This window comes from Eptesicus fuscus, chromosome 4, assembly GCF_027574615.1.
Source record: "Eptesicus fuscus isolate TK198812 chromosome 4, DD_ASM_mEF_20220401, whole genome shotgun sequence".
Lineage (NCBI taxonomy): Eukaryota > Metazoa > Chordata > Mammalia > Chiroptera > Vespertilionidae > Eptesicus > Eptesicus fuscus.
In genome coordinates, this window is record NC_072476.1 from 38,012,176 (window position 1) to 38,156,354 (window position 144,179).

At 42.7% G+C, this 144,179-nt stretch overlaps 1 protein-coding gene and 1 long non-coding RNA gene across 2 annotated transcripts; both read left to right on the forward strand.

The window, feature by feature from the left end:
- Positions 1-3,845: 3,845 nt before the first annotated feature.
- Positions 3,846-107,324, forward strand: ZNF608 (zinc finger protein 608). The gene is made up of 8 exons (XM_054714953.1): positions 3,846-4,925; positions 49,400-49,655; positions 97,634-97,721; positions 98,224-100,675; positions 102,288-102,705; positions 103,270-103,442; positions 105,005-105,158; positions 107,239-107,324. Exons 1-8 carry the CDS (start codon positions 4,017-4,019, stop codon positions 107,322-107,324), a joined length of 4,536 nt encoding a protein of 1,511 aa, XP_054570928.1. The 5' UTR covers positions 3,846-4,016.
- A 13,635-nt stretch (positions 107,325-120,959) lies between these two features.
- LOC129148704 (uncharacterized) lies at positions 120,960-139,274 on the forward strand. Its single transcript, XR_008555666.1, has 3 exons — positions 120,960-121,092; positions 133,397-133,447; positions 139,157-139,274. It is a non-coding gene; the product is annotated as an uncharacterized LOC129148704 (long non-coding RNA).
- Positions 139,275-144,179: the final 4,905 nt, after the last annotated feature.

Consider the following 144,179-nt stretch of genomic DNA (forward strand, 5'->3'; position numbering starts at 1 on the left):
CTCAGTGTGTGTTTTATACGTGTGTATTTCTCAACCCCCTACAGTAGCCAAGAGAAAGCAGCTAGCCAATGAGAGAGCCCAGTTTCATAAAAGCTGCTCTCTGATTGGTCCGTTGCGAAAGGGCAATGGGAACAAAGAAAAGTCCCTTTCAGGTATAGAGGCTGAGAGCTCCTTTTGCTCCACTCCCCCTGTGTGTGTTGTGTTTCAGTCCTGATTTCAGTGTTGCAGAACAAGCTTGTGCGTGTGCACCAGGGGGATTTTTGTTTTCTTTTCTTTTTCTTTTAATTTTTGCTTTTATAAAAAATACACAGGACAGTCTGTGACATTTGATGGTCCATCTTCTTTAATAATAAATTTGTTGAAGAGATTATAATTTCCAAAATAAAGCGGCTGCAACCAAACACATTCAATGCAGTTAGAAGGAAAAGGTCAACTCGATCCAATACAGACCGTAAGTACGGTTGCGTGGTGTGTCTCTATATAGCACTTAGCGGGGACTTCATGCAGGGGAATGTTCGAGTTTTATGCATTGAAATGAGGAACTAGTTACAGGGTTTGGTTTTTGCATTGAGAACAACAACCCAAGAAGGGTGAATTTTAGCCAGTGGAGGGTGAAGCATTTGTAACTTCTTCACACAAATTAAGCTTGACTGGGCACTCGGGGTAACTTAGAGTAAATTGCCTTTTGGGCTCTAACCCAAGGAGAATAAAAGTGACACAGTTACATATCCTGATCTGCAATGTTCATTCTGGGGCTCACCTCAACCCCTCCCGCTGGTAGCCTAGCTGGGCAAGACCTTCCAAACCGAGCCAGGAAAATGGGGGCAAGGACAAAACAAGGCTATTTCAGTCTCCTGTCACATCCTAGTGCCCAATAATTTAATATTAAACAAGGGCATAGTCACCCATTACATGTAATGGTTATAATGACCATTTTCCACCTCCTTAAAAAAAGCAAGCAGCAAAACACCATTAAGGGGGGAAAAAAAAGCCCCACCCAACCCAAACAAACCCACAAATAGTAACAATGGTGTGTTTATTACAGGACCTGGCTTGGAGCTAGCAAAATATTTTTCTTTGTTTAAGACAGGAGGGGGTTCCCTAAAACCAAAGTGGCTTAGAGGTGCCTCCCTCCCTCGCCCAGGCGTCCCTATCCCTGGCCCCTTGGGAAAGCCTACAAATTGCAGATAAGTTGAGGAAAGGTTTATAAGGTGTTTCTTTAAAACATCTGCTTTGCTCTCGTGCTCATTACATTTCACTCCTTCCGAACTTCCGAGAGCCTAGATCTGCGAGAAATGTTTCACATTCATAACTTGTAGCTGCGCCCACTGCAGGGGGTGGGCGGGTAGGCGGCGGTGGGGAGAGTGTGTGCAGGGGGAGGGAGGGGAGAGACCTTCAGCTTTTTTTTTAAAGACCAGATCAGTATTTTCTTGATACGCTTGTCACCATTTTTGTTCTCACGACAACCAATTGAGCCCTTGATCCTCACGTGATGTGAAAGGCTTGCACTGTAACAAAATCGCTCCTTTTAGATGGTTGGTTGTTGCTAACTCGCCCATCCCCCTCTCCCAGCCCCGACATTTCCAGCAAAGCGACTCTCCACTTCCAATCCATCAACAATTCATTACTGCTTTTAGCTTCCAAACGCCAGCTAATTAAAAATACTAAGCCAAGCTCCCGGGCCATCTGACTAAACACAGGAGGGGGTGAGCGAGAGAGGAGGAGAAGAGAAAAATAAATAAAAGGGAGACGCACCGTTTGCTGTGACTATAAATGGGGAACACTGTCCTGGAGAAGGTCGCTTTAAAAAAAAAAAATCTTTTTTTTTTTTTTTTACTCTAATTATCGAATTACCGCCTGACTGATTGGCTTGAGCGACAGCGGATTTTTCCCCCGCGGGGACTGTACTAGGAACTCGGTTCCTTTTTCTTAAAACAACATAAAACAGGAAAACATCACATCCTTTAGGTTTCGAAGGCTGAACCAATTTTAAACGCCGTTATTTTCCCTTCCCCACCCCGACGCCCCCCGCCCGGAGCGAGAGCTGTTATAACTGGTTCATCAGCTCCCTGAACCCTCTGCTCCCCTCCCCCTCCACACCTTTCCTTTTCTCCTCTGGCTCCGCTTCTCATCCCATCCTTTCTTCCTCCTCCTCCTGCTCCCCCTCTTCTTCCCCCTCCTTTCCTCTTAAGTTAGTTCAAGAAATCAAATCTGTCAGGACGGGCGGAAAAATGCCACTTCCCGACTAACAGGCTGAATCCAGCCCAGATTTTCAGTCCTTTCTTCTTCTTCTTTCTTCCCTTTCACTAATTTATCCCGATGTTAGCACATTCTGTCTTGTTACTAGCGGACGCCTGTAGGTTTGCTACATCGGATCATTACTTACTGATCACGGTGACTCTGAAGTCTGGAACTGAAGGCGGAATGAGAAGTTGGGAAAACTTTTTTCTCTAAACTTTCTCTTTTTTAAAAAAAATAACCAATTATTCTCGATGCTTGTTAAGAGGAAAAAAAAACCTTTGGTGCTTCTGTTATGAATGTGAAACATTATCTTCCAGCTGTACAGTGACACTTTTTTTTTTTTAAGGAGAAAAGGACTCCTGATCCGTTTGCCAAAAGGGGGGTGGGGAGGTGGAATAATGTTATCGAGTGATTATTCTGGCTGAGATGTGTTGTTTGGTTTCTTCCTTCTTGATCATTTGGTGTTTAAGTAAAATGAGGCACAAGCTTGTTTGCCGAGTGGAGTGGGAAAGGCATTTTGATTTGCTGGCCTAATTAAAAAATGATAAAGGATTAAAGGTAAGCAATGTCTGTGTGTGTATGTATATTTATTTATTTTTCTTGACAATCAACTGTTAAAAAGGGGCTGATCCCTTTAAAAACCGTTTTAACTGATCTTTGTCAAACACACACTCATTTGCGGTCATTGAGGCCACCTTGGCGCAGATCACTTAAAGTGTATGTCTTAATCAGTTTCCCTGTACAGTCAGTGGCACCATATTTAACAGATTGAGCAAGTCTGTGACTTGGGACTATGGTAGAATTGTTTAGATGCATTTTTTTAATTGAAAGGCAGATACTTCACTTTTTATTTAACACTGTCTTTTCTATAGAGAAATGCTCTTAAAGACATGTTGTGTGTATTTTAAAAAGAAAATTGTATAAACTGTTGGGGAAGAAAGGATAGGAGGGGAGGGGCTGTGTATGAGGGTAAGGGGGGTTATTGGTTGTTGTTGTTGTTTTTTTCTGTTCCTTACTGGGAACAAAAACCAGAATGCCCAGACAGTTTGTAAAAAGAAGCAATAAAATTAGAAATAAGGAAAATATAGCAACATCATTCTGAAACTAACCTCAGAGAACTTCCAGGGTCTGGTCTTTTAAATTGCAAGATCTAGGACATGTTTAGGGATGTTTAAAACCGTGTTCCTCCCTCTTGTCTGAGTGTTTAAGCTGTGTGTCTGGGGTTGAGATCACTTGTATGTGCTAGAAAAAAATCTTAAGCTCTTTTCTTTCCTTTTTTTTTTTTTTTTAAACCTGGAATTGACTCAGATTCTTAAGATATTTTAATGCCTTTAAAAAAGTGATTATGTTTGTGTTGTTGCTAAAGGGACTTTCTTTTTTAGCTACTGTGAGATGCTTACTGTCGTGGGTATGTTTTTGGGGTTTGGTTATTTGCCTTTATACCTGATATTGGACTGTGGAGACAATACATGAGCCACTTTACTCTCTGTCCTTCCCTGTACCCCTTACCGACTCCCCCAGTATTAATCCTTTTTTATTCTGGTAACACCCAGACAAGAAATATTCGACTTTTCCCCCCTTCACAGGAAAAGGTGGACCTGGACTGAAGGGTGTAAAATCCCTGGACACATTCCTGGGGCAGGAAAAAGAAGAGGAAGATTAGAAGATTTTTTTTTTTTTTCCCCTAAGAGAAAGCCCAGCGGAGCTAAACGAATGTCCCCTCATCTCCAAAGGAAAGTTCATCGGATTTTTATTCTAGAGAGCTCATCTTCAGGATGTCAGTGAACATTTCTACTGCAGGAAAAGGTGTGGATCCAAATACAGTTGATACTTATGACAGTGGTGATGATTGGGAAATCGGGGTTGGAAATTTAATAATTGATTTGGACGCTGATTTGGAGAAGGACAGACAGAAATTTGAGATGAATAATTCCACCAATACCACCAGCAGTAGCAACTCGAAGGATTGTGGAGGTCTGGCCTCCGGTGGGGCCGGTGCTACTGCAGCCTTAGCTGATGGCCTAAAATTTGCTTCTGTTCAGCCCTCTGCTCCCCAGGGGAATTCACACAAAGAGACCAGCAAATCAAAAGTGAAAAGGAGTAAAACTTCTAAGGATGCTAATAAATCTCTGCCTTCTGCTGCCTTGTATGGGATTCCCGAGATCAGCAGCACTGGCAAGAGGCAGGAAGTCCAAGGGCGCCCTGGAGAGGCAACTGGCATGAATTCAGCGCTGGGTCAAAGTGTGAGCGGCGGCGGCGGCGGCGGCAACCCAAACAGCAACAGTACCGGCACCGGCACCTCCGCTGTCACCGCGGGGGCGGCCTCCTGCGGGAAAAGCAAAGAGGAGAAACCAGGTAAAAGCCAGAGCAGCCGAGGCGCCAAGCGGGATAAGGATGCGGGGAAATCCAGGAAGGACAAGCACGACCTGCTTCAGGGCCACCAGAATGGCAGTGGCGGCCAGGCCCCTTCTGGGGGGCACCTCTATGGCTTTGGGGCCAAGAGCAATGGAGGTGGCGCGAGCCCCTTCCACTGCGGGGGCGCTGGGAGTGGCAGCGGCGTGGCTGCAGGGGAAGTTAGCAAAAGTGCCCCGGATTCAGGGCTCATGGGAAACTGTATGTTGGTAAAGAAGGAAGAGGAGGAGGAGGAGAACCACAGGCGAATCAAGAAACTGAAAACGGAGAAGGTAGGATAAAGTCGCCTTCCTAGATCCACTGTCCTCTCTGTGTGCCTCTGTGTGGGTGTGTGTGAGGGCTGTGCCTCTGTGTGCCTTGCACTTCTTATTTGTGCTTTTGGTTCCCTGTGAGATTCCTATTACGTGCATCCTCTCCCTTACAGTTTGGTATGGGGGAGCTTACTGGGGTGCAGTGTTTAGCTCTTGCTTCTATTGCTGCTGCTGCTTGTGGTGCTAGTGTTTGGGTCCCCAGGTGGGAGGGCTGGGTGTGCTAAGTACCTTTTGCCCCGCAGACGCCTCCTGGCCAGTCAGCCGGTCGTGGTGTGCTTTTAATAGAAAACCTGTGCATGTACCCACTTGACTCTTGTCCTGGTTTCTCCCCTAAGGAGAACTGTGTTCTGTTTTAATTTACATGTCCTGGTATTTCTGGTAACGTGTCCTTAGGTGCAGGGTTCATGGTCCCTCCCTGGAGAGGTATGTCCAGGATGCTAATTTACACTCCACCCACAATCCATTTATTTATTTATTTATTTATTTATTTATTTATTTATTTATTTATTTTCGTTCGTTACTTTCACCAGAAAGTCAAAGGATCTCATCCTTGGATGGGTTGCTTTTATTGGTCCTGAATTAAACCCCAACCTTGATGTCCTTGGGTCATTGGTTTCATAAGACTGGGATGGTTTTGGTTGCCGCTAGGTAGAACTCTACCCTTCTCTCGCCCAGTTTTTAGCTGGAGATTTAAGATTTGTAGTTTGACTAGGGAGCTGACAGGTTGGTTAAAAGAAAAGTGAAATAGATTTGGTAAGATTGGTGTTCCTGAGATGTGCTAACATAGCCAAAAGGGTACCAGAATTATGTGTTGCATTTGAGCAGTCGGGATCGTGGACTTAGGCAGTATGGACCCTTCCGCCCCTCTTTGTCATTGTCTTTAAGTCTGGTTAGACACCGCCTTTGAGAAACTGCCCCGTGTTCTGCTGCTTGGCGCTGGAGGCCTGTGACTTACTGGTCTGGTGATGGTTGTGCATTGAGTAACGTCTCAGGACTGAGGTGCTCTGTCCACTGGGCAGGTTGGGAGTGAGCTGGGGGTGTGAGTGATGTTTCTATGCAACTAATCTTGAGATTAATTCTACAGGTTGTGCCTTGCAGAAGCAAAATTCTTATCATGTGGTTTGTGGCCTGGTTGTTTGGAAATATGCTTATTAAATAATTTGATTTTTGCTATTTCTAATTTGCTCAGAATTATAAGATGTCTTTGGATAATTATTTTTGTGTACAGTTATCCGCTGCTCTCTACTTAAACCTTTATACGTCTGTGTTCGTGTGTTCAAGATTTAAGTTGGAGTACAGGAATAAAGTTTTGATTTGATGATTTTAGAAGTTGATGAAGGTGTAGATAATGCCAAAATCACAAAAAATCCTCTGAACACTTTTTTTTAATTCATGTCCCCTTGGTCAGACAGCATTTTATGTTGATGAATTTCAATGGGATTTTTTTAAAAACTCAGGTTTTAATTCTTATGTTTAAATGTGTAGTTTTGCATAATTTCTGCTAAAAGGCGTTCTGAAATCTTCTTATTACTTCATACAGTAGGGCATTTACTTTTGTTGCCAATAGTCTTCAAATTGCAGTTCTAATCTGCTCTAACTATCTAGATGAATTGCCCTAATCCAGTGCTCACAATGGCTGTGGTTAAGGAGTCAGAGCCATTTGATTGGATTCACTGCTGCGTGGAATGTGGGAGGTACTGCCCTTTTGCATTCCCCTTAGCCTTTTAATCTTCCAGCCAAATGTTCACATTCAACAATTTTGTTTAGCTGGCAATCGGAACATTTCAGTATCTCAAAGGCTGCTGTCATGGCAACTGAGATTAGAGCGTGGGGTCGCTTCTCCAGTTTTTGTGTTCTTTTCACTTTCCAGTCACACAGGAAACTGGACGAAGAATGGGAGAATTAAATTATTCATATCCATGTAACTCATCTTCAGTCAGAATAGTGTAAATGTGATCATGTGAATTACATAAATGAAGAGCAAACAAGTCATGATGGGCCTGGGGTGGAGGAGGGGAGAGGGCTCAGTGCATTTAGATTCACTCCGCTGCCAACTAAGTCACTGGTGTTGGCGCACAGGGCCACTTCAGGGATGGCTCGGAGGGGCAAGAATCCCGAAGTGTTGGCCACTCTCTGTCAAGCTGGGGTGTTGGCTCAGGGACACTGTTCCATCAGGCTTCCCTCCCCACCCCGACCCCACCCCACCCTAGAAAGGCTTCTCCGAAGCATGCTCTCATCCTTGGCACACAGATGTGTCACTCCCTTGCACAGATGCCACCCAGGGAACTAACTGCTAATTCCACTGACTTGTGGTTGTGTAAATTAGACTTCAATTTAGAAAATACTTTCTAATGTTAGGAGGATACCTATTTAGGAAGTAAAGATTTAGTAGGACAAGTGTCACCTGACAAAAATATTTCAATACTGAGGCATCTTTGAGGGTTTGGTACATTTTAATTTCAATCTTGCTTGATTATCTGGGTTTGTGAAGAGTAAGTGCCTCAAAAGTGGAGATGGTTAATTTTCAGCAATCAGATATGGCTCAGGATGGGCCAAATGTGAAAACCAAAGGGGTGTAGGATGTGTGTGTGTGTGTGTGTGTGTGTGTGTGTGTGTGTGTGTTTTCCTGGTTCACAGGAGATTCATAAGACTGGCTGTCACCGGTTAATTTCACAGCATGCTTAAATGTCTATTTTTGGTGTGTTTATTCTGTTTCTTCACTACACAAAGTCATGTAAAACATGATAAATTGGACTTTATGAAATCTAATTAAATCAATGAGTGTTCTACTCCTTTATGTGGAAACCACAAGTATGTTGTAAAAGTTGCCACTCCCTTAATACGTGAACAAAATCAAAACATGCCATAATTCTAAGATGTTTGAGCTCTATTTCTATAGCCCATTTTGTGGTTAAGCCACCAGTGACATGTCTGAATAAGTAGATTTGACGTGTTGGCTTTTGGTTGTTAAAACCTGCTTCTCCACCTTCCCCCGCCTTTCTTTTGAAGCATAATAGCCTGTGTTGAGACTCTTCTGCATATATCCTCCTTAGCTGTCTTAGCAGTTTTGACTTATCAGACACAGGCCTTCAGCTGGGCTAAATGGTTAGTGTTACATGGTTTTATTTCATCGCTGGGAAATTCAAAAATACATAGCCGATTTCTTAAAAACAACTGATAACTTACATAGACATGAAATGCAAAGGAGATCTTATGGTTGTGCCTGAGGGTTCTGACTACTCAGTATATATTCAGAAAGGAGATTCATTCTCCAATATCATACTGCTTTCACTAAGCTGGTCCTTAACAGCCTGAAGGTGGTGTCTACAAATGGCCCTGTCTATAAAGGATATCATTCATTGTATTTTATTCTCTTGCAGAGGCCTTTTAACACTTCACTGGGGATTTCTGGCACATTTTCTAAGTGAGTGTGAGCAGTTTAAGAACATGTTTTGATTAATGAGTTTTGTGGATGATATGTTTCTTCCCCCATATATAGTGCCCTCTACAAATTCTGCTTAGAGAGTGCAGTTTATCTACTGTGAAATAAAAGGGCAGAAAGGTCACTTGCTATAATTAAAGAACAAAGTCCATTGTTGTAAGACAGCAAACTGTTTTGAAAGCTACACAAGGGAGTTAGCTGTTAAAAACGTTGGTAACTAAGGATGGCTCCCAATCAGCATTGATCCAGCTCCTTACTTTTCTATGGGCTTCCCCGGAGGGTGACAGGGCTTTGGAGGTGGGTGCAGAGAAGCTGCCCTTTCCCCAAGGAAGTGTTCTGTGAGAACCATGCAGCTGGGAGAATTTGTATGATGTGGGCACATCGCTGAGTTCTGAGCATAGTATTTGAAATCTGCTGGGTTTGCTGGAGAGATTTAAAAAAATCCTCCAACTGATCAAGTTTGTGCCAAAAGGAGATAAATAATGCTTAGCAACTTTTAATAACTTTGCAAATAGTCTGTAAAAAAGGTGTGTGTTTGGGGCGGGGGGTGGGGTAGGGAGGGGGGAGGGAAAGGAATTGATTGTCCAGATGTCACAAGGTTAAGAATGCTCTTCAAGTGAAATTGCTTGGCTGCAAGATGGTTTTAATTAGAGTGTTATAAAGACTTATTTTTCCTAAGCAGCATTTTATAGTTAGTAAATGAAATGTATGCCGAAAGTGCTAAGCAGAAATCTCCCTAACCACAGAGGTGTTCAATAACCAGATTCAAACAACATGGAAAGTACCATCTGTTCTTCGTTTTCAGCATGAAAAACAAGGAATGAATGGTTGAGATTTGCTCCAATTTTGACTGTGTCTGTTTTTTTTTTAATTTAAAAAAGTTCACCTGGTACTTCATAGAAACTTGAAATTGCAGTAATATGAGCAACACTGTGAAAACACATGTTTCTACATTTATTCTAACCAGTTCCACTTTTATTTAAAAGATTTCCAGAAGCCCAGCCATTGAATGAACACTTTCTAATGGTTATTCAGTTCCTGCAGGCAATCACAAGGAGAGGTCAGTTCTTCAAAGATCTGACTGTTTAGTCAGTACCTGCATTATTCTGTCAATTTGCTCCCTGGAGGCCAGGGGAGCAAAGGCTCTCACAGGCCAACTCTGGTTGGCATTTATCGGTTAATCTAATTGTAGGTGATAGGGCAGGGGACTGGCGTTTACTATATGGAGACCTTACGCTCCTTAAGAGCTGTAGTCTAGGATTGCTGGTAACGAGGGATCTATTCTTTTAAGGATGCTAACTTCTGAGTCCTTGATTTTTAGACGGGAGTCTTTTTGGTTCTGGATTTTAGTAAGAGCCCTGGGTAAAACATTATCCGGCCTTTGTTTGAGGTCTTTTATAGAAGCTAATAACTGGGCTTGTGCCTCCCTGAGATAAATGACATTATCTCTGAGTGGGCTGACAGGAAACAGACATGTTAATGGTGAAGCTGCGGGGAGGATCTGCTCCAGTTCTGACAAAAGAGTGGAGAAGGGACCCCTGGTTGTGGTCATTAACACATAATGCATTCTTGCTCTTCCTAAGAGGCCCTTGATAATTGGAAAGCTATTTTAGCCACAAGCACTTAAATCATAAATCTACTACTCCTAGTCCCCCTGCATTCTTAAAAGTAGCAAAGTAATGTGTTTTTTGTTAACAAGCGTGCGATCTGGTTTTTTAAATGGTGGCACCTCTAGGCTGGGCGATAGTGACATTTGGGAGAGCTGTGCTTCTGTCTTTATCAGATGGGATCTGTCTTTGTCTTACATCATTCACAGTCATCCCTCTACTTTAATAAAGCAGAAAAGTGGGCCCAAAAGCTAAAAAGAAATAATTTTTAAACTTCAAGATGTCTCATGGGAGAGAGATGAAATCCATTTTTTATAAGTGGGGGAAAAGATTTTGCTCAGTGATGTGAATGTGATGAAACCTGCCTTTTGAAGTGTATGCTTAAAAAGTCATGGGTATAATTGAGTTTCAGTGCAGTTTAAACTCTGCTTCTTGAACGGAGATAATTGCCGTGTTGAACACACTCTAGAGGTGTAGAAGAGGTGGAAGGATCACGCTATTCTGTTCTTTAATATTGAGCACTGGAAGTTTTTCATAGTAATTACTGTAGCACAACATAGTTTTGATTGCGGCACTCTGAACTTGTCAGGGAACATCAAGGGTTTTGCTTGAATACTAAACAGTTTATTCCTAAATTAGTTATTCTTTGTCTAACATTCTTGTAGAACATGGAAGCCAGAACTAAGGAATGCTGGGCTATCCTTCTTAGCAACATCATAGTGGAAATAACCTTTCTTCACTAGGATTGTTGTCAATAAATAATTCCCTCTTAATATGTACATTTAAGGTTATAGATAGGGAAAGAGAACAAGAATGACTTAAGTCATCATTATAGACTAACATAGGGATCACACTGGTGCCCTGTAACCCTGCTATTGCATAGGTGTGTGTGTATAAATGTTGTAGAATTGCATGTATAGATGTGGGATTGGGAGTGGATTGAGAGTATTGAGCTAGTATGGGATTTATTCTTTTTTTTTTTTTAACAAGTGTCCCCGTTGATTTTACTCTGCTGTAGGGTAAGTGGGTCCACTGGTGTCCAGGTCTCTCTCCCAGCTGAAGTTTCACTAGCGACTGCTTGCTCTCTCTTGCAAGATCTTTTTAATTTAAGATAAAGGTTTTGGCAACTGGAATAGTTTTTGCAACTGAATGAAATGTTTGTTAAGCTATTCAATTGGCCAGCAGTTGGGTGGTTTGCAATGTTATTTTGAGAGGTCTAAAGAAATTCCAGAGGGTAAGATGGGCATATCGCTCCTAAAGCTGAGATGTGTATTATCTTCTAAATCTTGGTTCGAACTACCTTTCAGTTTTGCTGGAAGAACTGAAGTGATTATAAAGCAAATACTTCTTATATTTTGATAGGTCAGTAGGCCTTGAACTACATAATACTCATCTGGTATTCAGAAGGCTTCCTTCCCCATTCCCCCTTTCTCCCCAGTGAAGCTAAAAGAGAACTCAAAGGGAAGGGTGTTTCAGTTAGAACAAATGGGTTTGGAGGGATGAATAAATACTATTGCTGATTTTTCAAAGCTACTCTCTTCTTTCTCATCCCCACCCCCTCCCTAGTTTGATTATTATTCACTGTGACATTCTAGCTCAACCACTGAGCTTTGTTGCCTCCTGGGAATCCTCATTGTCAGCTAGCACCTTAAGAAAAATGTGCCTACAGGGACATTTAGGCATATTCCAATAATGCCTGATGAATGTAGCTTTTACAGTTTAAAAATATATTGATTATATTTTGTGTTGTACATAATGATTTTAGAAAGCAGATATTTAGGTTGTGGAATTGGCTTATTATGTTAACCGGAGAGCAGATGGCATGGTGCCACAGACGTATAATTTTACTTAAAGGGACTTTTAAGGTTTTGATGTGTTTTCTTTTCCTCTTATTTCCCTGATGGCTTCTTTTTATTGAAGGGTAACTTAAGGAGACCTGGTAGCAATTTTACTGCCTTCCCCTGACAGTTTGAAATAATAGCTTGGTCTTTGGTTGCACTGATCTTCTACCAGTCAACTTGATTCTGGATTTTGTCATGTGGCAGTGAATTAAAAAAAAAGTGTTTGTAGTCCGTTTTAAGAAATGGACTCTTTTATATGCTTCAATTAGCAACAGACGACAAAGTTCCTATTGGTCACACTTTCATAAACTCCTAGAAGTCACTGTTCGTCCTTTTGATTAAAGAAAAATCCTGGTTGGTTTCTTGGGAAAGCACATCTGGCCCTTGGGCTGCCTTAGGTACACTTTTTTGTCTTTCACATTAGTCACCGAAGGTGCAAAGGTCACATCTAAGTTGTTGGTAGTTAGTTTAGCAAGCCTTCCCCATTCTGAAGGGCTGTAGTCTTTCTGGTTGCTACATCCGCCATGTGTTTGAATTCACTTGGTGTAAAAGTGTCATTTGTTTCTATGCCTAGATTTTACAGTGTTACCCATTCTTCCCTGAGAACATCATTGGGATGAGTTGGAAAGCATCTCCTAACTTTTTTTTTTTTTTTTTTTGGCAAAGTGTGCATAAGCCAGACCAGCTTGCTTTTGGATTTCCTGTCACCTCCTTGGCTGATTTTTATGGATGGCTCATGTTAAAAGCAACAATAATGTTTGAATTGGAAGAGTTGAAGCCTCGGGTTTTCATTCTTCATGGAGAACTGTTTATTTGTGTGTGGTTCACCACAGTACATGGATAATGCTATCAAATCTGTGCTTTATTATAGGCTTATGCCTAGCACAGCAGCACTTCAGTTATGTGTTTCTGCGTTTTAGTTCTTTGCCAATTCTTTTGTGATGGAAATGAAATTAGAAATGAATCTTTGCAGCCAAGGGGAAAATAAGCACAACAAATAGAAATTGTCCCTTGAGCCAGTTCAGAAGTAAGCGGTGGTGATTTAAAGAAACATTTTTTTTTTCAAAGTAAGTGAAACGTACAGAAAAGTACTTCATGTGACTTTTCCATGGAGATCGCTGGAAGATGAGCTGATCGCTTTGACAAATGGAGGCCGCTCCAACCACAAGGCTTTATCCCTTTATATTGTTTCACATCTTAAGTAACTGATTGAAAAGCGATTCACAGCCCCAAACCCTGCAACTGCTTTGAAGGTGGAATCTGAGTCAGTGATATTGTTCGCTTCTGCTCCCCAAAGGGAGCAACATGATTTGAAAGCAGAGCAATGGAGCTTTTCCGCATCAAACTCCATTTGGCCAATTGTCTGCATTTACATTCCTTGCCCAAATCCTTCACCAGCCTTTCCCGTGATGCCGCAGCAGATGCCAGACACTGAAGTAGAAAGCGAGCAGCTGTTTCCATTACTCCATTGCTGTATTATCCTCCACAATCTGCTTTCTTTGCTCTCCCCTCCCCCACTGCGAAAATAAAGAAACCTCTCCCTCTGACTCTTCCGTGCTCCAGTTTATCAGTCCGCAGGTTTATCTTATCAGGACCTCTGGTCCCTTCGGAAGGCCCAGTTTATTGTTTCCGGCTGGAGCAGATGGGACCCCGGGCCCCGGGGGCGTGGTCCGCTCGTGCCCGCCCCCGGCTGCGCGCTCCCTGTGGGGGCCGCGGGTGCGCGCAGCGCAGCCGGGGACGCGCCCCCTTCCCTCCCCGGACCCGTTAATAGCCCCAAGCGCTGTAAATCTGTCAGCTCCTCGCGACGCCCTTACCTCTTTCTTCATTTGCTCCAGCTTCTAGTTTGACAACGTTCCCTTGAGGCGGAATTCTAATCTGCTTCCAATTAGTTGCAAAATGTGACTGAAATTTCCACATTATGACTGCTGTTTTACTTGCACGCACACATCTAGAAACAAATTAATGCTCTTGAATATTTATTTTTTGAGCCGTTGGATTTACTTTAAGAGGAAGAGTTTCCAATTGTGTGGTATGACTTTCAGGGCTTGTATTTTATATTCCTCAAAGCCCTGAAAACTGGGAATATATGTACACACACACACACACACACAGCAACTAGGGTGAGGTCCCTCCCCAACTCTTAATAAGCCTTTTCCATCTTTTCAAGATTTGTCAAAATGTATTACATATGTTTAAGTTAAACATAAATTTTGTAGTATTTCTAAAATAAACAAAACAGGGATGTTTGCCCAGGTTGAATGGAAGGGTCCTAGTGCAGTGTTTTAATGGAACACAAATACACACAATTTACTTCTAAATATAGCATAAGTATTTTTGGCCAAAGCATAAAAGACTTGTTACACACTTTTAAATTCTTTCATTGGATATTCAAAAGCTATAAAGCCAAATAAACAAATCGGTGTTTAAAATTGGCTTAACAAATAAAGGGCAGCACCATATTAAAGATATCACAATGGCCCTAACCAGTTTAGCTCAGTGGATAGAGCGTTGGCCTTCGAACCGAAAGGTCCCAGGTTCGATTCTGGTCAAGGGCATGTACCTTGGTTGTGGGCACATCCCCAGTAGGAGGTGTGCAGGAGGCTGCTGATCGATGTTTCTCTCTCATTGATGTTTCTAACTCTCTATCCTTCTCCCTTCCTCTCTGTAAAAAATCAATAAAACATATTTAAAAAAAAATAAAGATATCACAATGGGCTTTAAATGTACCTAGCCCTAGCTGGTTTGCTCAGTGGATAGAGCGTTGGTCCTCGGAGTGAAGGGTCCTGGGTTTGATTCCATTCAAGGGCACATGCCTGGGTTATGGGCTTGATCCCCAGTAGGGGGTGTGCAGGAGGCAGCCGATCAATGATTCACTCTCATCATTGATGTTTCTCTCTCTTCCTCTCCCTTTCTCTCTGAAATCAATCAATCAATATATATATATGTATACACACACACACACACACACACACACACACATATATATATATTAAAAATAATAGTAAATGTGCCTAGATCTGCCCACACCCAGTAGAGGAAGCCCTCTGGAAGCTGTTGGAATGTTAGGGCTGCAGTAGGCATAGTCCATGGCTTCCCGTGACTTTACATAATCCACTATGAGGAGAATGCGCAGGGCCTATGGGTGTTAGAAGTCATTACCCCAATTCTGTTTCCTCCTTTACAATATTTTTTTTTAAACAAAGATATTGATTATATGTAAATATTAGAGTTCTTTAAATCTTGATTGCTAAGGTTAAGTTTAACTTAATTTTATTACTTGCTTTAAAAACTACTTTCTCATGTACTGGTGAATTTTAGTACCAAGGCGTGGTCTGTGGTGCAGTATTTGCAGAAAGGTGGTACTTTTAAGGTAAAGAATGTAAACAGCCAAATTTACTGGTGCATTTTATAGTAACATTCATTCCTCAGCATCTTGGCAGATTGATATCAACAGTAAGAATGGGCTTTAAAGAGGTGTGAAGGTAAAGTGGTAAAGTGGTTATGTTGATCACATTACTTTGTATTAGTTTCTAAATAACACCTTCACATGTAAACAGATCAGTTGGTGTGGTTTTTTTTTTTTTTTCAACATCATTGTCATATATAATCATAAAAGCTCTATGGTTGATTTATTGTCTTTTTTTAATGTGTTGTTTTCAATCTCTTTAACCCAGAGGTGGAGCATTTACCATATTTTCCAGCGTATAAGACGACTTTTTAACCCAGGAAAATCTTCTATACGCCCAGTCGTCTTATACGCCGGAAAATACGGTATTTCACTTTATTTAAAACAAATTTACTTTAAATTATTTATTATATATAGGGTATAAAATTGAAATTATTTTATTTGAGGACTTTTAGCTATTGTTTCACAAAAGATGTAGGAGTGCTGTTTGTACTGCTTCCTTTCTTCTTACTCTGTGACTGGTAGAAAAAATAGCCAGATTGAAATCCTTAAAAATTTTAAGTGTGGGCCTTTAAGATTGTAGAGACCTCCTAGGTTAAAAAAAGAAAAAAGAAAGGAAAAGGAAATAGTTGCCCCATAGTGAAATGCTCACAATAGGCACAATTGTGAGCCCCTCAAGTCCCGGGTTCACTAATTACCCTTTAATGAGGTCAGTCTGCCCAGGCTTTTTTCCTACCTTGCGAGGAAAATCACACAAGACAGTTGGAGTTCAAGTGGATCTTGCTGTATTTGCAACTTAGCATAACTGCTTTGAAGGCCCCCAGGGCGCTTAATTGGGGCTGGGCATTTTTGTTTTGGGGGAGACTACACACAGCTCCCCATTGTGTGAGTAGAGGCCACTGTGCATCTTGGAAGCATTACATGCTTTTGTTGATGGTGCATAGTTTTATAAACTCCAAATGAGCTGATTGCCTTTTAACCATTGGGAGCACTAAATAATGGAAGAACCTAGAAGTCTTTGGGTTGGGTAGCTGCCAAGCAGTTTAAAAAAAAAAAAAAAGAATGAATAGTTTAATTGTAAAGCAAACCATTTGTTTATAGATTAAGATTTATTCGGTCACCAAATCCTATGGACCAGGAGATGAAAGAATGAGGTCGTAGGTATAGGAATTGAATGCCCAGTGTTATGTTTTGTGATCATGCTCAGCTGTTTTACCCATTTTCTTCACAAAAGGAGAAGGAATGAATGGTTTAATGGTGAGAACTGCCAGGCCAAGTGTACTTCTTAAGCTATAAAGAGAGAAGGGAGGAAGGCGGAGGCAAGTTGTCATTTCTTTGCTGCTTGGTCAGGAGGCTAAAATTCAAGGTTCTTCCAACTGAGAGAAGGACAATGGCTACTGTTGAATTTTCCTGTTTGTTCAAATGACTGGGAATGGTGGTGGTGGAGGTGGTGGTGATGGTGGTGGAGGTAGGGAGTAAAAAGTAGAAAGAAGGTATGTGGGAAAGGGGGTAGACAATGCACTTCTCTTGAATAATTGGGGCCCTTTATGGAAATTCCCCACTATTTCATTAGTTAGGGGCCATGGTACTGAATAGAGAGGAACTCTCTAGCAACAGCAGTGAAGTGGTATGGCAATGGGGGGGGGGGGGGGGGGGGGTGGGAGAAGGGAGAGGGCAGGGGAGCACAGTTGCCTGGCAGCCAGAATTTCAGGACGCCCTTTTTTTTAAGGACTGCATTGTATCTAATAGTAGAAGACCAGAGTCATGGCATTTGTTCCCATTGTAGCTGTAGCCTGTCCTTCTAATCCTTTTGTGAATAATAGGTTTAAGGAAATCACTAGTAAAGTGTTGTTTTCCAGAAGTATCATTTTGAACACTCCCCAATTTAGTTTTTATTTTTCATTAATCTTGGGAGTGAAACCCTTTATCTCAAAGTGCTCTTTTGTGTATAAACTGTCACTCTAATGATGACTCAGGATACTTAAAACTATTGTTTCTCCAAGATGCCTTTGTATTCTGTTTGGCCATGAAAAAGCAAAGCCCTTTCCTTAAAATTACTTGTTTGTTGCTTGATACTTATTAGATAAATAAAATATGTTAAATTGTCTTAACATGATCTCATTTGTTTTTCTCCTTACTAAATTCTGGTACTGCTACTTTGGTATGGTCCGTTCCAAATGGCTTGATTTTTGAGACCAAATTATGGCTGATAGTTTCATTTTCATTTTACTGATCTGTCTCTTTTTTTTGGGGGGGTGGGAGTGGTGATGATGAGGAACAGGAGGGTAAAAAGAATGGGGAAGCAAAAAGGGTGTAAAGATTTAGGCCTAAATGGATTCAGCATTGTCAAATTAGCGACTTTTTAATGTGCTATTGTTCATTCCAAATGCTTTTTAATTAATATTTTATATATTAGTGAAGAGACTGGATTTTACTTCTGTGAGCATCCAACATAATTTTTAAAATGTCAAACTTTAAAATCTCATAAAATTTATGACTTTCATAGCCATTAAGTAGGCTAAATTTGTGTAAATACATTTTTAAAAGATCATGCAAAAGAAAAAAAAAATCGTGTTTTACCAAAGATGTAAATCCCTGCCACTGCTGACCTAAATTTGATTTATTTGGGTGTTTGCCTGTTAATATGTGCTCAACCTAGGTTTACTTAGCAAACTGAAACAGAAGTGCCAAGATAAAAAACATAGCTCATGTTAATATTCGTGACAGCAAATCTCTTTACAGTTTTAATCCCCCTGGGAAGGAAAGTTTTTTTTTTTTAATCAAATTGTGTTTCCACAATGTGAATGCTTCCGAGGGTTTAAAACACCTTTTAAACATACCATTTTTATTTCAGTGAGGTTAGTCCTGTTCACATGTATATAAAGCATGGGGGAATTGGGGTGAGCTTCCTGCTTATTAACAAGGGTTCCCCTTGTGTCTGGTTCTTCCCCTCTAACCTCTCTACCGGTACCATTTAAGTAGATGCTTTCTGTTGCCCACATAAAGTGTGAAAGGAAAAATGTCAACCTTTTTAAGATGCTTTGAAAATGATTTTTGGGAACCTGCTTACACCCAAGTCTAGTACTTCCTATCTTACCTCATCTTAAAGGCTTAGTTCAAGACTCCCTTGGAAGACTAGCATATGAATCCATACGCCTGCTATACATTCATGTGCATTATTACCTTGTAAGAACTATTGTTTTCCACTTACCTGAGTTGGTACAGCTGCGGGATTAACTTCCAGCAGATAATCCCGTCCAGTTTTAGACAGATGGCTGTTCTGTAATATCTACTGCTATTTATTGGTGATTAGATGACAACACAAAATCACTGTCCATGTAGGATTGCAGCTCTCTAAGCATATTGAATCTTAAACATGTTGAATTTTCCTTTTCTGACACTTATGGTGAAATGTGAAGAGGTTCGAAGACTTTTGTACTTAAAAAAATCTAGAAAATGCCCAGTGTATTCAAATGACATTTTTACTGGTGCTCAATACATAGATAGAGATATCTTCAAATGGCCTCTGGATTTGGTGAGCACACATTGGAAGTTAAATGTGGTGGGAAAATAGAAACTGTTTTCTCTTTTGTCTGTAAAATAAATTCTGAAAGGTTTTTGAAGAATTTCATTTTGGATCTGTTACAACTCACTTCGGGATCTAAAGAGTGACACTAACTGTACAAATGCTCTGTGCAATGAGGTGTACTTGCCTCCATGTTATTTGAGCTGAATGTGCGTGCATAATTGGAGAGATTATTGGAGAGAGAGTGTTTTGCTGTGGTAGATGTGGTTTAAATCCTAGCACTGAGCATAGCATTTACTTTCTCAGCTTACCCACAAAATCTGTGACTAATTTGGTGAATGTGAAGATTTCAGTCCAGATGGTTAGGTTTAATTGTAAAAACTGGAAAGATTTCAAAGTACCCTTTGAGGGAGTGCAGGAAACAACAACTAAACAAAAAAGAATGAAAAGTAACTACAAGTCACTAAATATAGAATATTTGTATGTTATATATTTATATAGACATATATACTTAAATATATGTGTGTGTGTGTGTGTGTCAGCAATTTTCAACCTTTTTTATCTCGTGGCACACATAAACTAATTACTAAAATTCTGTGGCACACCAAAAAAAAAAAATGTTTTGCCAATCTGACAAAAATAAAAATACAACTTTGATTCATTCACACCGGATGGTTATTGTCGTTTTGGCTGTTGTCACTTCTTTTATTTGACAATCTAAGGGAAAAGAGGTCAGTGCCCTGACTAAATAGTTAGGTATTGTGCGTTTTAAAAATTCTTGTGGCACATGGGTTGAACGTCACTGATAATATATAGCAGTCAAGGACAAGCTTGCAGAATCTATTCCACCGGTCCACATGAACAGATAGGATTAAGAAGAGAAGTGATGTTTACTGTTTAATGATTTAGTATGTCTGTTTAAAGTGACTTGGCCTTTTCTGGGCTCAAAATAGGTTTCCTCTCCAACGTGTTAAGAAGTTGCCACTTCCCTGTCAGCCGCTATTGTTGGTTAGAGCGTTGGCAGTTACCTCATCAGACCCTGGGGAATACCACTCTGCCCAGGCCTTGGCTCCCATCCCCTAGCTGTGGTCCTCTCTGAGGCCTGCTGTTTTGAAGCTGCAGCTGTGAAGCTCAAAGAGGGAGTCAGCTTGCAGAAAGGGGAGGTTAGATGGCGATTAGTGCTGTCGAAGGACCAGCCTACTTTTCAGCATCAATCTATTCTTCACAGTCCTTTCATTTGATGGCCACGCTGGAATGAATACAGTGATCTGAGCTGATGCTTTTAAAGCTACCCAGACCTTCTGCTGGTTGCCTCCTGTGCAAATCAGAGCTTAACAGGATAGAAATGGACCCCTCTTCTGTTTTATTTTATTTTATTTATTTATTTATTTATTTATTTATTTACCCCTCTTCTGTTTTATTTTTATTTTATTTTTTTATATTTTATTGATTTTTTACAGGAGGAAGGGAGAGGGATAGAGAGTTAGAAACACGATGAGAGAGAAACATCGACCAGCCGCCTCCTGCACACTCCCCACTGGGTATGTGCCCGCAACCAAGGCACATGCCCCTGACCGGAATCGAACCCGGGACCCTTGAGTCCGCAGGCAATGCTCTATCCACTGAGCTTTACCCCTCTTCTGTTTTAGATGGGGACACCACTGCCCTAGATCTTGGGCCAATAAATTAGCTTTGCAGTTGGTAGGCTAAGAGGGCTTTATGGTGAAATTTATTTGTATTACCTAGACTAGTGGTCGGCAAACCGCGGCTCACGAGCCACATGCAGCTCTTTGACCCCTTGAGTGTGGCTCTTCCACAAAATACCACATGCAGGCGCGCACGTACAGTGCGATTGAAACTTCGTGGCCCATGCGCAGAAGTTGGTTTTCGGCTCTCAAAAGAAATTTCAATCGTTGTACTGTTGATATTTGGCTCTGTTGACTAATGAGTTTGCCGACCACTGACCTAGACTTATAAGGAGAGAATGAGGGAAGAAGAGTAAGGCATCCTGGACAGGAGAAGGCAAGACCATGGGGCTGTTGATAAGATCTGCTTTAGTCTAGTAGAATGCTAGGGGTTTATGGCATCATGATTTACAAGGCAAGCAAATGGCCACATTTCTTTCACAGGAATGAGAAATGCCTAATATATGTAAATACATTTCATAATACGTATTCAGACAATGTAGAGAAATGGGTTCAACTTATCATACCCAATAAAAGAGTAATATGCAAATTGACCCTAACGCCGATACACCCACAAGCCATGCCCACCAGCCATGCCCACCAGCCAATCAGAGTGAGTATGCAAATTAACTCAACCAAGATGGCTACAGCCACGGAGAAAGTAGGAGGGAGGCTTGGGTTTCCAAGGTGATAGAAGAAGCCAAGCTTTCCCCTGCCCTGGCTGGCCTAAGCCTCCACTCAAGGCTACAAAGTTTCAATTATAGAAGGTAAACAAATCCAAAGAGAAATGGCTGCCGGCCACGGAGGGAGCAGGAGGCTTGGCTCCACTCCAGGATACAAAGTTTTAATTGTAGAAGGTAAATATATCCCAGATACCAGGGCCTCCGCTTGGGTCGCCAGAGGGCGTGGCCGGCCTGCAAACCACCACAGGCCCCTCACTCAGGCCGCCCCACGCCCTAAGGGAACCCCCACACTGATCCGGGACACCCTGCAGGGCAAACCAGCTGGCCCCCACCCATGCACCAGGCCTCTATCCTATCTAATAAAAGAGTAATAGCAGATTGACCATCACTCCAACACACAATATAGCTGCCCCCATGTGGTCAAAGATCCTGCCACCATGTGGGCACAAGATGGCCACCACAAGATGGCCAGCAGGGGTGGGCAATTGAGAGGCACCAGGCCTGCAAGGGAGGGCAGTTGAGAGGCGATCAACCCTGCAGGGGAGGGCAGTTAGGGGTGACCAGGCCGGCAGAGGAGGGAAGTTGGGGGCAAACAGGCTGGCAGGGGAGCAGTTAGACATCAATCAGGCTGGCATGGGAGTGGTTAGGGGGTGATCAGGCTGGCAGGCAGAAGCAGTTAGGGGCAATCAGGAAGGCAGGCAGGCGAGCAGTTGGGAGCCAGCAGTCCTGGATTGTGAGGGGGAGGTCCGACTGCCCGTTTAGGCGCCTAAACGGGCAGTCGGACATCCCTTGAGGGGTCCCAGATTGGAGAGGGTGCAGGCTGGGCTGAGGGACACCCCTCCACCCCCGTGCACGAATTTGTGTTATATTTGCCATATATGTGTTATATTTGCCATATATCCATTGCTTTAATATTTGATTCTTGAGTCCTCAGAATTTTAAAATGGCACAAGGAATGAGCTTAAAGCAGCAGGTCAGCTGTACCGGGCTAATGATTTTCAGATTGTGGAAAACCTGTGAAATATAGGCCAAGAGAAGGTGCTCCCTGAGGAGGAGTAAGTGTAGATCTTCGAGATGATCAAGGTGAGCAGAGGTGATCTTTGCTCTGATCCCCTTGGGTGAGTTCCTTTTTAAAAATATTTTTCTTTTACCTTCTGATATGTCCCTATCTGCTTAGAGCCTAATTTTTCTCCATTTATCAAGATCTTTGCCCTCCATTAGCAATCCTTTGAATGATCCTCATGGTGACTTGAAGAAAGACTTTTAAAGGCCTAAGAATGGAGCTCAAATGTGGGGACAATCTGGTGGGGGAGAGGCAAGAGAGCTTTTATGGTGTCTTAAATCACACCTTTTCTACCCCAAAAGCTGGTTCTTTGTAAAGCTGGTTTTGGAGAGAATCTTTTCTGTAGATGTTTCTTAAGGTATTTGAAGCTGGCAACAAGGTGTAAGTGATGAGGTTGAAACAGGGTCTGACGTGGCTTTTTTTTTCTTTCTTTCTTCTGATTTTACAGTGGATATTTTAAGGTACTTTTATAACTAATGCAAGGAGTGAGGTTCAATAGGCAAATGAGACCTTGAGGATTGACACTGCCATTAAGTTATGGGTGAGTTAGACTTGAGAGTAGTATTATTGTCGTACATTTCTATTTTTATTATTTGTTAATACGTATATGTTATATAATATATAGTATATACATGCACATTTATATACGTGGTCTTGTCTTCCACTGCACATTTCTAATATACCTGAGTAATTAGATTTGAGGAATAGAAATAATAGCAACGTGTAACTGCCAAAAAAAATTCTGTGAGTGCACATGTACAAGGTCAAGGTGGAATTTCAAGGACACAGGTCAGAAAGATAATGGGTGTGATACACTTACAGTGTACCTCTCACCTCCTCTCAGTTCACAGCAGGCCAGAATTCCCCACAGTTTATTCGAGCATCACTGAGTGCACTTGGACAAACCTAGACGCTATTCCTCACTACTGTAATCGCACATGCTGTACTTTTATACGCCAGTGCTAATTATTTTTTATTTCCTCCGATACCTTGATTTGAGCAAAGGAGAGGGCTGACAGAGCACTCGGTTGTGTATTCTTTCTGTTGAAAATCTTGGCACATCTTAGGGCATAGTGGAGAAGAGGTTCACTGGAAAACAGTAGAAGATTTGCCTACTTGTTGAGAACTTCTGTTGACTTTTCTTTAAGACCTTTTGCATGAGGGACTGGGTGTAAGAGATAGGGTTGAGGCAGGTCTGATGTAGTTATGGTTTTGAGGCCCAATTAAAGAGTAGAGAGCTGTGTCAAGTATAAACTTGAGATGGGAGAGAAAAACAACAACAACACAAAACAGATTGAGCAACTGACTTGAGGGGAACCAAAGCCTGGATTCTCGATTGATTAGATGTTTGCACTTTTTTCTGGACATGCTCCTTAGTCTTCCTCTCGGCTGACTGCACATGCTGTTAAATCCATCCAGATAACACACATGGAATGTGTTCTGGACAAACCATGTGCAGATTGGATTGGGAGTTGGGTGCAGGCCAGATCATGCAGGGCCTTGTAGGCTGTGGTAAAGATTTTAGTTTGAGTATGATGAAAAACCTTTACAGAATTTTGAGCAAGGGAGTGACATGATTTGATTTGTTTCTGAAAACTTTCTCTTGACTGCTGTGTGGAGAATTGATTATAGAGAGGCAAGAAGAGAAACAGGGAAATCAGTTAGTTACAAGACCTTTTTCAGTAGTCACAGTGAGAGGACGAATTTTTGTTGTCGTCATGAAATTGGTGAGAAGTGCTTAGATTGTCTAAGGTAATGAGGACAGGACTTGGATATGGAGTTGTGAGAGAATGAGAATTAAGGATCAAATCTAGAAATTTGGAGGTGGGTGGAATCAAGAGTTGGAAAACATTTTTAATGTACCCCAGGGCTGCCAGGTGATGATGCCCAATGGGATGGCCAGTGCTGGAAGCATAGACTGAGGAAAGTGGGCTTCAGAGTTTTGGGGCTGGAGAGTATTCTTAGAACAGAAGGGGAGCCTTGATGGGAGCCAGCATCGAGTCTACAGTGGAGGAAATAACCCCAGCCAGTCTGGTGTTTCTGGAAAGCAAGTGAAGAAATTTTAGCAAGGAGGGTGTGATCAGATGTGTCAAATGCCTCCAAAAGTCAGGTTTAGATGAGACTCAGAAGACTTTACTTTGGGAGGATGACTATTGTTGTTGATCTTAACACAAGTGGTCCTGGGGTGAGAGGTGGGGATGGGGGCAATCAAAGTCTGATGGGAGTGCTTGGATTTTACTGGGAGGTGAGGAAAGTGGAAAATGATGGATAACACACTTTTTCTATAAGGGACAACATGAGGTCAAGGGAGTATCTATATCATTTTTAAAAGTAGGATCCTCTAATAATAGCCTGTTTTTTTTATTTTATTATTATTTTTTTAAATATTTTTTTATTGAGGTATTATATGTGTACATATCTTACCATACCCCCCCACACACACCCAATAATAGCCTGTTTATATGCTGATGGGAATGATACAGGAAAGGGAAAAAAGTTGCACATACCAGAGAGAGAGGGGCTAGGGTGGGGGAAGCTCCGTGGGCCTCTGGAGCTGGGGCAGGCTCTCCATTGGAAAGTCAGAAAATAATGTACAGATGCAGGTTAGTAGGCTTTGTGGTGGAAAAATTAAGAAGTCTTCATTTTTATCATTTATGTTTAGGATATTGTTGCTATGTTAAGGGATTCTTTGTAATACAGATAATTGTGGACAACCATTAAGTATCCATTTCTTCATTTATTCCCTGCCTCCTCCTAGAGTGTAGAGAGCTTTGACTATTTTGTGTTCTCACAATAGACATATTAGAAAGGGGGGGGGGGTTGTTAGTGCAGGTCTCAGTTTATCCTTTCATTCATCCCTTTATTCATTTGTTCACTCAACATATTTTTGGAATGCTGATTATATGCCAGGAGTCTGGGTCCTGGAAATACAATAGTAAGCAGAATTTCTGCTCTCATGACTCTTATATTCTAGTTTATTCTGGACAAATAAATACGTTTTGGTTGCTGTTAAATCCTGTAAGGGAGAATCAAGCAGGAGGAGGAGGTAGAAGGGGATGGCGGGAAAGGAGAGTTTATCTTTGTTTATGTTTGAGTAGGGACCTGATCATCAGTCATGTGCTGCTTAACAGCAGGGATATGTTCTGAGAAATGCCTCATCAGGCAATTTGATTGTTGTGCGAGCATCACTGAGTGCACTTGGACAAACCTAGATGCTATCCCTCACTACTGTAATCACACGTGCTGTACTTTCATTCGCCTGGCAGGGCAGTAGGTTTGTTTACACCCGGATCATCACAAACACGTAACTAACGCATTGTGCTATGATGTTAGGATGGCTACAGTGATGTCACTAGGCGACAGGAGGTTTTCAGCTTCATTATAATCTATGGGTCCACTGTTGTATATGCGGTTTGCTGTTGACTGAAATGCCATCATGCGTGCATGACTGTGCAGTGAGGAGGAGCCAGTTCTGTGTCCAAGCCTGGAGGAGGGAATGTGTTTGGTGTGTTTGAGAAGACATCAGGGTGGTCAAAACTGAACGAGGGTGAGAGGAGAGGTCTAGGAGATGAAGTCCAAGAAGGAGCATGAGGCCTGAAGAAACAAGTAAGACTCAGAGATGGGAGGGTTGGGGAGTTTTGAGCCGCACATCGCCAGGCTGTGACTGTGTCCCAGCGGGATCTCAGTGTGTGGGACCTACCCTGAGCTTCACTTCTGGCTCTGTCTCTCAGGTCTTTTGATTATTCTGGTCTCTATAAGTGGGTAAGGGAGATGGAGGTGTTATCTTGTGTGAATTATATCAGCTGATTTCAGGTGCGAGATCATAAATACTAAGTTTTTTTCAAAGACAAAACAGTACCTTGCTTAGAAGACATAAAAAAGAGGCTATTACTTTCCTAGAATAAACGTTTTCCAGGGGTTACTAATTGTGTGTGCACACACCCTCAATTGTATTGATATAGTTGATTACTAAAAGTATGAACAACAGAAATTTAAAATGATGAGATAGTAGTATAAATAGAAACCCCCCCCTTCTAATGCCCCTCATTGGAGCTTTTGTATATCCCCTGGGAATTTAACATGCCTCCTACTTTGGAGACTGCTTTAGAGTCCTGAGAAACTAGTTGCATTGATTAGAATAGTTTTTATTTGACTTAAAAGAAAATTTAAAAGCAGTACATAAATCGATAAAAGTTTAAATTATACTACAATATTATATAATGGAAAGTAGATTTTACTTCCCTCTTAGATCTGCTCCCCAGAGCCTACTACTTTTAACAGTTTGTATGTATTTCTTGAAATAGTCTCCATATGTTCAAGCATATATACTTATATTTCTTGTATTGCTACACAGATCACAGCTTAGTAAAGAAACATCTGCACCTTGTTCTTTCTCCATAACTGTATGTTTTGGGTATCATATGTTACCTTTCTACCTTTGATTCCATAATTTATTTAACTGATCCTCTGCTAATAACATTTAGGTGTTTTCCAGTCTTTCTCAGCTACAAAATATTTTGGTGGGTTTCATTCTGAATGCATTTCAAAATTTAATTGTCCCCAACTTGATTTCATCAGTTGAGTTCTCACCAGACAATGGAACATGAATTGCCTATATGCCTATAATCTAATACTGTGAATTATAAATTTTTGACTTTAATCTGTGATAATCTGATAGTTGTCCATCATTTTAACTTGCCCATTTCATGTTAACAAGCCACTGTATTTTCCTACATACTGACAGTTTCTAACCTCTAATTTTCTAGTGAGTTGTTGGCCATTTCTTACTGATTTTAAAATACTTTAGTGTATATAATTAAATACACTTCTTTCATGTTTTGCAAATATTTTTCATGTGCTCACAGATATGTTCCTCTCTTTATTTTTGATTCTGTTTATACTAGTTTCTCCCTTCCTCCCCTGGGCAGGTATCTTAAATTGTGTAGTTAGGTTTATAATTCATTTATTTTTCTGGCTCCTACATTTTGTATTAGTGTAGAAAGACTCTTCTCCAAGATTATTTAATTTTTTTTCTTGTATGACATTTATGGTAGTTGACTGTATAGTTTTCCAACTTGAAGGTGAGTATAATTTTCATCTTACTGCAGGGGTGGGGAAGCTTTTTGTAAGGGCCATTTTGGAGATTTATAACATCATTTGAGGGCCATACATTATCAGCTTAAAAATTAGCCTGCTGTATTTGGTCAAACATTTAATTAACTCACCCCTAATGCCTTGGCAGGGCCAGACCAAATGATTTTGCAGACCTTATAGGGCCCATGGGCCGGATGTTCCCCACCCCTGTCTTATTGGTTTTTGGGGTTATATTTCAGTATAAATAATTTTTGACCTAATATCCCAAATCCTTGAACTCTTAATCTAAAGCATTACCTCTCTTTTTTAAAAATATGTTTTTATTGATTTTTAGACAGAGAGGAAGGAAGAGAGAGAGAGAAACATTGATGAAAGAGAAATATCAACATCGATCCTCTGCCTCCTGCACACCCCCTACTGTGGATCCAGTCCACAACCTGGGCATGTGACCTGACTGGGAATAGAGCCATGACCTCCTGGTTCATAGGCCATTGCTCAGCCACTGAGCACACTGGCCAGACTAATGCATTGTTTCTTTTTTAATATATTTTATTGATTTTTTACAGAGAGGAAGAGAGAGGGATAGCGAGTTAGAAACATCGATGAGAGAGAAACATGGATCAGCTGCCTCTTGCACACCCCCTACTGGGGATGTGCCCGCAACCAAGGTACATGCCCTTGACCAGAATCGAACCCGGGACCTTTGAGTCCGCAGGCCGACGCTCTATCCACTGAGCCAAACCGGTTTTGGCAGTGCATTGTTTCTTAATCAGAGCTGTGCATCCTGAATCACCTGAAGAGTTCTTAATTTTTCCTTTCCTCAAACACCCAGTCCCAGGTTCCCTACCATATTATAATTCTCTACTTCTCGGCTTCTTTGTGTGCATTTAGACAAAGCTTCCCATGGCTCATTTGAAGATGTCTATTTTTGCTTTCTCTCCCTCAAAGGCAGATGTTAGGAATGGTTATTAGAATTTCCTAGTGTGTGTTTTTTCTTAAAGTTCTTTATAGAAAAATCACCACAGTATTGCTTTAACCACAACTTCATTAAGTGTTTTGCAGGTGGTTAATTCGTGTACTTGGTCAAATGGGAGGTGGAGCAGGAAGGACTAATGATTTACAACTCCAGCCCTAGGAATATTCACAGCCAGGCAAATACCCATACTCGTGTTTCCTAGGCTCCTAGAGCACAGCCCTCCTGCACAGTGAACTGCATAAGTAGTAAAAATGAGCCATGACTTTGCTTCGTTAGCCCTCTGGTTTAGTAGCACGCAGATAATTGTCGTGGAGGCAGGAGGAAGTGTTTGGGAGTGCAGGAAGCATGCAGTTGTGAGTATTAGCGCTCTGGGGCTGGTCTGTGGAGGTCATCTCTCTGGTCAGCTGGGCTTCAGAAAGTCGCCAGCCTGCAATCACGCCCTCGCAGTCAGCAGAGCACAGCCAGCACGTCCTGCTGAGGTTGGTCGCAGGCGGCCTTCAGGTGGATGGTTCCTGTAGCAGAGTCTTGACTTGGACTCCTGCCTGGGTTGTGGGCCAGGGGAAGAAGCTCTGGGAATTGGGTGGATTTTTTTTTGGCTTTAACTTCTTTTATGACCCTGGGCAAAAGCCACTGTCTCTGGGCCTTTTCTTCTTGGACTACAATTTCTGAGTGCCCTTCCAGTTTCAAAAAGAGTTGGAATTTTCTCCACTCCTACTTATTGCACTGGAGACAAGTGTGTTGTGTCTACATCTCCCCTGTTTTGCTATTGTCTGTGAATGCACATTTCCCCTGCCAGCTTGAGACCTTTCAGGGCATGGAGGCTGTCTTACTTATTTAAAATATATATAATTGTTAATAGTATTTCAGATGTCTCCCATTTCTCCCTCCCCATTCCTTAGCACCACCCCCCCCAGGTCTTTACCACACTATTGCTTGTGCCCATGGGCTATGCATATCCTATCTAATAAAGAGGGAATATGCTAATTGACCGTCACACCCTCACAAAGATGGCTGTACCCACAGCCAATAAGGAGGGAATATGCTAATTGACTGCCATGCCCTCAAATATGGCGGCGCCCATAGCCACAAGATGGTGGTGCCCAGTCCCCTCAGCCCACTGGCCTTGGCCGGCGCCCAGTCCCCTCAGCCTCACTAACAGCATGGCTGGGCCCACCCCCAGGGAGGTCTGGCCACTCTGCATATCTGCCTCCAGAGTCCCCTCAGCCCCCCAGCCGTCCAGGGCCAGCCTGAGGCACAAACAAGCCTCAGATGTCAGCTGCCCAGCTGCCCAGGGCCAGCCCAAGGTGCAGGGCCACCCGAGGCTCAGGTAACCAGGGCCAGCCAAGGCTTGTGCTGCCGGCAGAAGTGTCGCCTTCTCCTGATCACCGGGTTGCCTCCCGCCCCTGAGGGCTCCCAGACTGAGAGGGTGCAGGCCGGGCTGAGGGACCCCCCCTCCAGTGCATGAATGTTCATGCACTGGGCCTCTAGTAAGTATATAAGTTCTTTGGTTTATCTCTTCTTGTCCTCCCTATCCCCATCGAGGTATGTCAGTCTGTCCCATGCCTCCCTGCTTCAGGTCTTACTTTGTTGGTCATGTGATACTTGTCTTTTTCAGATTGGCTTATTTCACTTAGCATAATATTCTCCAGGTCCACCCATGCTGTCCCAAAGGGTAAAAGATCCCTCTTTTTTTTTTTTTTTTTTTTAATAGCTGCATAGTATTTCATTGTGTAAATGTCCCACAGCATTTTTATCCACTCATCTACTGATGGGCATTTGGGCTGTTTCCAGATCTTAGCTATTGTAAATTGCGCTGCTATGAACACAGGGGTGCATACATTCTTTTTGATTGGTGTTTTGGGGTTTTTAGGGTATATTCGCAGAAGTGGGATCACTGGGTCAAACGGAAGTTTCATTTTTATATCTTACTAATTTTTATCTCCCTAGCACCCAGCACTGTGCCTGATTCCAGGAACTGCTCAGTAAACATGTGCTGTGTTGCAGAGAAAGGAGGGTCTCAAGGATGGCTGCTCGGGGTCCACACCTTTTTGTCTTTCTACCCCATCGAGATCAGAGGCAAAAACGTTGCTGGGAATTATCTGGTTTTTCACCTATCTTACCTTTATGTGGCATTTTAAAATTATTTAAAGTGTCTGTACAATCGGTTATACTGCACCTGCTTTCCTGGGTCTGGTAGAGCATGTCTGTTGAATTTTAACCAGTTAACTGCCACGATACTTTGAATTTAATTAAAAAAGGTCCACCGCTTGTGTCTCTAGATGCTTATGGTGTACATGGTTAAAGAATAAAGATGCTTTACCCAGAAGGGTTCTCCTGTGTCAGAATAACAGATGGCAATGGCATCCTGTTTGCTGGCCCATTTTTGTCTGATGATTTCTTTGTCACCCACAAAATCCTCCGGGCTATAAAGTGGAAGGCTACTCTTTAAAGAAGTCATTATCCAAGTAGGAGAGATATGCCTATTATAGCTTAGAGCTTAGGTGTGACCTTGGGAAAGTTGTTTAAACTGAGTTAACAATCTAATTTGTGTGTATATATATATATATAATAGCCAGCCCAGGCGTTCGGAGTGTAATAAGACCTTAGGAACTCAGGGATGGAATTTGGCCCCTTCATCTTTGGCGAAATTTGTGTAAGGATTTGAAGCACAGCCCATTCTGACAGCTTTGGTCTATAATCATTGATTACAATCATATGTCATTAATAGTCATAAACTGTTGTTAAATAGAACAGTGGTTTGATTTTTCTTTTTTACCTTGAAGTAGCTCATTAAACTCTACATGTTATTAAAACACATTTTTTTGCAAAAAAAAAAATACACTTACCAATCCAATATACATTGAATAGATTGAAATGTATGTGTTTATTGTGAAAGTCTTTTCACCTGAATGACTGGTTGCTGTGTTTGACAGCTGGGGCAAGGTTGTGGTTCTTCTAGAGTCTAGTAAGTTGTGTGCTTTTCTGACATTAGGGAGCTTTTGCTGGAAAAGTGGTGGGGAAAATCTAAAAATCAGATGTATTATAAAAGATGATGTTGATGGCGCCCATTAATGAGAACTCTAACATCTTTTGGAGGGGGCTGCTAGCATATCATCAACAGGGCCTGGGAATCATTTCCTTTTGAGGGTCCCTCCCACCCCCAAAGTAAGTTTCCCAAATTAGTTATTTACTCTGAAGGCTATTTCCTTTCTAGTATCAAAAATGTAATCAATAATAACGAATCTTTTTACAACATGTAGCATCTAGTTGCCCAAGGAGTGTTTGCTTAATTCAACAACACTGTAAATTATGTGTAAGTATTTCTAAAGCCATAACCTGTTGATTTTCACTTCGGCCTTTGGTCGGAGAACATGATATTGCTCTGTATTTACCTGTGAAGAAACTGAGGTGTAGAACTAATGCCTTTACTTAGCAAACGTGCACAGAGCATGCAGCACAATGAAAGAGAAGGACTGCTCTTGTCTTGACTTTACCACCAGGTCCATGCTTCCTAACTTTAGGTTAGGATTTTATTGAGCATCTATGCACTCTTTCTCTCAGGGGTGGGGGAGGGGAGGAAGGAAGTATATCTATTACAAACGCATAAACCTTTGCTTCTATAATTACACTAGAGGCCTGATGCATGAAATTCATGCAAGAGTAGGCCTTCCTTCCCCCGGCTGCCAGCACTGGCTTCCCTATGTCACCCATGACCCGGGCTTCCCTCGAAGCCCTGGCTTCATCCGGAAGGTCGTCCGGAAGGATGTCTGGTCTAATTAGCATATTATGCTTTTATTATTATAGATGATTTCTCAGACTCCACAGAGACTTTGAACTCCAGATAAAGAATCTTTGATTTAACAATTGCTTGTCAGCAAGCCCTTGAATTAAGTGACTTACTTAGGGGCCACACAGCTTGACCCCTGAGAAGCAACAGGAACCCCATGCTTCTTTTTCCTCCCCTAATGTTTTCCCACTACCCCATGCTGGGTTTGAAATGATGGACAACAAATGAAATATTAGGAAAACACTCTGTAAATATAATGTTGCTACAAATAAAAATTCAAAGAGATTTCTAAGTGTTAGCAGAGGAAACCCAGGCTATGCATTTTGTAGTATGACTTATGTTCATATATTAGGGAACGTGCTGGAACCCCACTAAACCATTAGTGCCAGCCTTTTGGTTTAATTTGATCATTTACAAAAATACAGCAGGTCCTCACTGGTATGTATTCTATACTGATATAGCTGAAGTAAATACTGAAGCCTGGGGCATCAATTTTTGCAGATGCTTTCTATATATGGGTTGTGAGAGCTGGTTTAATTCTAATTGCAGAAATATCAGTGGGATTTATATCTGTCTCCCTGAGATGGTTGGAAAGAGGGAATTTCAGTACTTAGAGTTAGCACACATTTTGATTTTTGTTCTACATTGGGAAGAGCCATGTTGATTTGAGGTAACTTATTAATGTGCAGATGAGTGCTTTTAGCTAATTAAATTTTCGTGGATGGTGGAAATATAAGAAATATGTGAGGTTTTACAAAATTTCTGATTTTCAGGGTAGAGAAAAAGCCAATGGATAGTAATTTAAAAGTATTTCAATCATGACTTCATTTGTTTCATTCTAGCATTAAAAAAGGGATATAAAGAAGGCTGGCCTGTCTTTCTTCACCAAATAGCAGTTTTGCAGACCTTTACAAGTTCCCATATGTTAGGGAAAAACATTTTCCAAGAAGTTGGCAGCATTGCACTTTGTAGCTGATGCCAGCTTCTTCCTTGGGCCAACTCAACAGAGAGGAGAGGGGGAAATGCCTTGTTTTAGTGGCTGAATTACTCTGACAAGCTTTCACATCGCCCCTCCTCTTATTAATATTCTTTTTGATGTGAGCTTGTAAAACAGAGGATTGGCTGTTAATCTCCATCATCTCAAGGGCTTTTGGCAGTGGCCCATAATTGATGTGTTCACATGGCTGTTGTCTGACTACTAATGATTAGACAGCAGTGTTATCTACCAGCTACATCAGTGTTGCTTATAAATCACACTTGATAAAGTGCAGTTTCATTTCTTCAAAGAGTCCGTACATGTCTACATACTTTGATAGAACTGCCAGAGGCATTTCATGATTCTATGACAGCTTAGATTAGGCTTATTTTTCATTTCTGTTTGACAAAATATTAGACTTTCTAACGCTTGTGGGAGAGAATGTTTTTGTTCCCCTAACAAGGCACTTGGAGCATGATAGGCAGAGAAAGATTGCCTGCTCTCCGTGGGCAGGTGTACAGGTTGGGGTGGCAGGTCGGAGTTTGGCCTTTGTTAATCAAATGCCGAGGCGAATGGAGTGGGGCCAGACCACTCTGAAAAAGCAGAGAGGAGGCCACCGGGAAGGCAGTTCTCAGAGAATGGGCCTGCACTCTGACTGTGACATGGCTGGGACCGGCCACCTGGAGCTGTGAAATTGCACTGCCAGTCACGGTGTGCAGAGCCTAAGCGTCAGGGTGTGACTCCACTCTGTGGAAGGGCAAGGAAAAGCAAGAAGGCTTTACAAGAGGAGGCAGTAATAGCCCCAGAAATCGTATTTGTTGTCCTCCTTCAGTGCCCATATGGGGACGCTTTGCTGGCTGCAGACACATCCACCTGCCCAGAGCTCCGGGCACTGCAGAGATGAAACCAGGTTGCACATTGCATATACATGGTGGGCTTTGATTGGCAACTGCTGAGTGTTGGGCCTTTATTCTACTCTAAACTCCTGTGTCCTTGAGCTAACTTTATTCATCTATAAAACAACACACACACACACACACACCCCAAAAAAAGAGAGAAAATAATTTCTAAAATCATTCCGCTACTCTCCTTGTATACCTTTGCGTATCCTCGGGCTGTATTATTCCAGAGTCACTCAATCCTCTTGCTAACATTTAGTTCATTAATCTTCACTTATTCTTTTCTAGGTCAAATATTAGATGTCAAAGAAGTGGTTATATCATATTATTTGACTTTAAGAAATATATTTTTTTCTTACTGGGTTTAAAAAATCACAGTGCTTTTAAGAGATGTTCATATCATTTTGAGGTGTTAGAGGTTAAATATTTTCTCAAAATATACAACTTTTATGTAGAATAAAATTATGTGGCAAAGATTGGGAGTCGGGGTTTTGTTAATAAATTGTTACAGTTATGAGTTACTAGATTTCTAGGATGTAAGAATGCAGGAGAATGCTCTTACCACCAAAGCTACCTGAAACAGATTTCCCCCACTCCACCACACCAAGCAAAACAGAAGTTACAGCACATCTCAGAGTGCTTCCCAGTTCTTTTGTTTTGCTTCCTTTTTTAATTAAAGACTTAAAATTGTTAGATAAAACAAATGCTAGATCGATGTGCCTTTTATATAACCTTTGGTATTTTACGTACATAGAGCCATTTTTTCCAGTTTAGCTTCTTACTTGTACCCTCACTTCTAGGTGCCAGGTTTATTGCTTCACTGCCTGATAGTGGCTTTGACATGAGCACCCTTTCCCCTCCAGTATATTTTAGGGCTATAATTGAAATAAGCACTATAATCAAGTAATAAATATTTATTGATACATATTAGCATTGAAAACCAAAGGTACTTAACTGAGCTGCTTATCTTAAAATGATTTGTGGTTGAAGGAAATACCTCCTCCCCTTTTTTATTAAACAAAACAATTTAATGTAAGTTAGTTTGGTTATGGTTATGAGATTTTAATGCACCATAGAAAAATATTCATGATTAACTTAGAGAAGATAGTCTTTCAGTGATGTAAATGGATTCTTCATTTAGTTTTGATACATAAAGCAACTAGAGTTCCTAATGTAGCTGAAAATAGGGGGGGAAAGCCTATTAAAAGATTGAGTATGATTTTGATTATATAAAATATATGCATATGTAAAGGCTGGATGGTACTATTAAAAATAAAAATTGGAATAGTTTTAAACATTTTTTTGCCATCTTTACATAATGTTTTCTTTAAAAAAGTAATATATGTATGTGAATTTTATGAAGTGCATTACCATCATGGCAAAAATAAGTATGCATTCTTCCATTTAAAAAATATAACAGTTCTACTTGACTGATGACTTAAATCATGATTCAAATGAACTTAATTTAAATTTAGCTTAGTCTAATGCTAACACTGTTTGCAGGTGTTTACCAAGTAACTGGAAATTACTGTAATATTAAGGGAGGCATAGTAGAAATACACATTTAATGTAACCATGGAAACTCTATCACCCACAGGGTGCTTTTAGTTTAATGTTGGTATATAGAATATGTCCTCCATCATTTTTTTTTTTTTTGCTACATCATATAAAATTTTTTATTTACTGTCTGAGAAACCTTGTCCACTTTAAAAGTTGCAGCCACCCATTTATTTTGGAACTGATCTCTTACCATTCTATGTGACCAAGATTTAGGCAAGTATTATTTGATAAGTGTGAGACTGGGTGAATTGGCCCTAGTATTAGTCTCAATAATTTGTGAGAGCCATCTAAAATCTATTCTGAAACACAAAATCACTGTCCCTTGTAGGACTGCAGCTCTCTAAGCATATTCTGAAACATGGCAGTAAAATGAAATTTTCTGGAAATAGGGATGCTAAGATAGTGCGGCCCTTCTCCCATCCCCCACTAAGCCCTCATCATATTCATTTTCCATGTACTTTTGTGCAATCTTTTGAGACCATTTTCATAGAATTTATTTTAATTCCTCAGGCTAGCATTCTTCATGCCATTTTACAGATGCTGACACTGGAAGCTCTTGATCTCATTCTTAGGCTAGGATTCCTCCCAGGACAACAGCTTCTAGACGAGGAAGAAATTATTGCATCTGTCAAATAAAACCTTGCTATATGCCTGATTCTAAATAACTAGAAATGTTCAATTATAGAACCAGATATCTTGAAGTCTTCCATTTTATTTGGTTTTCAGAGACCACAGTAGCATGTGTTGGTTTAGCCATGTGAGAAGTTCAACAAGGCCTGTAAGCATGTGCTGTTCAGGTTGGTGGGCACAGTGCATGCTAGAGATGACAGTGGAGGCTAACTTTTGTTGAGCACCTGTTATGTGGTTGGAATAATAAGGGCTTTATATGGATTCTCTTGTTTGATGTAGCTATTACATTAAATACAAATTGGTGACCCCACTTTAGGTAAGGAAACTGAGACTTAGAAAAGTAAAAATTTAAGATTATGTAGCTGGTAAGCTAATGGTCTGAGAGTCAAACACAGAAACTGCATTCTTATTTTTTACATTTTTTTATACTCTGTTACCCAGTTCAAAAGTATTGCTGGGACACTTGGCCTGAGACCCTGACCTGCCGTCATTATTCTCTGAGAAGGAGCTTCTGGGACTGATGATCTTAGCTGTCCCATTCATGACCTGACTTGTGGGTGAAAGAACTCCAGGTGTCTGGGATTGCTTGATTCATTTATAGTCTCCAACAAAATGTGTTTGAGAACATTAATTATTTCGTCCAGTGCACTCACTTATAAGGGAATGAAAGTATCCTGGTTTTCATAATTAAAACGTTATTAAAAAACCACCTTGCGACTATACAAGATGCTTAAGTTTTGTTTAGTCTTATAGGAGTAGAGAGGTCTAATTTGTTGAAAAGTTTTTGTGCTTGTTAATTAATTTATTTATTTAGTTAGTTTGCTTACATGTAGACAGGGATCTTGTGCAGACAGGGATCTTGTCTGTCTTGATTATCATTATATTAGTGCCGAGCAGCACAAAGGCTGACATTATAAAGAGATGCTCGATAAACATTTATTGAATGTTTTAAGTTAAAATTGAAATATACCTCCTTGGGTCTCTTTTCTGGGTTATCACTCCTGGGTTTTATTGGGAAAGCTGAAAAGTAGTGTGTACACTAATTCTTTTCTTTTTCCCTTATTCAGAAATAGATGTGTATGCTTACTTCTTCTCATTCCCCATTTCTTCCTGCTCTCTTCTGACACTCCTCCCCCATTCCTTCTCCCTTCTCCCCCCTCTCCACCAACCTATACTAGAGTCCAGGTGTAGAACTAAGTGAGCTATTGAAAGTAGAGTTGCGGGGGTGGTAGTGGTGGTAGGAGAGGGTAAATGGTGATGGAAGGAGACTTGGGGTGGTGAACACACAATGCAGTGTACAGATGCTGTGTTGTGGAGTTGTGTACCTGAAACCTGTATAATTTTGTTGACCAGTGTCACCCCAATAAATTCAATAAAAAGGGAATAAAAGAAAGTAGAGTTGACGCTTGACCAACATGGGGTTAAGAGAGAGAGAAACATTTATCAGCTGCCTCCTGAACACCCCCACTGGGGATGTGCCCGAAACCAAGGTACATGCCCCTGACCAGAATTGAACTGGGACCTTTCAGTCCGCAGGCTGATGCTCTATCCACTAGCCAAACCGGTTTTGGCCCAGATGCCTCTAACTTTTGACTGCCCTAAAACTTAACTACTAATAGGCTCCTGTTGACCGGAAGCCTTGCTGATAACATGAACAGTCAATTAAAACGCATTTTATATGTTATATGTATTATATTCCATATTCTTACAGAAGTAAGCTAGAGAAAAGAAAAAGTTGTTGAGTAAATCCTAAGAGAAAACTACATTTACAGCACTTATTGACAAAACCTAAAGTGAACCTGTGCAGTTCAAACCCACGTGGCTCAGAGGCCAACTGCCACTAATTAGACCAAAGGTCACCCAGCTCTTTCTGCAAAGAGCCCGTAGTAAATATTTTGAACTCTGGGGGGCCCAGATGCAACAGGATATTATGTAAGTACCTACATAATGAGGGAGAGAAAACAATTCCTACAGATTTTTTGGTTAAGTGGATGAAAATGCAAACCTAATGATAGTAATTGAGTCCAATTTGTTGGTAATACAGGTCTTCTATGAGAAGATTGGAATTCTCTGTATTGGGAGGGGGGGCGGTGGTAATACCATTTCGCGTAATATGGGTTCGTAGTTAGTGATCGCTATCATTAAACCGATTGTAAAAATTCATCTGGAAGCCAATTCTTAGCTTGTGGGCTGTACAAAAAGTTGGCGGTGGGCCGGCGCTGGCCTTGGTTGGCTGACCCGTGGACTGGACTGTGGGCTGGAAGACAGCCCCAAGCAGGGAAACCGGCCCTGGATGTTCCTCTGTAAAGGCTCCTTGCTCTGAGACTGGGAAGGGGAGGAGCTCACATTCGGAGGAAATGGGATCGGAGACTGGGAGCCGGGACACTGGGTGGAGAATAGGGAGAGAGAAGGGAGCAGAGGGGGTTTCTCTGTCCCAGGGCCGCAGTGCGTCCAGCCAGGCGCCGCGCGGCATCGCTCTGGGCAGAAGCACAGCCAGGATGCCCGGGGTTCTGTGACCTCGCCTCCTGAAGCCGAGGCCTCCTTTCCTTCTCGGTGGCCTGGGACAAGGAAAGGTGGAGGAGCTGGCATCTGGGGGAGGGTCTGGGCTCCCAGAGAGCAAGTCCGCTCGTGGGAAAGGGCGGCGGCAATGCTGCCGAACCAATGGAAACGGAAGATTCCCATTCCACACTGCGGGCCGCCAGCGGCTGTTAGGGCGAAGTAAGGGTTCCATGGGCAATCAGCCTGAAAAACCTTGCCCTTGAGGGGAGGGAGGGGTCCCTCGAGGGTGGAGCTCTTCCGGGCCCTGTGGTGCTGGCCCCCAGCCCCTGGCACCTGAGCCTCTGCCTGGGCTTCAGGAACTCCGCCCGCCCTGGTTTGCTGTGACCTCGACAGCCGCCCTCCTCTCCTCCTGCCCGGCAGTGTGGGGCGCAGTGTGGGGGCGCAGGGTTCTGCCCCTTCTCCTCACACCCTTGACAGGTCCCTGCGCCGGCTCACCCCCTCCGCTGGCCGCACCCCTTTCTCGCTGCCCGTGCCTCCTCGCTAGTAGCGCACCCTCTGGAGTTCCACACGGCCTCCCACCTGCCCGGCGCCTCCCCCCACGGGTGGGGGTGCGCCCTCACCAACGGAAACAGAACCTGGCCCCGTCTTTGGGTTTCCCAACCCCCCCTCCTGCTGAGAGTGCTCTGTCTCCAACCTCCCCCGCCCCCCATGCCCCTTCCCCGCTGCCATCTCTTCCCGGGACTGCGATGGCCTCCCAGCTGCCCTCCGTCCTTTCCCCACACGCAGCCCCTCTCCTCTCTCCTCCCCGCAGCCTCCTGTGCGCTTTCCACCGCAGGAGCCACCGCATCTCCCGTGCCCCTGCCTTCCCACCGCAGTGCTCGCTTCTAACTTCACAACGACACCCCCCCCCCCCCCCCCATTTTCTTAGCCTGGCCTGGGCTCATGAGAACTCAGACACCACCCCCAAATGCCTCCTTCTCCAGCCTCAGCTCCCCCTCTGGTCCCTCCCCCGCCCCCCCCCCCCCCCCCACATGTCCTGATGGCTCAGCTTTGCACCTCCCTCCCTCCCCGGGTTCCCTTCCTCCCCAGGTTACTCCCTCCCCGGGTTCCCTCCTGAACTTGCTGGGTACCCCCCCAACCCCCCCCCCCCCCGCTCCCACAATGCCCCGGGCCCAACTGCCAGCTCAGCCCTGACACACGCTGCTCCGTGGCCCCGCGGGTGCCTCTGCGCTTCGGCCCCTCCACAGCTCCCGGCGATGCTTGGCACCTCCTGGCACCTGGCAAAAATCTGTTGGATGATGAGACGACTGCCCATGGTGAGGCGGCTCTCGGCGGCCGTGGGACCCGTGCACTGTCCCCTGTCGCCCAGCGAGGTCCTTGTACCATGTTGGCTTGTTGGTTGCAGGGCCTCATCCACGGGCCTTCTCCTGTGTGCACTAGCGTCTGGTTACTTTTATTCTAGAGCGGAATGGCTTAGCATCTTTTAATTAAAAATTAGTTTAAAAAAAAACAGTATGAAAGGAATCCGTGTTTGTATCCAAACTCAAGCAGCACAGAAGGCTGTGAAATGGAAAGTGAACCCCCCCTCCCCTCACATGCTTTTATGGATAAAATGTCTGGAAGGATGAGTGAGACACAGAGGAGAGGCTCCCCCTGGAGAAGGACCTCCGCTGGCTGCCCAGTCCACTCTGCTCAGGGGGAGGCCTGCACTGGGGACTGGGAACAGCTATTTTGTGGGGGAGGGACAGTTCACGAGAAGAAGCTTTTAAAAGTTTGGGTTATGGTACAGAACTCCGTAGAGGTCATGACAGTCCCTCCTAGGATATCCTCCAAAGTCAGATGGGAACGCCACCCTTGCGCTCATGGAGCTGTAAGAACGAGACACTCCAGTGTCTCCAAGGTGCCCTTGGACGTGGGCATGCAGATGGCTGCGGGAGCAGGACTCTGTGATTCTATCTCCCTCTGTACCCTTTGATCTCTGTGATAAGCTATGGAGCTCTTCCCTGGGTTGTTTGATTTGCTATGAAATTAAAATTTCAAAGCTTTCTTTAATTTATTGAGATGGATCAGTATTTAGAATCTGCACTTAGGAGGCCTGGAGGGAAGAGAGACAAGGCATTCATGCTGTGACGCAGATATGCATTTATGTGGGCAGAGAGGAGAGTGAACGGTGGTACCAAGATCACGTGTGGGCAGGGGGTCAAAACTGCCCCCTCCGTGGCTGGCCTGCCTGAGTTCCCACACAGTGTGACGCGGGCACTTCCTTGTTATTTGTAGGGCCAGCATGCATTGTGTTGATCATTCAAATGTCTAAAATACTCCTTTTAGGTGGTTGCAAATGAGATTTCATGGTGTAAGGTAAAGAAGTGCTATGAATAGAAAGAATTAGGAATAAGGTGACTCCCCTCTCCCCCAAACAAAAAAACAAAACAAAACAAAACAGGCTTTTATTTCCTCCCCCAGCTCCAATCTCCCTTCTTATAATCATGTCTGTCCAGAAGAGTGAGGGTGAGAGGCCTGCAATCTTTCCCTAATTTCAGGAGAAATTTAGAGTCCTGCAAACACCGGCAGTGTATTGATGTTCAGGATCTACTATGATACTTAGTGTTCAGAGGTTTTGAAGTTGATTTGTTAGTATCAGTGCAAAATCCATAGTTAGAAATCCAGAGTAAAGTTTCACTCCTAAGGTTTGGGGACCAGATCTAAGGGATAAATACGGGATTTGTGTGAAACTTTCCAGGAATTCCCCCTTGTGCAAAAGTAAAGGGATGTGTGGAAAGGATAAATTCCAGGAGACAGATGTGTAGTACCTTTAGGACAGTCTTCATTTGTGGGTGATTTTTGTCTTTTAAGCGGCTTTGGAAGTAGGCAGAACGAGAGGAAATCAGGCAACCCTTAGGAACACGATATGAAAACACGGGTCATTTACTGCTACTATTTAAAGCACACCCAGCTCCCTGAGCCCTGGGAGATGTCAGTGGCACTTTTGAAACAGATGAAGAGTCTGTGGCTCAGCAACAGGACAGGATTTTTCAAAGCACACAAGTGAGGCTAAGCATGTGATAACTGATGTGGTCTGGTGGATATGTCCCTCCACCTCCATCGTGCCACGTTCCTGTGGAGCTCCTACACAGGGAGAGCCTCCTAGGCAGGAATCTGGTTTAGTTTCAAAACAACCAAATACATTTAAGACACTGAGTCGAGTAGTTTCATCAAACTCGGTCTTTATACGCAGTACCTTCTCTTTTGCTTTGCAAAACTGTCACTGTTAGAGGATGACGTTAAAAGCAGTCACTGCAGTTTAAGGTATATTTTACACAGGTGGCTGGCCCGCCTGTGCCTCTGCTTCGGGCCCTGTATGTAGGGCCACCTCTGGAGTGACACACTAGCGGTCTGTGACCTCCCTAGGCACCTCTCCTCCTGTGATTTTGGGGTGGCTGGAGTCCTGGCTGGAAATGGAAGCATTCGTCTTGGCCCCACTGGCCTTGGGGCCAGAGCCCTGGCCCATCCCCAGGCCGAGCTCGCCCAGATCAGAGGCTAAAGCCTTTAAAAGCACTTGAGCAGCTAAACGTGTGGCTTTTTATTTAGGGCAGGCTCAGGTCTTCACACCTGGGAATGAGAAAAGGAAAATAGTGGTATAATTCCCAGTCCGGTACATGGTTGTAGCTTTTGGAGTGGGGTGATTTAAAACGATGACAAGACAAAGCTGAGCTTCGGTTTCAGTGAGGTTTGTAAATGCGGCTTCTGAGGGGATTGCAGTATTTGAGCGGACGATTGAGGGTCACGGTTTTGAACTCCGTGCAATAAAAGGTGACACAGGTGCGTGTGGCTTCCAACATAGAGCAAAGGTCAAAAGATAGTAGGAAGGTTTCTTTCCAACGTGTGTTCTGTTTTACATTTCGGAGAGCTCGCTTTTGGTGTACATCAATGTGGGTTCAAAATCTGGCGCGGCCACTGACCCTAAATGACCTTTTAAAGTTACCTTTCCCATTTCTTATTTCTCATCTGTGTAGTACTTTCCTGACAATCTTGTGAAGATTGAATGAAAGAATGCACAGTAGAACCTAACCTCTCCTATAATACATGTGTTGCACAGTAGCTGCTGCTGATGTTACTATTTTTTATAAGAAAGCCCCATGCACTTTGAACTCGGCGGGGTTTGGCCTTGAATTTCAGCTCCTTAGATAACTTGCCCGTCCTCTGAGATCTTCAGTTTCTGCCTCTATAAAATGGGGATGTTAGGAGAGTTAAAGGATGTAGGAAATGTGTGGTGCCTGGTACACAGTGGGCCCTTAGTGAGGATTTGCCTGTATTGTTTTCAAAGCGAGCTGCAAAGCACACATTGCTTTGACGGTGGTTCTGAAGGGAGGTCTGCTCCATTTAGGAAAGACAGAATTAGGGACGACCGAATCTGGTTGTTCCAGGTTTGCCTTTCAGGGATGGAGAAAAGGTCAGTGCTTCAGGAAACAGTCTTTTCAGCTTCCCTTGCTTTGCTAATGAGGCGGTGACGTCAGACAGAAAGGGTGGTTAAAATGCAAAGTGCGAGACTTGCTGCAGTGGTCACCTTTAAAGAGCGGGGATTTCCCCTCACACGAGGTGCAGTCTCTGTCTAATGCTTTTTAAATTAAAGAGGAGACTGTGGGCAATCTCATAAAACAGCCAAACACCAGGGTATAGAGAAAACGTGAGCATTAAGTAATTGTGCCCCAGCACGCTCGTAGAATGTAAAAGTATTGACCGAGCAAAATAAAACGCCATTCTCACTCTGGTTGTTGGCGATCTCAGAACTCCAGGATGGAGGGCTTAATAGCAAGACGTGGAGCTTTGTGGTCACCGATGGAAGAAACCTGGGGCAAGGCCCGGTAGGGTTCAGATCTGCCCCAACATGCGGGTGTGAATTTCTCATTAAGGTTTCCCCTTCTCCCAGGCCTGGTGGCACTTGCTGTCCCCGAGCCACCTGACTGGCTCTTTGTTGGGTCTGAGCAGAGCAGGGAGTGCCCACTGGAGCGCCCCCAGCCTGGCCCTGGCGACTCTTCCTCCTTTGCTGTCAGTGTCTGGGTCCTGGAAACCATCACAGGCTTACCCAGTCGCTGCTCCAGGGATGCAAAGCTGCCGCCACCAGCTCCCCAGCTTGGGAGCCTCCCAGGCTCATCGGCACTCAGGGAGCCCTTGAAATAAGGTGAACAGAGAAAATATTGCCAGAATCTCGCTGCAGATTTCCCCCAGCCCTCTGATTACACACACTAAGTGCCGCTATCTGTGTAAATAACCTTTTCTTCCCCACCTCTCGCTCCCTCCCTGCTCCCCCACTCCCAGGCTCCGGGCTCTCTGGAGTGATAAATAGCCAGGCTACTGCTCAGCGTGCACCAACACCTGGGAATAATCATGCAAAAATAACAGTGAGAGACTGCCGCGCGTCTGTTCTTGACATTAACTTTCCTCAGTTTGACAGGCTGCCACCACCAGCTGTTAGACTTATGGGTCTTTTTTTTTTTTTTTTTCTTCCACTGGAGATAGCTGCTTTCCTGCTTCCCTCTTTTGGGCTGTAATAGGCTACATCAGTGTCCCATCAAGATGACAGAAAAGGGCTTTGACAAAGGAACCATTGCTAAAACCAGCCAGTGCTCTGTTCTCATCTTTTATTCCAGTTATTCGTGTTATTTGACTACTAATTCCCCACTGATTTCTTCATGGCATGTGATTATTGCTACTTTAGGGTACCCTCCCCAGAAAGGTGTCTAGAACGGCTTCTTTTGAATTGTCTTTGAATGTAGCAAAGCCTAGCATTTGGCCTTGTAGGAGCAAAACACCTATTGATTACCTTTTAGTTCAGGTCTCAAGTATGTTTGTAATAATAATAGTAACCCTGACAACGGCAGTCCCTTTTATTTTATTACAGCTGCTCTGTACTGGGCCCTGAGCTAATGTTGTCTGGGTGATCTCATGTGGTAGTCACGTTAGCCAGGGGTTATTTCCATTTTACAAATGAAGCCACTGAGTTCCACAGAGAAGAAGGGACTCGTCTGAGTTTATGTCACTAGAGGTGGAGCTAGGTTGCAGTTGAGAGACGGACCCTGCACCCCCTACATGTTGCTGTTTGCCCTCAGGCCACCTTGGACAGCCCCTGGGGTGCGTGTCTGCAGTTACAGCTGTGATTTTGCTGTGCTTGTATGATCTTATTTGATTAGTGCCACAGTTTTGCCCACTCTTGTTTTGTTAGCAGGCTGCACAGTGCCTGGCACACAGCAGGTGTGTGGAAGTTATTTATTGGGTGGATATGTGACTGAGTGTAGGTGAATAAAAGGAGACTTTGCGGGGAGCAGTGTATGATAAAGGGGTGCCATGGGAGATGAGTGGGCGGGGATTTTGTAGCAGTGTAGGGCTCACCTGACCAGATGCCAGTTTATGTAAGGAGTGTTTCCCCAGGCTGAGCTTTTCAGGGTTAAGCCCTTTTTCTTACACATTTCACATACTTTAATGGCACTTACTCATGCATTTGGAGGGGATTAGAGATTTATGTTAAACATAATAGGATATAAAAAGGAGCTTTGTGAGTTTGCATGAAGAGTTAGGGAACTGTACTATTAGACCAGGGACATTCTCTCCCCCACCCCTAAACCATTGTTTCTGAGCTGAGTGCTATACTGAGCCTTCATTTTACATGAATTATCTCATTGAGTCTTCACTCTGACCTTATGTGAGTAATGTTATTCTTACTCCCACTTCTTAGACCCAGAGTAGCCAGATAGCTTGCTCAGGGTCCCACACAGCAGGTAACGACAGGGTCAGGATTTGAACCCAGTACATCCCGAGGCCCACCACTACCAAGTCCAAGTGTAAGCTGCCTCTTCACTTGAGGGAGTCCTTGTGAGAACTGTTGCTACCCTCTGTCTTAACTTCGTTAGCTGAAGAAATTATGGTTCAGTGTAGGGGATCAGTGACCTGAGAAATCAGGGTGCAGTGGAGTTGATCTTCTGTGGAAGGCAAAAATAACCATTAAAAGCTCTCTAAAATCCTGCTTTACATATGGTGCATGTGGTTTTGTGTTAGCCACCGTGAGATACACAAGAGAACTGAAACCTTTTGGGGGGAACATCTCCCACTGGGGGCGTTCACAGGCAGAAAGAGTTGGCCACACTCTGCATTATTTCCCACCCACACCTGTGTTTTTTTGTGTGTGTGTGTGTCTTCTGAGTGCCTGCTGTTAAGTTTCTGCTTGTAGGAGGCTGCTCTTTCAAGCTCACCTGGGCTGCCTCTGGGGAGAACTTATCGCCCGGGCCAGATAGGGGCCACATTTTTCTCCAGAATCAGAAAGTTGGGCTACATGACCTTCTACCTAAAACATTCTGGGATTGTCACAGGGGGGAAATGGGGAGACAAACTCCGCGGCTGTGCCTGGCCGGGTCACGCAGGCTGAGGGAGGCTAGGCCCTGTCAGTTGATGTCACGAGGAACGTGGGCCCAGCATAGCACATTATTCAATGATGATGTTAGGACAGCGGCTCTTTGGCCCCTTGAGTTTTTAGCAAAGGCCAGCTTAGGAGTACCCTAATTAAGTTAATAACAATGTACCTACCTATATAGTTTAAGTGTAAAAAATTTGGCTCTCAATAGAAATTTCAATCGTTGTACTGTTGATACTTGGCTGTTGACTAATGAGTTTGCCGACCACTGTGTTAGGAGATAATGGAAATTCAGGTATTTTCCTAATTTTTTGTATTGGCAAAAATAAAAATAATTGGAAGGTTTCTAAAGTAGCAAACCTACCAAATAAAACATCTCCGGGATGGCTGTAATTCCCTACCCCCTCTCCCACGGTGACCTCTGGGGAAGCGGGACCCCCAGCAGACCTTGTGGGTGGTCTTTGTTCTTCACTCCAACTCCTGAAATCCCAATGGGGAAAAGTTCTCCTTTCCCCTCTCACTGGTCATGGTGATCCTGTGCCTATGAGAATGGCAATTTTGAGCTACTGTGAGGAAGCCAGTGCAGTGGGAAAACTAAGAGAGAAATTCACTTGTGTAACAAAGAGTCATCTTTAAAACTCTGTTACCTATTGCGTTTTCCTATCAAGTTTAAGGGTTTTAGGCTGTTAGCACATTGCGGGACTGTTTAGGGTTAGGTTAGCTTCAGATTTATAGTCAAACTCTCTGAACCTTAGCTTTCTCATTGTGAAACATGAGGGGACAGGGCTCCAATGTCCCTTCTGTGAACGTCATGAACTAAACCTTTTCATTGCTTTTGGATTGTGTTGATGGAAATAAACACAGTTAACTTGCTAGAAGGCCCAGGATACCTCAGTCTCTCCCCACGAACCGTCTAGATGCTTTAGAAATGTGCTCTTTGGAATTACATACATATCCCAAATAGTGATAGGTAATCACATGTGAGTGTCTGTATGCAAATGTAGTCAGAAGCTGAGTTATATGGATGTAAGGACTTATTCTAGAAATTGTTGTGATAGGATTTATCATCAATATTAGAAGGCCAAAGAACACATTTTCCAGTTGAGGAAAATGGACTTCATTGAGGTTAACTGATTCTCCAAAATCACAAGCTTAGTGAGTGTGTCAGAGTTGGGGCCCAAATCCTAGTGTTAACATGCCCTGTCTCTGTAGCCTCTCTTGTGCACATTGTCCCCTTGTGTCCTGATCAGAGACTTGATGCTCTCCAAGACTCCTCACCTCTTCTGTTTTATTTCATTTTCTTGTTTATCCAATTGAAGCTACATTTGTTTCTCTTGAAATTAATGAAGGCTGTCGATCAAGTGATACAAAGAATAGTTTGAGAATATTGTTCCACTTAGTCTTTTCAGTTTATATGTGTAGCATTAAATTACAGCCAGTTTACAACTAACTACAAATTTACATTTTGTTGGAAACACTGGACAAAAAAGTGCAGTAGCTGGTTTATAAGTTTCCTTGCTCTTTTTTTTTTTTTTTAAATTCTAGAAAGCTCTTCCAATCACACACAATCTTTTAGTCATAATAAAGACTACAAGGTAGCATTGATTCCCCTCATCCCTAAATTTCCTTTCTCAGAACATTTTTTCATTTGTCAGCTCGGTTTTAAAATAGGAACTATCAGTGTGAACTTTGATCCACATTAAGCTGCATTTACACGAAAGCATAAATCACCAGATCTGGGGCTTGGGGCTGTTAAATGCTTTTCTTTCTTGGGCTCTGTGATCAAGAATGAAGAACAATAAAAAGCATGGAGCAAAAGAAGTTTTATGGCAGCTTTGAGAGCAGGAAATTAAGTTTCTTTAACATGCAGTTGGATGAAGGGCTGTTCTATTGCATCTTGGATCACTCAGGCAAGTGAACGTCATTTTATCATTTTAGTGAAATGCAAACTGTAGAAATAGCTCACACAGTTATATGAACAAGGAGGCCACACAGATGACTGCTTCAGCTGTTGAACGGGGGAGCACACTTCCTCATGTGACTTATCTTGAAATGCACTCTTGCATTTTTTTTTTTAAAAAACAACAAAGACTATATATTATGTCTGTAGCCAAGTGTCGATTTCTTACAAAGGCTAACTTGGAATATATGTACAACAGACTAACCTGGCATTTTACCAGAACAACCATCTATGTGTCTTGTTATATATACAGCTTTCTAGACCAGCTGATAAAACATGCAAGGTGTTGTTTCGGATATGTAGAGGGTGTCTGTGTGCAACATGAGGACATAGGGGACCTGATGTCCTGGTGTAGACATGCTTTTTGCATGTGGCTCTTTCACATTTGATAACCTATCAGCAAGGCCAGAGCTATTGTGTAGCAGTCATAATAGTGGTTAAAATGTGTCCAATGAATGGATGAGTTGGTTGGTGACCTACCTATTTAATATGTGCATAGCCTTTGGTTTCATTTTGGCCAGATGCCTAAACTTTTTGAGGTGAAGAGCTCCTTTACTGTTCTCAGGATAGGGGTACGCAGGAGTCATGGTATCACAAGGTCTTGTGCTGGCTGTCAATTTCATTTTCTGGATTAAAGAGACAGGGCTGCAGAGTCTCCATTGAACTCATCAGGGATCTCTCTTTACAAGTTGAACCACTAAAGGACTTGTGCTTTGAAGAAACTGAAATTCTGTTGATGTTGGGCACATTCATTTATTTGTCCGTTTATGTGAATTCTCCTGAACTTTGCAGTAGAACACTTAATTAGGAGTTGATGCTTAATAAATACATGCTAATAATATCCAGTTTATGTGTTTCAGTGTGTATATAATCAAGTTTATGTATTTTATGGATTTGACAGAGTAAGTTAATGTGTTTTAGTAGTGACTTTAATTCATTATGATTTATAAAGTACTTTGAAAACAATTTTAGTCCATTTCCTCTGCTTAGATGTCCAATGAGGCATATATGGTGGTTATTGGAGTTTCTCCTTTGGAAAATACTGTCATTTTGAAAATAAGATTTTATTACAAGTGGTAAATAGCCCTAATTTTGCAAAGCATATTTTATTCACGTCTACTGAGGCTAAAGTTTGTCTGTTGGTGAATTTAGAAGGACATGAAAGCCTGGCTAATCTTCAGGAAACTAGAGCCCTGATAGTTGCTTTCTTTGACAGGAAAAAAGAAAATGCTCACTTTTATTCTGCTTTATGTTTTGGCACCATTAAAACGCTCAGAGCGTATTTCAATTGCAAATGGCATTTGGAAGGGTGATGTATTCTAGAAGGGATGTAAACAGATTGCATTGAAAAGAACTCACAGCAAGCAGCACCACTGCAGTAAGCCTGTCTGTCTTTCAGGTTGACCCCCTGTTTACAGTGCCAGCGCCTCCACCGCCGATTTCCAGCAGTCTCACGCCTCAGATTCTGCCCTCCTACTTTTCCCCGGCTGCATCCAACATTGCAGCCCCGGCCGAACAGCTTTTGGTGCGGACTCGTTCCGTGGGGGTCAATACCTGTGAAGTTGGAGTAGTGACGGAGCCCGAGTGTCTCGGGCCCTGTGAACCTGGGACCAGTGTGAATTTGGAAGGGATCGTGTGGCACGAAACAGAAGAAGGTAAATGCAATTATTTTTATATATTTCCTTGTGCCCGCTTCCCTGTGATGTGTTTTTGTCCACCTGTAAGGGGAATTTGCTTTGTGGTATTCAGAGAGGAAAGAAAAGTGGTTTTTATGCTCTTTGGATTTTTGTTGAAATAACTGTTTGTCTTTTTGTTCATGACTGCTTTTACTTTCAGAATGACTCAGGTGTCCCTGCAAGTGGTTTTTCACTGTAAGTGCTAACAGGAAGGCCTGTGAGAAGCAGGGCGAGGGTTACCCTTTCCCCTAAGAGGTATCATGGAAATTAGAAAGTGACGTAGATCTCAAGTTCCTTTTCTTCTTGGTGTGCCAACTGCTCTGTTTGTCTTGATGTGGTGTCTTTTGTGTTGTTGAGGCTTATGTTTACCTTCTGAATGGAGCCAGGGTTCTTGCATTTAGCGGAGGCCCTCACCGTGATGTGGCTCTGGCTGGTGGGTGCTCAGGGCTGGTGAAGCAAAGGTCACAGGCTTAAGCCCCAGGTGAGCTAGTCACTTCTCTTGTATGGCAAGGTGGAGACCATAGCACCTTCCCTGCCCCTTAAGTCAGCAGGCCATCTGGTAAATGCAGTCCATGAGTCACAGTGAGGTGCAAGAGAAATGGACCAAGATTAATCTATCACTGCTACTGGAAACACAGATCAGACTTATGCCATCCTGATAGTGGATCCAGACCCTGGTGACCACGTCTGCAGCACACAGGCATCCAGTACAGCGGGTTTCAGATGGCTTGTGTCATTAATAGAGGCCAACAGATCATTGAAAACTAGAGAGAGCTGTACTGCTCCTTGGGGCATGGCAGAATAGAAAAAAGATAAGGAAGAAGCTTGCCAGGCTGTACCAGGAACAGAGGAAAAGGAAGACACTGGGGAAACTTTTTCCCTCTAAGCTAGACTGGTCAATGATAAAGGACGTGCCTGTTGTCAATATCATGGTCTTTTGAGAGAAGGGAAAGGACAAGGGTGTGGGTAATAAGAAGGGTCTGAGACTCAAAATCATCATTTAGGTTCTTCTATAACAGGGTTAAAAATTGAGGGCTGAAACTTAAAGGGAAGAAAATAAAATATATGCAAAAAAGGCTGAGTGGATGGGAAAAGGGAATATTGGGAGTAATTGTGGGAAAGAAGTAGTTGAGAGAATAGTTAATAGCGACAAACTGGAGAATGAAAGGAGAGAATAAAAATAAAGAATGAAAATCAGGTGACAGGTGTAAACAATTATCTGAAGGCAGAAAATAGCTTAAGTTGTTTTAAGATAGAAAAACAAATTCTTAGAAAAATCTTTGAGTTCTACATATTACATTAAATATACTCTTATAACCCTAACCGGTTTGGCTCAGTGGATAAAGCGTTGGCCTGAGGACTGAAGGGTCCCAGGTTCGATTCCGGTCAAGGGCATGTACCTTGGTTGCGGGCACATCCCCAATAAGGGGTGTGCAGGAGGCAGCTGATTGATGTTTCTCTCTCATTGATGTTTCTAACTCTCTATCCCTCTCCCTTCCTCTCTGTAAAAAAAAATCAATAAAATATATTTAAAAAAAATAAAAAACATAAACATACTCTTATAGGATATATTTCATAATTAGATAAAACATTTGTAGATAGCGTCAGTAAGGAATAATAAAGATTTAATTATCTAAGAAGGAACCAGAGACGGGAATGAAAGCAGTAGATGTGAGGAGTTCTCTGGTTTGCTCAAATGGAAGTGATAGTTAAAATTTGCTTTTGGCTTTAAAAAAATTGGGGGTTTGGGGGACCCCTCCTCCTTTGTACTTTTAACTGGGAAGCCATTTAAAACAGCACTGTGCAACCACATTAGGAGGGATTGATATAAGAGGAGCGGGAATTAAAATTTCCCCAGCCCTCTTGCCTGTTCAGACCCCATCCAGCGTGAGGGTTTCCAGGTGAGGCGCAAGCTTCTCTCCTTGCCTCTCTTTAGGCTGTGTGAATAGTTCCCCCCACCCCCCCCCCTCAGATTTTCCCTAGAGCAGAAGTGACATCCAAGGGCTTCAAACTGGTATGCTGGTGTGAAATGTATAGAAGAGGACTCAAGACACAATAAGGTCACAGTTCATTAGTTTAGGCGCTGGTTTTTCAGGAACAGAAAAAAGATTTGGGAAGAGTAAGGGCTATACATTTCCATAAACTTGAAAGTAAGATTTTCTTGTACTTGGATAATTTACTCATTGGGGTGAAGCTTTGTCTTCCGCTTCTTAGCTGTGACTTAGCGCTTGTCGTTATTTTATTTATTCCAGTGTGAGCCGGGATTGAATTCCTGCAGTGTGACCTCCCTGGGTGGTAGATGTTGTAAAATTAGCCACAGACTTTCTGGAACAGCTGTAAGGCTTGGGTTATTTTCCACTTTGCTTAGAAGTCTGCTGGGTTTTGACTTTTAACCTTAGCCTCTAATAAAAGATGGGATTGTTTAGAAAAAAAATAGGCGTTTAAAAACTTGATAAAGTTGATATGGAATTCTGCTCCTCGGCGCATGAGCTTAAAGAGCTTTACAGTATTATTATCCAACATCATTATTATTGCTGTTATGTGGCCTCTCCATTTCATCCTCTTCTGAAAAATTCCATCTCCTGAGTCCGGTGGACCTGCTTTGTATGCCGTGATCCATCCCTCCCTTCGGATGTCTTTCCACTCACACGGCAGCCTGATGGCTGGGGAAGCTTTTCACACACAGTCATGGACCTGTGGGCCGCTCCAGCCTTATTTCCACCGCTTCACATTTTCCAGGATTTGGGATGTATGGATGTTCACTGTGGTGACAACAGGAGCTGGAGCTGTTAATAGAGTCATTCTTGCTGAACAAACTAAACTTCTGACCTCCATAGAAGTTAAGAACAAATCTCAATAAAGGCCTAGGTCCGAAGATGTGTGTTTAATGTGCAACCATTTCCAAGAGCATTCCATTTGCATTTTCCCCTCCGGACAGTGTGTTTAAGGCTCTTGTACCAATTTAAAAATTAAACCCACTTGACTGTTAATTTTTCCCTTTCGGGAAGGACAAAGAACAAAACAGAGCAAACACATTTGGAGAGCTGAAGGAGCTGGGTGTGGGGAGCAGGGGAGGAGGAAGTAAGCCACATAGTTTTCTCGCGTGAGCTTCATGAACAAAGAGCAAGTCGAGCAGTTATAAAACTGTCAGGAGCCTTTGACTAATGTCCTGTAGATTGAGTTGAATAAAATCTCTTTCCTGGTGTTTTCATTCGGAGGGTATTGTATAGCGTAGTGTTTTTCACAAACCTAATTTATGTGCATTCATGTGTGTGTGAAGGTTGTATATGTGTGTGTGTTTCAAGATCCGAGAAATTTGGAGAGCTCCTCTCTGCAGTCTTTGGGGGGATATTGAGTGTTCTTGTGATTTCTTTGGATAGTGCTGGGGAACTGCAAGCCTGGAATGTGAAATCCCCACTAAAGACCTAACCTTTTCTTGTGCTTGCAGTTCCTCGTTTGAGGGAGGATACTTTTAGTCACAGACTCTCCCCTTCGTGGTCCCGCCAATGCATGGAGTCTGGTTGCTGAGAACCAAACTGTGCTCAGGAATAAAGTGTTCCCGAGCAGCTTCCTCTGGAAATAATTAGTGGGTTTCAGATCATACTTAATAGGAGAGAAAAACTATTACTGCATTTGGATGTTTAGTTATTCTACTCTGATCTTTCTACTTTAAGGTGCATGCATAGGAGCAATGATGTATTGTACGAAATGACTCACAGATGTTGGAAAGAATTTCCTTAGCATTTCATTCCTGACATTTGGGACACACATGCCTATGTATAGTTATTTGTTTGAAAATTTGCTCTTTTTTGCTGGGGAGAGGGGTAAAACAAAACAGACAAAACATGGTGTATATAGCAATGTGTGTAAACACATATGTGTTGAACTTGGCTTTTAGCTCTTGTGAATGTATTTTCCTTTTGATTTTTATTGAATTACTTTTCTTATTGGGCTTATTTGTGGGTTGTTGTTTTTTTTTTTCTACCAAGAACATACTTGGTGTGGTAGTGTCCGTATTCTCTCTGTCATCCCCGTCCCCTCCACTCTCCTATTGATTAAGCAAAGCCACTGAAGAAAAGGAAGCAAGAGAAAGAAAACTGGCATTTGCCAATGACAACCTTTTAAACATCTATAAGTTACAGGATGGTGGTTCTCAGCTCTGGGCCTGTGAAGCACCTGGAGAGCTTTCATTTTTCATTTATTATTATTTTAAAAATATTTATTTTTGAAAGTATCACATATATCCCCCCTTTTCCCCTCCATTGACCTTTTCTAGCCCATCCCTGCCCCCTACCCTAGGCCTTCACCACCCCATTGTCTGTGTCCATGGGTTATGCATATATACATGCAAGTTCTTTAGTTGATGTCTTCCCACCCGCCCACCCTCCCCTGTTTCCCCTCTGAAGTTCGATAGTCTGTGTTCCATGCTTCCATGTCTCTGGGTTTTTGTTCATCAGTTTATTTTGTTCATTAGATTCCACATATGAGTGAGCTCATGTGATACTTATTTTTCTCTGACTGGCTTATTTTGCTTAGTCACCTGGAGAGCTTTTAGAACACGCTGGTGCCCAGGCACCACCTCCAGGCATTTCCTGGGCCTGGGTTGGCTGTGTGGTCTGGTGGGAGACCTGACATTGGTGTGTTGTTTCAAAGCTCCCCTGGGGATTCTAATGTGCAAACAAGGTTAAGAACCACTGTCTCCAGGGAGAGAAGGGATATCCTGGTCCTTTGCAAGCTATTTCACATTTTCCCTTTAAGGAATTACATGTGTTATTGCCTCATTTTCTTGGGTATGCAATGGAGAGAGACACCTTCCTACTTGACCTCACAGGTAGATACTGCCTGTCAGATGCTGTAGTGTGGCAGGTGAGCATAGTTCTTTAATCACAGTGCTGATGAGAAAGAGGGTCCAGCTTTGATCCTGAACGTGAACTGCACAGAGGTTTGGGGGCTTAATGAACAGCTAACTGGTACCCCGCTTCCGAATGAATCACTGTGGTCAGGTGGACCTCCCTGTTTGCTTCTGCAGTGAGCCAGTCCCAGTTTTTGTGTGGTTTCTGTCGAATTATTTTTTAAATAGTTCAGAAACCCAGAGTATTAAAGAAGTTAATGGGGTAGCAAATAAAGGATTGCATTTGGAGAATCACTGGGGGTTTTCAGAGGGGACAACTTGTGACAGTCTGTGGTTTTTTGAGAAGATGTAACACCTGGTGTGAGAGGAGGAATGCTTGTTTCTGTGAGGCTCTTCCCCTGATGTGCTGCGTGTTTTCCGAAAAGTGATCTTTGGGATTAATGTGTTAAAGGTAATTAACTGGAGAAGTACATGATGCTCTTTAAACCACCAGAGATGTTCTTAAATTCTTTTGCTTCTCCTGCATCTCAAAGTCATAAAGAGGATAAGTGTTTAAATGTGCAGTATAGGGGGTTTCAGGCTAATACATTAACTGGCAAATGATTCTATGTAATTAATAACAGATCTAACATATGGTATTGTTATTCCTATTCTGCAGTATTTACCCACCAACCTTATTACTGACAATAGAACATTCCTTTTCAAATTTTGATTTGAGGAGAGATGAAATATTAATCCAGGCTTACTTGGTATTTTTAGTAACTGAGCATAGAGTTGTTGCAAGACTCTACCAAGTGAAATATTACTACTTATTGAAGTGTTTCCCAGTGACGCACAAAAGGGGAGTAAGATGCCCACTTTTGCTTCTGCGTTTCATCCTACTGGGGATCAAGCCCACAACCCGGCCATGTGCCCTTGACCGGAATCGAACCCGGGACCCTTCAGTCTGCAGGCTGACACTCTATCCACTGAGCCAAACCTGCTAGGGCTTGTCCTGGATTTTGCTTGGCTCTCAGTCCTGCCTGTTTCATGTTTTCCTGATGAGGTCATGTGGCCAACATTTGGATATGACAAGCGATTGTGGGTTTTGCTGGAAAACAAAACCATGGACAGTCACTTCACCTCCTGTCAATTTGAAAAATAAGCTACTATTAGGTAGGATTCAGCTTAATGTTTTTAGACTAAACATTTGTTCTTTTGTGTCATTTGTGTGTATATTTTGGCAGTGACATTAGGTGTTAAGTAACGAAGCATTAAGTTTTAAACTCATGGTGTAAAGGCGTTTTGTTACCCCTTTTGTTGGTTGATATTATAGCTAAACTTATTCTTATATGTGAATACAGAATGTAAGACATTTGAAAACCAAACTTTTCTTCAGACTTAAGTATACGAAAAGATTTAAGAAGTTGTCGCATTAGATTTGTGTGTGTGGTATTGTCTTATTTCCTTTTTTTTGGTCTTTTCCCTGTAAAGGAGTTGATTAGAAAATCTTGAAAGAGTTGTAATATACTTTGACTTTGAACTGAAGATATATTTCCTAATTACAAAATACAGATGGTCCTATTTTTTGCAAAGAATAGCTGTTGGCTCACCTGGGAATACTGATTGAAGTATTTCATTGACTTTCTAAAAATACGATTTTTATAGCAGATTTATTGAGATATAGTTCACATAACATATAACCACCCATTTAAGGCCTACAATTCAGTAGTTTCTTAATGTATTCAGAGTTAGGCACCCATTACCATAATTAACTTTAGAACATTTTCATTAACCCAGAAAAAACCCTGTACCCATTAGCAGTCACTTCCACAAAGCCCCAACCCCCCTTTTATTGATTTTTACATATTTATCCTTACTTGATTCTTCACTGTTATTTGTGTAAACATGTATATTTCAAGAGAAATGATTGATTTGCTGAGCACTTACTATGTGCTGGGCATTGTGCTGGGCTTGCTTGCCAAGTACCGATTGCCCTACTCCCCAGAACAAAATCCAGCGTACCCTATTAACATCTGTATTTTACTAAGGAAGATACACCTGTGCAAGGCAGGCAGCACACCTGATGGGTGAATTTGAGTCAACATTCTGAATTTCTATCTACCACCACTCAAAAGTTCTTGTGTATATCACAAATGGAAAGTGTGAGTTTTTATTTTTAACACAGAATGATAGGAAATTCTTTACAGTTCTAGCATCTGATTTTGGCAGGAGTAATTGAGTCAGCCTCAGCTGGGTTGATGTATACACACCCTCCCTTTCAGCCCACTCTCCTGTCTGCTTCCCAAGTGCACAAATTCCATCTGTTTTGCTCGCTTTTGGATCCCCAGCACCTGGCACAGAGTTAAGGGTGCCATACATATTTGTTGAATGTTGAATAAATTCATGGAACAAAGTGATATAGTTTTATACCTGTTTAAGTTTGAGTAGCGTAGCTTTTCTAGTGAAGAATATGTTGTTTTAAAATTCAGTTTGGCCTAGACAATCTGGAAAATATAGTTCTAGAAATCTACTTTGTCATTGATTTTTTAAAAAAGCCATTATAAAATCTGATTTATTATATTTCAGCTCTCAACCTTGCTATTATTAGCTCAATTTCTACACAAAAGGAGAAATAAAATATTTGGTATGCTTTTTTTCTTCAGTCGTTTATATCTTCAATATGGTTTTTATTTGCTGATTAAAAAAAAAGAATATGTGGTCATTTTAGGACATTTTGGGGGTGAAAAAACCCAAGTAGAAGAAAAAAAAATCGATAGTCTCTCTGAATAGGCAACCACTTTAATTTGTAAGTTTACTTCTTTCTCTGCTTTTGCAATATGTTTGTTTGTTTTTTTAATGTACTTGAGGTCATTTTGTAGATTCACTTTTGAATGTTGCTTTCTCTTTTAATCTTAACATTAAAACATAAGCATTTTTGATGTTTAAAGCATGCTCTTTAAGATAAGACCATTGATAAATATTCTGTGGAATAGATACAAAATTTAATTTAAATTCCTCTAATGATGGATATTTACATTGCCTTCAACTTCTTAGATACATACAACCACTACATAGTATATCTTTGTGCATGAAGTTTGTGTGGTGCTTTGTGAATTTTTTATTATTATGATAAGATTAGTTTTCAAGGAACAGAATTGCTGAGTCAAAGGACACATTTTTTTAAAAATTTAAATTCTTTATTGTTTAAAGTGTTACATATGTCTCCTTTTTCCCCCATTGACCTCTCCCCGACCCCTCCCACTTCCCAGCACATGCCCTCATCTCCCTAGTGTCTGTGTCCATTGGTTATGCTCATATGCATGCATACAAGTCCTTTGGTTGATCTCTCACACCCCCCACCCCTCCCCCTGCCTTCCCTCTGAGGTTTGACGATCTGCTCCATGCGTCTCTGTTTCTGGATCTATATTTGTTCATCAATTTATACTGTCATTATATTCCACAAATGAGATCATGTGATATTTATCTTTCTCCAACTGGCTTATTTCGCTTAGCATAATGCTCTCCAGGTCCATCCATGCTGTTGCAAATGGTAAGAGTCCTTTATTTTTTACAGCAGCGTAGTATTCCATTGTGTAGATGTACCATGGTTTTTTTAGCCACTCATCTGCTGATGGGCATTTAGGCTGTTTCCAAATCTTAGCTATTGTAAATTGTGCTGCTATGAATATAGGGGTGCATATGTCCTTTCTGATTGGTGTTAACACACTGGAGTACATACCGCTTAACTGCTTTCCCAAAAGGTTGTGCCAGTTTCCGCTGTCCTGGGTGAGAAAGCACTTCTCACTTAGCCTTCCTGACTAGGGAGGTTGTAAGTCAGATGCAGAGCTTGCGATGCCCGGTGCCCGTAGCCAGGGTGCTATCCTAGATAGAGCGGGAATGAGACTTTCCCCTTGGAGCAGAAATCAGAACGGTTCAGCCAGAGAAATCAAGTGTGCAAGCGATGTTCTCGAGAGAGCATGTGGCTGGGCTCTGCCCTGGTGGCGGGCTTTGCTCTGGATCATAGAAAGGTTTAGATTCCACTTTTTGCTTGTGTCTAGAAGGACATTTTATAGCCACCCACCCCGAAGTGTAAGAAGTTCAAAGAAACTTTTCGATATGAGGAATTCAAACACCCAGCCGAGGACATTTGTAATAAGCATCCATTCTGAACTGAGAGGAGTCTCAGCCACTCGTGTTTCTCTCTGCAGCCATCTTTCTTTTGGGTTCTGCTCCTTCAAAATAAGGACAGACAAAGGCTAGGATCTTAATAGACAACCATTGCGCCTCATGACTTGTTGATATGTGTAATTTGTCACTTGATGTACTCAAGCAATTTGCAGCCTCTTCCCAGGCATACCCCAGCCCCACATTGACCCCCACCCCCATCGCCTCTTCCCAAGGCTTCTTCCATGTGTAGCTGCCGTAGGAGGAACTATCCATGTAGTTTTAAAAGGTAATATCTACCAAGCATTCCCATATGTACCCTTCCCAGCCCTTATGCTCTCAAATAAGATTGGCTATTATTTCCCTGCAAAAGGAAAATAAGCTATAAAGCGGGAGAAGGCATATCATAGGTTGCAAAAAGCCATTCTCAGCAAAGTAAGTTGGAGGAATTTGGCTCATGGGCACAATTGCAGGGTATCTAGCCACGTCTGATGTAACACCGTCAGGAGACCCAAGAGGGGTCGGATAAAGAGTGATGTGTGAGGTAGGCAAGACCCTTATTGCTCATTTGATCATTAATTGCTTATAGCTGAGTAGGAAATTGAGCAACTATATACACACCACACCCATATGTGTTTATTTCATCATTAAGCCTGTGGCTCATATATGTATTTGAGACACTTGCACAGTATTTCAGTCCGTGGGCGCTAGATATGTGGCTGTTTCCTTTACATGACGCAGTTGGTGTGTCTGAACATTTAGACACTTTGCCTGGGAAACTTTATGGTGCTCTGCCAACACCATCTAATTAGCATCGGCTCATTTAAGTGGTAGATTCCTGTAACTTGCCCCGGTACGCTGATGGAGAAACAGGTCCAGACAGTCTAAATAAAATGACTGTGTGTCCTTTCTGGACTTCTGGTTTCTGCCTAAAATGATCAGCTTTCCTATTTTTAAGTCTGTGCTTCTTTATGGATGTTGTGTGTGTATGAATATAACCAATTATTTTAAAAATATGCTAACAGGCAAATAAACATTGGCTTGTCAGTGTGAGGTTTTGGCTGAAATGTGGGAACCTAATTCGGCTTATAGAGTGAAATGTTTTTTAAATTTAATACTCACCAAATATTTTTACAAAAAATACCCCAAATGTCGTTCTCAAGTACGTATTTCATAAGAAGAAAAAATAGTGGCCCGTGCCTCTGAGGCGGTGCCCGGGTCCCTCTGGCTCCGTGGGCAGCTGGGTCCCGCCAGCTCTCCCGGGACCCCAGGTACATCTGCACAGTTTGCCTGTTGTCACGTAGGTGGCTCTTTGATACCCACGTTGACAGACAGCTTTGGAAGCCAGTCAGGTTGAAAGAGCTGGCTGAGAACATTTACTGTGTCTTATTTCGCTTGAGTAGCAGCACAGGCCAGCTTGTTTAAAGGGGACCAACAAAGACCTCTTTCCACCACCTCCCTCAGCTTGGTGAGAAGACCTAAAAGCCAGCCAGTTCCAGACAGTACCCACAGGGAGCCGCTTCTTTCCAGCACCTTGAGCGTACACACATAAAATTATTTCTTGTCCAAACAAACATGTAGGGGGGTGGATACTGGAAAAACAGAAAAACCGTAATTGGGATTGGGGGCATTGGCTTGGCACCCTCTGGACCTGGAACGGAGCTGGCTGTGGTAAGCAAGGGTGTGAGAGGCGCTTTGAGTTCAGTGCGCCTTTGAATACTCAAGGGCAGACAAATTAGGAGGCCGGAGACTGGAACTGTGACAGCCTCCTTTGCAAAGCTTTAGCACCATATTGAACTTGTCTCTTCCGCAACACCTCTGCCTGGTAGGGCGACTGACGGGCATTATCCTATTCACAGGGAGTTCTTTAAAAATGTGAAGTTCTAAGTTGACAGTGGGACAAATGACCTGGTGGGGTTAGGGAAACGGCGGGTCAGTTTTCAAAGGAGCAGAATGCAGTGAGCTACTTAAAGTCACATTGACTGCACATGAATCTTCGGTGATTCAGAACCACAAAATCCTCAGTCAGTTGCTAGAGAACCTCTGAAGTGTACATCCTCTAGAACATCGCACTTTAAAGCTGGCTTTTGAATTAAATAGCTTCTTAAAATAAACATCATCACTCATACCAGTCCTCCTGAGCTTGCACTTCCTTGCAGTAGCACATTTCCAAGTACGGAATTTCAACAAAGCATGACATATGTTGAGTGTGACTGTTAAGTATTTGAGACTGTGGTTGGCATCACCATCCTCATTTTCTCAAAGCAAGGAAAATGAAGTGAGGGGAATTTATGACCTGGGTGGAAATCAAGGCGGGGTCTAAAGAAGAATCAAATGCCATATAATTTTTTGTAGCTTCAGCGATGGCTTGGGAGGGATCTAGTTGTCTTGTCCACATTTGCTCACCTCGGGGTTTCTGAAGAGGGTGCTCTGGACCATACTGGGCTCCTCCCCCAAGGAGTCACTCAGGCCTGGCAGCTGATCCAACTCTCCTGGGGTCTGGGTGTGGGCTCTTTGATAAGTTCCCACCCCCGGGGTCCCCTATGACTCAGATTTGATTCCCATCCTGACACTGTGATGCACAGGGTCAGAGTTTACACTGCACTTTACCCAAGGGAGGTACAGATACTTAGTCAAGGGTATGTACCTTCAACAAGTGTGCATTTCCTCAGTGGAAACAGTTTGCATATTTGGGAAATTAGAAATAGTAGTCTGGTTTTTACAAAGGTCTGTTGGGGGACCGTTAAGGAGCCTACATTTGTGTTGTTGTTTTACCCCACAAATTCTGGCAGCTTCAACTTGTTGTGGTTCAGTGTTTGGTGTCATTGGCCCATTTATTTCACTCTGTTCATTAATGAAAAGTGAAAAGGGACAGAAAGAGGACCAGGCCAGTTGGTAAGCGTAATATGATTGATTAGAACCCAAATGAAAACATTAAAATTGCTTGAAGGCAGCCAGAGGCTCTCTCCTACGGCACATGAATATTTTGTTTTTTGGTTACTTGAATAGTAGAGAGTATCTGGAATGATAGTACCTGACTAAAAAAACGCATGAGAAGTTATGCACCTTTATAATCCCCCATGATAAGCAGAATGAGCATTTTATATTTCATACAAAATACTGTGATTATTAAGATATTCTCAAAGGGCCTGATTGCATACATCAAAAAGTGCCTGTAATATGTTTATTAAAAATTCTCCTTTATCCTTTTGGCTGCAAGGTTCTAATATCTATCCATCAAGCAGATTTTTAAAAATATATTGTTACAGAATCCTCAAGAGTCTTGGTATTCTAGTTATGACTGCTACTAGACAAACTTTTTGAGAAAAGATGTGTGGTCATGCCATGAGAAAAACCAATTAAAACAAAATTATGTGATTGCTATAACTTTGTGTTTACTTCTTGTATTGGTCTTAAGAGAAGAAAAAAGGGAGACGGGTTGAAAGAAACAGGTAAACTATGTGGCTATTTAACTTCTGTTGGGAACTCCCACTTCCCACCCTCCATCCCCATTTGTCCTAAAAAATCTATGTGTAATCTAATGACCTAATGAAGTTCTTTTAGTGTCTTCCGGTTGCTTCCTCTGCTTCCGCTGACATTCTCCCTTGTTTACTGTGAACGGTAGTGCATTTTATATAAGCTGAATAACATGTTGCAGTTCAGAAATGCCTTTGGATTGTGGGGAGGTTTGATAAAGTACAAGGGAAAGCAATAACCCCAGGAAAAACATTAGACTCCCTGTCAAGAGAACCAGGCAGTCATCTCACTGTTCTCACCATCAAGTTGTGTTTTCTTGGCTTTGGGCCTCATTTTCCTCCATGTGTAAAATGGAGGTATGAAGGTGGGGGCGGGGAATTTGGCATACATAATCTCTTGAAGGTACCTGCAGTTTGGGGGAGCATAGGCGTATGAAGATCATAGAGTGTTCTTGCCAGAATCATTTCAGACTTGAGGGTTTTTGAATAAAATTCTTAGCAAACAGCCTTGATGGCCATACCCTTTATATCACCATCTGGGTTAGTGCCAAGGTGCTGTTGAACAGCGGGTAGGCATGACTTGAGTCTCCAAAAATTTGGATCAATTTCTGGAACTCTTTGTTACTCAGACCCCTTATTGGCCTCGAAGCAGTTGTGCAGTGGAGTGGAGTCTGGTCGGAGCAGCTGACATTTACTTTATGCTCTGATCACTCCAAGGAGGAGGGAGCACCTTGGAGACATTATCTGTTAAGATTCCTAAAATGTAGAATCACAACAGTTTCATTAGCCGGTTTTCAAGTCCTTGGTCCAAAATGCCTGCACAAGCTCCATTGACTTCTAGTGCTACTGTCTCTACCTTGTATTAAGACTCATTATTCATATAATATTATTAACTAATGTCTCCCTTATAAATTTAATTTAAAAAGACTCATCAAGTTTCTTAAAATGCCCCAAAGATGACAGTGAAATGGAGAAATAACTGGATGCTCAAGAGTTAACATACAAGTGTAGTTTAATTTCCTTTTAACTCGATTCAAGTTACATGTGTGTATAGTTAAGGAAGCCACAGAGTTCTACAAGTTCTAACAAAAATCAGTAGTTTCTTAGTCCACCTTTCCCTTCTCCTAGTTTTTACTCCCCAGAAACAACTAACTTTAAACTTTTTTAGCTGTTTTTTTTCTCTATATTTTGAAAACACATCTTTATATGGCTATTTCTTGATGTATTTTTTCAGTTTTCACTATTTTATATTAACTTCGTATTATGGAAGATGATGAGTTAGTTCTCTTACTCCCCTTTCCAACACATATATTTTAATGCCTCTCATTCTCCCAGTGTAGTTAGGAGTTGTATGTTGCTGTGTAACAAATTACTCCAAAGTGTAGTTCCTTAAAACAACACACATTATCTCAGTGTTTCTCTGGGTCAAGGTTCTGAGAGCACCGTCACTGAGTGCTTCTGGCTCAACTTGTCCAATGAGGTTGCAGTCAGTCTGTGAGCCTGGTACCACAGTCAGCTGGGAACTTGACTGGAGCAGGATTCATGTTTAAGTTCACTTAACATGGTTGTTGTCAGGCTTTAATTCCTCATGGGCTGTTGGACTGAGGACCTTAATCCCTTGCTGTCCCACATGAGCCTGTCCCTAGGTTGCTCATGACCTGGCTGCTTGCTTCCCCAGCAAGATCCAGGAGAGAGCAAGCCCAGCGTACTCCAGAGTCGTGGTATAACTTAATATGAGAAACGACAATCCATTACTTCTGCCATTTATTCTATTCATTAGAAGTAAGTCTACCCAAACTCAAGGCGGGAGGGCATCACGCAAGTGTGAGAATACCAAGATACAGGGGTCATTATGGGCTAGCTTACAGGTTGTCTACCACAAGTAATTTTCAGTTAGATCAATATTCATTGTTTCTGTTATGACTATGTTGCTCATATGGAAAATAATATAATAATTAATAAGTGAGAATACAAGACTAAGCTCTTTCTCAGACTCACAGCTGTAAACCTGCCTTTGCCCCACCCTGTGTTATTCACGGCACAGCCATGTACCTTTCCTTTCTCGTTCAGCTTTCTTCCTTTGCCTAGTGTTCCATGTACCCATCACTAATTGAACATAAACTGTCAGGCCAGAAATACAAATCACTCTCAGTTTGTTGCAATGCATCAAGCAATTTATAGATTTTATCATTTGAAGTAGTCTCTGCAGGGTCTTCTGACAGGCTCCAATCGGGACTGATAGCTCGAGCCCTGTGCTGAGCTGTAAAATTCTGAGCTCTCTCATACGCCATCCTGAGGATTCCATTTGCCTCTTATATTAAATATAAATACCCCATTTCTTGGATCTGTGTACTCATCTCTTGTTCCTGTCCCTTCATTTTGGTGAATCGTGTCTTCCAATAGCTTCTATGAAAGGGTTTATGGGAAGTAAAATTTTTGAAATCTTGGATGTTTGAACATGTTTTTCTTCTATCCTCACACTTGACTGATAAAGTGGCTAGATGCAAGAATTGGTTAAAATCATTTTCTCTCAGATTTTTGAAGACGATGCTTCATTGCTTTGAGCTCCATTGCTTTGACAGTTCAATGCCATCCTGATTTGAGATCTGCTGTTGGATGCCTATTTGTTATCCCATCTCCCAAGCCTTCATCTTTTCTTTGTCCCCAGCATTCAGACATTTCTCAATGACATCTTTGTTGATCATTTGTGCTGAACTTAGTCCTCTCACTGGAAACTCAGGCCCTGTAATGCTAGAAATTTTGCAGATGTATTTCTTTGGAGAGGATATAATTTCTGTTCCCATGTTCTCTTTTTCTGGAGCTCCTTTTATTTCGAAGTTGAATCTCCTGTATCAATCTTCTACTTTTCTGACCTTTTTTTCTCCTTTTTCAAATCTCTGGCTTATAGGTTCTTATATACTTTCTGATTTGGAGAGAGTTTCTCAGCTTCCATCATTCTGTGTTTTTGTTTGGTTTGTTTTCCAGGGTCACCCTTTTTGTTGGTTTTTGTCACAGGTGGTCACGGGGAACAGGGGCAGGTATTTGTCTCAGTTCCCCATGTGTCTGAAACACTGAGTCAGCATTAGGCTTTGAAGAGTAACAATCAGCCTCATCCTCAGGCTAAAGGCCTGCAGGAGACCAGATAGGTTGTGTTGCTGGACTTGGAGCCAGAGAACCCACCTGAGATCCCTGAGCGCCGAGGACTTTCAATTATCACACTCTGTGGGGCACCAGGTGAGATCTGTGGATACCAGCCCAGTGTATGTTCCATCCTTGTTGCTGTTTTCAGTGCAGGAGAGGGTTTACCTTCTGGCACACAGACATTGGCACTGAGGCTTCTTGCTTCAGCTCAGACTAAGCCCAGGATGCTGAAATGGAGGAGTCTAGAAACAGAGAGTGAGACTCTGCTTACTGTCCACAGCCTGTTCTCAAAATGTAAGAAAAAAAATGTAGCCACAGGCTTCCCTCCCCTCCCCCATAGTCACTTCTCTTGTTTTCCATAGTCAGTCACCGACCTGGACAGCGAGTGTGGAGGGAGACAGGGAGAGGTTTCCAGGCCCTGGTGGAGACCTCCCAGGCTTTGCTTTGGAGACCAACAAGTGACAGAGCAGCACAAAATCTCTCTTATCTTCTTCCCTCCTGGGAAGCATTGAGGAAATCTTCATGCAGATCGCCCCCCAACCCTTCCTTGTCTGCCTGCTCCCCACAGTTGGGCACGGAGTCCCTGCTGCTGTCGTGGCTGCTCCTGCTCTCTCTGCAACCTGCTAGGATTTATGATGGCAGTTCCTGTGTGGTGAAGAGAGGGTAGGAAATGGAGGCAGGGATGATGGGCCGGAGCAGCAAGGCGAAGGGCCTGGCATTGGAGACAGCAGTGCATCCTCAAACAGCAGTTCCACACTTATGACTGCAGTGATGAGAGTTCATGGGGGTGAATCCTTCTGGTATTTGTTTATGGAAAAATGTCTGTGCTCATATAGTTTTTATTTCTGAAAGCTCTTTTTGTTATTGGGATTGTTTCCTTAAAATCCTATTCTAGTTTCATCTATACCGTGTCTCATTTCCCGAAGGGTATTAATTTCCTCCTTCCTTCTCCCTGCCTCCGTCTTGACCTCCCTTTCTTTTTCTCTCAGCATTGTTTCTAAGTCCTCTAAGTTACTTGGTTGGTGTGTTTGGCCTCTGTATTTGGTGTTGGAGACCATCCTCAAGTGCCTGGTGACGACCCTTAGCTGAGTGTGTCAGTGATATGCCAGTTTGAAGTGCCACGTGCTGAGACGGACCTTTTGATGGTACCAGGCATCTGGGTGGATTATTTCTTCCGGGAGTTCCCCAGCTGGGCATTTCCATGCGCCTTTTCTCTTGCTGTGATCAGTTTCCCCAGAAAAGAGTTCTCTAATTTCTGGGCCACCAACTTTTTTGGTGCCAATTTTCAAAAAATATGGGTAAAGGTTTCGCTTTCCATTGTATAAGAAAAGTAATCTTCTTGTTTTTTTTTAAAAAAAGTTAATCATAATATCCTTGATATGAGAAAACTCTTAAAGAGCCTAAGTGTCTTTGTTGAGTTTTCTTGGTAGCTACCATTTATTTTATGACCTGAATCTGAGATGATTTCAATTGATTTGGAATGTGCCATCATAATGATCACTTTACACTTACGGAGAGATCGAGTCATTCAGTTTACTATTGTCATAGCTTACTTGGCCTGTGTTTTTCCAAATGTGTCTTTAGTTATGCTTGCTTCTCAGGCAGACTGTAAGTTTAAAACAGCGGCACATAAATGAAACAACACTGCCTTTTTTTTGTTTGGCTGTTGGTTATATAAACAAAAGAAATTTAGTCGCTTTTGGGATGAGTTGTTCCACAAGCTGGTTTTTCACAAATTCCTTTCAATGTTTGTAGCAAAAGCCTCATCCGCTTGGTTGTTGCCCCACCTTTTAACACCTGCATCTCTAAGAGGGCAGTTGAGGCAGGTCTCTTAAGCGCTTCACTGAAGACACCTCGTTAAAGCCAAGGTTCCCTGGCCTTGTTCTGTGGTAGAATCAGGCCCCAGGGCAGGGCGTATGTGGAAGCACTCTGCTCACTTACCCAAAGCACAGGCAATTACAGCTGACCCTTGAACAAGGCCGGGGTTAGGGGCGGACCCCCAAGCATAATTTCTGTAGGCTAAGCACACTTGGATTAACAACTGTGGATCTAAAATTCAGTTGTTGATCTGCGGTTCATTGAATCCATGGATGCAAAGTCTGGAGATACACAGGGCTGACTGTATTTTTGCTGAAAAATCTGCAAGTGGACCTTCACAGTTCAAACCGGTGTTGTTCAAGGGTCAACTGTACTTGTATTTTCAAGTTTTTCTTCGCAGCCTAGGAAGGTGCTTTTCCCCTTTAGTCCATCTCCTTCAGTATAGTTAAGGGTGCTTACCGTCCTTGTTGAGTTTAAACACTGTAAAAGATGATTATAAATAATCACATTGATATCTTATTCTGAAGCATTCTTGTCTGAATGAATGAATGGTGAGGAGAAAGGAGTCAAGTGAGCTCATGACTTTAAAAGCCACTGTCCTTCCTCCTGTCTGTCTCCCCCCATGTTGTTCGAGCCCATGTTGGTGCCCAGGGGGAGCTCACTGGGTGGATTTCACGCAATTCTGTCAGTCGAGTCAATAACGTGACAGGCAATAAGCTGAAGGAAACGTTTTTATATCCTTACAAGTGTTATCTGCGAGGAGCACAGTTTGTAATGCTGGCGTGAAAAGAAGGCTCCTTTTAGATGGCCAGCTTGATGCAGGCAAAGCTGCTAATTTGTTTTCAGCTTCAAGGAGATTTAGAGCCTTGGCCTCCCTGGCCGTAGCTCACAGTGGAATTGTTTTCCGGCTCCTTCATCTAAGCCTCCTGCTCGTGGATAGCAAAGGCTGGATGTTGACAGAACTGGCAGCACCAGGCCCTTCTTTTGCAGACAGGCATGGAGATTTGTTGCCAGGGACTTTTTCTGACTTAATGGTGTGTTCTTGGGAAAACACACCGATTCTTTTTCATATTTGAGGGCAACCGCAGAACCTCCCTTGGGAAGGCAGACTAGAGTTCAGTCACTTACCTGCCGGGAAGGGAAGCGTCAGAGCGAAAGTTCTTGCCTTGCTCGCCCGGGCAGAGCTGTCAGCCCTGCCTGGAGTAGTCAGCATACAAAGGAAACACGCACGGCTGCTAACGTGCAACCTCAGAAAACGCCAGTCAGACCCAAACCTGTGGCGGGTCGTACCCTTGGCCTTCCTGCCAGTTCGAATACGGACATGAGAACTGACACGGCAGCCCAGCGTGGTGGGGGTGGCGGTTCCAAGATGTCCTTTCTGGCCTTCGGTGAAGCCCCCACCCAGCCTGTTTAGACTGCGTTTACAGGAACCTGCCAGTGGCACGTGTAAGGGGAACGCAGAGAAAGGAACGCCAGAAGGTGCACTCTTGGTTTGTGCACTCTTGGTCAGAACTTTCATTATTCTGTAGATTTCCATCCTTCATTAGATTCATTTCAGTCTTTCACAGTTCACTGAGATTGGTCCCAAAGTGGGGGCGTTTGGGTTCTGAGAGTTGAAGTTTTCAAATTTCCTGTAATGCCTGGATCTACATTCTAGGAATTGCTTCACTGCCAGCTCTCCTCTTTTTTGGCAATGGAAACTGCATGAATAATGCCTTCTTTGAAGCTCCAAGGCACACAATAAGCTAAAAACTCTAATTAAACTTTACAAGCTGAAGGGGCTGACTTATGGGGCAGCATTTGAACAAACTTCTAGCCACCATAATTTAGTAAGGGTTAGCTGCCAAAAGCCAGGGAAGGCTTTATTTGAGCCATTTATGAATTAAGAGCCTGCAGTAAATTAATTACCATGTATTGGGGCTAATAAAATCTAGCAGGATGACAAGGCCTGTGGGTCCCTCTGTAGAAGGGAATCAGGACAGAGCTGCTTCCTGGTGCCTGAGCGCTTCCTGGCCCCGGGCCCCCCTCAGCGCCAGAGAAGGCTGGTGTTCACGCTCCATGTCCATCGAAGAGGCATTTGAGCCAGCTTTTGGCTCAGTAACTACTGGAAGGCTTTGCTTTATTGATCATAATAAGCTGTTCGGTCTTATTAAAGTTGCATCATGGAGTCTGGTTTTTAGGAGCCCTATTGAGAATTAGTTGCAGAAGAAGTGATTTGCTTGTATTTTCCGGCAGTTAACAGGCCAAGCAGATGGGAGAGCAGGCCTGAAATAGTTCGGTTGGCTGCCTGCCACTGTTCTATGAATTTTGATTTGCACGGATATGCAATAGTTTTATTTTTCCCTGTTTGGGAAGTTCTTGCCTAGGAACCTGGGGAAAATGAATGCTTGGTTTTCTGTAAAATGCATCCTGGTAAGCGGCTGTCGCTGCAGTGAGCCTCTTAGGCCGGGTGGGTCAGTGGAGCAGGACCCTGCGGACTCCGGGTTCTGTCAGAGCAGGGGAGCCGGCTCCAGGCTCCCGGGCTCTTTCATTCACAATTTGCCCTGTGTTTCCAGGCCGCTTGCTTCCCCTTCAGGCTGTGTTCATATTGGATAAACGGAAGAAAGGGTGGGAAATGTAGGCTTTAAAAAAGCACTTTGATACCAATGTGAAGTCAGCCAGAGCAGCGTTTGGGTGAAGAAGGCCTGTGTTCTACCTAAGTCTGTTTTAAAGACTTGTCCCATTAAATATTAAGTACAGGCTATTTTAAACACATGTGTAAGGTACAAAGAACAACATGAGAGTAACACACATTTCCCACCACCCACATGAAGAAGTAGAAAGTCAGTGTCAGGCCCTTTGAACACCCCTGGTGACCCTTCCCTCATCCCACTCTGCTTCGCATTCTCCTCTACGAAGCAAGCCAGCATGCCCAATTTTGTGTTTTTCATTCCCGTGTTTTATTACATCTCTCTGAATTCCTAAACAACACATTGTTTGTTTTGTCTGTTTTTGAACTTCTTATAAATGGAATCATATGCAGTATGTTTTCTCAACTTGCTCTTTTCACTCAGCATTAAGCTCTTGTTCATTTTCACCGCTCTATCGGGTTGTTTGAATAGTACATCATTATTATTTATCCATTCTTGTGCCCATGGACTTTTGGATTGTGGCCAGTTCTTTGCTATTTCAAATGTTGTTCTGTGGACATTCTTGTACATGTCTCCTGGTATACAGGCCCATTTTTAAACAAACCAATCTACTTTAAACAGCATGCTGCTAATTTTTTTTTTTTTTAAGATTTGTTTTGCCAAGAGGGTAAGCCACAAAATATTTTAGGTATTATAGATTATAAAATGGCCACTTATTCCACACTTCAAAGCAAGGCCTGTATTTACACAACAGTATAAAGGAACAGTAGCTTAGTTTCTCTGCTCTTAACAGTGGTCCGATAAAAGTCATCGCTGCTGCAAAATGCATATCATTAATGTTTGCTAGAACAACAGCATAAAGGGTGATGTGGAATTTTAAGATAAAAAAGATAAATATTAGGAAAAGGAAACCTCCAACATGAAACGCCTGCCTCCTTTATGTGGGCTTCGCTCACCTTTCTGAGCTCACAGAGCATTTACTGTGCATTGTTCGCACTCGCCACTAGCAGTTCTGGTTCTGCTTCTCCGGTGGCACTCACTAAAGGCCTTCAGTGGCATCTCTTCGACTTCATATAAGTTGAGAACACACTAGAGACCATAAATATGTGCCACTCTTCAAGTATGCCTTCTAAGAGAACCCGTGTTGAATAAGTAGCACTCTGCATGTCTCCTGTAGCCTTATCTTGCTACCCCTTTCCTCTCTGCCGAAAGCCCTCTTCTCCCAGGTCTTCTGCATGGCCAGCTGTGCCACATCTGTCAGGTTTTGGTTCAAATATTACCTCCCCAGAAAGACATATTTTGACTCCCCAAACCAGCTTCTGTCCTATCACTTCCTAAGCCTTATACTGTTTAATTTTCTGCAAAGACTTAGTATCTAACATTATAGTTGCCTGCTTGGTCATTATCTGTCTCGTCCCATGTGGTAGGTGGTCCTACAGTCTGTCTTGTTCATTACTGTATTCCAGGCACCTAGTAGTGCCTAGCACATGGTTGGGGATGGGCATAAAAATGGATTGAGTCAATGAATTTTTCTTAAATAACAGATAAATTAAGGACATTCTAAGTAAAAGATAGTTGTAGTCTTATGGTATGTGTCCTAGTAGAGACAAGAGATTTTTAAGCAAGACATCAAACGCCTTAGGCTTTATTTTTCTCATCTGTAAAATGGCGGTATGGATGTAGTAAATAGAAAAGCATTAATAGATATAGCCTTAGCTGGGTGTCTTGGTTGGTTGGGGTGTTGCCCCATACACCAAAAGCATGTAGGTTCATTTCCTGGTCAGGGTGCATGTGGGAGGCAACTGATCAATGTTTCTCACTCACATTGATGTTTCTCTCTCCCTCCCTCCCCATCGCCCTTCCTCTCTCTCTAAAATCAATAAAAACATATCCTAGGGTGAGGATTAAAAAAATAAACCACAAAAACATTGATATAAAATTGATTTATTTAAAATGGAAAAGGTGTGTTGTTATTATATGTGTTGTTTACATTATATAAACTGCCCTTAAGGTTGTCAAAGGGAACTTAGGTTAAAAGTGTTTTAGAATTTTCCTGTAGGAAAACAGTCTTCAAACATAAATGTACCAGTCAGGTTAAAAGGCTCCAGGAGACTGTCTCTCTCAACCCATGACTCCAAGTCAGCCTCGTTAATTTTCATCAAGAATCTGCACTCATTTGAATATATGCACCTAGCTGATATGAACTGGAAACTTGCTAAGAACATTTTTATTTTCTGCTCAACAGTTAAGTATTGAGAGGTCTGCAAATTTACCCTTGCTGGTACTTTGCTGTAATATTCTCTTGTTCTTTCATCTAGGAATATTGTTTATCTGATCAGTTGAGTTGTATTCTCCTTCAAAGGAGAGTCTGTTTTGTTTTTTTAATTTGTTATTCTATTGGACAAACATAGTCATGTGCTCCACAGAGAACGATTGTTTGGATAAAACCTTACTGTTTAAATATATATATATATATTTGTTAACCTTAGAAGCCTGTTTTTCTCAACCCAGACTGCACATCAACATCTTCTTAGGAACTTTGGGAAAATGCCATGGCATTTCCAAATATTCCGACTCAGTTGCTTTAAGATGAAGTCTAGATATTTTGTTTATCTTCATAACTTCCTACAGGTTATTCTCATCAGCAGTCAGGGCTGAGAAACCAGTAAAGAAGAATAGTCATTAGTTCACAAACATCCACTAGAATCACCTGGGGGAACAGAACATGCTGATGCTTGGGTGCCCCTCTCAGAGGTTCTAATTTAAACTGGCTGGGCCTCGGGGTTTTAAAAGACCATTCAGATGATCCTAATATGCAGCAGTTTTCAACAACGAGGGGCTCATTGGAGGTAGTACCAGACACAGAAAGGTCTGTGCAACGTTGCCTGGTGCTATTTTCCAGGAATACTCACCGAAAAGCAGACCCCACTCTAGAATTGCCAGAAAAGTGGTTGGGAACCTGAGGCTCTGCAGATGCTTTTGTGATCAGGCAAGTTGGGGGGCATGGCCCTCGCCCAGTAAATACTCCACTTCTTACTATATTATGGTCATGGGTGAATTGTCTCATAATTTACCTGGTCTGCCTCTGAGCAGAGAAACCTGCTTTATAGGCACTCACTGTCTTATGAATAAAACAAAAGTCTTTCAGATTTAGCAAAATGTGTATGAGCAGCAAAAGGTCTCAATTATGTCCTTTCAGCGAAAATTGCAATTGCTCTTTTTCTGTAGTTAAATAATCATAAACTAAATGCTGCACAAATCCTTGAAATAAAAAGCCTATTCGGAGACAGACATTCGATCAAAGGAATATGCCAAATTCTCAACTGTTTATTATAACGAGTAGGGATATCTCGGGTAATTAAAAGCTAAAACCGATGAAAAAGTCTCCTTGTACTTGAAGGTCTTCTCTCCTCCTGCACCCCTTCATGTAGTTTTTCTAAAATGGGGGAGGGGGGGCGTATGGGGCTGTTGTCTGTTTGTGTTTCAATTTATTTCATTCATGATTTTGCTCTTGTGGATATAATCAAAATATAGTACTATATTAAAAACAAAGAAATGAACAAGCAAAGGTGAAAAGCCAAGAGCTTTTGACCTCATTCTGTTATGTGTCTAGCATTGTGTGAGCCACTAGAAATGAAAAGTATTGGGCTATCTCTTGTGGTTGGAGGATAGATATGAATGTTTTGCAGTGTCTAAATGTACAACTTGTTTAATCTACCAGCTGGTTAATCAATTGGATGGTAGTTAAGCGTGGGAGGTATATATATAATATATCATACTGCCTGGTGTTTCTGATCATTTGTAAGAGGTTCCCAGTCATTTGTAGGAGAAAGATCCCGCCCCCCTCCCCCTCCCCAGTTAAGAGACTGTGTTTAATAATGACAAGCACTCCCAACTTTGTGCTGAATCCATTTGAAAGGATGCACAGGTGTGTGAGGCGTCGAAGATATCAGGGGCTTCAGAAATTTATTAATTGCATGTGCCCAGTCACTCATGTTATGCTTTCTCTGCCGTTTGAGAAGCCAGCCCAATGCACTCCCTTTTCCCCTAGTTCCATGGTCGGCAAACTGCGGCTCTCGAGCCACATGGGGCTCTTTGGCCCCTTAAGTGTGGCTCTTCCACAAAAGACCACGGCCTGGGCGAGTCTCTTTTGAAGAAGTGGCGTTAGAAGAAGTTTAAGTTTAAAAAATTTGGCTCTCAAAAGAAATTTCAGTCATTGTACTGTTGATATTTGGCTCTGTTGACTAATGAGTTTGCCGACCACTGCCCTAGTTTATCCATAGTCACCTTAATTTAGTAGGACCTGTCTCCAAGCCTCTGACAAACGACTTGGGCTCATACTTCTTTCCCATGAAAGAACTTTTAGGAGACATATTTGTTTTCTCTGGGTTTCCTCTGAACAATGTCAAGATCTGATGTTTTTGCCTTTTAGTATTTGAGATGCTAACATCAAAAGGCTGCTCCTTCAAAGAAATCCATGTTGCCATTTAAATGGTAATTACTTTTCTCCTGGTTTAGCTCTAGGCTTGGTAAATTTAACTGGCTCAGTATACTTGTTATGCTTGTTGGTACTGTGAGATGAGAGTCTGAATCAAAAACACTAAAAGTTGTGATTAGGAAGACAGCTGAGCACCTAGATGGAGGATTTGTTCCAGTTTATTTAAAATCTTAAACTAGCCCTGCCAGGTGGTCAGTTGATTGGGGTGTTGTCCTTACACCAAAAGGGTGCATGCAGGTTCCATTCCCGATCAAGGTACACACCTGGGTTTCTGGTTGGATTCCTGGTTGGAGTGCATGCAGGAGGCAACCGATTGATGTCTGTCTGTCTCTCACTGAAACCAATAAAAAACATATCCTTGGGCGAGGATTTAAAAAAAAAAAATCTTAAACTATGTTTCAGTGAAAATACTGAATGATCCTTTTTTTTTTTTTTTTTGTAATTATCTATTTTGCACGCAATTTTCCTTTAGTCCCTGGAGATATTTCCAGTTTTCTCAATCAATATAGCCTACTGATGTAATTGAGGGTATAGTTTGATTCATTCTTTACAGATTGATTATTTTCATGAGTACTAGGATCATGTTTTTTAAAAAGTGTTAGGCCTGGAACCCAGATCAACTGAATCACACAGTATTTAGGGATCAGACCAAATCATGGTTACTAAAAATAATCTCCCCCTCCCCCCGCCCCCCATAATTCTAATGTGTATTGGCAACCACTAATACAAGCCAATTCCTCATTTTATTTTGTCAAGTAAGAATGAAATCAAGTTTATTTAACTAGGTACCTATTACTATTTTATGTTGTATTTTCTCAGTAGAATTTTCAGGGAAAGAAAGTCTTTCGGCTTTTTAATAATTTACTGAGTAATTTCTTCATTATTTGACCCTTTCTCTGTAGAATTGGGCTTTTATCCTGTGCACTCCAGGATAAAAGAGCCGAAGGACAATACAATGTGTCTATCTCTTAACCACTATTTCTATTTTCTTATGAAATGCTTTTGGCTACAGGCAAAGAGATAAAGTTGAGTGGAGGTACTGTGAGTGGAGGCCTTTGGGAGAGAAGGTTGGAAATTGGATGTGTGGTACTCACCTGTGCTGTAGTCATTATTAGAAGCTTAATGTGGAATGGGATTTGTTTTTGTGGTTTGTGGTTTCAAATGACCTTGTGGTTACCGAGGGTTATTTAAAACCCCAGGTGGCAAGGTGAGTCTTGGTGCATCACCAATCTAAGAATTCACCGGGAGACATGCAGGTTGAAAAAGGCTTTTCTGGACTTCTCTTCCTATTGTGTGTCTCTACTTCTTGACCATTTAGTTAGCGGTTCCTTTGAATATTTTATTATCTACTTGGTTTATAATCAAGACCACCCATCTGATACTAGGCTGCTGACTTTCCCCCCTGCCTTTTTATTCCCTCAAGCCCACAGTGCATGTGTATTCACGTTTTTGCTTTCCATTCACGGAGATCTCCAGCTGGGAAAATATAGTGTGTACAATACTCTCTGCCTTCAACTGACATTGCTCATAAATTGCAACAGAAACACTGCTATCAGCAGCTTAATAGCAGGTAGAATGCAGCTCTGCATATCACTTCTCAGCAGGAGACAGAAACCGTGGCTACCAAATTTCCAAAGGAGAAGGGGAGGGGGTGGAAAGTTTTCTATCTAAGAATAACTGAAACAACATTGAAAATTGATGCACTGAGAGCAGCTTTTTGAAAACGACTTGCGAGGGCTGACTCCGTGGTTGCTCTGCTGTCACTTTTTGCTGAATTGTTATTTTTGAAGACCTCACAAGAGGTTTGTGGCGGAGCTGTGTAGAAAAGGCAAGCTTGTTTGCTTCTCTCTCTTCCTTACTCCATTATTTTCTTCTTTCCTCTCTCCCTCCCTTACTCACTGCCCCCCCTTCTTTTCTTTCTTTTTCTTATCTTTTCAAAAAAGAAAATAAAAGGTCTTTAATAAACTTAATGAAAAGGGTACTTGTTAACCCTACAGCAGTGATTAGATGGAGTTGGAAGTTACCCTCGGACACCCCCACCCTGACTTATTGCTGGGTCCTTAGCAGAGGAATCCAGCCCATAACATTGCAGAAGCTAGCTAGCCTTGCTGTTAGTCCTGTCTCTGAACCACAGTTTATTTGGTCTTACACAGTGATCTATTCAGTTATTTGACTTCTGGTAAAAGCACACACAATTATGTAGTATTTCAAGATGTTAATATTAGGCTGTGATGTAAAAATGGATACATTTATTTATAGGTTCTTTCTGTTAAAAAAAAAAAAACAACTGTAAGGAAAATAATTGCTCCAGTGTGAGAATCTCCATTTTATCTTAATAAGCGAGCTTATATTAATATTGTGAGAAGCCCCCAGTTCCCCTCTACTTTTGTGAGTAGCCATAGCAGATTTCTGCCTCTTGTCAGAAGAGCTTAGTGTGGATGGTGAAATAATTCTTTCTTTAAACCAAGTTAAGCTGTTGTATTAATACTCCTGTCAAAGGGCTCAGGTAGATGAAAAGTTCTCAGCCTCATTCCAGGCTCCTTGGTGATTTTTCCTAAAGGAATCATGTAATACCGCCTACCCCCACCTGCAGCCCCGTTCCCAAGAATGTTGGAAAGTAATTAATCAAAATCTTCATTCCCCGTTTCTTTCCTGGAAAACCTCAACATGGTTTATGCATGTCTTATTTCGTAAGATGTATGGTTTTCTTTAAAGTCTGTTAGCCTTGTTGCTCTAAGAATCACTTTAGATGCATGGAGTAGAGCTAAGAATCAGTGTTTTTAATAAGCACCCAAGGGGATTTTTATCCTCCAGTGAATTTGGGAAAACATTAAGAGTCTGATAGGCCTGGGTTTGAAACCCACATATACCATCTTCTAGGGATGCATGTTTGTTTGAGAGAAGAGATTCCGGTTTCTCTGTAAATCACCCAGGACCTGAGGTTCAGAAACCTGCCCTATGTTTATTTCAAAATTGGAACCCTGATTCTTAACATTTAGCCAAAGCCAGAGCCTCAAATCAAAGCCTATGGATTGACTGTCAGTATCGCTCCATTTGGCTTGGGTGTTGTGCGTTTTCACCCCTTCCTGCGAGGTGCCTTGGCCGGGTACCCCCTCCATTAGGCCAGGAGGTGGGTGACTGGTTGCCTGTTCCAAAGCAAAGACAGTGAGTGCCTGGGGCGCAGCCCTGCCCTTGAGCAATCAGTGGCTACTTTTGAGCCTCATGAAAAAATGAAGCAATTTGAACAAGTGGCTGGCAGTGCCAGTTAGATAAGCTCTGTTTTGTAACGTGATTTCTTACAGTGCAGAGAGGCGGGCAGTGTGTTTTGGGGGCAAGAGAGGGGGGAGTCACCAGGCTCGTTCTCTTCGTTCTCTGTCACTTGCACCTCTTACCAAGGTGCTGTCCCGGAAGTCTGTGGCCGCACACACTGAAGGCAATCCGGGGTCCTGCTTCATCCGACTTCTTGTTGTTTTGCTCGTGTTTTTCTGCTCAGTGCCCTAGGAAAGGGGAGGCCCTGTGTGACCCGCCACAGGACTGTGGTTATTGTTGCTCAGTGCTCCGGCGCTTTCTTTACCCAGACCTCAAAGGGGCCTTTTCTTGATCCTCCTCTTCTCCGTGGCAACTTCTGGTCACTTGGATGCGTCAGTCTCACTGGGTAAAATGCCACAATGGCTGCTGGCTGTTGGTCAGGCCTCCCAGCTGTGTGGTGGGCTTTAAAGGAACTTCCTGCTCATTGGAGAAGCACTGAGAAACTGTTGACTGCTGTCCTGGTCGCCACCCACCCTGGATGCCGCTGGGTGGACAAAGGGTCATTGGAAGTGCTGGAGCCTGGGACCAGTCATTTCATCTCTCTGGGCATTTCTTCTCGGTAGAGAGGGAGCAAGTTTAGAATAAGTGATCTCCAAGATTCTTTTGTGCTTTAAAAGTATATGAAATTTTTGGTGTGTTTTTTTTATGGGGATTCTGGACACGATATGATGAAGCTTATTGTGTGTAAATGATGTACCTTGTCATCTAGATTTAGTACCCTAACATATTAGGGCAAGGGGAAAACCCCTTAAATTGAGGGCCAGCTGTGTGTGCTCACCCTCTTAGGCCGGTGTACATGGGGATCCTGAGTGACTGATTGTTACAAACCAGCACCGGCCTCCCCGGCCACCCCCGCCCCCAAGTTCCAATTCCCAGTTCTGTTCTTATTGCCCATGTGACCTTTGGCGGCTACTTACTACCTGCTTTTATGTCTCAGTCCATCGTTTGTGAAATGAAGATGACATAGGACCACCCCTCCATTGGGTTGTTGGGAGGATTAAATGAATTAATATTTTGAAGACATTTTGAATTGTGCCTGGTACACAGTCAGCACTAAAGGCACTTGTTAAATTAACAAGCAAACAAGGTACCACCGCAGTGTTGTAATATTGGTTCCAGGCAGAGACAGGAGTGCTCTCAGGAGCCTGCCTGCTTGTGCTCTGTAGTCTGGGATTCCAGCCTAGATGATAGGAAGACACTCATACTTGTACATACTCTTACATGTACAAGAGTATGTACAAGTGTGAGTGGCGGTAACGTGTCCTTTCCTTTTGTTTTGTTTCTTTCTTGATTTTTAAAAACTACTTTATTGTTTAAAGTATTACATATATCTCCTTTCCCCCCCATTGACCTCTCCCCAGCTGTTCCCACCCCCAGCACATCCGCTCACCCCTCTACTGTCTGTGTCCATGGGTTATGTTTATATGTATGTCCTTTCTGAAAGCCACATCAGGCTGTCTTCACAGCGAGTTCTTCCAACAAAGGTGACCACGAGGGCGGTCACGCTGTATCGCGGGATCTGCAGTGAGTGCGCACTGCCCCAGGGCCCAGTTTCAGTGCTTGTCAGAAGCACCTTCCCTCTGAGGTCACGTGGAGGGGCAGGGGCAGGAAGAGGTGTAGTTGGGAACAGTGCTCCATGTGTAAATGCTTCGTAAAAAATGTTTATTGCTCCCTCTCCAGCCCCCAAACCCATACTGGTAAATTGCTTTCTTTTATTTCTTTTACGTAATGACTGGGGTTGTGAATGCATTCTAAGAAGAAGTTATCTTGAAAGATGGAGCCTAAATTCCTCACGGACTCATTTACTTGCAGTTGACTTGCTGATTTATATTGAGTAACTGGACATTGACACCTGCAGTCGCCTGTGTCTGTAGTGACTATATTTACTCAGGTGCTGATGGCATTTGCATCGTTGTTACGGCCATGCATTTTTAGAATAGCAATTTTCATAAAAAGTTGTTTTAGTATTTCTTTGTTACACTGTAGAATATTTGCCTGCACAGTGTAATTTATGCATATTTACCAAGTTTCTTTTTAAAATAGGCCCTGGCATAAAATCAAGCTAATTTAACCAGAATGAAACATTAAATGCCACAATTTGTTAAACAGATTAAAACACTTGTGCACAGCAAGCCCAGTTTGTATTTTGGTCATTTGAGTTGTGAAGAGACTCGTCAAAATGAGTTACCACCTTCTGGGGTGGGAGAGGAAGGGGGGTTCTTTTTGCTGTATGATGAAGGCAGGGATGTTGCATTAAGAGCCAGGTACATGATCCTTAACAGCTTAAGGACCTGACATTTTTAAAGAAACGACTCTATTTGTGTAATTGGGAGAGCATGAGCTAATCTAAAGCACACCAGGAAAGAAAATCTGCATTTCAGTTGGCACCAAGAAAGTGCCTGTGAGAAGTCACGGGCCACTTGTTGAGGACAAGTGATGAATAGTCCTCACTTCCCGTAATGCTACCTTCCAGTTAGGGTACCACGAACCAGGCCCAGCTCCAGGCCCCCACACGGCCAGTGGCACGCCAACCAGAGGCAGGTGAGATCATCGGTGCCAGCAAAGATCACAAGGAAACATCGCTCTAAGCTTCTTCACGCGAGTTTTCCACTGTGAATAATCGAGAATGTGTCACCCAGGATTTGCATTGCTGAGCACTAAGTTAAATAATTTTGTATCTCCCTGAAATCCGTTTCTGGTTATCACACATGCAGATTGAAACCCTGGCTTTAAAATGGACATTCAGCAAATAACACTGATGTTTCCTGAAAGGCAAGGAAGGCTGTCATTTCATGCTTCCTAGGCTTCACCGGCTATTTCCCTTTGGTGCACACAGGCAGCCGGGGCCGCACACGCGGACGAGACCATTATGGAGAGAGAGCTTTCTGCTCTGTCAGCTTTGTTTTATAAAAGCTCTGCTTTCTTTATTGCCTTTATCTATTACATCTGTAACATTTATTTAAGCAATGACAAATCTCTCTTTGGGGCCCAGAGTCTGGGAGAATAACCACGGGCAGGCAATCGGAAGGAGATTTGTTGGATATGACTGTTCATTAAATTGCAAGGAGTAGTGGGAGAGGCCAGCAGTCCGCATCTGCTGTGGCTGGGCAGGTTATACTCTGTGCCTAGAGCTTCGACATCAGGTGAACGACAAATGTACCTCATTAATTGCTTTTGTAATCCTATCTAATAAAGAGGGAATATGCAAATTGACCATCACGCCATCACAAAGATGGTGGTGCCCATAGCCACAAGATGGCAGCACCCAGTCCCCTCAGCCCCGCCGGAGTCCTCCAGTCCTTTCAGTCCTGCCTGGGTTGCCACTTAGTAGGGGGTAGCAGGCGTGCAGTGCGGCCGGACCCACCCTCAGCCCCCCAGCTGCCCAGGGCTGACCTGAGGCACAGGCAAGCCTTGGATGACGGCTGCCCAAGGCTTAGGAACCAGGGCCGGCCGAGCTTGCACTGCTGGCAGTGGCAGCAGCAGAGGTGTGATGGGCGCATCACCTTCGCCTGATCACCGGGTCGCCTCCAACCCCTGAGAGCTCCCGGACTGTGAGAGGGGGCAGGCCAGGCTGAGGTACCCTCCCCCCACTCCAGTGCATGAAGTTTCATGCACCGGGCCTCTAGTAGTTCCATAAAAATAGATGGCTTCTGAAATCCCAGAGGAAGATTCCTGGTTTCTTTAACTTGTAAGAGTACTTATTTCAAAAAAATTTCTAATAAAAAATATAAGATATGGAAAACCAAATTACTTGCATCTATATCATTATCAAATTATTTTTAACCTTTTGCACTCGGATGTCGAGTGTGACTCAACACGGTTAGCATTAGAATAAAGGAATCGAGGAAAAAAGCAAGCGAGTGCAAAAGGTTAAAATGGAGAGAATCAACTGAGATGGACACCTTTACTTAGAAAGTATCAGAGGTAGGTGATGAATAATTCTCAACTCCACAGTTTTCACTGTTATATTTTGATTGGTATGCATAATTATAACATCGGAGTTCATTTATAGTCGTATTCATTTCATTATTTCATTTGCCTTTAAGAAAACATTTATTGAGCACCTGCTCTTTGCAGGCACTTCGAAAGTCATTGTGCTTAGTCTCCTATGAGAGGCTGGGGGTAAACGCAGGCATCCTGAATGTCATGGTAAGGTCTGTGGTAAAAATATCCACAGGGCCTGTCAGGCAGTCTCAGGGCCTCCTGGAGTTCAGTGCACCTGAACTCGGACATTCAAAGGGACTTGGAGGTGTGAGGCAGGTAAGAGTTAAGCCATGACAGTGGAAGCATAACCAACGCCTGACTTTGGACAGTGGTATGGATGGAGACAAGGGGATGGAGTTGGGAATTAGTAGGGAGTCAAAACAGGCATGATTTGGTGACTGGTTAGATGTGAGTGCTTCAACAGAAGAAGTCTGGACTTGTGAATTGTGTCTCCTTTGAAACCACATCTAGAGTCATAAGAAGTTGGAACTGTAGTCTAGTGAATTCTAGAGTCATCCCTAAGTTTTATACACTATAGTTACCGTCTATGCAGTTAACATAATTATAGAGGTTTCTAGGTTCCATGCCTTCCCCAGACCACTGTTTTCTCCTAGAAGGCACAATATGGGAAAGGAGACTAGGAGTTCAACAAATTAAGGTGTATCGGCATTGGTGTGCTTAACAACCAGCTCTGGGGTGGGAGTTTCAGGGTCAAGGAAGACGAGAACTCTGATTCCTAGTGTTCCTGTTTTTTGTGGTGTATCTAGTGTTCTCACCATGGTCAGTTTCAAGCTTCCGATGGGATGTCCTTGGACTTGGATTTGGGAAAAATGTGCTCCGTGTCCAGCACATGCTTCCAAGTCCACCTGGGTTGCCACTTAGATGGCCTTACTCACCCCGTGGATCCCCATCTTTGCATATGTAGCTCCTTCAAGAAATTGTGTTATTTATGGACTTGTTCATGTAAACTTACATAATGCGTTTAGGAGCATGGTGACTGTGTTCAAATCTCTGACACTGCAACCTGGGGCAAGTCAGTTGGTTAAGCTTTCTTTCATAGAGTTAATTTGTTCATCTGTAAAATAGAAATAATAAAAGAACCTGGCATGTAGGTGCTGAGAAATGAAATAATATAAGTGTAAAGTCACTTATTCTTATGACTTACACATAGTAAAGCACTCAATCAATGCTCCTTGTATTTATTTTGTGTCTTTACCCCCTGGGGACAGTAACTCAAATGTTAGCTTCCTGTTGTGTAAACTAATGCTTATTTTATTAGTTGTGAATTTCATTCTTTGAAGCTTCAAAGGAGACCAGAAATTCAACAAGTATGCTAAGATTTGGTGGGCCATTCTTGAGTTCACTTTGTCCACAGACTTAGACACGTTAGTGATACCTACTTGGTGCCCTTACAGCTTCCATCTGTATTGACTCAAGTCTTATAATTTGTAGCCTGTCTTTATATACAGCACCTACTTGAATATTTTAGTTGATTTTCTTTGAATCTTTTTCTAACTTATTTTTGCATTGTAAGAAATAGGACTACCTGCCCTAACCGGTTTGACTCAGTGGATAGAGTGTCCCTGCGGACTGAAGGGTCCCGGGTTCGATTCCAGTCAAGGGCATGTACCTTGGTTGCTGGCACATCCCCAGTAGGGGGTGTGCAGGAGGCAGCTGATCAGTGTTTCTCTCTCATAGATGTTTCTAACTCTCTATCCCTCTCCCTTCCTCTCTGTAAAAAATCAATAAAATATATATTATTAAAAAAAAAAAAAAAGAAATAGGACTACCCAAGGAAGTCCTTTTATGTAATAACAGGCTACACATTCAGTTTTGTGGGGTTTTTCCCTAATAATTTACAAAACAATTTTGGACCCTGGTAGCCCATGATATTGATGAGTTCAATGTGGCTTTGACTGTGCATTCTCGGTTAAATTAGAAAAATTCCAATTTTCGCTAATATTAAAGTTGAGTTGGACTGAGTGACACCAGAAACTGTAATGTGCTGAACCAAGAGGCTTTTTCAGTACCGAGAGCACGGTTTGTTCTAAGAACCACCACCTTTATGGACAGCCTCTCCAGTTAGGCCTAGAGTCACATATCTGGGGGTCAGTACACTATCAAATGCACACGGAGCAGAATTTAATTGAAAAATGTCTTTCTATTCACTCACTTGGAAAAGTGTGCACTAATTCATATGTACTAATTCATATACTTGGATGTGAATGAAATGGCATAATCTCTTGGCTAAACGTTGAAGGATTTTGTGGCTCAAAATGTCCAAATTAAAAGTTAAAAGTTAAGTAAAACACACACACACACACACACACACACACACACACACACTAAAAAAAAAAAAACCCCAAACACAACCCTTTGTTTTTTGGGCATTTTTTCCCTGTATGCAAAAATTCAGTTTCCAAAATGTCACCATGTGATTTCTCCTTTGAATCATTCAGATTCTAGCCTGTTGCTCAATATTTTCAGCAAGTATATTTGGGGGCTGGGGCTTGCTGTGTGCTGGGCCTGGATTGGACAAAAACACTCTGTACTCAGAAACAGACCTGGTGCTCTGGTGCTTGCTTTTGACCAGGCCACTGCCTTTCCCCTGCTTCCGAGAGGTCTGTTTGGGTAAGAAGAGTTTGCCTGGTTTTTCTTTCAAAGGAATCAGGGAGCCTTTGGACCAATAATTAATTCTGTAATGTCTTTAGAGTACAGAATTCTTCACCCAGAGCCTGAGTGGAATTCTGTAATCTTCACCCTGGGACCATCCAGTCAGTTGCTCACTGCTCACAAATATAGCTACTAGTTTCCACTGAGAATATCTTTAGTCATTTTAAACAAAGGGCACAGAAGGAAATAATAGGCTTGTACCTCATTTCTCCATCAAGCATTTTCCTGCCCCATGTACTAATCCCCACAGGTATTTGCCATGAAAAAATATTTAATGCTCCATATGCCAACTCCCAAGTGTTATTTCGCATTGTCCAGCCAAACATTCTGTGTTTGCATTGGTATTAGATTGAGCAATTCAGAGACTGGTGGGTACAAATCAGATTATTGTTTAGAGTGTGTGTGTGTGTGTGTGTGTGTGTGTGTGTGTGTGTGGCTTTTGAGAATATTAAAGACAACGTGGGAAGATCTTGAAGTGTTGAGTCAGGTCTTCTTTCAATGAAAAGAGGTGTATAAAACACACCCTGATGATGAGCTGCAATTAACAGTGCATTACTTTCTGGAAAAGACTTCAAGCTGGCTGCCCTGCAGGTCAGAGTCAATAAAGACTGAGTTACTAACAATAGCCTTTCTCTCTCCCTGAAGCCTTGGACTTAACCCTAACTTCATCAGACAAGAGAAGAGAATAAAGCGAACAAAAGGAGTCTTGGAGGTTGACTTGGGCCTAATGCTCAGAGGCCGTAAAAGCTGTCAGAGACTTTGATTGATTGGCTCTCACGCCTTAGTCCCCAGTGCAGAGCACTAATGTTCCAGCCTCTTCTGAGAGGGCTGATGTGCCACCTGGGGTCAGGACAGATCGGCCTGGGGGCTAATGTTTCAGAGGAGGCCAAAGTGCAGTCAATAATTTATACGGAAATTTGTGCTTAGAGTCGCAAGGAAAGCAAGTTTTGACTCCAATTCCAGTCTGTCCACAAAAGAAGTCTGGGTCAAACTTTAGATCATCCGGCTAACATCATTGTGGTGTGTGTTAATAGCACTTAAGACAACTTTAATTGAAGAAGAGAATTAAAATCATTCTGGAATATTTATTTAGCAGTTACGTGGAAACAAATTTCAGGAGTTTCAGAATTGATAGGTGAAATGGGGAAAGGAAAACATCAGCGATTTTGAATTTATTTAAAAAAACACAAAAGTAAATTGCCCCTAGAATGTAAGAACCAGATCAGGTTAAATCATAGTGACTTTGGAAACTATTAAGTGTCTGTGGGGAGAGTCGGCTTACATGCTGTGAAAGTGAGCTCACAGCACTGACAACATGGAGAGAAATGTTAGGTAATATCAAGGACTGGGAGAGATACACGTATCAGAGAGGAATTAGGTTGCACTTAGCCACCTTGAATACTTCTTCATCAGGTTGGCAGAGAAATGTAACCAAAAGGCAGCTTAGGTGGCTGTGTGTGGCTGTATGTGGGAGTGTGTGCATAGAACATCCCTGTGTCTACATAAACACATGCATTTATACACTCAGCATCCAGAAATAGAGCGAAGCAATGACACCCAGCGAGGCTGGTCAATCAATAACCAGCTAAGTTTTGTTCTGCTCCAGCAAAACGAGGCCTTGCTCCAGTAAGTGCTAACAAAGGCCCTTTTCCCTCTGCTCTGCTGAGGAGAGCACTATTAGTCAGGCTTCATTAGGCTTGTTTACAGAAAAGAGCTGGTCTCTAAGCACGTTATTGAAATACTTGTAACTCTGTTGGGCTTTTTCTTCCCTGAAAGATAAGAACTTTGGAATGTGGGGTGGGGGAGGGTGGGAAGGCAGCCTCTGACCATTGTCAAGAAAACTGGCCTGGTGAGATGGGAATTGCAAAGATGAGTTTGCATTTAACCTCATCTGCGTCCCCTGAGCCTGGCTGCGGGGTCTCATTGCTGCCGCCCAGGTGCTGGGGACCTTTCACGTCGCCCTTGGTAATTCAGACAGATGTCAGGCGTTCAGGTCGTTTTGCTGTTCCTGGAAACTTGACTTGAGGGTTTCCTTACCCCGGGCCCCAGGGAGGAGGCTTCAGTGGTTTGGAACTGCATTTCACAGTCAGCGTTGTTACTGAGTGGTGGCCGGAGGAAATGTTTGCTTTTAACAATGGGTATAATTGGAAGGATAACTTTATATTGGTCGAAGTTGGTGTTGCGTGTAGAAATAATAAAAGTCCTTAATGTTGGAATTTACAGCCCTCAGATTCTAAAAGGTACATAGACACAGACAACAGTATGATGGTTAGCAGAGGAAAGGGATTGGGGGGTGATTAAGGATAAAGGGGGCCAAATATATGGTGACGATCATTTGACTTTGGGTGGTGGGCACACAATGCAGTATACAGATCATGTATCATAGAAATGTACACTTGAAACCTTATAACTTATTAACAAAAGTCACCCCAGTAAATTTAATTTTAAAAAATTCTAAAAGGTAGATATGCCACATGCAGTTAGCCTGGTCACCGGGAATGCAGGACAATTAGTGTAGGTGCCTCTATCTGGAAGGAATGCAGGGGGCTGGCTGCTGGCTGTATTCCAGAGTGGGGAATTCTTGGTATTTTGGCACCTTCCATTCCTCAGCTTGTGACCTGGTTTATGGGGGAGTTTCAAAGGCGAGGAAGCCCAAGTCCATTTGCTGAGGGACTCTTTTGTGCCAGGGCCCATGTTAAGTGCTTTACATGTCACACCTTATTTGGTATTGATATTTTCCCTATTTTACAGATGAGGAAACAAGATGGGGGAAGGGGGTCAGAGAGTTTTAGGAGCAGCTTTGAGGTCTTTGGGCCAGGAGAGTGAGTCTCCAGAGCTGTCTCTCAGGCACTCAGGGAGCTCCATTTGATCAGCAATCACTTTTATTCTTTCTTCCTCCCTAGTCCTCAAAGCGAAATTGACTGCAGGCTGAGCTTGATTAGAGGTAATTCCTCCAGCTTTCTTTATTACATTCGGAACCAGAGCCATAATTATGTGGCTTCACTACCTGAGTGTGTGAACTACCTCCCACGCTGCAGCGCTGCTGTGGGGCAAGGCCGCCTCCAGGTGAGAGCAGGGCGGTTTACCAGGGACAGAAACCTCCCTCACCCCATTGCCTTTTATGGTGAGGGCAACGGCTCTGGTTTCTCTGACATCCGCATTCCTTCTTAGATTTGCCAGGATGGTGATTTTCACGTGGCACACAAAATGTACCCCTTTGTGTGGCGTATACGTGCAGAGCCTTCCTATTCTCTCTCTCACACACACCGTTGAGAGAGGCCGCTCCATGTTTTTCAGCCGCTGTGGTAAATTGCTACTTTAAATTTCAGCAAGTGGAATAATAGCAGAGTGATCATCTCCAGTGAATGCCGTTGGCCTTTGTAAAGAATGGCTTGTTTCAGAGGTTCTGCGATTTACGGGGACACAGCTGGTGGCCAGGAGAGCTGTAGGAACGCGTGCTCTCCTGGGCCCGGTAGAGCTAGAGATGAAAAGGGCCCAGAGCTGGCACAAAAGCAAACAAGCACTCTGACTTTAAATAGAGCATCATAATTTATATGAACCAGGTTCTTCAGTTCCAGGGAGATGCAGCGGGAGCAGCTTTTTGATGTGAGTGTAATTGTCAATTGGTTCCCACTGTCCCCTGTACCTCAAGGACTGGGGATGATGAGAAATTACTTTAAAACACGGTCCTGTAATCTTGAGTGATATTACACATGTTTTGACAAGCAATTCGCTGGCACTGAAACCTGAAACTCTGCTAATCTGCCACCTAGATGGATCTCCAGCAGGTCTGTGGAGAGGACTCGGTGATGGAGGAGTAGGGAGGGCTGAAGCCTCCACGTTCCCTTTTCCGAGCCTGCCGCCCTTCCCCGAAGTATATGAGGTTTTTCATTCTTACGTTTTAGTTCCTCTGCATCTTCCATTTTCATTCCTCTCAATAATTACTTTGCCTTCCTGCCTGCTCCTCCCTCCCTCTCTCCTGCCATAGGGAAAGCCTTGGGCCAGGACAGATTGCTGCCTGCGCAGGGAGGTGGGGAGGTGGCGAGTAGCGGTTAAGTGACTTTACAAATGCACAGTATCTTACACCCTTCTTCCCCCCTGCACCCACTAGAGTACTCCCTGTTAGGAAAAGTGGCAAAGGTGAGGAGCTTTTGCCTTAAGGATCATTATTTTCCCCCTGGATTTGCTCTTTTCTTTATCCGTTTTTCATGTTGAAAGTAGCGGCATTGTGGATCCTGGCTATAGAAGTTGTTAGATCCTGTAAATAATATGAAGTGCAGGAAATGACAGGATCGATGATGTGAAAGGCCTGCATTCTTTCAATTGCTTATCTTCATGGCCTGCGAGTCTGGAAGTGCTTCCCTCTCCTTCTGGGGGATCCTGGCTGTGTGCTTTGTGCCAGGACCTCGTGTACATGGGTGTCTCCTAAAAGAACATTCTTTAAAAAATGGCGTGTTAGGAGCAATAACCATGTACTTATCATGGCTCCATAGTATGTTTATTGATTTTGGAGAGAGAGGAAGGGGAAGAGAGAGAGAAACAGTAATTGATCGCTTTCCATATATGTTCTGACCAGGGACGAACCCACAACCTTTTTGGTGCAGGGGGCGACGCTCCAACCAACTAAGCCACGTGGCCAGGGCCCTTTGCCAAACGTTTGAGTGCTTTTATTTAAAGGAAGAAAAAATAACCTCCTGGTGAGCTAATAATTAAAGCTTGTGAGACTGGATTGGGGGGGTGAGTCAATTCTGTTGTAGTTGGCCTTGAACTCTGGTCTACCCGTGAAGAAAGGGAGGAGGAGAATGAGAAATCATTCCGATACTCTTATGTGTCTAAAAGGAGGAGAGGACATGAGGAAGCTGTTGGCCCTAGAAATCAATCATCTAAATTCATCATATTTCAGGTAAACCAATGTGTGCTTGCAAAGGAGCCGGAGAAAATGCAGGTTTAAGACTCTGCACTGGAGGTCAGAGTGGCGCTGTTGCTTGTCTTTGTGCCACCAAGCTTCAAGGAAAGTTTAATCAACAAGAAATGAAACCTCTTTATACAAATATATACCTATACTCCAGACATATACATGTTCAGTTCATGTATTTAAATTGCTCCAGATGTTTGCCTCAGAAGACTGTATTTTTTTTTTTTTCTGCTCTACCCCTTTCCCTTCTGCCTCCTTCCCCTCCTCCACCCTTTATCATTCACTTGAGCATAGCACCTCGTCCTGCTGTATGTTGGCTGAGCGTTGATGGACCACAGCTTGGAAAGCATCCCCTGGGAGGAGCAGGAGGTGGCTTTGATGCGGCCTGGCAGAGTGTCTCTGCCCTGCTGCCCTGGTTGAGGCAAGCTCAGGGGGCTTGTCTTCTTCCCACCATCCACCCTCTCAACACTATCACCTAAACCTGTCCTCCCGCCTGTCCCCAAGTGGGGACCCTGGGTACCTTAGCAGAAACTATTAGAGGAACTACCTAAGCACTGAGGGCTACAGATTATGGTGTGAAAGGTTGCAATATATATCATTTCAACACTAGCCTCAAGCCATCAAGGATAACGTTGCTTTAGGGTGTATATATATGCCTAACTTAAAAGCACATGTTTTTTGTTACCGATCATGTTTAAAATTACTTTCTAAAGATCTATGTGATTTTTTTTTCATTATTCTCTTTGTTCCCCCAAATTCCTATATTGATATCTATGACATCTTGTAACGATGGAACTTGCTAAAACATATGTACTGAGTATGTAAAAGAAGGAAAGCAGTTCTTTCTGCAGTAAGCATGGAGCTCTAATGATGTGTTTTGATTTGATTTTTTAGAAGTTATATCTTAGGCTATCAAAGTTGTTATTTATGTTCAAACTTATATAATACTTGGTCTGTGAAAATACTGTCACCATCTGCATATGTATGTATGGGACAGCATTTTAGTGTTCCCGGTGGTGCTGTATAAAAGCCTGATTTCTGCTCCCTCTTACCCACAAGACTGCTTGTATTTTCTAGAAGTGGGAAAGGATAATGTTACTAAGGAAGCAAGAAAAGAAAGGCAGCGAGAGCTTCTTTTAGCTGACCAGTCAACTGGATATTGACCACCTGTCTTCCTGGGAAAGAAATGGATGGCAGTGAATAAGCGAGAGTCTAGTTTTCCAAGAAGCTCAATGATTTTTCCAAATCAATACAGCTCATCAGGCCTCAGAACAAAGGCTGCAGGGGCGGTGACAGTGATGGAAGTGGCTGTGTGTTCTTTTGTGTATTAAACCGTAAGACCCACGGGGAAACAAGGTTTCTTCAGCCATGTTTTCCTTTCTTTTTTTTCTTTTAAGGCTTAGTCACTGTATTTAGGCGGGGGTGGGGGGGGCGGAGAAGCCTTTCAGATTTTTTATAAAAGGTTTCCATAGATGCTATCTGATGATCAGATTTACTTTTGCAAGAGAAAAGCACATCAAGTAGGAATGAATACCATCTCTTAACATGTAGATTAGAACAGCATTTTGCCACTGCTTTTTGCTTTTTTGGTATTGGTCTAGGATACTTATTTGGGTTAAGGCTTTATTTTATTTTTTCCTTGTTATTTATGGAGAGTGTTTAGGTGAACCAAAAAGAAATGTCTGGGTGCCCAGATTAACCTCTGGCAAATAAAGAATCATAACTATCCTCCCATAAACGAACCTTGTTCCTAATGTCCTGAAAAATAACGCCAAACCTTAATAGGAATGCTGAACTGTCATCTGAGAGGTTATAATTAACGCAGATAGAGTGGTGCCAACATATTCCAGCCGCCGACAGAGAATGTCTATCCTAACCAGCAATTTTTAGCCCTTCAGTCCTTTAATCTTTAAGCTCACTGTGCTTTCATAAAGTAGTACATTAACACCAGAGCAGTGTGTCTCTGGGGTTAATGGCTGGGGTGGCAGCACACTAGGGCATAAAGTGTTTCATTACACTTCCCTTTGTTAGTGCTGCCCTATCTCCCAAGCTCCATTGCCGTACACTGTTTGTTCAGATAAAGCCCAATGTTCAGGGTGACTAATCGCAGCACTGTGTTCCAGATGGTTTGATTACAGGATGTGGTTAAAGTGACTCTTCAAACATTCGGCCCAGCAGTAGGGCTCTTTAAAAAAAAATACTGCATTTTCTGGTCATGTGACAACACTTTCTCGTCCTAATGTTCCATATATACTTGGCATGGGTACTAGGAAAGTCCCTGCGCTTTTTGGCTGTCCGGAATTTCATTGGCAACCTTAGTTGTAAATTTAAAATTTCCCCAAATAATTATAAACTCAGCGTTGTCCTTTGAAGAAAGACCGACCTGAAGGGTGGAAACTCTGAAGCCAGAAAAATGAACAAGAGTACTCCACAGGCCCCGGCTGTTTAAAAAGGACCTGTGTTGGATACAACGGAACCACAAGAACAAGCCATTGGAGGGAGTTCAGTACAAAGGAGTGGTGATAAATCATACCGCGCACAATAGGCGCATTGTATAAAAATATAGGGTAATACGATATCTGAAATATATGAACTTTATCTTGTACTCATGAAACCAGCATTTTGTGGCATTTTAATTGTCACTAATGTTTCTACTGAAAAATATATAAAAGGAAAGAAATGTGTAAACTTTTAAAAAAGGGGTGTGTGGCATAAATGGGTTCTGTTTCATTGTTATTAGAATGGGGTTTCTGTTTTCTGCATGAGTGCACACCAAGTCCATCCAGATGTGCTAGTCTGCATCAGAGTTCAAAAAAGTTATGTCTGATTCCAGATTCGGCATTTGCAATGCTTGGCAGAGAACTTCTGTCGCAGGGATGAGGCACTTGAAAGACTCTGAAATGGTCTTTAAACTGTAATACAAACAGCTATGCTGATCCACTGGGAAATCAGCCATTTGCCCAGTTCTTGAAGAAACATCTTCACAAATACCAGAAACAGTAATTCATAAACCATATTTATAACATCTTTGGAGCCAAATCTCTCCGCAGAGAATTTCTATCATCCATAAGCCAGTGGAAGATTATGCTTATTGAAAAAATATGGGAACAGTGAAAAGAAGTGACTAAAATTCAAATCTAGATTCTCTTCCATCACCACCTGGTAGTTCCTAGGTGCTGAACTAACTCTCTCTCTCTCTCTCTCTCTCTCTCTCTCTCTCTCTCTCTCTCTCTCTCTCTCTCTCTTTCGGTGCTGGGCACTGTGCTCACAGGTGTGCTGGGTGCAGACACTGCTCTTGTTTTCAGGGAGTTGTAGTCTAGTTGGCAGAGACAGGCATACTGTGTGTAAGTGTTAAAGGGACCGTGTATTAGGTTAAGACAGATAGTCTCAATATTGTTTAAATACAGTAAGCGTTTGTTTGCTGCTCACCTCGTAGACTAAGTCAGTATTCCTGTCTGGTTATCCCCAGATGAAGGAGACCCTGCCATCTTCTTGTGGCCTTCAGGGTTGCATAGTCTCCATCCCAGTCAGCCAGAAAGGGGAAGAGATTTGAAGAACATGGATGGGAGATTCTTATGGGCCAGGCCTGGAAGTGACACATGTAGTTGACTCACTTTCCTTTTTTAGAACTGAGGCTCAGCATCACATCTAACTGGCAGGGAGTCTGAGAAGTGGCTGGCTGAGAGAGAACATGGATTCTGTTGAGCGTTCATTGATGAGGGGACTGTATGGAGTGAGTGAGGATGGAGGAGGGAGTGGCCTTGTGTGTGTGTGTGTGTGTGTGTGTGTGTGTGTGTGTGTGTGTGTGTGTGTGTGTTGTGTATGGTCTGTGTGTCACTGGAGAAGATTCAGAAGAGATAACATTTGCCTTTGTCTCCGTTTGCTCCTAATTCATTGGGAACCTTCAGTTTCCCTGGGGATTTGGACTAGGACAGCTTTGAAGTTGTTTTGTTTTTTTTCCCCATGGGAATGGAAAGGGACATACAGAATGGTTGAGGAAACTTGTTGAGGCTGGAGGGGAAAATATGAACTGGAGGTAAAGAGAAAGTCAACATGGTCATTGACCTTGCCTAGGTGAACTAGATGAGGGGTGGACTGTCTCTCCGGGTATCAGAAGGCACAGCGAGGACCACGGTGTTCAGGCAGGTTTTAGGTTAGAACCAGGAACAACTTTTAAACAAGACGGCTGGAGGATAAGAGGTCAGTTATGCGTGGTGTGAGGGATGGAGAAAAGGGGACACACACCCACAAGTATTGGCTTTCTCATCTCATAGCTATGGCATCCTTGGGCTTTGGCCCACCACAGTCCTCTCAGCCTTTAGTACCTTGTAACCTTTAGGTTTCTACACTTACTGTTAACTTTCCCTTCCATGTTACTAATTCAGATTCCCAGAGTAAGTCCCTGTTTGGTTGCCACCGCTTCAGGCACTCATCCCTGGAACAGTCAAGTGAGGCCAGGGTTGGATTACTGGTCTAGGAGCCTCGTTCCCTAAGATTCCCGTCTGAGCAGGGACTGTGGGCAGGACAGGCACTGTGCAAGTCACATCCAGGATCTAGTTTATTGTGATGGATTAAGGGCCCTACTCCCTAAGTGTGGGTAATATGCGAACTATGCTTCCACTTCTGGATTATAGGGTATCCCTGTGTTGGTTCTGTTCTGTCTTTGGGTGGAGTTCTAGCCAAAATGTGATTTGATTCCACAGCACCAGGTAAGTGCCTAGTGTATGCCCTGTAGATGCACAATAAATGCGTAATGGGCCTGACCATCTCTCCGGGACCACTTAACTGCTAAGTATTGGCATGAGGAAATGACAGAACAGTGTGACAATGGACTCCTTCTGAGAGCTCAGGGCTCTTTGACTTGTAGAGGGAAGGGGCTCAGGCTATCGAACACATACCACATTATTAAGTGTCCTGTAAGTAATATGCTTTATGGGGGCAGCAGCTTAGATTCTGTAGCAGTATCTAAGACAAAGCCTTAATACAAAGAAGAAAACCCTGTATGGCGAGCACTCTCAAACCATCCATTGCTCTCTTCTTACTTCATTGGTAATAATCATCAGATAATTTTCAAATAAAAACGTTACAGGGCAGGCATTATTAGAATTTTGAGAAAGACCATGCCCAGTCCCTGGGTGGAAAGAGAGGATGACAAAGCTGGTGGGATACTTGAGAATATAAAGATGAAACGGACTTGCAGAGATTGTCCCTGGAGACTAGCTCATAGGCTAGGGTTTGAAAGAATAAATATGCATTAAAAGAAATATTAAATCGTTTTTGGAATAAATGCATATTTATTTGCAATTTACATAAACATCAAGCCAGAAACATAACTCGGCACAGATTTATAAAATTCAGATTTGTACATTTAAAGGACTAATTTTCATTTGGAGCATTTATTCCTTCAAAAGAAGTGGAGTCAGCTTTATGTGACCATGGGTTACAAAATGTTCAAGATGTCGAGACTTCAGCAGAACCACAAACCATGTACAGCTTTTAGAGCCGAAACACCACCTCTGTACTTGGCCTCTCACAATAGGATGTTGTCTAAACAGAGACTTCCTTACAAAGAAACAATACACTTTGTCGTTTATGAGAAGGGTTCCTTGAGCCTTCATTCCACCCCACAGCAGCAGATCTGGCTGTGCAAACACGTGCGTTCTATAGTCGCACAGGAATTCTGGGCAGATAGAAATACTCTGGCATTGTGAAGTGGCTTGTACATATAAAGAAAAATAGACACAAGCACACATATTTAATTAGCTCTCCGTGATGGAGACTGTTCAAAATCTCCCCAGGAATAGAGCGTTTTAAATAAGGAGGGTAGAGAAATAAAGCTGACCTATTGAGGCCCTTTGAAATTGAAAAAAGACTGTAAAGATTTTTTTTCTCCACCGAGTGCTAATAATACTATTTGTTGTACTTAGATAAGAGGTCTGCTTGTGTGGCTTCTAGAAATGGTATCCGGCGGTGTGAATAGTTGTACAGTGTGGAAGTTGCAACTGAGATTTAGTCTTTGTGACAGCTTTAAATGGTAGACCCGGATAACCAAGGATTTGCTTGTTTGGGATCCCTGCCTTCTCACTGGCCCTCCGTTTTCCTTTGTCCTTTTTGGAGACCAGGAATTCGGTTCTGCGGGTTTGGAGCGGGCTGGTGGGCTGCATGGAGCTGCGCAGGCAGCGTGGGTCGCGGTGGTAAACCAGCACCGTCACGCAGACGAGCTTTCATCACACAGAACGGCCTGCGGTGATCGACAGAGCAGGGTCTTGAGGGCAGCGCTCTGGCCCCGGGCAACCCGGCTGGGCGCACCAGTCCCAGCCTGGCCGGCCAGCCCGCCTCCAGGGCGCAGCCTCCTCCCTCCGGGGCGCTGCTTTATCCGCGGCTGCTGCCTCCCTGCTCCCTGTGGCCGCCCTGGGCCCAGCCAATCAGACGCGAGCGTTCCCAGCAGGCACCGGCCAATCCGCGGCCAGTATTTGCTGGAACCGCGAAACCCTTAGGGGAAAAGCAATAACAAAAGCCTTTCACTGCTGACAAATGTTAAGTGTCTGTGCAGACTTTTCCTGTTTTTAATTTTATTACTGCAAGAATGGAGGGTTTGTTGTTTCTTTCATGTTTCCTTTCAAGCAATTTTAATTATACATTTGTGCTACATCAGGGACTCTGGAACGCAGTGATTCAGCCTATTGCATCTAAAGCTGAAATGCAGTAACCTTCTGGCAATACAGATATATTCCTGTACTGTAAATATAGCTGACATGCTAAAGAATTTTAAGCAGCTGTAAAGGTCTTTGACACCACACACAGTGCCCCAGAGAGCACATGATGTGAAAACCAGCTCTGTCTTCCCCTTGGCCTGCTCTCCCGCCCACTCCCTTTTCCTGAAGGGATGTGCTCATAAAGAATCCTTTCCTCCAATTGTTGTCTTGTGCAAATTTTGACCAAATGCCTAATTACCATTGATTCCCATCCCAATGTGAATGTTATACTCGATGGTGTTTTTTAAAAACCATTCCTGAGGGGCTTAGAGTGGAATCAACTGTCATCTGAGGAAATGCTTGCTTTGCCTCATGCTAGCTTTTCCCTCCCCTGCTAGACTATTGCTACAGTGAGTAAATTCAGCTGTTACCTAAGTAATAGCAACATAGACCATATGGGAAGCAATTTTTAAATCTCTTTTTGAGGTTTCTGAAAGGAATCATTCCTTTCCCCTACTTGAGTCCCAACCATTCAAATATTTTACCTGGTGTTAAAATGCTCCCAAGGAAATGAGTCTTACCTTGTGAGGTATTCCTTACCCATAAAGGAGTTCAATATAGGTTTTTTTGTAAAATTCAAAATGGCAGTGAACAAGTGAGCAAACCAGCTAGAAATAGACTTTGAGTAATGTCCCTTTGTTTTTCTAAGAAAGCGTGGGGGGAGATGGGGTAGGTACAGAAAAGAAAACAAAGGCTCACTTAAATATTTTATTTCTTTACCCTAATATTTTATGTATGCCTCAACATCTAGGTCCTTGTAATATATGCTTCAAAGGAGTGATTTTTAAAAAATGGCTCTTGTCCTCTAGTGAAATAAAGAGGATGTTATATTTTGTTTCCCTGTGACATTTGGTATACTAAGTGCACTTAAGTTTCGTGATTCACAGATGCAGTGCTAAATTAAATCGTCTGTCTGCAAAGCAGTTGGGAAAAGCAAAATGGCTTGCAGGAAACAAGTGTGCTGGTTTGAGGTTTTTTTCTAATCTTCTGTGGCAAATGCTTACTAAAGTTGACTCTAAAGATAAGCCCAAGAGCAAACCTATTGTGCACATTTATTTTCTTAAGAGGCCTATTTTAGGAGTCTTTAATATGAAACAAGACCAAACAGTGAAACAGATACTGCACCAAGGCTGATTCTTGTCTCACAAAGCCAGAGAGGGGAGGATTAGGAACGATAAATCATCTGATTGTCTGTTATCTGGACTCCATGCCCCCTGCTTCCCTGCTGTATACCTATATTTGTGCACCCACATAATTTTTTTCAGTAAAAATCGCCATTATTTTATATTGTTGAATTAGAAACAAAACCGATTTCTTTCAGTCACCTTCTGGTTTAAGCATTGGTAACTGGCATTTAGTTTTTGTTGGCTGCTTGCCAAACGAAAGCAATTATGTGTAATAATAGAAAAATTAAGAGGTGAGTGTTGCTATTTTACAGCAGGACATGGCAAAGACCATTTCCTTCTGTCAGCAGTATCTTGATTACACTCTCACACACAGCCTTACCCTTTTGTACTGCATGCGCATGAGTACACACACACACACACACACACACACACACACACACAATTTCCTGTGGGTTTTCATTTGGGGTCACTGAAACCAAAAAGAGGAAGAATGCAAACCACAGCTTTTGAAAGCAAATGAGAATAGAACTTTGCTGGTAAAGCAGTAGTAGTAATAATAATAATAAAAATAAACGAACTGTAACTAGAGTAATCTGTGCTAACCAGGGTCCTCCTTCATTCCCCACTCTGCAGGTGTCCTAGTGGTTAATGTCACGTGGAGGAACAAAACCTACGTAGGGACCCTCCTGGACTGCACCAAGCACGACTGGGCCCCTCCCAGGTATGCCCAGAGCCGTTTGTTTCAGGCTCTGTTTTCTCTCCTCTTTCCTCTCCTTCCTCCGTCCTCTCTTTGCAAGGAAACTAGAGAGAGAGATGAATAATACATAAAAGTCTGCCTGTAATTGAAACCAAGCATAAGGGAAATGAGCAATTCAGGATTGAACACAGTAAAATGCAGATGCTGGATTTCTTTTCTGCCAGGAGATTGCTACTCCCTGCCCCTACTCTCTTCTTTGTTTTCTTCTTTTCTCAAAATGGGAATTTGAACTGGATTTGAAGCTGGCTACCTGAGCCGTTTTTCTTTGGTTTTCGGAGGGAGAATATAAGCCATTGGTAGCCTGCTCTTTTGCAGGTGTTGAAATTGTCAGTGAAAGAATAGGGTGTCTTTTCCTTATCTGGGCCCAGCCCTAAAGCTGCTGGGGTGTTGGCTGCATTGTGTACTTGGTGATCTCACCTGGCTCTTTGGGGCTGCTCATTTTGACGTCTGTTCCTTGCTTCCCTAGGTTCTGTGAGTCACCCACAAGCGACCTGGAGATGAGAGGGGGCCGGGGCCGAGGGAAGAGAGCGAGGTCTGCCGCAGCCGCCCCGGGCTCAGAAGCCAGCTTCACGGAGTCCAGAGGGCTGCAGAGCAAGAACAGAGGGGGCGCCAATGGGAAAGGGAGGCGGGGCAGCCTCAATGCCAGCGGGCGAAGGACACCCCCGAATTGTGCCGCCGAGGACATCAAAGCGAGCCCCTCCTCCAGCAACAAAAGGAAAAACAAGCCTCCGATGGAGCTGGACCTGAACTCCAGCTCCGAGGACAATAAGCCCGGGAAGCGTGTCCGCACCAATTCCAGAAGCACTCCCACCACCCCGCAAGGGAAACCAGAGACTACTTTTTTGGACCAAGGCTGCTCCTCGCCAGTGTTAATCGATTGTCCTCACCCAAACTGCAACAAAAAGTACAAGCACATCAACGGCCTGAGGTACCACCAGGCGCATGCACACTTAGACCCAGAGAACAAGCTGGAGTTTGAGCCTGACAGCGAGGACAAGATCTCGGACTGCGAGGAGGCCATGAGTAACGTGGCACTCGAGTGCGGGGAGCCAAGCACAAGCGTATCAGCTTATGACCAGGGGAAGGCGCCCGCGTCCCCTGGCTCGGGGAACCCCCCTGGGACCCCCAAAGGAAAGAGGGAGCTGATGAGCAATGGGCCAGGTTCTGTTATCGGATCTAAAGCTGGGAAGAATTCCGGCAAAAAGAAGGGCCTTAACAATGAACTGAGCAGCCTCCCGGTCATCTCCAACATGACGGCCACATTGGACAGTTGTTCGGCCGACGGCAGTCTGGCCGCCGAAATGCCCAAACTGGAAGCTGAAGGATTAATTGACAAGAAAAATTTGGGAGATAAAGAAAAGGGCAAAAAAGCCAACAATTGCAAAATGGACAAAAACCTCTCCAAACTGAAAACTGCCCGGCCCATCGCCCCGGCCCCGGCCCCCACCCCCCCGCAACTGATCGCCATCCCCACGGCAGCCTTCACCAACACCACGACGGGGACGATCCCCGGACTGCCCTCCCTCACCACCACCGTTGTGCAGGCCACACCAAAGAGTCCTCCGTTAAAGCCCATTCAGCCAAAGCCCACCATTATGGGGGAGCCCATCACCGTGAACCCAGCTCTTGTGTCGCTCAAAGACAAAAAGAAAAAGGAGAAGCGGAAGCTCAAGGACAAGGAAGGGAAAGAGACGGGCAGCCCGAAAATGGATGCGAAGCTGGGCAAACTGGAGGACGCCAAGGGGGGCGGGAAAGACTTGTCTGGGCATTTCTTAAAGGACCATCTCAGCAAGAACGAAGTGCTGGCCAATGGGTTGTCAGAATCTCAAGAGAGCCGCATGGCCAGCATCAAAGCGGAGGCTGACAAGGTGTACACATTCACAGACAACGCTCCCAGCCCTTCCATCGGGAGCGCCTCAAGGATGGACTGCAACACCTTGGTGAACGGGCAGGCGCCCATGGCCCCGCTGCACGTGCTCACGCAGAACGGGGCAGAGAATTCTGCGGCCAAGACCAGCAGCCCTGCCTACTCGGACATCTCTGATGCTGCCGATGATGGTGGTTCGGACAGCAGGTCGGAGGGCATGAGGTCAAAAGCCAGTTCCCCGTCAGATATCATTTCCAGTAAGGACGGTGTTGTGAAAGGGCATTCTTCAACGACAGCACAGTCATCTCAAATGAAAGAGTCCCATTCTCCCTATTACCACGGCTACGATCCTTACTATTCGCCAAGTTACATGCACCCTGGGCAGGTCGGCGCCCCTGCAGCTGGGAATGGTGGGAGCACGCAGGGCATGAAGATCAAGAAGGAGTCCGAAGAAGACGCGGAAAAGAAAGACAAGGCAGAGCAGCTAGATGCCAAGAGAGTGGACCATCCCTCAGCATCCCTACAGCCTCAGCACCAGTCGGTTATCACCCAGAGGCACCCTGCCCTGGCTCAGTCCCTTTATTATGGCCAGTATGCCTATGGGCTCTATATGGACCAGAAGTCTCTGATGGCCACCAGCCCTGCCTACAGACAGCAGTATGAGAAATACTATGAGGACCAGAGGCTGGCAGAGCAGAAAATGGCCCAGACTGGGAGAGGAGACTGTGAACGGAAAAATGAGCTCCCCTTGAAAGAGCTGGGCAAGGAGGACAGTAAACAGAAAAACGTGCCATCGGCCACAATCTCAAAAGCTCCCTCTACTCCGGAGCCTAGCAAAAACCATTCTAAACTAGGGCCGTCAGTGCCTAATAAAACTGAGGAGACAGGTAAATCGCAGCTTCTCTCCAATCACCAGCAGCAGCTTCAGGCCGACAGCTTCAAAGCTAAGCAGATGGAAAACCACCAGCTTATTAAAGAGGCTGTAGAAATGAAATCTGTCATGGACTCTATGAAGCAGACAGGTGTAGACCCAACCTCCAGATTTAAACAAGTAAGATTGTGGAGCATGGCCCCCACAGGGAGAGAGCAGGCTGAGACTTGCGCACACATGTCTGGGCTTGGTGGCTAGGACTTCTTGACAGGAAATAAACCAGAGGGTTCATTAGGGTTGATTCCTCTTCTTTTGAAAAATACCTTAAAAGACTGTCTCAGGAGTTACTGTGTACCTCTGAAATGTACATCATTCACAGTTTCCTACAACAAACTGTGGACATGTGCTTTCCGTGGTCCGTGATGCTGTTGACTAACTGAATCTGACGTGGTCCCTTGATTTCTTACCGCGTCCAAAGTGAGGGAATTCTGCCACAAGGCCATTGAGTTTCCTTCTGACTTAACGTCTGATCTCTAAAATACTTGTTTTTCTACATTCCAAATTTCTGTTGGCATCTTTTAGGAATGTTAAAACTGGGTTCCTAAATTCACATTTCCCAACTCAACTTTTTAGTGAAACTTGGGACCCAGATGTCTTTCACATGGCACCTGGGATACCTGGGTTTCGGTTTTGCACCTGTGTTACGTGCCCCAACGTGGAGCTCAGTGCTGGTCGCCTGTGAGGAGAGAGAGGAGGTCTGGGTAGATGTTCCTCGGGCAGTCATCCCAGAGCCCTGCAGCCTGAGGTTACACGTGCAAACACCTGGAAGTCGGTCCCGTGAAAGCACACACGTGCTAGCACTTTCTGTCATGGTTCCGACATCCTGACTGCCTTCAGTTCCCTGAGTGTCCATTCTGGAATTTCCCAGCATCCCCCACCTCCACCACTCCCACACTTAGAAGTCCTTGATGAATCAGAGCAACAAAATTCTTTCTTCACATTCATTTCTGTTCAAAAGTCGGACCTTAGGCCCAACCTTGAATGTTCACTTAGGACCTAAATTCCCAGGGGGGTGATCATGAATGGGATGGGGGTCACAAAGGCCATTTAGGGCCCGAATCTCCCCCCGACCCCCACCCCCACCCCCAGGCCTGACTCAGGCTGTGGCTTCCCAGGGCTGTTAGAAGGGCGCGATTTTTAGAATGGGGTTATAAATGGCTTTGTTTTCTAATAGAAAAACCATAATGTGTACTATTAATTTGAAGTTTTGTTATGATTAAGATATTAGCACATAATGAGATATGAGCCAATATAGTAAGCTTCAGCTGTGGGTGAAGAAAATGTATTAGGAAACCAAGAGTGTTTTTCCCCCTAAATGATATTAATTGCTATGGTAATTATTTGGATTTACTATTATTAGCTTGAGTTGGAATTTTAAAAATTCTTTTTGCCTATGTGAGATATTAAAAGGAAAATGGGAGTTAGATTAAATACGTGTAAGGATGTTATTTAATGTAGAGAAATGACCTAAGTTTGAAGCCCATCCCCACACCTGGGCAGCGGGTGACCCTGGTGTCCCTTGGAACTTTAAAGGCTTTGCTTTTGTCGTCTGCAGAAGTGCTCAGTACTAATGCCTACCCCAGACATTATTCTGTGTAGGAGGGAAAGCTCTGTGCAGTGCTAGTACATGAATAAATGTTAACTTGCAATAGTAATAGTGTTGTCATGATGATTCATGGTTTCTTTGAAAAAAAATCGAAATTTTAAAACAAATCTTTTTCTAAAAAATCAGGATCCAGATTCAAGGACGTGGCATCATTACGTATACCAGCCCAAATACCTGGATCAGCAAAAGTCAGAAGACCTTGATAGAGAAAAGAAATTAAGGGAGGACAGTCCCAGGAAGACTCCCAATAAAGAGAGTGGCCTGTCCGGCCTCCCGGTATCATTAACCAGCATTAAAGAGGAGCCCAAAGAGGCCAAGCGCCCTGACTCTCAGTCCCTGGAGGAAAGCAAGCTGAAAAGTGATGATCGAAAGACTCCCGTGAACTGGAAGGACTCTCGGGGAACAAGAGTGGCTGTGTCCTCACCCCTGAGTCAGCATCAGTCCTACATACAGTACTTGCATGCTTATCCTTACCCACAGATGTATGACCCCAGCCACCCTGCATACCGGGCTGTTTCTCCCGTCCTAATGCACAGTTACCCTGGTACGTGTTGTGGGTTCTAAAACTCTATTGGAGGGAAGAGGCTGTGTTCGAATCTTAGCTATTAAAAACTCAGGATAAATTAGATGCTTCAAGAGTGACATTTGTTTTGCTTATTTTTATGCTGCTTAAAGTCCCAAAGATGAAACTGATTTAATATAAGAGTTCTTTAAGATGTCAAGAGTCCTCGGCTATTGTTTCCATCGTCTCGGATAGGCTGCCATAGCTGTTAGACTGACAGATACTTTATTGCCTGTGAAAATATTCTAAGCACTTACTGTCATAATCATTATAGTTACTGTTCCTTTCACTTAAGCGGACACATAAATGTATGAAATGGCTGTAAGCTCAATTCTGTTTATAACCTCCGTTCATCAGGATGAATTAACTGGGAGAAGAAAATTGAAGGACCTAGATACAGTGTAACAATGATGTAGCCCATTCTTAACGTAATCCCCTATTTTAAGGTCTATGACTCTTATCCCAAATTCATGTAATCTAAATGGTTTTCTTTTTCTTTTAAGATGTAGCTCATAACTTGACGTGGCATTTGTTGTTTATCTGCAGGGGCCTATCTCTCTCCAGGATTTCATTATCCTGTTTATGGGAAGATGTCTGGGAGAGACGAGGCTGAGAAAGTCAATACCAGCCCCAGCATCAACACGAAAACGACCACTGAATCTAAAGCACTGGATTTGCTCCAGCAGCACGCCAGCCAATACCGCAGCAAGTCCCCTGCTGTAAGCCGCCTTTTGTTCTCATTTAAAAGTCCTGGGTTTTGGGGGGAGGAAAAGGGGCATACTAGAGAACAGTCTTGAAATATAAATGGTTTTGGAACCCAGCTGTGATTTCTGGATGCTGTTTTATCCAGATACATAAAGAGTGGAATGTTCAAAAGTAAGATGGTTTCACATGAGGAAAAAAAAAAATTGTTAAAGCGTATACGGTGGTCACAAGCTTTTCTATTGCAAAACCTATACTTTGCCTTTCCAGGAGGATGCATGTTAGGTGGACATTTAAATTCATAGGATCCATCTTTTGGTGCAAAATATTTGTGATGCAAGATATTTGGATGCACTTGCATGCCAGAGTGAGTCACTTGGCTCAGGCGTGGTGGCTGCATCTGTTCTTTTTTGGCCTTGACTCATCGTCATGTCCCTACAACTCGCTGAAGTAATGCAGACGTGTGTCCTTGTGAAAGATGGCTCTCCCGACACCCTGCCTCCCCGGCCCCCGCCCAAAAAGACTGTTCTGAAGGGAGACAAAAGAGAGGATGTGGTTGCTCTTGGCGAGAAAGAGAGGTTTGGAATAAAGTAAAATACAGCATCTGTGATGTGAATGAGTCCACCAGAGACTCGAAAGAGACTAGAAAAGATGATTTATGAATCTTTGTCTGTGAGTACTACTTCTAGTGCAAAGATTTTTCTCAAGTGAGAAAAAGAATTTTAGTGAAAGAGTGGTTAAGCTCTGGTGAATAAAAATGTATCAAAAAATACATGAACCTTAACCAAACTGTAATCTGGGAGAATAGAGCTTCTTCTGAGTGTACTGAAATGGGAGATTCTGGAATGCTTTTGGAGACCTAGGGCAATGATTTGCTGTACCTGATAGAGGCATGTAATGGAATGCATTTTTCAATGGAACAAAACAGACAAAGATATTTAAAATTACAAGATAGATTCCCACCCACAAAATGTGAATGAAGTAAAAAGGTAATCAGAAAACTTGACCTTGAAGAAATTTCTTATAACTACTTCTTTTCCTTGACCCCATATTTACAAGTTGTTTCTGGCCAGGCCAGTGTGGCTCAGTGGTTGAGTGTTGACCTATGGACCAGGAGGTCACCATTCAATTCCCGACCAGGGCACATGCTCAGGTTGTGGGCTCAATCCCAGTGCGGGGAGGCAGGAGGCAGCCGATCTAAGATTCTGTCTCAACCATCATTGATATTTCTCTCTCTCTCTCTCTCCCTTCCTTTCTGAAATCAATAAGAATATATTAATAAAAATAAAAGTTGTTTCTGGGAAGAAATTGAGTAGATTCTTAATCTAAAATATGGGTAAATAGAGAAGTCATTTGAGGAGATTATTGGTTCCCCTTATGGGTGGACCAGTTCTTTAGTGTTAACTTAATTCCAATGGAAACTGAAGCTTTTTTGACTTGGTCTTCAACTAATAAGTAATTTTAAGTATCTGTGTATTTGCTTTTTAATCATTAACATATATTGCTGAAAGGACAAAGGTGGTACTCCCACTGCTTTTTTGCAGAGGACTAATGGGATAATCTCTCTCTTCTGTTGCAGCCGGTGGAGAAGGCTACAGCTGAGCGGGAACGGGAAGCAGAGAGGGAGAGGGATCGCCACTCCCCCTTCAGCCAGCGGCACCTGCACACGCATCATCACACCCATGTAGGCATGGGTTACCCGCTAATCCCTGGTCAATACGACCCTTTTCAAGGTCAGCAGCTCTATCGTTGTGCCTTTCTTCATTCCGCTTTGGAAAGCAGTTGCCCAAACTGCCTTTCATGTCTTAAAGATATTGAGCTATGAGTTAAGGTTAGCTCTGGGGAGGGTTTTCAACATGTACTTGTTAGTATTTCCTAGTAGCAAAACTAAGGCTAACCCACACCTTTGTATTCTGCTAAGACACAGAATGGCTACCACTTAATAATTGTCACTTGTTGATGTTATCAGCGGCTTGCTGTTATCTCGCAGGCTAAGGGTGGCGGCCAGTGTCTGGGGCACTGACTATAGCAATCAGAAGATCAGATAGCTACTGGAGGGAGTTGTGGAAGCAGGGGGCACAGTGGGAGGCTTCGTGAAATTGTCCTGATTTCTGCAGGCCTTTTAAGTTGCTCTTTTCTCATGGAAGTAACAGAAGTAACATGGTCACTTTTTATGACTTCATTCAGGGACTCTCCACAGCCCTTCACTGCTGTGACTGTTTCACTAAAGATGGAGAAACATTTTTTTTTTTTTTTTTTTTTTACTATGTTTTTATTGATTTTCTAAGAGAGAGAGAGATAGAAACATCCATGTCAGAGCGGAACATCGATCGACAGCCTCCTGCACGCTCTCTACTGGGGAACGAGCCCGTAACCCGGGCATGTGCCCTGACCAGGAGTCGAACTGGGGACCTCTCAGTGCACAGAATGACGCCCAACCAACTGAGCCACATTTTACCAGGATAGAGAAACGTCTTTTAAAAAGCCATAGAATTAACAGGAGGGAGCCTTGAACTCATGGTGCTGTAGTTGAGCATGTGCCATTTGTCCTAACTCTGTCACCTCCCAGCAGATGGGCCATGGCACCAGCTCTCCCAATAGATCACCTGGGGGATCTTGCTGTCTTCGCTCTGGCTGCCACAAAATACCACAGTCTCTCTGGCTTTAAACAACAGGGATTTATCTCCTCATAGTTCTGGAGGCTGGAAGTCTGCGATCAGGGTGCCAGCATGGTCAGTTTCTGGTGGAAGCTCTTCCTGGCTTGTAGGCGACGGTCATCATGCAGTGTGCTCATCTGACCTGTTCACTGTGCTGGAGGGTTGAAGGGGGGGCGGGGGAAAGTGAGAGAGAGTGTTGTTCTCTGATGTCTCTTCTTATAAGGACACAGATCCTGTTGGATCAGGGCCCCACCCTTATGAACTCATTTAATTTTAATTACTTCCTTGTAGGGTCCTATCTCCAAATATAGTCACATTGGGGATATGACTTCCCATCAGGAATATTGGAGGGACACAATTCAGTCCATAGCTAGTGCTTGCCAAGTTGCCTCTTACTCTGCTGTGGGAATACAAGATGATATGTTTGCAAGTGCTTCCAAAAGTGGGAAGAGCTCTACACTTGTGAAAGGGTCATTTTAAATTATTCAACTCATGTTACTTGGTGTCAACTAGGGTGTTAAAAAAAGAACATAAAGGACATAGAAGGAGAGAGTGATCTTCCCTAGGTTTGTTCCCTCTACTTTGTCCGAAATTGTTTTCTATAGAATTGAAAAGAATTTTCTGTTGGCGTCTGCATGACATTTGGAGTTATTACGTTCTCTGACTGTTGCCTTTCTCGTGCATGGTAAAAGTTAAGGCTATTTCTGAGTTTGGTTCACTGATTCCATGTACCTTTGGGATGCATTGTGTTCAATCACTGGGGAAAAATGTTAACGTGATAAGTTATTAGGAAAGTATTGTATTCTAAGCAAATAGCATGTCATTTCTGTAATTCACTGTGACTTTTGCTTCCTGTTGTTACCTGGTGGCCATTATCTCTCCTGAGCTTCCTATTCAGGAATGCGTGCAAACCGTTTAGCACCATGCAGAGCCAGATAGATGGAATGCTATATTCTCTTTGGATAGCTATTAAGAAAACCTCAGAGTATTGGTTAGGCCAAAGCGGCTTGCAATCTGTCCTTGCTGCATGAAACATTTCATGTGTGTGTTCAGGAAAAGACATACCACTGCTGCTGGGTCTGCAGCCCTTTACCACTGGCCTGTGTCTACTTGTATCTTTCTGAATGTCTCAGAACCCTGCGTTTTCCCCCACTAGGCTTGACCTCTGCCGCCCTCGTTGCCTCTCAGCAGGTGGCTGCCCAGGCATCTGCATCAGGAATGTTTCCTGCACAAAGAAGGTAACTATTCTTTACATTTTTGAATCAGTTTTTTAGGTAGAGACATTTCAATGGGTGGGAGGAAGCAAGAACAGGCATTTTAGACCAAAAACTTAGGTCCTGAGGGTTTTCTATTGTTGTATTGAATGTGCTTTTATGCCACTATGCTTCACATGCAGCTTCTATTCCACAATCCTCATTCTATAGCTGTAATGTAGATCCGTACTTAACTGATCCGTTGTTTAAACAGTTGCGTAGTTTCTAGGGTTATCCTCAGAGCTCTGATAAAATAATTCACTACAACTCCCTTTGTGTTACTATGTTTAAAAATAAAGTTGCAAATGGAGAAATTTATTTTCATAATGTTAAAGGTAATGTTTGTTCTTTATTTTTAATTACCCCCAAGTGTTTTTTAAAAGGGGAAGAATACATTTTTACAATGTATATCATTACCCTGTGTTCATTCACTTTCTATGGAATTGAATTCCATGAATTAAATAGAACTAAAATAAGCCTATCAATCTCATGCTTTTCATATTTTCAAATGTGGATAGAACCCTGTGCTAAGGTTGTCTTTTCTTTTGCAGAGAATAACAAGATTGGAAATGTACGTTGTCATGTGACTGGATCACATGGGGAAGCGCTTTATACAGACATCAGTTCCATGGTGTTAATTTGAAATGCCTTAATGGCAGGCAAAAACCAGTCATTTCATTTTTGTAAATTACAGATTTTATCACAGAGTAACAAATGTTGCTGTAATTAAACTTCTGTTTTATATATATATACGTATACATATATGTATATATACATATATATATATTCTTTACTTTTTGTATCAGTAACCAGGCTCGCACACACAGGGTCTGCTGCCAAGTTGCAAACCACTCAGTAAAGGAAATAAAAAATGTATCTGTCATGTTGGAAAGTGTTAGCCACAAAAGGCTGCTTACTTTTTTTTCCTTTCCCTTTGAATTGTAAATAACTAATGTTATGTATCAGTGTGCCTGAACCTTGCATATCCTTCAGATATTTCCCGTAAGCCCCTCAGAAAGGCTAACTGTGATGATGACACTTGGTACAATTTAGACGTCTATTTGGTGGCTCCTGTTAAAGACGCATCAGTGTAAAATGTTCCTGTAGTCACTGTTTGTACTTGTGTATTGTGGAAAAAATACTTTTGGAAGGCATGGGGTTGCCAGTACCACAAAAACTGTGTTGTACATAATGTAAAGATTAAAATGGGGACATAATGAGCATCTGTGAATAATGAGGTGTCATTTTTTGATAATCTTGAATGGCAAATAACCCAATAGCCTGCATACCAGAGACATCTGTGATTGTTCTATTACTTGAATAGTCCTGCAGTCCCCCCCTTTTTTTTTAATGTTTACAATTATCCAGTTTTAGAAGAGAGAGACTTTAACGCCATTGCCTGGTTACTTGTTTTATGCTGTAATCTAGTTTATTTTATGTAAAATGTATATTGAATGCTTTCCTTTTTTATACCTGCCTTAAATAATTTGGCAATCAGAATTAAAAAGTTTTTTTTTTTATAATGGCTTCTTGTCTGTGTCATGTTATTGCCAGCTGGCTGATTGATGGTGATTCTAATTTTCAAAGAAAGGTTTCCTAATGTTATGAATGTCTGATGCATTAAAATATGATATATAGATAATAACTTTTCTTATATGATACACAGGTATAATAGCCAAATAGTATATTTCATTCAGTGGATATATGCATATTTGCTGGATATTTACACTGAACATGGAGTATAATGTTACTGCAAATAGGTACATACATGTTTCTTCGGTATAGAATGATATTATGGAGGTATAAATCTGTGACATATGGTCAGTATAAAGTGTGTAAAAAGTCAGCTAGCCATTTATTTGACTTGTCATTAAATTGTTTTACTAGCATATTTTATGCCAAATATACAGAATTAACTCCTCTCTTCCTCTCTCCCTCCTTCCCTCCCTCCCTCCCTTTGAATAAAAAGTTGTTTAGACCTACTTCATCTCAGGCCTTGCAAGGTGCTGGGGTATAGCAGTAAGCAAAGCAGATGGAAATTCCTGCCCTCTTAGAGTTTTCATTTTCTAGTAGGTGGGGTAAACATAATACAATATATGAGTAATGTGCAGAGCACATCAGGTCAAATAAAATCTTTCATTCAATTTCTTTTTGTTATAACATTGATTAGGTGCTATAGGAACTTAACTCTTATTTATATCAATTAGGCAATGGTAAAATTGTCCTTATATGTCATTGGCTTAAAATCAGAGAACCTATTATTGATGTTAAGTGAGGACTTGACTATATATTAGATGGTTGGTAGACGCTGTGGAGAAAAATAAAGCATGGGAGTGGGAGTTTGTAACCGCAAGTAGTGATCCGGGAGGCCTCCCTGAAGGAGGTGAGGAAGAGGTCCATGCGCACATCTAGGGGCGAAGCACTGCAGGGAGATGGAATGCGAGAGCAAAGGCGTGAAAGTAGCATGTGCTCCCTGTGCTTGGACTGGTTGATTTCAAGGTTTCATTTCAGCTGTAAGTTTTTATGATTTTACTATAATTGCTAATGACAGTTTTACCACTTGGTTTTCCAAAAAGTTCTTTAAGTTGACAAAATGTGTCTTGGTATAATTTGCTTAGTTCCCTACTTAGAGGCCCGTGCTTCACAAGTGAATAGATGTTTGCAATAAGAAAGGAATACTTCCGCCGCTGGTGGGAAGCCACCGTGAACTGTCGCGTTTGCTGTGCGCCTTCTGGGTCTAGTCTGTGTTCTCAGTAAATTTCACTAGGCAGATCCTTCTCCCAGTCTTCCGTTTGTTTTTCTTTTGAATTTCGTCCATTTGTCACTTATAAAGCTATTGTTTATGGTGTTTATTGCTACACATAAGAGTTTTTCACATACTTTCATCATTTTTTTAAGTTATCAAATTTTTTCAGTTCTTGCATCACATCCAGCTGTGTCCTTGAAGACTTGATGTAATGGGCCTTATCCCAGTTAAACAAGTATGTTTCCTCTGTTCAGCATATGGTTAAAGTATGTCTGTTGGTTGCCTAAATGCTGCTCGGGTTCTGGAACCGACCAAACCATTCAATGGTTGAAACACAGGAGCCAGAGCCAAGGTCAATTACATCTCCCCCAGCTGAATTACCAAGTTCCCTGGTGTCCAGGAAGTCCGGTGGACTCCTGATCACTTTTCTGCTTTGAACAAACATATGGAAGCCAATCTTGCCTTTCAGCTGCAAAATGACTGCTTGTATGCTCATTACATCCCAGGCTTATAATCATTTCTAGTGGGTGCCTGACGAGATAGGGTATAAATAGGGGCATCAGACCATGCTTAACCCTGCTGCTGTCATAAACAAGAGTGCTGATAAATACAGAGAGAGACGTGACCAAAAGAAGAGTGCAATTGGAATACTCTCTCCTCCTAGGCTTTTACTGGAACATTATTCATAACTGGTTTACATTAATCACTGAATGAAGTTTTGTTTCTTCCCCTCACTGTTCCAGTGTTGTTTTTGCTGATGACAACATGAATTGCCAAAGGCCAGAGCTTGTTTCTATTATGTGTGCCATTTCTCTAGCTGAGTCCGTAGTACCTGAATAGTAAATTAAAGGTTCCCAAGAGACAAGCACGCTTGGCTCCATTATGTTACTATGATGAATCTGCCATTAATACTGTTCTAATTGTTTTACTTTTATAGACATAAAATCAGTCCCCTTAGCGACTAATAATAGGATTTATTGATTTTACTAAACATTGTTCATTGCAGGCCTGCTCATATCACCTTATCCTGAACACGTGCAAAGAGCCTGCAGTGCCGCTACGTGCAAATCAACTTCATGGGGACAGGAGGCTGAGGAGTTGTTTACAGCTGTGGTCCCAGCGAGTACAGAGTATTAAAAACAAGGTAATAGGCACCATATAGAACCATTTGCTCCTAAAGTAGGATCGCTGATGGCTTCTTCGTGGAAACTTACCATTAATGTTCCGCCCAGGTCACTAAGGCAGCAGCGTAACTGGCTGGCCTTCCACATTCACACAGGCCCTGGCCTGATTTAGTGTGGTTTCAGCCCAAGAGTCTGAGAGTAACCAGAATGAATAGCTCTGATTGATTACAGGACAAAACAGCAGTTTAAATGATAATTGCTGGCCATTTCATTCCCTCCCCGACTCTGAAAAAGAGACAAGACAGGCAAAGCCATTTATTATTGTTTTGTCACTAACCACTGCCATCCACTCCCTGCTTCCTGCAGGAGCCCGAGTCACGCACGCTGTTTGCTTTTGATAAACTTTAGGGGAGAAAACACAGTGTAGCCACTGTGAGAGGTGCTTTGGTCATGAATTTTTTTTTTTTAATTTCTTAATAAAATCACTCTCTAAAGCAGAGAAAGATGAATTATAGTAATGCCAACCTCTCCACTGCTGACATTTTAGACCAGAAAATTCTTTTTTGGGGGTGGAGGTGGGTGTGATCCTGTGTATTGTGGGAGGTCCTACCCACCAGATGCCAGTAGCAACTGCTAACCCACCCCCCACTCCAACTTGTGACCACCAACTGGTCCTGAAACTCAGATCTGCTGCCTGGCCTCTGGCCCACAGATAAAAGGCTAACTTCCCTTGTTCTTTGTTGCATTAGAACAAGGATGTGAACCTTTATTTCTGCCAACAGCCATGTGGATATTTATAACATCATTCGAGGGCCATAAAAAAATTATCAACTTAAAAATGAGCCTGCTATATTTGGTGAAGCATTTAATTAACCCCTAATGCCTTGGCAGGGCCAGATTAAATGATTTCATGGGCATATGGCCCGAGGGCCGGGCATTCCCCACCCCTGCTCTAGAAAATATAAAGCTCACCAATGGCTGCTGGTAATCCCATGAAATCATAGTGGAGATGCTCATTTTCCAAAATGGATAAAGCTGGACCAGATCTAGCTTTTTAAGGAGAATTGATGGTCCAGATTTTAACATACTAATTAATACTTTTTGTAGGTTGAAAATGAATTCAACCTAAAAATCATGTCAGAGGGCTGAATTCAGCTCACAGTGCATCAATTAGTAAGATACGTTTTATATATGTTGTTAAAAATCTTCACCCAGGCTCTCTAAAATGCATTTTATTTTTCCCTGGAAAGAAGGCTTTCAAGTTGGAAAACCTGGGAAAAGGTCGTTTGTAAGTGAGCTGCTGGGATGGAACTCAGATTTCCTTCCTGCTGGGAGAGCCATTCAGGAATAACCTTGGGAACGTCTAGATGCTCCATCTATTTCAGTGAAGGTGTTTTCTTCCCTTAGACATTGGAACATACAGTGAAAGGAGACATGACAGACTGGAGATTCAGAGCAGACTTGAGCACAGGCACTGGCACGGCTCATGCGTGTGCGCAGGTTCAGGATCCAGGCTTCTGGTCCCATCATCCTGCTCTGCAGGGTGGAGCAGAACTCGGTGCCTTTGTGGACGTAAGAAACGTCCAAACCTGTGGAGAATTTTCGTAAGAGTTAACGAGCCAATCTGACCACATATGCCTGGAGGATAACAGTTTTGCAGCTTCTTTTATTAATTTAAAATTGAGGGAAGTAAGGCAGATTACAAGGAGGTGGGAGGAAGCAAGGCGAGGGTTGGATTATAGGCTAGCTAACGTAATTGTGTGTGCTCTCCTGGGGTTGGTTACTTCTGAAGCATTTCGAAGGTGTGTTACCCTAGATGCACTGAAACAATGGACAGACCTGGCTTAAGGCAAAGATAAGCCTTTTGCTAAAGAAGTTATATGCCTGGGGGGTGACTGCCCGCCATGACCCGACCAGTTAGCAATGTATGATCAGTCACCCTGTGAGGGTACTTTCCTTAGGACCCCTTTTCTGTGCACCTGTGCACACCTGAGTATGTCTCCAGCTAAGCCTGGGCAAGGCCTCACAACCTTCTCAGCTCCGCTCTCCAGGCAGCTACTGAAAAGAGATCAAGGTTGACTTGCAAAATAAAGCCTGGTTGGTATCCAAAAAAGAAACAATTCTTGACGAATGGAATCACAACCCTTATTTCTCTTCCAAACATCAGAATCTCCTCATTTTCAAGCCAGGAGACTTAACATGGCACTATTTTCTCACTATTGGAAATTTTAGGTTATTTTGTTTACCTTCAGCATTTTAAAACAATTTATTCCTTTAGTCAGGAAAATTGGGGAACAGGAATATTAATTGATTCATCTTTCTACTGATTTATGGAGGTGTTTTCTTTTTCTTTTTTTGCTTCCTTATCACAGCCCCTCTTAATCCCTGTCCCCCTCTTATGAGGATCCCTGTTTAAATTTGGCCAACCCAGATAATTCAGGGTAATCTCTTCATTTCAGGGTCTGCTGATTAACAATCTTAATTCCATCTGCAATCTTAATTTGCCTTTGCTAGGTAACCTAATATATTCACAGGGATAGGAGTGGACATCTTTGGTCATTATTCTGCCACCATACCATCCAATAAAATTTTCTGCCTGGGTAGTAGTAATCACACAATAATAATAGCAGCTAGCATTTATATAGTATTTATTATGCACTAGACACTGTTCCTAAACCCTTCACATAATTCTCATAATCCAATTACTCTTCCCGTTTTAGAACAGAGAAAACAGGCACAGAGGTGAAGTAGTTTTCTGAGTTCCAGATGCTCTGTAAGTGACAGGGGCAGGCTTCTAACCCCTGTGCCATCCTGTCTCAGGAAGAGGCTATAAACTCCTAGGTAATGAACAGCCCTAGCCAGCTTTCCTTTGCTAAAGTATTTGTTACCGTAAGAGGGGCACAGGAGTAAATATACTAGGTGTACTGGTTAATAATGTGGATTTTTTTCACTAGATGGAGTTACACATATGTTGATTTATATGCGATTTGCTATGTATGCTATTTTGTTGTTAATATCTATGATGTTAACACCTTTGCTGAAGGTGTTAACATCATAGATATATTTACACTTAAAAATGTCAAATTTGCCCTGACCGGTTTGGCTCAGTGGATAGAGCGTCGACCTGCGGACTCAAGGGTCCCAGGTTCGATTCCGGTCAAGGGCATGTACCTTGGTTGCGGGCACATCCCCAGTAGGGGGTGTGCAAGAGGCAGCTGATCGATGTTTCTCTCTCATTGATGTTTCTAACTCTCTATCCTCTCTCTCTTCCTCTCTGTAAAAAATCAATAAAATATATTAAAAAAAAAAATGTCGAATTTTGTGCCAAAAAAAGAGCATTGTGGGAAGTTTTAATTCATTACTTTGTTTTGAAGAAAAGTGCTGCTGAAAGTTATCATATACTTCGGGAAGCTTATGGTGAACATGCTCCATCTCAAGATACTTGTGAACGCTGGTTTAAATGCTTTAAAAGTGATGATTTTGATGTGAAAGACAAAGAACGTCCAGGTCAACTGAAAAAGTTTGAAGACCGACAATTACAAGCATTATTGGATGAAGATGAATGTCAAACTCAAAAAAAACTTGCAGAAAGATTAAATGTTGCTCAGCAAACAATTTCCGATTGTTTACAAGCAATAGGAAAGATTTTAAAGGAAGGAAAATGGGTGCCGCATCAACTGAACGAAAGACAAATGGAAAACCGAAAAGTCATCAGTAAAATGTTGCTTCAATGGCAGGAAAGTTTTTTTTTGCATCAAATTGTGACTGGTGATGAAAAGTGGATTTATTTTGAAAATCCCAAACGCACAAAATCATGGGTTGATCCAGGTCAGCCATCAACATTGACTGCAAGGCCAAATCGCTTCGGAAAGAAGACAATGCTCTGCATTTGGTGGGATCAGGAAGGTGTGGTGTATTATGAGCTTCTAAAGCCAGGTGAAACCGTTAATACTGATCGCTACCGACAACAAATAATCAATGTGAACCACACTTTGATCGTAAAACGACCAGAATGTGCCAGAAGACATGGTAAAGTAATTTTGCTTCATGATAACGCACCATCACACACTTCAAAACCAGTTAAAGACACGTTAAAAGATCTTGCCTGGGAAGTATTAACACACCCGCTGTATTCACCAGACCTTGCTTCTTCAGATTACCACTTGTTCCAATCTATGGCACACGCACTTTCTGAGCAGCACTTCAAAGCATACGAAGAAGTGGAAAATTGGGTCTCTGAATGGTTTGCCTCAAAACAAGAAAAGTTCTATTGGGACGGTATCCACAAATTACCTAAAGATGGGGGAAATGTGTAGCTAGTGATGGACATTACTCTGAATAAAGCACTTTTGATGTTTCTCTTGAAATTATCGTGTTTTCTTTGATTACAAAATCCACATTATTAACTGGTACACCTAGTAGTTTGTGTGTATAGTTTTTGTGAGGCAAATCCCCCGTGTAGCCTTTCCTGGAGCTGGGCATCAACCCAGACCCAGGGAACTGAGAGCAGGAGAAGTTGCTGGAAGATTTACAACCCAGGCATGTGACCTGACCGGGAATCAAACCGTGACCTTCTGATTCATGGGTCAATGCTCAACCACTGAGCTACACGGGCCAGGCTACTCTGCAATACTCTTGACTTTGTCCTCATCTTTGTCCCTCATGTTATGGCCACAGAGGTTCCAGGAGCCCCATCCAGAGACCTCACTGTCTGTGGGACAGGGCTGAGTCTTTCTGTGTCTCTCTCTTAGGAGGGAAGAGACCTTTCTTGGAGACCTCTGGTGGACATCCCCTCATGTCTTCTAGGCCAGAGCAGGTGACATCTCACTCCTGAACCTCATGGACAGGAGGATGAGACAGCCGGGACTTCCCCAGGCTAAGGGAGATGAGACTGTCCTGGACCTTGCATGGGAGGGGGTCATGGCTTAGAACCAGGGTTCTGTTAGGGAGGAAGAAGGGGCAGGATGAATGTTTTATTATCTGAGACTAAACCTTGAGGCCAGTGGGACTTGGGAAGTTCTCCTGGGTGCTCCCCACTTGTCCTGAGGTGGAAGTGTGCATACAGGGTGGGGTGTGGGTGGGAGGCAGGCAGTTATTTGCACTTAGAACTCAGAGAGCAACAGTAACAGATTCTGAGAATCTGGAGATTGGGCAGGAAGAATGGGGGTGGGGAGGCACTCTCCTTGAGGAAGAGAAACCAGGCTCTAGCCGGGGTCACTGAGTTAGTCACAGAGGCTTTGAGGTGAGGAAGAGCCTAGACTGGGTCTCTGAGAGCAGCCTTGCTGTGCTGGAAGGAGGGGAGTAGGTGGAGACTCCCAGGGGCTTCGGGGGCGGGAGGACACAATCCTCTTTGCTTTTGCCCGCCCCTCTCCTCCCAGAGAGCAGAGCAGTGGGTGGGGAAGAAGATGAGGGATGGCCCGGGTACCCCCCTCCACCCACCTTCCCGTGCTCCAGTGTGCACAGGACTAACCTGTGTGCAGGGGGATGGAAACTCAGTGGCCCGAGTAGTGGTTCCTGACTTGAACAGGGGTGGTCTCCGGCCCCACCCAGCAGGTCTAGGGACTGAAACACTTGGGGTGGGATTCAGTTCCTTCCAAAGGAATTTTGAAAGAGGCCAAATTCATTCAGTAAACATTCCCAAGTGCTTACTAAGGGCCTGGTGTTTCCTAGGGACAGAGTGACCAGACTGTGTGCTCACAGCTCCTCTGACTGAGTGGGCCAGCCCTGCCCTCTGCGGCTCAGCCGGGTCCCATAGAGCTGAGCGAAGCAGAACCCTGCACACCCGTTGTTGATGGGGAAGATCTGAAGTACAGACAGGCACTCCCTTTGGGGACCCTGTGACTAAAGCTTGTAAACCTTCAGGCCTGATGTGCCTGGCCTCAGAAATCGCAGGTGCCTGTGTAGCGGCCGCCTCTACACCCGCAGCGTTCCCTTGGTGATAAGATCCTACATAGACAAGAAAAGATGGATTTTATGGTAACAGTTTGGTGATCAGACTGTCTCACTGTCTCTTGTCAGGGCTCCCTGCCCCCACACAGGGTCTGAGGAGGGAGTGGGCCGCTCCGAAGCTCAGCCATCACGGGCCACTGCGGAGTGGCAGATGTGCCCAGAGGTAGAAAGCTCCGGAGACTCATTTCAGCCCCTTGCCTGGATTCTGTCTAGTATCTGAGTGAGCAGCAGAGTCAGAGGCAAAAGCATGTTCCAGCCCAGGGGAGGCCCGGTGCCCCTCCGTGGCCCGCCTGGAAGTGGTTGCTCTCGAGAGTCCCCGCGCTGAGCAGTGTAGCTTCTGGAAACCCCAGGTGACAGTCTCGGGCCCAGACATGCTCCTGTGACTGCCTCTGGTGAGTGAAGCACGCTGAGGCGATGGTGACCAAGCGGCCTCCAATTTCACCGCCAGGGGAACTATCCCACAGGACAGAAAGCTCACAGATTTAAGATGCACAAATGACACAGTTGATGGAAGCATTTTAAACTGAAGCATAGAGTTAGAAGCCAGTGGCAAGAAATGGAGTAGAATAACAGCACACTTAGTTGGGGTACAAGCAAGTGAAAGCCACACCACTTGAACTCTGTTACACATGTTCATTTGTCTATTTCTCTCTGTGCTGCATCAGCCTTCCCTGCTGATGGTGAGGTTTCGAGGGCCAGAGATGAGGGTGAGGAAGATGGAAGGTGCCTGGTATCAGCTCATGCTCGCTCATTGGAGAGCCTGGCCAGGAGCTGGAGCGGTAGCCTGGTGAGCAGCTCTGGGCTTTATTTGCATGTCCAGGACACACGGCAGTTGGGGCTTGGCTGAGCATCACTAATGAGTGAGTGGCTGAAGTAAGATCTCATGGATATTGAGAACTTTGTGTCCTCATGTATATTTATTAGATAATGAATATTCAGTGCTTCATGTGTCTCTTGTATACTTAGTGAGCCATGAATATTTAGTATTTACTTGATTCTCCCGTTCCTTTCTCTCTAGGTCCACACATGTATGCTCTACTTGCTTTATCTGTCTACCATATCTCCCAGGTAAATAATTTAATGATCTATGCTTAACACATCTAATGATTTGCATCAATCTTGTTTGTTTTCTTGTCTTCTGTGCTAGAACTGATTACTCTCAATGTGTCAAATGCACCCTGCATGAAGTCCAAGAGATGGATGTGTGTTTTGGGGTAGAGAGGTGACATATTACTAGGGTTTTATAAGCTATTGTTAGAACTTTATTTTTACTCTGAAGAGGATCAAGAAGCTGTCCATTTAGATGAGCCTAAAATATGTATGGAAGATTTTAGGAAAGGCAGGAGGTAGGAAACACTGTAAAAGCAGGTGCCAGCAGATTCTTTGTAGAGAGAAGTAGTTTAAAAGGTGCTGAGGATATGAGATATGGGTTACTGGGGGGAATGATAGTAATTTCACGTGTTTGCTTATTAGGTATTTTGACCTTGTCATGGTGGCAAAGGGAAAGAATGGGTGGGATGAGCCTGCCACAATGGTGTGAAGGGGCGCTGAGCACAGAGTGGACAGGAGTCAGCTTAGAGAACAGACACAGCCAGCTCTGGAAGGAAGTTTAATGGGAGAAATTTGCAAGGTGGGAGGAGATAAAGTAGTATCTTTAAGATTGAAAGGCACCACTGCTTTCATAATAATTCAGTCTTTGTGATAAGCTTGACTTGCCTCCCAAAAAGATCCTATTTCAATCATTCCTTGCATATTTCCTTTTGGCCATTTGAATGGATTTTGAGAGATACAATACTATGTACTTTACCCCCATTTTTATGATTTGCATTAGCTGGGGCAGAAGACTAGCATATTTGCTACTTTGATAAAAGTATTTCTAGTGTTTGTTTATAAAGCAAAAGAGTATAGCAATTTCAATTGTATATAATCCTATAAAGTTCATTTAAGCTCTACTGAAAAAAAGTCATTTAAAAATGTTCTTGTGGAATATAATTGGTTTCACTTTTTGAGGAGCCTCTCTTGTTAAAAAGAATTTGACGATTATTTCTTTCTCATGTTCCTATAACACAGAACTCACAGATGCTTGTTTATTTTTAAACTAGAGGCCTGGTGCACGAAATTCATGTACGGGGGGTGTGTCCCTCAGCCCAGCCTGCATCCTCTCCAATCTGGGACTCCTACTGGGATCGGGCCTAAACGAGCAGTCGGACATCCCTCTCACAATCCAGGACTGCTGGCTCCCAACTGCTCGCCTGCCTGCCTTCCTGATTGCCCCAACCGCTTCTGCCTGCCAGCCTGATCACCCCCTAACCACTCCCCTACCAGCCTGATTGATGCCTAACTGCTCCCCTGCAGGCCTGCCCCTCACAAGTGCTCTGCCCTGCAGGCCTGGGTCCCCCCCAATTGCCCTTCCCTTCAGGCCCAGTCGCCCCCAACTTCCCTCCTCTGCCGGCCTGGTCACCCCTAACTGCCCTTCCCTGCAGGCTTGATCGCCCCCAACTGCCCTCCCTTGCAGGCCTGGTCCCTCCCAACTGCCCTCCCCTGCTGGCCATCTTGTGGTGGCCATCTTGTGTCCACATGGGGGCAACCATCTTTGACCACATGGGGGCAGCCATCTTGTGTGTTGGAGTGATGGTCAATTTGCATATTACTCTTTTATTAGATAGGATTGAAGAATATGTTTCTTAAAAACTGTATAAAACTTATGAAATTAGTTTACTATTAATACTTCTGAAAAGTAAAATTAATACATGAAAATGTAAAAGTAAATTTATTTTTATTTGTAATGAAACATTGCTTGACCAGCACATGTGGTATTTTATAGCCATAGATATACCTGGGCATATTGGTTAGCCACATGGAAAAAAAAAGTAACATGGAATCCAACATAGACCCTTAAAAATAAAATAATTTCTAGAAGAATTAAACATTCAGTGACAGTATCATAGTACTACAAGAAAACAATGATAATTTATTTATATTCTTGGAGTGGGAGTGATGTGTCTTGTATGTGGCATCAAATCAGAAGTCATAAGGGAAAAGATAAATAATTTGATTACATTGTAAATTTTCAAGCTGCATTTGGGGAGTAACATCATAAAATCAAACTACAAGAAACTAGGGGAAATATTTGAAAAATATACCTCAGGCAAAGGGACAATTTTTATACTCAAATTATTTTTTAAAAGCGTTGAACCAGCAATCTCATAGAAAAGCGACACAAAGGATATAAAGAACTAGTTAACAGAAAAGGGGAACAAGGACTGATATAAATATGGAAAGGAGGTCATATAGTGAATTAAAAGAACAAGGGATTAGTTTTTACCCCTTAGTGTGACAAAGGTTATTAAATGTTGATGAGGGTCTGGGCCAAAGTACTACACTGTTAGTAAGAAATATGTTAGAGGCAAATTTGGTACTGTTTGCCCGAAGTATAAATGCACAAAATAATATTCCTTTTTAGGAATTTAGCCTACAGCCAGGCTAAATTGCACAAAGACACCGTACAAAAATGTTCACTACATCATTTTAAACTACCAAAAGTTACACTGTCCATCAATATGGTCCAGTAATGGTAGAGCCACAATGAACTGCTTTGAAAAAGATAAAATTAGCCTTTATGTATTCACATGCTACAGTGGCCACAATATACTGTGGTTTTGTGTTTTTTTTAAATATAGTTTTATTGATTTCAGAGAGGAAGGGAGAGATAGAAACATCAATGATGAGAGAGAATCATTGATCAGTTTTCCTCTTACATGCTCCCTACTAGGGATTGAGCCCACAACCTGGGCATGTGCCCTTGACTGGAATCAAACCTGGGACCCTTCAGTTCGCAGCCAACACTCTATCCACTGAGCCAAACCAGCCAGGACCACAGCATATTGTTAACAAATGAATTTGCTGGCTATTATGTATAGGAGTACAATCTTATATCTGTAAGTACATATTTATATACGAATGTCTGGGTGGGTTGTATGTTTGTGTTCATATATGTGTGTGTTTGTGCAGTATATTTGCATTTGGATAGAAAACCTGGAAAGTAAGCCTCTCTAATTGTTAACTGTGGTTACCTAGGATGAATGGGAAGTGGAGAGAAGTGGCCTATAGGAGGAAGGACTTATATTCTTAATTAGTATAATTGTGAACTGTTTGCTATGAATTTAATTTTACAATGTTTATCCTTTGCTGTTTGCAAATATTTTATTTTAGCATAACATCACATGCATACTTGTACAAGCTTAAAGAGGAAAGTGCTCAAATGGAGTAGCAAACAATTAAATGCCTTTATTAATAACTAGGTGCCCAGTGCACAAATTCATGCACCTTGAAAGGAACTGTGGGCCACGAGGTTGCAGTGGGCACAGGGGCAGTTCTCAGCCCACCCTCTGTGCCCCTGCCCAGCCCCTCCTGCTGCAGCCCCCAGTTCCCTCTCTGCCGGCAGCTTCTGCCGCCTCTCCCACGTGCTGACAGTGTGGAGTGATTGGGGCTAGCACCAGCAATGGGTGCGAGTGGGAGCAGTGGTGGCTGCTGCCCCATTCGCCCCTCAGGAGCAGGGGGAGGTGGAGAAGCCCTCAGGGGTGATCAGGGTCGGCAGCCGCCACTCACACCCACTGACAGTGCCGAGCGATGGGGACCAGTGCCAGGTGCTGGCAGCCAGCAGTTGGCAGCGGGTGCAAGCAAGGCCAGCACTGGCAGCAGGTACAAGTGCCAGGTGGAACCATGACATGCGGGAGCAAAGAATTTTCAGTAACCACCAGAGGCTTGCCCCAATGACAGCAACCAGCGCCCCACCTTGGTCTGGAGCCCCCACTCACCTGCTCTACCATCCCACTGCAGCCAACACTCACCATGTTCCACACTCTGCCGCCTGCTACCAATGCCTGCCATGTTCTGCGCATTCCCCCTGGTGGTCAGTGCACATCATGGAGACTGGTTGTTCGGTTGTTCCACCGTTTGGTCTATTTGTATATTAGGGTTTTATATATATAGACTAGAGGCCCGGTGCATGAAATTCATGCACTCAGGGGGGGTCCCCCAGCCTGGCCTGTGCCCTCTCACAGTGTGGGAGCCCCACGATTGATCGCCCCAAAGAGGTAGGCCCCGCCCACCCATCCAGGGCTCCTCAATGGACTGCCCCAAAGAAGTAGGCCAGAGCCAGGGGTCCCGCTTCCGCACCACGCAGAGCCACAGGATCCAGCCGTGGGACCTCCAGCGTTGCTGTGCCGCACACACAGTGTCAAGCCCCCACCTACCCGCACGATCCCGCTGCGCATGCAGCCTCCTGGTGATCACTCGTTACTGCATGAGGGCATCATGGCATGAGGGCATCACAACCATTAGCATATTAGCTCTTTATTATATAGGATAGGTTAAGTACCCTCCTACCATACTTAATATCACAGAGTTAAAAATAGAACATATCGATTGTGAAGAAGTCTATACGAAGTTCTTTTAATAGAGGTTCCATCTCATTTTGAAATAATATAGTTTTATCATTTTAAGAAACCCAGCTGTGATGGGCAGTTAGAAGGAAGGAGAGCTCATCTACATTCTGGCTGCCATTTGGGAAAAGGTAGTGGAGAACCCTGGGAGACAGAGGACATACCATGGCTTAGATGTTTGGCAAGAAATGAATTTAGTGAGGAGGAGCTAAGGTTAGTTAATGCCTAGAGTAAGAGAAAGGCTCCCTTTTCTATTTTTTCCTGCTTAGCATCTAGGGACAGGCAGTAACTAATGGGACCAAGAACTGTAAGCCTGCTTATAACTCCAAAAGTAAAACAATTATATTTCCATCTCATATACTCATGTATTTCTTTGTCAGTAGAGGCAAACCTGCATTTTACATATTTTGCATTTGCCTGTAATGTCTTTACTCATCCTTTCATTTCAAGCTTTCTCAATTATCTATAATATATATATATATATATATATATATATATATATATGAGAATAAAAATTAGTTTCTGTATGAAATTCAAGTTGATCATCTATTTCTTTTAATAGTTAAGTTTACCTCATTTTTACTTATTGCTATGAATATATTTGTTTTGTCATTTTATGTTACCTTTCTTTTTGCTTATTTTAACATTCTAATTCTTGTGGTATTTGGGAAGGTTTGTATTTTTGTATAAATATTTTATACAACTCTTTTGTAACTTTATACAAAGGCTACTTCATACTGAGACTTCTGTATGCAGAGCCTACCATTATATAACTATCCCAGTTACCATCACCAGTGACAAAATGAGCTTATGTTCTGTTCTTTCTCCCTGTACTCACCCTCCTTGAGCTTTAGTATTATTTTTTTTATTGTCACCTTTTTAGTGCTAATTATGTTTTCACTCCAACACTTGTTTTGTTAATATTAAATAACTTTCTTTTATCTTCACCGGTTTTCTAGCTCCTATCTTCTTTCAATTTTTACTTTATTATTTTTATAAAACATGTTATATAAAAATATTTTCCATACATAAAACTTGTAAATGACTTGAATTTTTTGCCTAGTAACTCAGAGGATTATTTTTTAATAATAAAATCCCCATAACTTTATTAGTATATGTATCAATGTTGGTTTAATTTTTAAATTCTGGTTTAATTTTCCTTGATATATTGATATGCCTTTTGAATATGTAGATATAAGTCCTCATTTTTTTTTCAGAACAGTTTTATTACTGATTATTTAAAAATACTTGCTCTGTTAGATTTTCCCATCTAGAGGATTCCAATTATATACTATGTTGGATAACCTTTGATTTTTAGATAAATTTTGTCTTTTTAAAAATTCTTTAAAAATTTTTCTTTATTTCTCTCATTTTATTAGCTTATTTCATTTCTATTTTTAATATTCCTTTTTGGTTTTTCTGCTGTTTCTATTTTCTCCTTCACTCCTTCCATTCTTTTTTGATTATTTATTTCCTAAATTCTGCCAGCACATATTTTACCCATCCATGGGTGTTTGATCTCCTCTGCTCTGCATTCATATATATTTTTATTTATAATCTTTCTTTTTTTTTAATCTTTATTGTTTAGATTATTACAGTTGTTCCTCTTTTTTCTCCCCATAGCTCCCATCCACCTGGTTCCCACCCCACCCCATGCCATTACCCCCCACCTCACTGTCCTCATCCATAGGTGTACGATTTTTGTCCAGTCTCTTCCTGCATCCCCCACACCTCTTTCCCCTCAAGGATTGTCAATTCACTCCCTTTCTAAGCCCCTGATTCTATTATATTCACCAGATTATTCTATTCATCAGATTTTTTATTCACTTGATTTTTAGATTCACTTGTTGATGATATGTATTTGTTGTTCATAAATTTTAACTTCACCTTTTTCTTCTTCCTCCTCTTCTTAAAGAATACCTTTCAGCATGTCATATAATACTGGTTTGGAGGTGATGAACTCCTTTAGCTTTTTCTTATCTGTGAAGCTCTTTATCTGACCTTAAATTCTGAATGATAGCTTTGCTGGGTAGAGTAATCTTGGTTGTAGGTTCTTGCTATTCATCACTTAGAATATTTCTTGCCACTCCCATCTGACCTGCATAGTTTCTGTTGAGAAATCAGCTGACAATTGTATGGGTGCTCCCTTGTAGGTAAGTAACTGTTTTTCTCTTGCTGCTTTTAAGATTCTCTCTTTGTCTTTTGCTCTTGGCATTTTAATTATGATGTGTCTTGATGTGGTCCTCTTTGGATTCCTTTTGTTTGGGGTTCTCTGTGCTTTCTGGACTTGTAAGTCTATTTCTTTCACCAGGTGGGGGAAGTTTTCTGTCATTATTTCTTCAAAAAGATTTTCAGTATCTTGCTCTCTCTCTTCTTCTGGTACCCCCATAATTAGGATGTTGGTACATTTGAAGTTGTCCCAGAGGCTCCTTACACTATCTTCATATTTTTGGATTCTTTTTTCTTTTTGCTTTTCTGGTTGGGTGTTTTTTGCTTCTTTGTATTTCAAATTTTTGACCTGATCCTTGCGATCCTCTAGTCTGCTGTTGGATCTTTGTATATTATTTTTTTATTTCAGTCAGTGTATGCCTAATTTCTAGGTGGTCCTTTTTCATATCCTCGAGGGTCTCACTAAATTTATCAGCCTTTTCTAGAAAATTCTTGAAAAACCTTATAACCGTGGTTTTGAACTCTATATCCAGTAGTTTGCTTTCCTCCATTTCTTTCATTTGTGACCTGTTTCTTTGTCTCCGCATTTTGGCTGCTTCCCTGAGTTGATAGAGTGGCTTTGTGTGCTAGGTGTCCTATAGGGCCCAGTGGCTCAGCCTCCCCAGTTACCTGAGGTGGACACTCTTGGTGCACCCCTTTGTGGGCTGTGTGCACAGTCTTGTTATAGTTAAGCCTTGATTGTTGTTGGAATCACTGGGAGGAATTGACCTCCAGGCCAATTGGCTGTGAGGATCAGCTGTATCTACGCTGGGAGAACTTCTGTGCTGGATACACCCTTATGAGGCAAGACTTGCTTTAGTGGGGCTTTGGTGCTCACTGAATCTGCCCCCTGAGTGTGTCCCTTATGGGTCTGAGGAGTTGTAATCTGGATGGTCCCACTCTGACCCCTGGGTACACTGGCTCTTGGATCTCCAAGGCGGTGTTAATTTAGCCTCTGCCTGAGGCTACCCAGCAGGAGCTACGGAGAGATCTGCAGATTCCTCTTCTTTGTTAGGGTTTTGGAGGTGCCCAGATGAGGCCCAGCTGTGAAGCAATGCAAGCTGCTGTGGGGCCTTGGGCCTTCTTTTGGATGTTCTGGGTCTCTCTGACTCAGCTGCAGTTTGTTAGGTAATTTTAGATTTCAAAGGACCAGGCTGTTCATATGCAAACACCTCTGTGCACAGCTTGGGTGGGGCGGGGTCTCAGGGCAGAGCAAACATCAATGGCTTCCTGTCAGCCCTGCCTTAAGAGGCCCCCGGGTCTCAGTGTCCCGCGGTAATTGCTGCAAGCACCTCTGAAGGAAAGCCGCCCTCGAGTTCCACCTGATGCCAGACAGTCCAGTTTCTCCCCGTATGAGTCTGGGTCCCCAGAGTCTTGCCCGGAACTGGAGTTTAGAGCAGTCGGGAGCTTGTGTCTCCCTCCAGCTTGAAAAAGCCAGCCGCGTACTCAGTTGCCAGCCCTCTCCGCGCGTGCGCCTCCGTACCTCTGCACTTTACTTCTGCAGCTCCTCTGAGTCTCAGTGTGCTTTTCTCTTCCCTTCTAAAAGTAGAATTTCCACTTATCCAGCCTTCCTGTGTTTCTGGATGATGTTTGTTTTGTCTTTTAATTGTAGTTTTGAAGTGGTTGTGCAAGGCAGCAAGTTCAGGTATTTACCTATGCCGCCATCTTGGTTTCTCTCAAAAGTGTAATCTTTCTTTATGGAGATAATTTATTATTATATTTTTAATATCACAGTAAAATTTGTAATGAAAAATTTCATCTACTGTATGGCAATATTTTTCTGAGTTTTTTTTAATCTGTTGCTAAATTTTGATGCTTTAATTTTTTAAAATAATTTTGTGCTGATTATGTTTTGCTGTGTTAATTGGGTTACATTTTCCTGGACCACTTATTTATAGAATATTTTGTTAGGGGTGGGAAGTAGGGCAAGAGGAAATTCTAGGCTTTGTAACTCAAGATTCCTTTGCCGCCTTAGAGACATTTTGTTTCAATACATTATCTCTGTGTTGTCTTCTTAGTGGATCCCTTTCATTCTAGGTGTATTAGGGCTATGTATCTATATAAAATTAATATTATATATTTCAAATTCATACTTTTAATCTTGTTCTTTGTTAATACTCAATGTTTTTCTGCTTTCAGTTTCCTTATCTTACCATTATTCTATAGCTGCAGGACTTATTGATAAACTAGTGCCCCAGTGCACAGATTCACGCACATTGAAAGGAAATTAATTAGAAGGTGGCCAGTGGGGCGGGACTGGGCTAGACAGGCCAGACATGCCCTGGAGCCAACCTTTTGCTGTCCCTCTCCGGCCAGCCGTACCTAAGGCAGCATCATGGCTCGCAGGGTGTCTGTGGAGTGAGCAGCGTTCCTCCGCCGGTGGGATCCCTTGGTCTGGCCTGTGGGGATCAGGCAGAAACCAGCTATCCGACATCCCCTGAGGGGTCCTAGATTGTGAGAGGGTGGTTAAAGACAATTAAAGAACATTTTGAAGATTTTTAATTCATGAAACTATTTTTGTTCAGTTGACGCACATCAGAATTGGGCTCCTGCCTCTCTGGTTCTGGGGTGCATTGCCTGAGAACTGCAGCTGCCAACTCACCACCGCTCATCAGTTCCTGTGTTGAGCGTCTGCCCCTGGTGGTCATTGTGCATCATAGCTACCAGTTGGATGGTCAGACAGTTGCTTAGCCTTTTATATATATACTAGAGGCCCATTGCACGATATTCGTGCAAGAATAGGCCTTCCTTCCCCTGGCTTCACTCCCAGCCGCCTGGGAGCCGGCAAGTCCCTGCTCCCTGACCACTTGGGAGCCCACACATCCCCACTCCCAGGCCGCCCGGGAGCCGGCACCTCCTCGCCCTCGGACCGCCCAGAGCAAGGAGCTGGCACCTCCTCGCTCCCAGGCCGCCCGGAGCTGGCAAGTCCTTGCTTCTGTCTGGAGCACCACTCCAGTAGCTCCCTCTGCTGCCCTCCTTCCCCTCATAGCAGGCTTCACTCTGCCTGAATATGCAAACTAACCTCCATCTTTGTTGGGTTAATTTGCATATTCACTCTGATTGGCTGTGAGTGTAGTGGAGTGATGGTTAATTTGCATGTTTCTCTTTTATTAGGTAAGATAGGTTTTTTTAAAAACGACTTGCCTTGAAATACAATTCCTTCTATCTTCAAGGACAAAATGTTCAACAAAAGTGGAACATTATGTCAGTGGTGATTTTTTTCATTTATTTTATCTGGACTTTCATTTAAACTCTTCCCCTTTCCAAATCTGAAAGTGAGGACTAAAGTTATGCTCCCTCCCCATCCATCTCTCTCTCTCTCTCTCTCTCTCTCTCTCTCTCTTTCTCTGTCTTTGATTTTTATTCCAGGCAGATTCTAAAATCCCACCTTACAAACAGGACAAGACATCTTCCTGGGAAGGTGTTCTGGAAAGTACTTTTTTGCTAAGAGTGTCTGTTTTTACCCTGAGGTACAATTAACATTTTTTTTAATTGTGAGAATTATTTTAATTTAAATATTCAAATTCACATTTCAAAGGAAGACATTATGAAATATTTTTTTGGGGGGCAGTCACTTTAATATTTAAGCAACTTATCTTTCTGGCCATAATTATGAAAAAGGTTGCCTTATTGTGTATAATTTTTCCTCTGTAGTAGTCACATTTGGTCCTGCATGAAGTCAGAAGATCAAAGAAAGTCTCTATTTTGGGCAGGCTATGTCTTCATGCTGAGTCCCTAATTTAGACCCATTACACAGCTAAAAGGGGAAATTCTTCATGAATGGAATTGCTTGGGGGGGAGGGGAGAAAAAAAAGGAATGAAAGGAAAAGAAAGCCTATAATTATTGCTCTTAGATATGCGATGCAGATTCTTCTAAAAGTGTCTTTAACTTTCAAAATGTTTCCTAGTTTCCACGTTATCAGCTGGGTTCCGGGACATACCAACCCTCCTGAAACAGCAGGCAGCATCTTGCATGACATGGTCACATCTGTACTTTTCTGGAGAAAAAGATCTTTCGTTTTAATTAAATCCCAAAGATACAAATGAACGAGTTTAAGGAGTATGACTAGGAATACTACTAGTTTACTGTAACTGTGTTTCTTAGTGTTGTGGGATTTGTTCTTGCCTGGCGTCCATTTCCCCTTCTTTGGTGTGTGACTGGAGCTCCGTGCTCCTTTGGGGGCCCCCTCTCCTCATGCCCAGTCCAGGTGGAGCACAAGGCTCCGGAAGGTTGATCCCATCTCCTGCCCTCCTTGCCCCCGTGATTGGTTCAGAGTGGGCGAGTAGCCAGGTCTGAGAATTTGCTGCAACTACTAGGATAGAGGCACCTTCCTTTCAGGGGAGCTGCTGAACAGACAGAATATAAATCTGGGTCTGACCCGGCCTCCATGTGCTGAGGGCTTTCCTGAGTGTGAAGCTAACAGGAAATAGAGTTGAGCCAAGTGATGGAGGGAAACAGTCCTGACACCTTCTTGAGCCCCCGAATCCAGTGGTGTCCGAAGCATCTCCTTCTGTACTTTCCAGTTCTCTGAACCAAGAAACACCCCTCCGGCACGCTGTCACTTGTTAGTTTGTTTACTTAGGTGAGTTTGAGTTAGGAGTGTGTCACTTGAGTGACACAGACTCCTGGCTGACTGACATCTCTACTCCGTGTATTCAGATGGATTTTGGAATATGTGTGAGAATAGCCTCTGTGCAATTTGGTGTGCATAGCAATATACCAAGGGTCATATTTTAAGGAACATAATTGACCATTTTGCATATTTCAGTCCGTTGACATAAAATACTTTTTAAAAACTTTAAGTATCATTGGTATACAGTATTATATTAGTTACATTAGTGCCAGGTGGATAATATAGTGATTCAACGTTTTTGGGCCTTGCAATGTGATCACCCCACTAATTCTAGTATTCATCTGTCATAATAAACTAAAAAGACAATGCTGTTATTCTAACATGTAATGTAGCTTATATGTAATGTAGTTTATATTTTGTTCTTGGCCTCTCAGCTTTTGCTCCTCAAAAAAAAAAAAAAATGCCTTCCTGCTAAAAAATGACTGTTGAGTTCATTGAGCTTTGTCTGCTATCTGTGCTGGGCAGGGTGGATGGCCCTGTTGTAACCTGGAACCCAAAGAGGAGAATAGAAGAAACAGGACAACCTGGAGGGCACCCCAACTTCGGCCTCATAATTTTTCTTATTTAATTTGGCAATAAGTAAGAGAGAGAGAGAGCGCTTGTTCTGTTTTACTCAATGAAGTTAGGAGAGAGAACAAAGAATCATTTTGAAAAATCTGCTCCTAGTTTTAAGAAAATGGATTTCATAATTATCCAAGGTTCAGTCACAAAGAGGGAAACATTCTTACATATGCTCAAGTGCTTTTTCAGCTTTTGAGAAAATCAATACCATATTCCCATCAATGTTTGCTTGTATAAAATATTGACCCTAGAGACATTACTTTGGGTCCTTTGGTAAAAACGCCCATCTCCGTCGTCAGAGGGGTTCTAATTGTTTCCCCTCCCCTCTCACAGAAAGAGGAATGAAAGGACAGCTAACAGCAGAACTATATAGTTATTTTATAACTGGCACTAACAAATTTCGCCAATTACAGAGTCCATTCTGTAAGCAATGAATGTGTGGCTCCCAATTAATCTAGTGCACCTCCAGGCAAGGTCTAAATCAGCTGGATACAGCGAAAGCAATTTGCACACAGCTAAAAGCAAATTGGAAAATAAGTGTTCCACGCTGCTGCCCATCTTCCCCAGCCAAAGACACAATCAGTATTCTGGCAGCAGCCCTCTGTCATGTTATTTGCAGCTATCAATTTTAATTATAACAATTATTGATTAGTTAGGAAAGTGAATAATCTGAAACTCAAATAAATGACTGCTTCCTGCCTCTCAGGAGGAGGCGTTGCTCTGAGTCCTGCTTAAAGATCCCACCTGGAGGTCTGGAAGGTTCCCTCCTTACTCCTCCCTCCCCTTGTCCCGCCCTGAGTTTTGCAACTTGGGTTAAAGAATGCTAAAGCTTGGTTAGCATCTTGTTTCAAATCAGATAAGTTAGAGAGACAATTAAAGAAAATTTTGAAGATTTTTCATTCATGAAACTATTTTTGTTCAGTTGGGTAAAGATGGGAGAAACATTCAATAGGAGAAAGGAAGATAGAAGTCTGGAAAAGAAAAGAAAAATGGTCGCTATATTGTCAGACTGAGCAAGTAAGACTATGGTTTAGTGGAGAAAAAAGTGGGATTTAGAGTTAAAAGGCATGAAAGAATCTTTGCCTTAAGATTATTGCCACACTTGCCGAAACCGGTTTGGCTCAGTGGATAGAGCGTAGGTCTGCGGACTGAAAGGTCCCAGGTTTGATTCCGGTCAAGGGCATGTACATTGGTTGCGGGCACATCCCCAGTAGGGGGTGTGCAGGAGGCAGCTGGTCGATGTTTCTCTCTCATCGATGTTTCTAGCTCTCTATCCCTCTCCCTTCCTCTCTGTAAAAAATCAATAAAATATATTTTAAAAAAAGATTATTGCCACACTTATTAACTTTTTGATTTTAAGGAAATCAAATAATATCACTGAACCTTTGTCTTCTAATTTGTACAATGGGATGAGAGTAACGGTGAGAACAATGGTTTCTTCATTAGGTCGTTTTGTTTTCTAGGTGGAAAGGATTGGGAGAGGGGAGGCAATTAAGTGACACATTCTATTAGCAAGTGTTCTGCAAGATTGTTATAAATGTTGAGCTCTCTCCGAGTTCTATCTTATTTGTTGAATTAACCACGTCCTCCTATGACTCAATTTTCTCCTGTCAGATTCTGCGTGAAGGAAACCCCAGAGAGGTAGGCAGATATGGAGATGATAGATATGAACATAAATAAATTCATCTCTCAAGTTTATGAAATAGATGCATGCTAGCAAATTTGGCTATAAAGTGAATTTCTGCAAAGCAAATCCCATTTCCCTATTGATGTCTATTATAAAATCAGGTATATATTCATGGAAAAGAATTTCCCAAGATACTAAGTCAAAACTTGTTATAGAATGGCAGCATTTACTTTGAAGTGTGCTCAGAATTTTGAAGTATTTGGCATGATTTTCTCAGCTCGGGGACTCATCTGGAACCTATCTCTGCAGAAAAGGTTGGATAATAATGAAAAAGTATCAACAGCTATGGGAACGAAGCTCCCTTTCTCCTCTGGTCTCAGTGTTTACAAGGCTCATGAACCCGAGTTATAATAATGCATGTTGCTCGTAGGTGGTATGACCTAGCATGCAAAGTAATGCAGCTCCTTGAATTTCAGAGAAGATAATGGAAAGTCAACGACGTCTGTGCTTCATCACTGTCTTAATCTAAAAATTCAGCATATTGAGCTTATTAATAAAAGGCTACATAGAGCTGGGCAGCCCCAGTGTGGCACGCACGTTACGTGGTCCAGTCTGGTTGTCACATCCACAGTGCAGAACACTGGTGGTCGGTGAGGTTCCGGAGCAGGACATCATCCGACAACTAAAGCAGAGCCAGAACCTTGTTATTCTCAGCAGTTCCTACACAGGAGCAGCTACAACTCCAAAGAACTCACAGATCGGTTGCCTCCCGCCCGTGCCCCGACTGGAGCCAGGGATCAAACCTACAACCCAGGTATATGCCCTCGACTGGGAACCAAACCTGTGCCCTTTTGGCTGACATTCTAACCACTGAGCAACATTAGCCAGGGCTTGATATACCGATTTATTAAATGATAATGGTTATCTCCTCTCTTGGGGTTACCTTCAGCCTGATGGGGACCTGTAAAACTACAATGGCCTCATTGGCCGGAATGCAGTGGGCTGCCTGGGACTTGGGCAGCCTCACAGTGGCGGTATCTTAGGACAGGGAGTCATTGGGATGTGCCCCCTTCAAATCCTACGATGTATTTACTTTCTGCCTGTTGGTAAGATCAGTGTGGACAAGTACTCCCGCACACTAGACACAGGGAATGTCTCTTTCAACTGACATAATTACCCAGAGCAGCTGGACTGCTTTAGCATAAGATTGAAATAACCCAGTTAAGGCTGATTCCTCCCCCATTAACTTCTCAATGCCTCAGCTGTTCAAGGTTTCTGAAAAGAAAAAGCCAGGCTAAGTGCATTGTGTTAAATCGGGCGCTCTTGTAAGTGGCTGTGAACAGGTAGGGCAGGCCTGCGGTGAGCCTCCCTGATGGGGAGCTGGGCATCGTCCTCCCTACCAACATGCAGCTTTGCTTTTTGAGAAGCAAATACCCGAGTAGCACAATGAGGCTTCATTGAGAAATACCTAACAGCTATAGACGATGTGTGTGCAGAAGAGTTCAAGCCAATGCTGTGAGAACGAGAAGGACAAATTATTGAGAAAAGTGAATTCTCAGAGACTGAGCTATTCCGTATGCTAGTACCCCATCACCAGCCTTCAGGTGCCTGCTCTACCCAGTCATGACTGGACAGCATGAAGAGAGATTCAGAAAGTATTAACTCAGTCTTGTCTTGGTTTTGCCAGATACTATGATTGTTTACGTAATGTTTACCCAGGTTGGAAAAATTTGACACAAAATATTTTTGTTGTATTTTCTTTATGCAGCACTGAGTGCTTACTTCACTGAAGGTATTTATTGATCTGTTGCCTCATTTGGTAAGTTTGCCTCTTTTGTAAATAAAATGTTTTTATTGATTTTTAGAAAGGGAGGAAGGGAGAAGGTTAGAGAGATAGAGAAATAGAAACATAAATGAGAGAGGAACATCATTGATTGGCTGCTTCCTGCATGCCCCCCACTAGAGACTAAGCCCGCAACCTGGGCATGTGCCCTGAGCAGGAATTGAACCCTGACCTCCTGGTTCCTGGATCAATGCTCAACCACTGAACCACACTGGCCAGGCAATAAGTTCGCCTCTTACATGTCACATGTCAATTCCAATACCCACTGTATCCCTTCATAATTGCACTTAACAGATGGCTTGAGACACTCAGGCACCAACCACTGATCTGGCTGCTATGTGGAAGACTTTAGTAAGAGGATGGAGGCTAGTGGAGGTGACCTCTCAGTTGTCTTCATCTTTTTACCCTCTCTCTCTCCTCACTTCTGTCTTTAAGAAGGAAGGTCCTTTTCCTTTTTGCCAAGTTTGCCCATTCTTGCTCTCTTGCTCCTCACCCCTCTGTCTCCTTGGGGTCCTTATGCTCTTTTGCTTTAATTGTCAGCTCTGTGTTCTTTACTGCCAACTTTCCTTCTCACATGAATATGGTCAGCTCAAGCCTTCATTATCCTAAAAACATCTGAATTGCTCCACCTTTTATCATCGAGGCCTACTGCTGTCTACCGTCTCTCCACCATCAAACAGCTGGAGCTTTCTGTTGCCTCTTCTTCCTCACCACACCAGAGGAAGTTTTAACATCTGGTAATTTTAACATCTCTCTTCTGAGAGTGTGTCCTTGACTGGAGCCTGAGCTTGATCGGTTAAATGGCACTTCCCCGAAGCATATGTCCTTGACCGTCTGCCAAATCCCTAGCCCTCTCCTCTTTGGCTTCTGAGACCTGGTCTAATTGTAGTTCTCATACTTTGTGTTTTAACTCTTCTATCTCCTTGGTGGCTCTTCTCACCCCTTTTGCCCTCAAGTACAGATTTTTCTTTAGGCCACTTCTCTTTTTGGTTTTCCTTCAGGTTTCTTTCCACCTTAGGACTTCAACTGTTGTCTATGATGCCACTTCCAAACCTGTATTTCTAACTAATGACCCTTCTCTTATATTTCTAACAATCTCCTCATGGACATCCGGGAATCTCCCCCTGGATGTCTTTGACAGTCTTAAACTTAATAAATTGGAAACCCCAAGCCCCTTTCCTCCTACAAAATCAGCTTCTTTTCCTGGGCTCCGTGTCTTTCCAAGGTGTTACCTTCCACCCACACTCAAACCTTGGAGTCTTGTTAACTCCTTCTCCTAACTGTTCAGGGCTTCGTTACGTCTACTCTGCAATTTCTCATATACACCTCTTACTTTCTTGTCATCATAGTAGTTGAGGTTCTCATTTCTAGTTTTTATCAAAATAGCTTCCTGAGTCATGTCTTTGCTTCCTAGTTCTCTTGCTCCAGGGCACTTGCTACAGTAGAAATCTATATACTACAGTAGATATATACTATACTCTATTTCTCTATATACTCAGTAGGTCCTCCTATTAGAAATCATTAGGGATTGATAGCTTATGGGCTAATAAAAATAACAAATTAAATTAGGGAATCGTAAGTGATGATACACGCATACCATAAACATTTTCACTTAAAGCATATAAATATACATTAATTTTAGTACCTTTTGGGCCATTGATTTATGTTTTGCCTCATCTTTTTTGCATGAGCATCTCAACTGCATGATATCTTCGTGTGTTTTTAAAGTGGAACACAATTTAAAGAAAAGTTTTGAAGCAATCTAAGAAGATTCTCCTAAATTTTTATGTTATCCCCACCAATCATTTTCAATTTTCTCACCCACACCTAATTTGATGACATTAAAAAAATTCTCAGAGAAAGTAGTACAAATATTTTTCTTTCACTCTTATCAGTTTATTTTAAATAGTAAATAAATTATGTCATCATGATAACAAAGACACTTTGTATAAACTGGTTTCAGAGCAAACAACCTACTCTTGGTAAGTATACAATACAAGTGATGGGAACAGAGAGCCTCAGGTGTTCTGTCTAGAGAGGAGCTCATTGCTGACGAGATGAGCCACCTGTGTGCAGTGGCCAAACTTCAAGGCTGGGAAAGATCAGCTAGCCTGGGAATTCTCCTATTCGGGGGTCAGTTAACAGAGCAGCTACTGTATTGTCAAATTACCTGCAGTGAGCTATCTTTGTTTCTGAAATTCTAAAGAATACCACTAACAGTCTGTAGAGATACCTGACCTCATGGGAACCTTACCTTGAGGTGGGGGGAGCGTTGTTGGAGTCATACCCTATCCCCACACCAATAACTTATGCATTGGCAGACATGGCTACTACTCTCACATTCAGCTATCTTTTCAGGTTTTTTTTTCACAGAGATGTTTAAAAAACACATATGCAACTTAAACACCCCTCCCCCCGAAAAAAATCAAAATGAAGACATTTATACACATCTGATTTTAATGTAGAATTTTCATAGCAACATAATGCTTATTACTTAATGTTCAGTAACTTCAAAGCCGATTTGCCAATAAAACAATTGGGCAATGTTCAGATTTAGATGATAAGAACCTTGTTCTTGTATAATATATTATGATCTCGAGCCTTTCAATCTACCATAAATTAATGCCTCCTCTGGGAATTGATGTCATATTACCTAACTAGAATCACTCCTAGAGAGCAAAAAGAATACAGTGAGGAAAAGAAAATCATAAAAGAAATCAATCGTACTAATTCATGGACTAAAATATAATTTAGAAAAGTCTGACTTAGAGTTCCTCTGTGAAATGATTTTACTGAATCTCATCCTTGATGAGTACTGGCTCTGCCAAAAACCTAACATTTCAAAATTTATCAGTATGCCCAAAGCCAGCCCCACACCATCCTGAGATCCTTGAAAAAGTGCTCTCCTTCCAAATTCAAGCCCACTCACTGAGCACATGATTCCAGAGGGTCATTGACTAGTGGATGACGAGAGGTTCCGATTTCATTGACCTTAGAGAGTGGACTGTGAATTCTTGTAGGGCCCGTAGGCCAGGACTGGACAAGCTAGTGTGGGCCTGTCCCTTGGACCTGTGTCAGTGCTGTCACTGGGACTTCGGAAACATTTCACAATGCAGCCCTGAACTCTGGTGCACGGATGACTTGTTTTTCCGAAAGGAAAGAAGGCCGGCATTACTATGTAAGCAGAGGAAGTTGACATGATCTCATTTACAGGCCTTTCTTCAGTTTGTGTCTTGGGGGAAAGCTGGGGGTTGTGGGGAGGGTGGGGGTGGGGGTTGGCGATACACCTCTGCAGAATAGCAAGCCTTTTTCTTAGCCACACATGGTTGTCTGCTTCATTTTCCTCATTCTTAACCTTTGCCTTCTCCTTGGAATGAAGTGTGAAATATTGCCCAGGCTCTGCATTCTTTCTGTGTATCTTCCTCACAATAGTCAGGAAGAGCAGGGTTAAAAGATGTTTGTACACCCAGGTAATAACTCCAGCACACAGCACCAGGTCTGAGCAACCACTTCCAAGGAGAAGGAGTTAAACATAAAAATGGGCTCAGGAAAAAAAATGTTGGTTTCTCTCTTATACCATAGTTAAATGTTGTCTAATTTAAATTAACAGTAGAAATATCTTGTAAATAATAAAAGTCCCCAAAGGAAAACTTTCATTGAATAGGACTAATTACCTTTGAATCAGCCCTTTCTTGAAAACTGTTGTAATCCAAGCAGCACATTAATTATTGAATAATATTTAAATCTTTGTGAAGTAATTCAATTTACTACATTTTATATGGTGATGCTTTATTTTCCTTTTCTTTTGGTTGCTGTCCATATTGTAGAATGATAGAGAATTTTATAGACAAGATTATTCTGAGAAGAGTAGAGCTAGTGCTTTGACTGTTTGTAGCCAGCAATCAAATACACATTCTATTATGCTACTCACAAGACATTTAAGAAGGTACTTATCATAGTCTCAGTTGTGATCAGAAAACATTTTTATTGGTTTACTCAAAAAGAGAATGAAATAGATGTTTCTAAATGCATGGTACTAATGTCAGCTGGTGAGCTGGGGTTTTATCCATAGTATTCTATTCCTGAACTTCTTTCTTCTCATTCCCAAGGGAGGAGAAAAAAGAAGGGAACCATATAGAATATGGAGAGCGTTGTTTGATAATCTGTGTATCAGAACTACAACTCAATGAAATGTCATGCATACCTTCCTCCCTTTCTCTCTTTTCTCCTATTGTACTATCATACAGGAGCTAAAGAGGACAAAATCATTGTGGAACTCTTATTCTATCCTATGCGGCTTTGGCAGCTTACGGTCTTTTGGGAACTTCCATAGCATTCTGAGGCCCGTGGGATAGGTCAGGAGAGAAACTACTCACTTGCTTCTCTCTTCACATGCTGTCTTTTTTGTTTGTTTTTTAATCCTCACCCGAGGATGTTTTTCCATTGATTTTTAAAGAGAGAGTAGAAGGGAGGAGGAGAGGCAGAGAGAGAGAAGCATCGATGTGAGAGAGACACATTGATCAGTTGCCTCCAGCACATGCCCGGACCAGGGCAAGGGATCGAGCCTGCAACGGAGATAGGTGCCTTTGACCAGAAATCGAACCTGGGACCTTTAATCCCTAGGCCAATGCTCCATCCACTGAGCCAAACCGGCCAGGGCCACATGCTGTCTTTAAAGGGAATGCTAGCTTAATTCTTTTTTTTCTTCACTATTTAATAATTATAACAACACTAGAGGCCTGATGCACAGATTCTTGCACTGGTGGGGCCCCTCGGCCTGGCCTGCACCCTCTTGCAATCTGGGACCTCTCAGGGGATGCCAGAGAGCCGGTTTCTGCCCAATCCCCTCAGGCCAGGCCAAGGGACCCCATTGGCGCCAGTGGGGTCCCTTGGCCTGGCCTGCAGGGATCATGCGGAAACCAATAGTCTAACATCCCCCCATGGGTCCCGCAGTGCAAGAGGGCACTCTGCAAAGTTGCTTTCGCTCGGCAGGTCCTGCATTGAGCATTTGCCCCCTTGGTGGTCAGTGCATGTCATAGCTACCAGCTGGTTAGCTGGTCAGCTGGTTGGCCGGTTGCTTAGGCTTTTATATATATAGATACGAGCACTTCGGAAAACAAAATAGAGAAAAAGCCCATCTCCTTCAATAAAATTATCCCAACACAAATGGTATTATTGTGTTTTCTTTTTATCTATTGTCATCTAGTCTCTTTTAGATGATTTTTTTTTTTTTTTTACATAGTTTGTAATCACAGTGCTATGTTTTGGGTCTTTTTTTTTTTTTTTAACCATTAATCTGGAAACATTGTTTCATGTTTCTGTACAGTCTTCATATTTAAAGTAGCTGTACAATAGTTCAACAAGTAGATGGTCCATCTTTTACTTAATTAAGAATTCCTCCTAGGTTTTTAAAAATCTAAGTTTATTTTCTTTCACAGGTATAAGTAACACTATAATAATCACATTAATTCATACAGCTTTCTCTTAATATTTAAAAATGTCCTTAGACTAGGAACCCAGAGGTAGGTATACTGGGTCAATGGATTAGAACATTCCAGAGCTCTTAATACACATGCCAAACTGTTCTCCTAAAGGCCTGTGCCAATTTATACTGCAGCAATATGAATGAAAATTTCCATTTCAATGTGGTTTAGCTCACACTTGCTTTGTCGACTCTATCTGCAGCCTCAGGAAAGAACCAGACAGATATACCAGACTGTTCTATGCTTTGAGAAGAAAATAATATTGGTTTCAGGAATCAGCTTCACGCGATTGTTAGGAGAGAAAATTGACATCTTTCTCTGATAAGGTAAATCGGAGACCACATTATGCCTAGATGTTATTTTATTTAAATTCTTAGTATTTATTGTATTTCTACTGCTTATTCATGTTTTATAGGTATACGCTATTTTATTCATAAAGATATTTTGATAAAGTATTTTTACAGGAAAGTTATTTAAGTGTGGAAGCATGTGTCAGATTCTGACTCAGCTGATTATATCACTCCCTGCTCAAAAACCTCTAGATTCCATTACTTACAAAATAAATTCAGAATGCTTTATCCTGACATTTCAAGGCCTTTACTCCCTGGCCCCAAACTTCCTTCATCCTTATCTCATATTATAAGTTCTCTACACGCCAGTCAATCAGTGATACTTGCTGTTCCCCAAATAGTCTTTGCTGCCCTTGCTCACGCTGTGTCCTGCTCCCACCAAGGCTTCATTTTCCTGTCGAAATTATATTCTGATTTCAAGGTCTTCCCTGATTTCTGGCATGCTTCTCCCCAAAGCCTGCAGTTTCTTCCAACTTTTAAGCAGCTTTAGTAAAGTATAGTTGACAAATAAAAATGCATATATTGCCCTACTTGGTTTGGCTCAGTGGATAGAGTATCAGTCTGCTGACTAAAAGGTCCCGGGTTTGATTCTGTTCAAGGGCATATGCCCGGGTTGTGGCTCGATCCCCAGTGGGGGTGTGTGTAGGAGGCAGCCAATCAATGATTCTCTCTCATCATTGATGTTTCTATCACTCTCTTCCTCTCCTTTCCTCTCTGAAATCAATAAGAATATATTTTTAAAAATGCATATATTTAAGGTGTCCAATGTGATGAGTTGATATTTGAGTACATGATGAAATGTTAACCACAACCAAGCTAACTAACACATCCGTCATCTCCTATAGTTACCTAGACCATGGTAAATGTTTTGCTTTTCTCTTAAAGCATTTATCATATTCTATCTCATAGTGCTGTGAACTTGTCAAATCCCATTAAGTTGTAATATTTTTGAGGATAGGCAAACTATTCATTTGCTAATTGTTTACAGTATTTACCAACATGTCTTTACATAAAGTATCAGTAAATATTTGTTTAATTAAAGTATATAAGTTGAGCTTAAGAGACCCTAATTATTGTCATCTACCATTAGTTTCAGCTATCAATATATGGACAAAAAAATCTCATAAGGAAGTAACTATAGATGCACGCTCATATGGTAACTGATGTGAGTAATTCTGACCTTCAAGTGTTTTGAGATCTTTAGGTACCTCCTGAATCATCAAATATAAAATGATGTTGTCAGACACATTCAAGGTGAAAAGTAACTTCACTGACCACACAGGCAGGGCTCCCGGAGAACAGAATTTCAGCTCTGCTGGCCTAGTTTCCTGTCCCCTCAGCACAGGCACCTATCTGTGGCTTTGATCAGCAGAACTTTTCCACTGTGGTCTAATAATGGTCATTCAGCTTCTGCTTGTCTTTGCTGCCACTGTTCTCATGCAGACTTTGTCATTCAAGTGGAAGATTTGCCTGGTCAGCCAATCTACACCTACTCGTGTTCTCTAGCCATCCATGGGCTGGCCCTCAGTCTATGAGATGAGTGCATGCCAGCTTACACACTGAGGTCTCACTGTGTCCAGGGAATGGGGCCCAGCCAGCTGTCTTGGGATGATTGGACAAATTTGTAAATTCTGGCCACTTTTACTTATTTTTTTTATAAGGAATTGTACATGTGATTGACATTTACCGCATTATCTCTCTTAAACAGGTTTAGTATTTTGATGCTAAATTATTTTCTAATTTTATAACGTTGGCAATCCATATGTTCTATGTAAACTTGATTAACTTGAATTTGATGGCAGAGTATTTTTTTTAATTTTATTTTTATTGTTGATGCTATTACAGATGTCCCCATTTCTCCCCTCCCCCTTTACCCACTTCCACCCAGCCCCCGTCCCCTTCCCTCTGGCCATCACCACACTGTGGGTTATGTATGTATGCTCTTTGGCTAATCCCTTCACCTTCTTTCATCCAGTCTGTCCCCTGGCAGTCAGAGTGTTATTCAATTATGATAGGTGTCAGCAGATATGTAGCTTAATAATTGCTAACTTTATTAAGCACTACCATTGAAAATACCTCTTTAATTTTCATAAATACTCTGTAAGATGTTTTAATCCCCATTTCAAAGGTAAAGAAACTAAGGCTCAGAGAGGTATATTAATTTGTCTGAAGTCACCTGATTAAGCCATTGAACCAGAATGTAACCGTCAATTGTCAGATCTCAAAGCCTGAACTTGAACCCCTCTCACATATGTAGTGTTTGGGTTATTTAACCACTATTTTTCTCTAAGTAGGAAACATATATCAGGGTTTTATGTATGTTTTAACTTCACATTTCAAGGTGAGTTTGGATAATTTGCAAATGAAATCAAGAGTGGCCAGGCAGAAGGAGTGCAGCCCAAACTTCAGCATTGTCCATATTCCTGCTCATTCCACCATGAACATTGCCTCCACCCTTCACGTTTCTATTCTCAAATATTAGGAAATGACCCAGAACGCCTCATCGATGAGAAAGAACGTGCACCATGCTGTGACAGAGCTTTGGACGAAGGGCCTCCAAGAGGGACCTCCCTCCGTGGTACGGAAACCTCCTGCCTTATAAATAGCTTTCCCAGGGCAGCATGCTGCTCAAGCCTTCTTGTTGCCTTTAGAAATATACACAGAACAATTGGAGCAATGAACTGAAATGTGCTAAACTTACAGATTTTTGCAGAAAAAAAATAAAACAGGATCTGATTCTTTTTTTTTAGATGCTGAACTGCTTTCATAATTGCATTTCTAATTCAATGATCATTTAAAAGCCCGCTGTTGTTTCTCCTACAATGCTGTCAGGTTTCTCTCTCCTGTTTCCCGGGATTTGCAAAGCAGCACAATCAGCCAGTTTACATTTAAGATGTTTTGATTCCTTTCTCAGACTCTTGCCAGTGTACTTAACACAGAATGATTAAAAGCTGTGTGTTCTGTTAGACCTGTTCTAGTGTTTAAACAAGGAAGTCTGTGTTTGTTTAAGAGAATGGGGAAATGGTTATCTTGACAGATTAGACTGAAAAAACAGGACAGCCACAGTCCCGCACAGATGTCCACATTTGCCACTTGGCTGGCTTTTTGAGGTATTCCAAACAAAACGTGCTTGTGTGCCGGGGCCTGCACCTGATTGAGGACCCGGATTCAGGGCGACTGCCAGGGCCCACGTGTCTCTGTGAGCAAATGTTCCCAGGTCTGAAATGTCTCAGAGCCTGTTTAACTGTGTCATAATTAAACTAATGGAACACAAGAGGAATTTCTCTAACTGGCTGAAAGACCCCGTTCCAATGCGATTTCATCTGACATCACATGCAGTTCCTACGGCCACTCTGTGAAGTTAAATGAAGCTGAGCAGAAGCTGTGGGGATGACCACATTAATCAATCCCCTACAAATGTGATCTTAAAAACTCGATGAAACACCAGGGGCAGCTGTGGTTAAGTGGAAAGAGCACGGGGTGAAAATTCAGGAAAACTGATGCAAGCCCCACCTCTGGCCCTGACTAGCAGTTGGAGCCTGATCCATTGGACCCACCCAGGCAGCGCAGCTGCTGTGGATGACGCTGATCAGGGCCGCTCACGTGTTTTGAGCCCATCCTCTGTGTCAGGCACTGCCAAGGCCTTCACACGCAGCGCGTCATCTTCTCCTCCAAAAACCCTATAAGGTGGGTACAGTGAGCTGTGTTATTTCCCAGGGAAGCTCAGAAAGGCTAAGAACTTTGCTCAAAGTCATGTAGCTGGTCAGGGGCACACTAGCTAGGATGGTTGAACCGGGTCTGACCAGTAAACTGCAATGGGTCTCGGCTTTTCTTAGGCAACAGGGTCTCCAGGGTCACCTCCACCTGCAAAATCAATAATTGTGAAATCTGAACGTGTCAACATTGTTTGAACTATGTCTACATGTGCATTAAGAAAGATAAAGACCTCCCCTTGGTTGGTTATGATTATGGGTTTGCCTAGACGAGGTTTATGTTTGCTGCCCGGTTGCATAGTTTGCCATAAATGTTAATATAAGCTTTTCTATCATGAACTTTACGAAAATATAGAACAGCCTCATTGAAGTGGTATTTGCCGAGTCAGATCTCAAAAGCTTGAAACTCTGGCATTTGTAATTGTGACTTTTTATTGAGGAGAAACTTCAAAATATAGTGCATAGCTTAGGACTTGGGGATACACCTGTTATGTCATATAAGCAACTGCCATTCTAACTCTGTTGTCTTTATTACTATTAATAGGTTCTTTATTTTATAATATGGGTGCTATTTGAGTGCAATCAATCAGAATTTAGATTTTATTATAATGTAGCTTTATTGGTAACAAATGAAAGGTTCCCATAGCCTTATTATAAACAAGATTTTGATTTGTCCCTAATATGTTCACATGTGGTATGTGCATATGTTTTCTGAAAGTCATGAGTGCAGTTTTTATTGAAAATATAAAATGCAAAATACAAAGTAGCTGGTGCCATTCCACTTCTGCCCTGGCTGTTTTGTCAGTGTCAGTGGGGTTAACCAGGTCTTTGGGAGACCAGATAGGACTACTGGCCTTCTTAGTGACCACCTCAAGTCTTCCACAAATGCAAAGTCTAAAAGGTTGGTTTAAAGAATTAAGTCTGTACCAATTTTGATTATCTGTATATACTAATTAGATAAACAAATGTATTAAATAATCCACTTCTTATGCTAGTGTTTACATGGTTTATAGTATTGTGTCTTAGCTCCTATAATCTTGACCTGAAGACAGTCAGTCTGGATGACTTGCTTCCTGGCCTTGTTGCCATAATCCCCTTCATTTGCTCCTGGACCTGAGCGGCTCCCTTTGGATCTCATTCCTAACATTGGGAACAGTCTTTC

Bases quoted from the DNA above. Each gene is read 5' to 3' on its own strand.
- ZNF608 (XM_054714953.1), top strand. From the start codon at position 4,017: ATGTCAGTGAACATTTCTACTGCAGGAAAAGGTGTGGATCCAAATACA. The intron at 97,722-98,223 runs GTATGCCCAGAG...TTGCTTCCCTAG, and splicing joins CACGACTGGGCCCCTCCCAG to GTTCTGTGAGTCACCCACAA. The intron at 103,443-105,004 runs GTAAGCCGCCTT...CTTCTGTTGCAG, and splicing joins ACCGCAGCAAGTCCCCTGCT to CCGGTGGAGAAGGCTACAGC.